General features: G+C 41.9%; 4 protein-coding genes across 4 annotated transcripts in view; 2 read left to right on the top strand and 2 right to left on the bottom strand.

Annotated features, from left to right (window-relative positions):
* Positions 1–58,792: 58,792 nt before the first annotated feature.
* Positions 58,793–111,581, top strand: jam3b (junctional adhesion molecule 3b). The gene is made up of 9 exons (XM_066708194.1): positions 58,793–58,929; positions 96,109–96,177; positions 96,465–96,578; positions 96,955–97,107; positions 102,026–102,228; positions 102,699–102,798; positions 107,070–107,199; positions 107,649–107,703; positions 108,035–111,581. Exons 1-9 carry the CDS (start codon positions 58,881–58,883, stop codon positions 108,068–108,070), a joined length of 909 nt encoding a protein of 302 aa, XP_066564291.1. The 5' UTR covers positions 58,793–58,880; the 3' UTR covers positions 108,071–111,581.
* On the bottom strand, positions 111,582–129,047 carry ncapd3 (non-SMC condensin II complex, subunit D3). Its single transcript, XM_066708128.1, has 35 exons — positions 128,778–129,047; positions 127,413–127,567; positions 127,043–127,205; positions 126,497–126,678; positions 126,188–126,358; positions 125,720–125,781; positions 125,424–125,511; positions 125,012–125,145; positions 124,803–124,875; positions 124,306–124,431; positions 123,693–123,945; positions 123,247–123,303; positions 122,680–122,775; positions 122,243–122,316; positions 121,930–122,064; positions 121,288–121,508; positions 120,641–120,832; positions 120,392–120,489; positions 119,981–120,090; positions 119,527–119,634; positions 118,945–119,059; positions 118,343–118,441; positions 117,646–117,884; positions 117,136–117,215; positions 116,871–117,008; positions 116,357–116,490; positions 115,693–115,892; positions 115,412–115,522; positions 114,496–114,675; positions 114,033–114,205; positions 113,604–113,740; positions 113,233–113,310; positions 112,785–112,859; positions 112,641–112,701; positions 111,582–112,250 (listed from the first exon to the last, which is right to left on the bottom strand). The coding sequence occupies exons 1-35, from the start codon at positions 128,827–128,829 to the stop codon at positions 112,157–112,159; spliced, it is 4,464 nt and encodes a 1,487-aa protein (XP_066564225.1). The 5' UTR covers positions 128,830–129,047; the 3' UTR covers positions 111,582–112,156.
* A 486-nt stretch (positions 129,048–129,533) lies between these two features.
* Positions 129,534–139,779, top strand: LOC136752670 (vacuolar protein sorting-associated protein 26B-like). Its single transcript, XM_066708183.1, has 6 exons — positions 129,534–130,001; positions 132,213–132,369; positions 134,193–134,357; positions 134,661–134,836; positions 134,982–135,124; positions 135,940–139,779. The coding sequence occupies exons 1-6, from the start codon at positions 129,779–129,781 to the stop codon at positions 136,072–136,074; spliced, it is 999 nt and encodes a 332-aa protein (XP_066564280.1). The 5' UTR covers positions 129,534–129,778; the 3' UTR covers positions 136,075–139,779.
* Positions 139,780–140,819: 1,040 nt separating this feature from the next.
* The window catches only part of thyn1 (thymocyte nuclear protein 1), a 4,306-nt gene continuing 946 nt past the window's right edge, over positions 140,820–144,179 (bottom strand). Inside the window, exons 3-8 of the mRNA XM_066708206.1 lie at positions 143,818–144,047; positions 143,272–143,340; positions 143,033–143,125; positions 142,536–142,631; positions 142,030–142,180; positions 140,820–141,525 (exon numbers count right to left, since the gene is read on the bottom strand). Of these exons, the coding sequence (XP_066564303.1) occupies positions 141,479–141,525; positions 142,030–142,180; positions 142,536–142,631; positions 143,033–143,125; positions 143,272–143,340; positions 143,818–144,047 (686 nt within the window). The 3' untranslated portion in view covers positions 140,820–141,478. The remainder of the gene's footprint in view (positions 141,526–142,029; positions 142,181–142,535; positions 142,632–143,032; positions 143,126–143,271; positions 143,341–143,817; positions 144,048–144,179) is intronic.

Raw genomic sequence — 144,179 nt, 5'->3', positions numbered from 1 at the left:
AGGAGGGCAGCGAACTGTTAAGTAATACAGTACAGTAACACAATAATTATATACAAAGCGGGGCAACAGATTAACACAGGAAAAGTGGCCTCCTGCTCCACTTGCACAGCTAGGGGCAGGGCCAGAGCTCCACTGTAACACAAAATGATACACAGTGGGGTTACAGGGCAACACAAGCTAACTCGCAATACAGTAAACGTATACACATACATACAGTGCCTTGCAGAAGTATTCACGCCCCTTGGGATTTTTCCTATTTTGTTGCTTTACAACCTGGAATTAAAATTGTTTTTTTGGGGGGGTTTGTCTCATTTGATTTATATAACATGTCTACCACTCTGAAGATGCAAAATATTTTTTATTGTGAAACAAACAAGAAATAAGACAAAAAAACTGAAAACTTGAGCATGCATAATTATTCACCCCCCTCAAAGTCAATACTTTGTAGAGCCACCTTTTGCAGCAATTACAGCTGCAAGTCTCTTGGGGTATGTCTCTATAAGCTTGGCACATCTAGCCACTGGGATTTTTGCCCATTCTTCAAGACAAAACTGCTCCAGCTCCTTCAAGTCGGATGGGTTCCGCTGGTGTACAGCAATCTTTAAGTCACACCACAGATTCTCAATTGGATTGAGGTCTGGGCTTTGACTAGGCCATTCCAAGACATTTAAATGTTTCCCCTTAAACCACTCGAGTGTTGCTTTAGCAGTATGCTTAGGGTCATTGTCCTGCTGGAAGGTGAACCTCCGTCCCAGTCTCAAATCTCTGGAAGACTGAAACAGGTTTCCCTCAAGAATTTCCCTGTATTTAGCGCCATCCATCATCCCTTCAATTCTGACCAGATTCCCAGTCCCTGTCAATGAAAAACATCCCCACAGCATGATGCTGCCAGCACCATGCTTCACAGTGGGGATGGTGTTCTCGGGGTGATGAGAGGTGTTGGGTTTGCGCCAGACATAGCATTTTCCTTGATGGACAAAAAGCAAAATTTTAGTCTCATCTGACCAGAGTACATTCTTCCATATGTATGTTCCATAACACAGTATTAGTATGGTGTTCCTAATAATCCTTTAGGTGAGTGTATATACAGTTAAGTCTGTCCAAATATTTACGGTGACACAATTGTCATCATTTTGGCAAATTTTCAGCTTCAACCACATCGCTGGGGAGTTTGTTCCAGATTGTGATAACTCTCTGTGTGAAGAAATGTCTCCTGTTTTCCATCTTGAATGCCTTGAAGCCCAATTTCCGTTTGTGTCCTGGGGTCCATGTGTCCCTTCTGATCTGGAAAAGCCCCTCTGGTTTGAGGTGGTCAATGCCTTTCATGATTTTGAAGACTGTAATCAAGTTCCAACATAGTCTCCTCTGTTCCAGGGTGAAAAGGTTCAGTTCTCTCAGTCTCTCCCAGAAGGATATTCCCTTCACACCTGGAATGAGTCTGGTTGCTCTCCTCTGAACTGCCTCTAGAGCAGTGATATCTTTCTTGAAGTGTGGAGCCCAGAACTGTCCACAGTATCCAGATGAGCTCTAACTAGTGCATTGTACAGTCTGAACATGACTGCCCTTGTTCTCAATTCTACACTTTTAACAATATACCCTAGGATTTACACACATTATTATATGTGGTCCCCCCAATTTTAGGGGCTCAAAAGTATTTGGACAAACTAACATAATCATGAATTAAATTGTGAGATTCAAGGCTTGGTTGCACATCCTTTGCAGTCAATGACTGCCTGAAGTCTGGAACCCATAGACATCACCAGATGCTGGGTTTCTTCCCTGGTGATGCTCTGCCAGGTCTGTACTGCAGCTGTCTTTAGTTTCTGCTTGTTTTTGGGGCATTTTGCCTTCAGTTTTGCCTATCATGGCAGACAGGGAGATAGAATAAGGCCAGGAGCCTGTGCCTCATAAGCTACTGAGGCTTGACTGAAGCCAGTAAAAAGGGGGCCCAGCTCGCAGCTGCATGAATGTCTGCCAAGGGGATGCCTTGAAAAATGGCCCACGCTGGCACAATGGGGATGTGAAAGATCCAACATGGTGAACCAGTTGCAGGGTTGGAGGGTCAGCAAGATGGTGCACTGCTTGAGCATCTTGAAGCATAGCACCTTAAGTGGCAGTTCAGGTGTCTCAGATCTTTCATGGGCACCCCAGTGACCCTGCACTGCCTATTAGGGCAGGACAGATCCTGGGTCTCCGCAGACAGGGGGGGCAAGGAGACCAGTGCCGCAATGGTGGAGGTGACCTACGGGAAGTCAGTCAATCCTGCCTCTCTCACGCCCTGTATCCTGGTGAAGGCAGGAATTGTGGGGGTGTGGAAGGCAGGGTTGCATCCAACACCATCAATTCCACCTCCAGCTCTGAGAACTGATGGAGAGCCTTGTCCTCCTCCCAAGATTCCCCTTCACTGCCCCTGTCCAGAGACTGGGCAGATAGGCACCCCTTGGACTCTACCGGGGTGGTGTGCGCCAGTGGTGGAGTCAGTGGTGCAGGGGGAGGTTGGCCAGGAGGAGGAGGGTCCGCCTTTGGCTGCTGTCTGGACTATCTTGCGCTCTGACAGCAGAGCTGGGGTCGCTGTGCTGGTGATGGTGAGGAGGAGGAAGAGGGGGCCCATGGCCACCGATCGGTAGGCCTTCCTTTGCGCTCTGAGACTGGAGCAGGAGCAGCAGGCCTGGAGGAGGTGGAGGGGCTCAGGGAGAGTCGAAACTCGGATGCCACTGAAGGCCAGGCCTCACTCGGGGTGGAGAGATACACTGGAGTCGATGGCGTTTGCAGTGTGGCTGGAACCTGGTGCAGATAGCACAGAAGGAGGGATCTTCAAGCGTTCTGGCATGTGGTCAGATCTCACGCACGCAGCACAGAAGGCGTGTCCATCCTCAGGTGGTAGCGCCAGATGCAGTGGTGGACCTATCGGGACGTCAGTCGTTGTAAGCACATTTCCACTCCACAACGCAACTCAGGACATGGAGGAGGCCAACTCTGAGCAACAGTCAGAGGCATGCACCGATGTGCACCACACTGCTTCTGCACTGTGGCACTGGGAGGTACCAAAGCACATGTCACCAGACCATACCGCAGCACCGAGGGAACAAGTGCTGAGCACTGCCAAGGTGTGCCAATCGAAATGCAGTGCACCAAGAACTGAGTGCTGGAGGATGAGCACCATGTGAGCCTTGCAGGCCTATCCATACCGATGTGAAGGGGACACCAAGAGCATCGGGTGCCTCGCGCCATGCTGTTCAACTTTGAGGGTGGATATATTATTCATATATATACAGTATATATATATATATATATATATATATATATATATATATATATATATATATTGTTCTTCTCGAAAGATAAGATGTTTTGTGGTTTTACCACATCGCACTGGCTGGTCTTGTGATAAATTCTCTGCATTACCCCAACCAAAAGCTAACCTTAGTGCCACTAGAATAGGTACAGGAATCCACTAATAGAAACTTATAATCAGTACTCAAATGTCTTTGAAATATCAATACAGCACATGGTTAAAGGTGTGCATAATCATTCAGTAAAACAAAAAAAAAAACAGTTGGGAAAGTAGATCAATAATGAAATACGTCTCTGCAGAGCATCTTCAATTCAGCTTGCTTTTACAAATCTACATTCCACACTACAATTTCACGAGGGAGAAATGACCTCACTCCAGGCTGCACTTCCTCAGGTAATGGTAGGCAATCAAAGATCCATCAGCTTTTCCCAGCACAGCCTGGTCCTCTGCCTCCTCAAGTTAGCATCTGCCCCCGTCCCCACATCCCCATCCCTCCATTTTAGTGAAAGGTAATCATTGTGGCATTCTCAGTTGTTACATGGAAGAGCAGTGACTATAGTTTGTGTTAGTTTGTTTTTGTTGATTTCATAATGCCACCAATTAGCCTTTGGATATTCATGTTTCTTCCCAGCTGAGTAGGTTTATCTTATTACCCTGAAAATTGTAGATGAGACTGTTGACTCCAATTCCATTAACCCCCACAGACTCGCGCTGGCCACTTAAGCAGTTACTCAGTCACCTACATCCACACTCACACACCCACTTCTCACTCCCCAACTCTAAAATGTTCTCTAAAATATACTACCCCCTCAGCTCCCCATCCCATTTGTTCTAACATATTTTAGGAATACAAATAAAAGTAATAATAATAATTACAAAAACACAATATATTGACCTTCTCCACTGAAATGTCACCTAAAGCAACATAAATATTGCATCATGTTTCTTCTGGGTGCTGAAGCTGCAATAAAGTAGAAATTTAGAGAAGTAATTTTTTTCCACAGAAAATCTAGGGTTTTTAAATTTTTTTGTACAGTCTTTGCGTGAAGGATTTTCTCTATTTTGTATCCTGCAATAAAATAGACATAAATACACATTTTCTGTGGTGCATAAAACATTAAGCTGCTTAGTTTATATCTGAGGACATAATTACTGAACATGTAAGTGCTATTTTTAATGCATTCTCTTATTCCTGAAATGAGGAACTTTACATTAGTTGTGGTTTGATAAGATGCTAATTAAAAAATGTAACAGCTAATTAACACATACAAGTTTCAGGTTAATGTTGTCACTCTGAGATATATGACAATTATTATAAAATCTAGCCTCCTGGTAGATAATGTTTTTTTTTTTCCCAGAATACACTGGGCTTGCTGCCCATCAAAAGGTGACAAAAAAATCGGGCTGGTTTGCCAGTTACACTGAGGGTTGCCACTCTAAGGAACTCACTGCAGTCACGCTCAAAAACAAAGCGGTCTGTAGACACTTATTCTGTAAGGCAATTGGATTCAACAGAATTCTGCTCTTATTAAAAGGAGACCCAGACATTTGTCCTTTAGAAAAAGTGCAGTGTTGTGAAGCTAGGTGAAATCCGTAGGAGAGGTCGAACCGAGGACGGCTGCAGAGGGAAACGGTTCCCCAATTATTGCAGCTCACTCAGAATCGTCGCCTGCATTCTGCTGTGAAGAATGAATATGCCAGACTTTTCTTAATGATTTGCAATCACCCTGTCCCTGCATAACAATAGCTGCATTTCCTTTTTGCAAGGGTACAGTAATTGTCAAAACATTATTAAATAGGTAGCGTTTTATAAGTAGGTTCAATACTAAACCGCTAATTAACCCAGTATAGATGATGAATACATAGCATACTAACTATTAACAGACACCATACATATTTATGAAGGATGTCATAAATAATTGTGACGGTTTATATAGTCTACTAATACACACATTATAAATCATTAATGCATTATCAATGCAGACTAGATAAACATTTAACAAACATCCTAGTATTCTCTATAACGTCACTGATAGATAAAGGCTAATAAAGACAAAACAGCATACGCAGCTGAAGTCATTCAATCGTGTTATTAAAGTCATGGTTTATGCTTTAATGTCCACAAATGAGGAAGAGGAAGAGGACGGAGGAGTTGAATCTGTTGTCCTGTAGTTCGAGAAGGCAAATGGGAAAATGACATGGCAATTAAAGGCTCCATTGAAGAATGTTACTTTGGACTCTGCATGAGTGTTTTAAATTGCATGCTTCTGTTACAGAGGATTTTTTCACAGTGCAGCAGAGCTTAATGGCTTAACCCTTTTTGTGCTCAACTGGGTTGATGAAAATCCCAAGGAAATCCCAGCCATCCTTTGAATTCTGGCAAAAGAGATGTGTAATACAATGGAGGCCGATCACAATTACTCAAATGCAGAAGGACATGCTTAACAACTGTTTGAGACATTGCTTTCTCTGGAGATGCACATTTCCCTTCTTTGCAGAGATAAATATGATTTCTCATGCAATCCCATTACACATCCTCGCTATATGAAAATGTTTTTTGGGTGTTTTTGTTTTTTAAACAAAGCAATACATTTCATTTCATACTCATTTCTACCAGAGATGTGCCTTATTGCCATTGTAGACTCAAAAGAGCAATAAAACAAAAATATGAAATGGCTTGTTCACATCCTGTGTATATGTAATGAAATGTCTTGTAGAAAAAATAAATACATTGTGATTTGCAGATGGACTTAAGCAGTGGGCACATTCCTACTCCCCAAACCTGAGGGTATGTGGTAACTCTGTGAAAAACATTCTACAAGCCCACATGACAAACTGTTTTCTTCTAAGCTACTCAATAAAACCCTGATCACAAAGACATTTGGATCCCAAAGAGAGTCTCATTCTTATTAGTAAGCCCTGTCCAATAGGAATACCTAGCAACACACATTCCCAGCTCTGAATTGTCCCCCACCTGGGACAGAACCCACAACCCCCCCGCTCAGGAGTCCAGAGCCCTAGTCACTACTCCATACTGCTTTCTGCCCAAGATCTCACCAAGATTCCTGTTATTGTCTTGTTGCTTCTTCTAAACACCTCATTGCTACATTTGGGCAGAGAACGGCGGTTTGCTTTTTTTGTCCATTTGTTTGTCAGATTGAAAAAGGGCAGACCGGGGCAGCAATTAAAACTGAACACCCACAACTCCAGAGACATCAGATTTAAACAAACAAAGACAAAATGTATTTGTCTTTGGGGTGGTGGAATCTTTTAATATATTTCTGCAAAGCGAAGTGTCCCTTTGACCCTCAAAACACTTCCTCTGAAAAACGTGTTAACAATTTCCCTGTATGACCCAAATTTACATGTGAATTACAGGAGGACTTGCCAACTTTTGAATGGCTGTCAAGATGCACCACAGAATAGTTGTGCGGCTTTGAATGCGGTTGAATTGCACTGCAATTCCAGGCAAACTGAGGGCTGAATGAGGTTAAATTGGTTGTACTTAAGTAGGCTTTCATAGGAAATTAGAACTCTATTGTGCAGTATTGTAAAGAAAAAGATGATATTGCAGCTTCTTACATGCTCTTCTGGGGGTTGGGAAAGAAATTGAAGTCAAAAGTCAGTTTCCAGTCAAGAATATCCCTTTATCATAGGTTTCAAGGACATCAATTAGCAACTAGTCTTGGACTACTCAACCTAAAATAACACTGGGAAATCTGAGACTAATGGTGATAATCCAGGACTATGAAACTATTTAGAAAAAATGCAGATTTAATTAGTTTTGCTTGGATTATAATGGTAAACCAATATGTCACGATAACTGTCCCACTGTTTCCCTTTCTAATACTCCCCAAGGAAGTTTAAAACATAGACACTGCATCTGAGTTTACCTGCTTGCTTTTGTAAATACTTAAAAGATAACTTTGGTTCCTTTTCAAATCGAAAGACAGCCATTACCTAACCAGAAGAGCCTTCTGGCCTGCCAATCATTGAAAGCATCTTGACAGCACTTAGCTTTCACCGTCCAGGATGTAGGAAGTCACTTACTGTACTTGTGTAAATTGTAAATTGGAATTTGTAACATATATTTTGAATTGCTGTTTTAGCCAAATTGAATTTGTAATTGATGCCTTGTACTTCTCTGTATTTTTGCACTTTGTTTGCACTTATGTTGTAAGTCGCCCTGGATAAACAGTGTTTACGGAGGCTACATGTTGTAAGAAGGCCAGGAACTCCCGATCGGCCAGCCGCCGCAGTGGAAGCTCCACCCGCCGCTCTTCTGTGGGCTCGGCTCTACATGGACCCCCTGTGAGTGTCTCTCTGCGAAGGCGGCGCTCATCTTCCTCTTGAACTTCACTTGTGAGGATGCAGTCTGTCTCCCCCTCTCCACCTTTCGCAGGCGCTCTCCCAGGAGGAGAGCATGCTGCTCCAGACGAAGGTCCCCGAAAGCAAGGTGCTCCCGCTCCAGATCTTCTAGACGCTGTGCTCCGCAGACTCCTCCACGCCGCAGGAGACAGGAAGTAGAAGGGACTACAACACTGATTAAGGAGAGATAACGCACAGGCTGGACATCCAGCAGCAGATGTCCTCCATCTTTCACAGAGGAGACCGAGGTGGCAAGTTCGGTGTCGGAGCACTTTCAAGGGCTGAGCATGGAGTATAAAGCCCTGATGAGATGTGCGGCTATGGCAGTGCACGTTCCCTGGTGCCCCCAGGAAGAGGTTCCGAAAAAACGGTTTGTGAAGGAGAAGACCGTAAAACCTGCGGAGATCCTTCCCCTCCTTGATGATTACGTGGACATTGTGCAATCCACATGGAACCAGCCAGCATCTGCTCCTGTGACTTCTAGGCAGGTGGATACCATGTACGCAATGGCGGGGGTGGAAAAGAAGGGACTGGGGTCTTTCCCACCAATAGGGGATTCGGTTTCCAGGCTGGTACAGGTGAATGCAATATTAGGCAGGGAACCACTTTGCCCTAATAAACAATGTAGAACCACGGACGCTATGCTGAAGAAAGCGTATTCTGTGGAGACTTCAGTAGTCCGGGACAACACACAAAACCTATTAATTCTGTACATGAGTCACCTGAGTGAGTGTCAGTCTATGGCAGATGTGGAGATCTATTCAATACCTATATGACTGACTTGCTGCAAGAAGGGGTGAAGGCCATGGGGAGATGTCTCGCAGCTATGGTTGCAGCCATACGCCATCTGTGGTTGACGCAGGCAAAGCTCCAGGACAAGGAGAAGTCCGTCCTCCTTGATGCTCCCATCACCACAGGTTATACATTCGGAGAGATAGTGGACCTCTCTATCGAATGCGGTCGGTGAAGGCAAAGGAGACAGCGTCCAAATATGCTAATCTCCAACAGGCTAGACAGCAGCCACAGCAGCGCCTATGGGGCTCCCAACAACCCAGCAGGCCGTGGCCGAGGCAAGGGAAGCCTCAACCTAGGCCACAACAGTCCAGTCTGAGCAGCGTCACAGAAGCTAGACGCATGCGAGAGGGAAAGGGGGGTGCTGACCACTACTGTCAGATGTCCTGAAAGGGCTCAAGCTCTCTCTCAGTAGATCGCTGTGATGCGGGAGAAACGAGCGATATAACTAGTGGCCGACAAAGACTCTCGAGGAGGCTTCTACTCAGGGTACTTCCTGGTGCCAAAGAAGGATGGAGGCTTCCAGCCCATTCTCGATCTGAGGGGCCTCAACATGTTTCTGACGTTGACGGTGCAGCGTATCCTGCAGTCTGTCCGGCCAGGCGACTGATTCACAACAGACCTCAGGGACACTTACTTCCACGTCCCCATCCTTCCGGCGTACAGGAAATACCACTTTGCCTTCCAGGACCTGGTGTACGAGTTCAATGTGCTGCCGTTTGACCTTTCACTGGCTCCCTGCACATTCTCAAAGTGCATGGACGCAGCCCCCTCAGGACAAAGGGGATAAGGATCCTGAACTACCTGGATGACTGGCTGGTGTGTGCAGACTCCAGGCTTCAGGCAGAAGAACATACAGCGGAGGTCATACGTCACATGACTGCACTTCATCTCACAGTTCACATAGAGAAAAGCTCCCTCAAACCTGCACAGACGGTGGGCTTCTTGGAAATGAAGCTGGACTTTCAAAAAATGCTTGTCTACTTGTCCAGAGACAGAATTGAGTCATTGGAGAAATGCCTCGGCTCCCCCCTTGGATGCCTGCACAGACGGGAAGTCATCATCACAGATGCCTCTGGAACAGGTTGGGACAATGTCTGGAATGGGATGGGAGTCTAAGGAGTGTGGAGTGGCCTCTGGTCAACTGCACACATCAACGTACAGGAGCTGCAAGCGGTGCGACTGGCACTACACCATTTTCGCCATGGTCAGCTTGCCATGATAAAATTGACAATGTCTCACCAGGAGCCCATTTCCTGGCGATCCAGTTTCTGAAGGGTGTGAGATGCTTGAGACCACCGATAAAGGACACAATTCCAGCCTGGGACTTGGAATTAGTGCTGAAAGGACTGAGCGGTACTCCCTTTGAGCCCATCTCCACAATGGAACTTCGCTTCCTCTCGCTCAAGGTAGCTTTCCTGGTAGCGATAACGTTGGAAAAGAGAATTGGTGAAATTCATGCCTTGTCTGTGGATAAAGCCTGTCTGATCTTCTCGGGAAGCAACAACAGAGTCACTTTCAGGATGAACCCAGCATTCCTGCCCAAGGTCGCGTCGGCGTTCCATATAAACCAACCTATTGTCCTGGAGTCTTTCTATCCCCCTCCACATATATCGGATGAGGACCGCAGACTAAACACACTTTGCCCTGTCAGGGCTTTGAGGTGCTATATGCAGAGGACTGCGCACAGCCGCAAATCCGACCAGCTGTTTGTCTGCTATGGTTCCACCACCAGAGGGAGGGTGGTTTCGAAACAGCTACTGGCACACTGAGTGGTGGACACGATCCAGCTCACCTATGAGACTGCTAATGTTCACATGCCTGAACACATCTCAGCACACTCACTTCGTGGACTCTTTTTCACAGTGCCACACTTGATCTGTGCAATGCTGCAACCTGGTCCTGTCAACAGACCTTCACAAGGTTCTATCACCTCAACGTGGCGGACTGGTTGCACCCAAGCTTGGGCTCCCAGGTACTGCTATCCTTGTAATTTTGGGTTTAGGCTTTGTCAGGTGTCAGAACAGCTCTGGTATAGTCTTCCCACTAGGTAATGGCTGTCTTTCGATTTGAAAGGGAACAATAGGTTATTATCATAACCCTGGTTCCCTGAAAAAGAAAGACAGCCATTACTCTTTGACTACCTTCCTGATGAAGAAATGGCAGGGAGCTGCAGTCAGGAGGAGACTTTTCACAGACACTGGGGGCAGGCCTTCCTCCTGCCAGCAGGGCGCCTATTGGGCAGCTTTGGTACATGCTTTCAATGATTCAATGATTGGCAGGTCAGAAGGCTCTTCCCATTAGGTAAGGGCTGTCTTTCTTTTTCAGGGAACTGGGGTTATGATAATAACCTACCATTCCTTAGGTTGCCATTTTGCCAGCTCTTAGATCTTACTCACTGATGTCCAACCTCTACATAAAGAATAAATAAGGAAGGAAAAATGTAGAGAAATAAGAAAACCTTGATACACAGTAGTCCACTGGGGCTAAGTTGAGTTCTCTCAACTCCTCTTACTTGAGACATGAACTGAATTTGAACTTGGCTTTTAAGGCTGCAGATGCTAGTCTTGTGTTGCCCATTGAGAAGAAGCAAAACAATTAGCCCTCGCCTTTTAGTTGTGCAATGAATGACTGAAATTCCATCTAAACTTCTCACTGACCTTCTGGATTTAACTTTTTATTATATGGCAGGGGGGGCTTTTCTGAGTCTGCATAAAAAGTTAAAAGTTTTAAGAAGAATCAAGAAACTGAATAGGACCTTTGGCCCGACAAAGCCTGTATGTGTCCCAACAAGATATGATTAAAACACCTCATATGCAATCTCTTCTTAAAGGTCCTCAGCCACTCTCCAAGCACAAAAACTGGGTGCTTCCTGACAGCCACCTGCTCGTAGTAAGCTCCCGTTTATTTCGGAATTTAAAGAACTTATTTCACAGTAATACTCAGCCCCGGCTTTATTTAGGCCTTCTAATTTCTTTAAAACTTTAATGCTCACACTCACATAGACTGCTTAGGTTATAGAGATTAATTTGTTTATTTATTTGATTGTTTTAAATCTGTTGCAGTAATTCAAGCCTTTTAGAGTAGATATAAGTCAGGTTTCCTTCTCTGAACCTTTTAACAGTGTTGTGTGATGCGCAGTCCAAAATGACAGTGTTATAACATTTCATTCCGAGCTCATTTGATGTATTAGTAGTACAGTAGTAGTAATATATCTCATGTCTTTCCCCAAGGCCACTGACATTTGACAAAGAAATGTATCAAAACAAAGTCAGTCACACATACACTGTGCTAAAGTAAAATATTATAGGGTAGTAAAATACCACACATACAAAATGTAAAGAGTTACACACACACAAAAACATTACAAGATACAGCAATCTGACTGACATACAGCTGTAGGACCATAGTACAACTTAATTATTATTGATTTAGGTGTGGAATCCTGCCCTTTACAGCAGGAACCTGTGCTATATCTCACATAACAGTTTAGCCTAAACATTAACCCCCGTCTGAAGCGGGTCTTTTGATAGATCACACTGTGACGTCAAGAGCGCTGCGCACAGAAAGTCTTGAACAATGAGTGTTGACCGAGAGGGACACGGGGAGGAAGAGGGGTTAACCACAGCCATGCTTCATATTGACATAGGAGTGTGGGAACGAGGGAATATTACTCTAATGTTAAAGCATATTACAGTCTTCAATACTCTAGGAGGAATGTGATCAGACGTCATGATAATCGGCGCCCGGCTCTCACCCATGATTATTTTTAGGAACATCTGTGGACACCAAACTCAGCTTCCATGGCAGCTTATTAACACTGAATCTGTTTTCCCGCTAATTGAGACCAAACCAGGGAGCAAAAGCAAGGCAGGTCTTCGACAGTTCAGTTCTCATGAATTCACAATAACTTGTGTTATAAACCAGCAGGCTCTGCCCATGCCAACATTTATTAATTACTCCAGTTCAGTTAGCAGTTATAGACAATTCCAGTTTCCACAGACAGATAGCTGGACTGAACAATGTATATACATCAAAAGATGGTCATCTCTCTCTTTCTCTGATAATCACCTATGCATTTATTTTTTTGATAACTTACTGTCCTAAGTAAATACATAAATAAAGGCTAGGTTTAAAGCCCCTGACATTTTGAAGGAGGCCTTTTAAAGAACAGTTCCCCTCTGCTGGGCTGTAGCATTTAACAGCTGATCAAACAGTGCCCTCTGCTGTATGAAACACACAGCCAAGACTCTTCACAGAAGCATAGCCTAGCTCTAAAGACACTATGTTTTAAGATGTATACCTCAGATAAATAATATTTCAATCATTCAGCGACATTGCATGTTACTCTGCACATATTAGATGCATATGTTGCTATGCTTTATGGTGTAGAATTCGATATGCAGTTCTTCCTATGGTGTGTTGGGAGCTGCCAGCTCCGTGTGGCTCCCTGTGCTCTCTCTGCCAGTGACATTATTGATGTTCTGTGCAGGTGCTGTGCTGTAGAATCACTGAGCAGTTAATTGAAGAAATCCTTCTTGCTTTGTTTTCTTTTTTTTCTTTTTTTTTTTTTTTTACCCTTGATGCATTTGTTTCACACAAATGTCTTTATCTCTTTTGGTGTATAGTTTGTATCTACTAGAAACTTTGTACTTCCAATTCATGTCCAATAGGTAGATACCTAAATTATACCCATTTTAAATTATCTTCAATTAAACTTCATAACCCTGGTGCTGAAGAATCTCAATCTATTAGGTTTTATGGGTGTTCTCTGCCAAGAGATTCCTTTGACATAATGGAGCCAATATTTGGTTCAATTTGGATTTGAGATCTTACCTGGACTGAAAACCAGGAGTCCCTGCAGCTCAACAGGACCAAGGCTGGACACTGCCGGGACACTGAAAGAAAGTTTTAAATAAATAAAGCTGACATCCAAGCAGTTAAAAAGCTGTTCAAAACAGGAATGAACAATCACGAAACTTGTTCAGTGGTACATCTGTTCTAAAAATATAAACAAGCACCAAAAAAAGTTGTCAGTTGTCAGAACGTTTGACTGGAATCGAGCTCTTGAGACCGCCAATGGAATTAATCGCCCTTCTTTTGCTGTGGTTTGTTTTTCAGTCACTTCTCAGATGCATCCTCACCACCACGTGTATTGTTCAAGAGATGGCTTGGGCCCGGTCTGCTCCAGGATTGGGGCACAGCTCTGCTGGAGTATGCAGCACACACACTGCACGCCCTGCTCAGGCAGAAAAATGTGTTGTGGTGCCGTGGCAAATTGTCCTGGCTTCCTTAGGAACAGGCTGCTCTAAATCAGAGGTAAATACAAGCAGTGGGTAAGGAAACCAAAGAAGAGTGTGTGTCATTTCAGGTCCCCAGAAGAGCCATGTGCTGAGGAAATGCAGATCATATATTATGTGTGCATTAAGGAGAGTGGGACACATACTGTGCGTAGATACTTTCAGTGATGCATGGATGCTTTTTATTTTTTCCCCTTCTCGTTTTTCTTAATGGGATATTTTTCCTGTGTACTTAACTGTGACACTCCCCAACTGCACTGACTTAGCATGCCATCTAATGAAATATTAATTACACAATTCATAATTAGTATCACTGCTGCTTCACAGTAACAATTATCTGCATCCACCAAAAAAACTAAATTACAAAAAAAAAAATATTTTGTTCTGGAAAATTGTGTGGCAGAACTGTATAAAGCTGCCTGACATGATAAGAAATGCATGTTTTTGAAGTTCCCTACGGTTGAATTAATGAACGCATGTATTTAGTTAGATATTGTTTACCTATCGTTTATTGGTTCAGCAGCTTCTTTTTATTAACAAATTGCAGTGTTCAATTTTTTTTCAAAATGTAGATCAAACCAGGAAATTTAATTTAGATGCTTCTATCACATGGCATCATCTTTTTGTTCTTATCTAGCTTCATTAGCAGCTTGTGGAATCTCTTTCCCACACGTGGCGTTTACACTGGTGGACCAGTAGGTGTAGCTGTTCGAACAGTTGCATCACCATCAAACAAACAGTGAGCAATGGTGGCTTGAAAGAAATAGGTTACATTTATTTTTCTCTCTTTAAACAAAGTCCTTGCACAATACAATTCCAAAAAAATGTTAAAATGATATATACTGCATTTGTGTTATTGTAAATATGCTCTTTACATATTGTTACATTTAGGATGTGTTATTACACTACACATTCCTTATCTTGCATACATTAAACAGGAGCGTGAATATTGGTGTCTTTCACTGCAGAAAAGTTGTAAACTACTTTGAAAGCAAATCTGGCAGATGGATCGCTTTAATTTAAAACATTAAAACTGAATGTTTTCAATATATTGTTTCATAAAAATATAATGTAATAATTAACATAAACATGCTGTCTACGAAATTGTTATCCAAAACTTTTTAGGTTTTCACTTTTCTATATATTTTATATTATTGTCTCACCTGACTGTGTTTGTGAAAGACCACATGTAGACCGCATTGTGTGGCTCCAAGTTTTTGAAACTTTTTGCCACATAGGACTGCAGCCTGATAGATTTCTTCAAAGCAACATACCCTTGAATTCCATGTGGTCTTTTTGGCCAGCTGAAAACTGTCAGGCCAATTTATGCACAATTGGCCTGCCTGTGTGAGGGTGAAAAATAGCCCGTCGGTGCAGAATGATTTTAAGTGACTTTGTTGTTGGCCAGCAACTTAGCAGGTAGCAAAACAGAAAGAAAGGCAATGTGTCTGCAAAGAGATGACAAGGCTTTTAAATCACTTTGCAAGAGCTTTTCACTTCTGGGCAAACCTGTCATTGCAACGTTTAGTATAAGATTGATTCTGTCCATCTGAGTTTTAGTTTGTTACACATTTATTACACACCAGCACCCTTTTGAAATTACAAGAGAAATGAAAAAGAGCTTGAAAATTACAGATGATGTACCTTTACCTGCAATCAGATTCCCACCCACTGTACATTTACACTGACAAAAACTATCCCGATAAGATCATCTCTGCCAGTACGCACTTTATCCCAGAAGGTCTGTTTGTATTATATGTATATATATGTATATATATATATATATATATATATATGTATATATATATATATGTATATATATATGTATATATATATTATATGCATCTAAGTATAGATGTGTGTATATGCGTTAAGTAGACACAGCGAAAGAAAGCAAACACATTTGGATGAGATACAGGTCATCAAAGGTGGCTCGTATTTGGACCCTCACCCAGCATTTACATAATTTTATAATTTTCTCCTCAGAGCATTTAATTGTTTTGCCAAGAATGCTTCAGTCATACAAAGAAAAGGTAAAGCTGGATTAGCACTGTTGTGGTGCTCTTAGTTTTGGGGGTCCAGCTGCTGTCTCACTCTGGAGGAATGGTGCAGAGAGATCCTTGGCTGAGCATAAAAGATCTGCTTTGGTTAAAGTGAAGGTTGTGGCGCATTTTCGATAACACATGCGTCTGTGCTGCTACTCACCTTCCATGACTGATAGTGAGGTGACGGAAACTCAAACCAAAGAGTCCTCGAGCTCCAGAGATGGGGTCTGCCTGGCAAAGTGGTCCAAGGGAGAAGTAGAGCAGGAGGGACACTGAGGGAAATATTATAGCTCAACACAATGCAGTACAGTTAAACACAGCTTAACAGCACAGCTGAACACAGTACAGTACAGTAAAGCTCAACACAGCAGCCCGATAGCACTCCTTATTACCATATGTTTATCGGAAGCCAAAAACATAAAATGCAACCATGCAACTTCAGGGAAATGCATGTATATGTCTGAAAGTCTGCATGATGAGAAATGATGAGTCCAGTCACGGTCAAAAAGACTCAATGTATTCTACTCGATCACAGATAATGTAAAGCATTAAACACTGTAGCCCCATTAGCTCCCATCTCTGGCCTAGACACATGTCCCCTTAAGAAGAGGGACCTCTGCAACTTAAACTGCATTAAGCACACATTGGGTTAAAAGCAATTAATTCATTCCACTGCGGTAAGAACTATTAATTGCTTTAAACACATTTGATGTAGCAGCCACCAGTGCTGCCTTGGTTATAATATTGTTCCCTCTACGAGAAAATCAGTTTTACATATTTGCTCCTGGCAATGTTAGCATTTATATGCAGGACATTAAGCTAACCAGGTTATTATAGGCCTATACACATTCTGGCCATGCGAAGAACATCCAAGGAAAGCGTGAGGAATCAGCATCCTGCTGCCTCATACTCAAAGCATTTTAAGGAAAGGTCTGCTGATCAACATGCGTTATTATTCCTACACACTGATAAGGGACATTTATTCATGTGTTTCCTGAATTTAATGATCAAATTAAAATAACCTAATTTCTACCCTTTGCAATGCAGATTTTTTGTTGTCAAAGGCTATTTCGCCCTTTCAGTTGATATAGGCTACTGGCCAGTGCATGAAATGGTGTGTTACAAGAACATATAATTGAATGGTTTATTACACGTTGTTGTTACTTACAGCCCTTTCCTGTAAAACTCGTCTTTGCGAGTTTCTTAATTGTGTATTTTGTTTGCAGGCCACGCTCACCATAGTATCTCCCTTTTCGCCGCCAGCTGTTGTTACACGCATGCGCAGTGTTGATTTTGTCAGACGGGAGAACACACTGTACACTTGCAGCTGGGGAGGCTGGGTAGTCCCGGGGGTAAGTGGTTGCACCGGTTTTTGGATGATTAAGTCAATTAGGTCCTGATTGCCTCCCGTATAAAATGTACAGTGGTTGCAGTGGTAGAGGTTGCAGCTCATAGCTCAATGAGGCAGCCCTCTTTCCCGCCCTTTTTCCCGCCCTTTTTCCCAGCTGCAGCTTGGTAAGCGACTACACCGCTTACACCCAGCATGTTGTTTGTGATTGTTATATTTTGAACTGATCGGTGTTAAATGTTTGTTTGGGACGGGCCTGTGCATTATTTCCTGATCGATTGATGTATTGTTTTTATTATTGGTAGCTTGTTTTTAAATAAGCAGTGGCTGTTGTTTGATAACCTTTGTTTTTATTGCAGGAATCCAGGCGTACCAGCCACTTTTGGTGGGTTTGATCTATTTTAAGACCGTATTTTGCCATCTCTTTGCGAAGTTAGTGCAACTTTGCGCTTGAAACTTGTATACTTATGTATACCCTTTAATGGGTTACTTGAAGTGTGGGGTTTAGTGCTTGGGGTTTCTCCACAAGATTCAGTTCATTTACATTTATTTGAGATTTATGCACAGTGATTGGATTATTATGGTTTGAGGTTTTTCCAAGCTGTTTGGGTTGTATTGGTGATTGAGTTATTGATATTTTTGGTTGTATTTTTTCTTTTATTGGCTGATGGAAGTGTGCAGAACTCCAGTGACACTGCCTAACTGAGTAGATCAACTGTAACCTAGCAAAGATCTAGTAATTTATAATTTTAAACTTTTGTAATAAACTGTAATAGTACACTACTGTCTCGTTCCTTCATAAGATTGATGGGGTCCGAGAAGTTGATTTCGCTTTTTTGCCCTCACTATCGTTGGGCAGGGTTACACACTGATTGGGGGGGGTTGGAAGGAATTGGTCTGCGATTCATTGCCTCTATTTAAAATGTATTGAGAGTACAGCATGGGTAAAGCCATGAGTGGTTTTTATATACTAATGAGAAAAGTGAGTGCTTATGAAAAGAGACCTAGATTACCTATCGATAACTAGCTGATGGACCGGTCCAATTCTTAAACCATAGCATATAAAAGAGTTCGGCTCCCACTTGCAATGGAGTAGGGGGTGATGGTACAGTGCTTTTTGTTTCCCTTTTCTCTTTCTTCCCCCTCTTGCAGTAGAGTGGATTGTAAGTATTGTATACACCCTTTTTGAACCCTCTCTGACCAGGTCTGCCCTGTAAAGAAACCGCACTTCTACCCAGGGTGTACTTTTAGTTGTCTATTGGTGCTTTTTCACCAACTACCTCCCATCAACATCTTCAACATCTTCAATTCGTTTCAATACATTCTTTGTTGTTTTGGGGTGACGAATAACTAGATCCTTATTACTGACAATTAATTGTGAATTTGATATCTCCCTAGGTCATAATGTATTAACTTAACAAGTCCCAAAAAAATAAAGCAATTAAGTAAGCAATGTATACATTTCCAGGGCCCTGCCATATCTAGTTGGTTGTGTGATTGGTTCATTAGTCACTCAGCCAGTCATTCTGTGGGGGATAGATTGTTCTCGCTTCTGGAGTTAACGTCATCAGTTAACGTCATCAGGATGTGATGAGCAAATTAAAATGTTATTCATTCACAATAGATAGAGGGGTGCACAATTCAAACCTGCAGCACCAGTGGTCCAAAGCTTCCTTTCCTCCCTCGTTGTGTGACGCATGTTGAACGTGAAAACGTGTTTGATTTAAAAGGAGGAGGTACAACATTAACAAATGGACAAGGGAAAGGGTGACTATTCTTTTATTCACTTTCCCGCACAGGTACGCAAAAGAAGCAGGAATGCCTACACACTTCCAGGAAGACAAAGGAGATGTGTAATCCACATAGCGGTTTGTGTGTGTGCTCCGCTCTAGGCAGACAAAGAGACAGGTTTTTCCCTTTGGGAGATTCCTGAGTTCTGCTAAGGCAGGAGGTTGACTCACAGATTTTCTATTCAGCAAGCCCAAACAATGAGCAAAAGCACTTGGAGAAGGTAATGCATGTAGCCTTGGCCTCCATTATCTGTGGACTACGCATTACAACTTAGCAAAGAAGTACCAATGGGAGCTTTTCATCTGAGAAATGCTACAAACAATGTGCTGCAGTGGGAGACCAATTTATGCCCTTTAATAATACAATTGATTATTATCTTTGGGCCGGATTAAATCAAAACTTTGACCCACCCGCTAATCTCAAACTAAAAACCTGTACATAGCGGTTACATTTCTGATTAGAAGAAAGTGGCATCTAACTAAAAATGAAGCCGCTACGGAGTACAGTTCTGAAGTTTTCTATTAGCAGGTGGGTCAACGTTGTGATTTAATTCCAGCCTTTATCACTATTCTGTGGCACTGGAACAGAGGGGAGAAAAATAACTATACAATTATACTTAACTTTGTTTAACTGGCTGTTTTGCTGTTCAGCTAATATAAAGACTTGGTTCCTGTCGTGGTTAAAGTTCACCGGGTCATTATTTTGTATTTTTTTCTTTAGCATTCATGGAAAAGTGGTGAATGAGGGAGATTTCCAATGAGATAGAACTCAGTTTGCTAATAAATAATTAATGCCATGCCTGTAGGAACATTAACTACTAGGTTTTAATCCAACCAACTGATTAATTACCTGAAGCAATAATGAGATTAAAGCAATGAAGAACACTCATAATTACTTGTTTAACACTAAAGAAACACCCACGTATTTTACATGTCACTAAAAGCTTCAGGAAGCATTGTCTGTATTTCTTTACATCCAACCATCCATCCATCCATCCAGAGGTACAAGGCAAAATTGTACATGTGGTGGGGGGAAGACCTGGAAACAAAATAGATCTGAAATGTACATGAAACATACATGAACATATTAAAATCCTGTTTCTTTCTTTACCCTCAATTTAGCATTCTGCTTTATCTTATGCTTATGGAAGCTAGGCGCCACCTCCAGAAGCTGCAATACACCTGCTTCAGCCTTATTTCTCTCAGCTCCCAGGGGCCGCACACTCCATGTTTTAACCCTCCAGAAGCCCATACTGCTTTAGCCTCACTGGTCTCAGTTTCCTCTCTTACAGCCTCCATTTCTCGCATCGGAATCGGGTCTTAAAGGCTCAAGAGAAAAAAAGCAGCAAACGTTTCAGCTTTCATCAGTGCTTAGGAAGCGCAGCTCACAAAGGTCAGTTTTTCTGTTATGAAATTAACTTCGGGGAAATTAAAAACATGTTTAAACTTAATAAATGCATATCTTATGATGCAGTCTAAATTAAACTTTGTCTGAATCTCATGATCTTTTCTATACTGAGTGTTTTATACACGAATATCCCACAATGCATCTGGTTATAGGACCACTGGTGACCAGGACTGTGTGTTATTTATTATCAATCCAATCTGCTGATGTGATGTGTGTATCAAAAGGGGAAACAATTATCTGCGAGTTTATACTTCAAACCCTGGTCTGCTGCTCCACTGGCTGCTCACAGTATATAATACCCTGTCCTGACCCTCCCACCACATCCGCAGTTTGGTGAATATTTTTAATTGAGTTTTTACTGAGAGCCAGTGTCCACTCAGTGGATCAGTGACCACTAGCTCCACTGACCGCATCACAGAAACACAATCCAACAATTTGATGCCCCACGATGCACCAAAACGCAGCTCACATTACACAAGTTACTGAAGCCACTGCTGTGAGAGGCTGACTGACCAGAGGGGCGTGACTGGATTTGCATGTTGGCTATAGTGCAGGGCCGTGGATGAATTGTCGGGCGAATCAGCAGTGGCTAGTAACGGCCCCTGCCCTCCCCTCTGCACGTCCGTTTTCCATTCAAATTCTACCATCGATGCCCTATTGTGTCTTTCAAGAATATATCAATAATAGTATAATTATAAGTCGAATATTCGGCACTGATTGACACATCAGGCACTGTTTCCATGGCAACAGGGTTTGTTGTCCATGTGCGCGAGGACAGCGGCCTGGTTTTTGGGTTGGAACCGCACATCATATGATATATGACGTCACACCCTGTTTATAGTCGGAGAGCGAGAGATGCAGACACTTGCAGCTATTCCAATATTGCTAGCCTATATCAATAACACGTACATTAATACGTACATAATATAATTGGGTGAGGTGAAACAGATTCATATATAGTCATATAGATATATAGACATTTATTGTTACATCGAGACATCGATTCCATTCAAGACATTGACCCTCACCTACCGCTGTCTCGACCACACTGCACCAAGCTACCTTCAGACCCTCGTCTCCCCATACATCCCCTACAGACAACTGCGGTCTTCCGGTGCCAAAAGAATAACTCTGCCTCCTCTGCACTCTCCTTCCTCCAGAGCCACTCCTTCTCATCCCTGGACCCTACGTTGTGGAACGACCTTCCCACTGAAGTCAAGACAGCAGAGTCCTTGACCTCCTTCCGGCGCTTACTCAAAGCACATCTTTTCAGACAGTACTTGTAATTTAGTAATTTGCTCTCCTGTAAGATGACACTTATACAACGTTTATCATACTACTTGCCTTGCATTACTAGTACTCGTATTGATTAATTTGATCTCCCCTGTGCTCCCTTCCCCTGGCCCTTGACTGTGACCTAACATCTTGTATGCATTCATCAGCTTTTACAGTCCAGGATGCAAGACCTCATATATTGTGTAAATTGTAATTCATAAAATGTATTATGCTTTGAATTGCACTGTATTTTTGCACTTTGTATTGCGCTTATATTTTGTAAGTCGCCCTGGATAAGGGCGTCTGCTAATAAATAATAATAAGAGAGAGAACCTACTGTGGTGTAAAGGGTTAATCTAACAGGGGGAGCACTACTTTGTTAAATGTATTGATGAATGTAATTAGTGGCTGATTTTAAGGTTTTAATTATGCATTTGTCTAATTATTGGTATTTTAAAAATAGCTTTCTGAGGTGTTCAATTTTTGTGAAACATTGCGAAATACGGACTACCATTTAAATTACTATATAGCCTCTATATATAATATAAATATATATATGCCCTCGTTATGATTGTGCCCCTTGCAGAGTCTGTTGTAAACCACTGATTCGTTGTTTTCTTCAATAATCTAGCAATAGGGGTAATTATTTCTTTGTGAATTTTAATAATCATATTCAAATGCAAGACTATGCCATGTAGAACGATCAGCACATATGTTATTACTATTATGATGATGGTGATGTAAATTGTGTGTAGGTTTCTGTGAATTTGGTTCAAGAACTACAGCTCCCATAGATCATTGGAGCGACACAGCACAGTGAAACCTATAGAGGAGAGACAGTAAGGCATTATGGGGGCTGTAGTCTTTTCCCTCTTCTGACCCTCTCATCCCCTCTCGTATCTCTTCCTGCTTGTCTGCTATCTCCGCCTGGATGCACTCGCACCACCTCAAGCTCAACCTCTTCAAATCAGATCTCCTGTTTTTCCCCCACTCTTCCTCACCTTCTGCTGACCTCTCCATCTCCATCCCCTTGGAATCCACCACACTCTCTCCTTCTTCTTCCGCTAAAAATGTAGGAGTGACCCTCAATCCTGCGCTCTCCTACACCCAGCACATCACCACGCTGACACACACCTGTAGATTCTTCCTGAGAAACATACACCGAATCCGTCCATTACTCACCGACTACTCGACTCAGCTGCTCCTCCAGTCACTGGTCCTCTCCCGCCTGGACTACTGCAACTCCTTCATGGCCGGCCTGCCTGTAACTACTACCCGCTCGCTCCAGCTAATCCAGAACTCTGCCACTCGTCTGATATTCTCTCTGCCTCGATTCGCACAAGCTACTCCACTGCTCCGCTCCCTCCACTGGCTCCCGATACCGGCACGCATTCAGAAAATTGGACTGGCATAATTATAGTATTATTGATATACTCTTGAAATACATAATAGGGCATCAATAGTAGAATTTGGATGGAAAAACAGGGATGTGCAGAGGGGAGGGCAGGGGCCATTACTATTATTTTTTTATTATTATTTTTATTTCTTGGCAGACGCTCTTATTCAGGGCCACTGCTGATTCGCCCGACAATTCATCCACAGCCCCACACTATAGTCTAAGCCTCCCCCTCGTTTGAGTCTCTGCACTACTCTGTTATTGTGTGGTCTTGGTTTCCAGGAGCTACAGGGGCAGCCCTCCCTTGCCTCGATTGCATAAAAAATTATTCTATTAGGCGCTTCGATGCATGTAGAATTGCGAGGATCGGGTGCAGGTATGAACTTAAATCTCCCAGGAGCTGTCAAAAATTCTTTCTGTCTTTCTCTCTCTTTCGTTTTCCCTCTTTTCTGCCTGTGGACTAAGACCCTGCCCAGTCAGATGTGCTCAGTTGTTAAAAGGCTTTTAAATAAAAATAGTCAAAGACTGGGAGCACTCTCAGTTATCCAGAAATCTGCTTGTGAGTGTCCTTTGCAAATTAGTCTTATTTGCATTTTATATTTTATTTTTATATGTAACTGTACTGCCACTGCATTCCCAGCTTGCTGTCGAGCTGTGTCTAATTGTTTTTATTTCCTTTTCATTTTTTTTTTTAAATTAAAGTTAAAATTAGTCTGAAGACGTACTGGTGGAGAAAAGCCCAGATACTCCTAAAGGGAGATTTAATTTTAAACAAACGCAGTGTAAACAGCTTGCACCACTTCTTAAGTCACACTGTGGTCCTTTCAATTAACCTGAGAGTGCAGTATCTGCAATGTGCATGACTGCATGTGGGTCTTATCAAACAGGCCCCAAGCAAGCTCTGGAGAAATGGAAGTCTGGAGGCAAAACTGTCTAAATCACTGGAAATAATTTATACGCTAGATCAAAAACAATACCCAGCATAAAAGATTGTAAGATGTATTAATATCTCTGGTACAGTATTTAATCACACCTTAATGTCTCAATTAAACACAGTCTTGAAAACTGTGCCTCTACTGTCTGAGGAACACATGTAAGAAGAGTCACGGAAACTGGGAAGCAAAAGAAAAACATGATTTTCTGTTGCCGGAGCTAATTACTGTATTTGTCTGCCTTGCACCTTTTATCACTATAGACATTTTACTCAGCCTCAGTTAAACACCATCAGGAGCCTTGTTTGAGGCACACCTGTCACATGCAATCATATCAGTGCCTCCAAACATCTTGATTTGCCTTTACCTGATGCAAATCACATCTTCAACCCCCACCTCATCCCACCCCAGTGCTTGACGAGTCAGGGAAGCAGGCAAAATGTAATTAGTCATCTTTTAAAAGTAATGTCTGTACCATTCTGCCTAGCTCTCCCACCCTGCAAGCTGGATGATGTGGTAATGGATTCTGACACCGCAGGCCCACATGAACATAGAGCTCGGGATGTGTCAGGCAAATGTTGACAAAATGCCAAGAAAACATGAGTCGTGTTATCAGGTTAATAATTTATGAAAGCCAGAGCTGCAGGTTATGTGGAGTGTGTCTTTCAGTTGAAAGGAAACATGCTCTGCTTTTGGAAGCAAAATAAAAAATAAAAATAAAAAATGTGGTGCTGTTTTACATCTACTTGCCATCCATAGAGTATGACAAAATTACCGCTCAAAGCTCTATTACAAACCCTGCAGACCACTTTCACATAGCTCAGTAAGACTGATCCTTCGTCCGATATCCAACCAATTAAATGCAAAATCTCAAAACATTTTCAGAAATGCTTGCAATTCTTCTGACGAACCAGTTCCTTAAGATCTGTGTAACCAAAATAATATAACCATTAGAATATACATAATCCTGATTTCCTTGTAGCTCTTGGGCTTTCTGTACCTTCAGAGTAAAACTGATGAACCATCTGTATTTATAGAAAATGGAGGGAGACTTATACACACCATGACAAGTTAAAAGAAAAGCAGTGATTAAGTTATATTTTCAAAAGTAATGAGCAGCCCATGGGTTTACCTCAAACACTGCTTAGTAGAGATTGTGGATACATATATTTGTGAAAGTCTGAAAATATTTACTATAGGTACAAAACCAAAAGCTTTTATTGCATTATTGCTAACTCCTGTTTGTCACTTGCATATGTATAATTACATCCTTCATTCTCGATTCCCCTTCTTTCCATCCACTAATTTGGGAGCGGTGAACTACAATCCCACCCTGCACTCCCACTGCAGCCCCTACACCAGTCTGGCTGAGATGAAGACAGAGTACACGCACCCTCTGAAATCTTTTCCAGCTCGTCATACAGTTCTCCTGGTACTATATCCCAGGAACGCAAATACCACAGGCTTACGTGCCAGGCAGGGCACACATGCAGCCCCTACTAAGAAAGCAACAAATTCCCAACCGACAACAGGGCAGCAGGTGTGCTCTACACCCCAACTGAAAAGTCGACCACACAAAACTCTTGAGACTCTCTGCAAGCTGAGCACTGCTCTGTGGGAACTATGGAATGATACTGGGTGCTGGTACAGGTCACCTGCAGACAGAAGGACACATCCCTCACTGCAATCATTTCATATGGAGAGCTATACAGAACTGTGCAAATGCATTTTTGTTGCCTTTCTCCTTCTCCATTCTTCTCCAGTCTTCTCTTCTGACTCCTTCACAACTCCCTCCACTTTGTCCTTTACTTTATACTCTTCCTTTCTCACCTCTGACTCATTGCTATCACCATAATTTCACTATTTCCTTGTCAATTTCACAGGTTCTTTTCTTTCTGCTTTACTGTACCTATTAGCCAAATGGGGGGAGCTACAAGCAGAGACATTACCAGATTACCCACTTCTAGGGAAACAGGAAGGATAAGATTAATCTTTCCTATGCCAGCTTCTCAGCCTGCAAAACATGAAGTAGTGGGAACGATGAGCATTCAGATGGTAAGGGTAGTGGAGCCAAGGCTGTAGCTGTACATTTGGCCCAATAATGCCCTCCTTTCATGGCATGCTGTCACTCACCACTGAGAAAGATTGGAAACATTGGTCCTAGAGGGCTACCAGCCCAGGATGCAGCTTAAGGTTTAGGATGCATTTAATGTATATATATATATATATATATATATATATATATATATATATATATACAATGGGCTTCAAAATTACTGGCATCCCTGAATGGTTATGCACAAACAATACTTTAAAAATATAAACAATATACTTATAGAGATAAACTCAAAATACCAACATGTGAAAAATGCTGTACTATATTAATGTCCCAATGGAACCCACCAAAATAATGTATTGATTTAATTAAAAATCAATGTCCTCCAAATCAAGGTTTCACAATTAGTGGCACCCTTAAAGATTATTGTAAATAACATCTACCAAAATTACACCATGAATTATATTCCACTTATTTAAGTTTATATATTGAGCCATTATATCACTTCCTGTTTCACCAAGGTATACAAATTAGGTAACATGCATTCAATTTCCCTTTGTCATCCAACACCATGAAGAAAACAAAAGAACTGGCAGTTCAAAAAGGACAGATGGTTGTAGACCTTCATAAATCTGGTAATGGCTACAAGAAGATCCACAAATGATTGAATATACCACTGAGCACTGTCAGGGCAATTATTAACAAATTCAAAAGATATGATTTGCCCCCCAGGATAGGGAGGAGGATGGCGAGAGAAGCAACAAAATCTCCAAGAATCACTGTGAAAGAATTGCAGGCCTTGGTGGCGTCTTGGGGTCACCAGGTTTCAAAAAGCACCATCAGACGCCACCTCCACAACCACAGGCTCTGTGGAAGGGGTGCCAGAAGAAAGCCCTTTCTGACCCCAAGACACAGACGTAAGCACTTGCCGGTTGCCAAACGTCATTTAAATTATGACTGGAAGAAGGTGCTCTGGTCAGATGAGACCAAAATTGAATGTTTTGGTCAGATACAGCATCGGCATGTTTGACGTCGAAACAGAGATGCATACAAGGAGAGGCACCTCATACCCACGGTGAAATATGGTGGTGAGTAAGTGATGTTCTGGGGCTGTTTTAATTCCAGAGGTCCAGGGGCACTGGTTAAGATTGATGGCATAATGAATTCCACCAAGTATTAGGCAATTTTGGCTGACAATCTGGTTGCCTCTGCCAGAAGTCTGGGACTTGGCCATAGATGGACTTTCCAACAAGACAATGACCCAAAACATACCTCAAGATCCACACAGAAATGGTTCTGTGACAACAAAATCAATGTTCTGCCATGGCCATCTCAGTCGCTGGACCTACCTCAATCCAATCGAATGGAAGAGGGCAGTTGATAAGTGCAAACCCAAGAATTTGAAGGATCTTGAAAGGATCTGCATAGCGAAATGGTCCAAAATCCCTCCAAATGTGTTCCTTAACCTTGTCAAATATTACAGGAAAAGACTCCATGCTGTTATCCTTGCCAGAGGTGGTTGCACTAAGTATTAAATGAGGAGTGACAATAATTATGAAACCTTGATTTTGGTGAAATTAATTTTGTATTAAATTGTATGATTTGGTTGGTTCCATTAAAACATTAATGTTAATGTACAACGCTTCAGTTGAAGCAACCCTTCAGATTCCAGTGAATCAGGCACCCAGTCAGTGCTTCACAGCAACAGTGGAGACTCTCAGCAGAGACAAGCTCGGGAAGGAAAGTCACAGACACAAAGCCAGTTTGTTTCTCTTCACTTTATTTTTGCAACAGCACACACTTTTATATACGTCAGAAGTCTGTTTGTCAAGAGTTCCGGGGCAGGACATATTAGAGATCTAGTTGCTAGGCAGACATGGAATGTGTCCGTTATCATAACTCCTAACACAGAGATGAAACTCGAGAGTTTCGGTTGACATATCTGAGCAGTGTGCCAAGCAGTAGATGACGTGAAACTCGATCTTTTTTCTGGTTGAGCAGCATGTATCTTGTTTATGTAGTCAGCTCTGAGTTGTTCCTCAAAATAAAGGGAGTTTTGGCCAAAGCCCTTGAAAAATGTCTATTTTCCTTTGTGAAAGTCCACCGCTACACTTTCACTTCCCTGTAGCTGCTGCTCCAACACATCATCACTTTGTTTGCAACTTGTAAAGGTTAATGCTAAAATAAGAAAGCTGTTACATGGTTACAGAAGGTTAAATAATCAGTATGAAAGAAAAGCTTTTTTTTGTCCATTAAAATAACATCAAATTGATCAGAAATACAGTGTAGACATTGTTAATGTTGTAAATTACTATTGTAGCTGATTTGTAATTGAATATCTACATAGGTATACAGAGGCCCATTATCAGAAACCATCAGTCCTGTGTTCCAACGGCACGTTGTGTTTGCTAATCCAATTTTATCATTTTAAAAAACAAATTGATCATTAGAAAACATTTTGCAATTATGTTAGCACAGCTGAAAATTGTTGTGCTGATTAAAGCAGCAATAAAAACTGGCCTTCTTTAGACTAGTTTAGTATCTGGAGCATCAGCAATTGTGGGTTCGTTACAGGCTCAAAATGGCCAGAAACCTTTCTTCCGAAACTCGTCACTCTATTCTTGTTCTGAGAATTGAAGGCTATTGCATGCGAGATACTGAAGATATCGTACAACGCTGTGTACTGCTCCCTTCACAGAACAGCCCAAACTGGCTCTAACCAGAATAGAAAGAGCAGTGGGAGGCCCCGGTTCACAACTGAGCAAGAGGACAAATACATTAGAGTGTCTAGTTTGAGAAACAGATGCCTCAACTGGCATCTTTATTAAATAGTAACCGCAAGACCCATCTCAACATCAACAGTGAAGAGGCGACTCTGGGATGTTGGCCTTCTAGGCAGAGTTGCAAAGAAAAAGTGATACCTCAGACTGCCCAATAAAAAGAAAAGATTAAGATTGCCAAAAGAACACAGACACTGGACAGAGGAAGATTGGAAAAAAGTATAATGGACAGATGAATCTAAGTTTGAGGTGTTCGGATCACAAAGAAGAACATTCGTAAGATGCAGACCAAATGAAAAGATGCTGGAGGAGTGCTTGATGCCATCTGTCAAGCATGGTGGAGGCAATGTGATGGTCTAGGGGTGCTTTGGTGGTGGTAAAGTGGGAGATTTGTACAGGGTAAAAGGGATCTTGAAGAAGGAAGGCTATCACTCCAATTTACAATGCCATGCCATACCCTGTGGACGGCACTTGATTGGAGCCAAATTCCTGCTACAACAGGACAATGACCCAAAGCACAGCTCCAAACTATGCAATAACTATTTAGGGAAGAAGCAGTCAGCTGGTATTCTGTCTATAATGGAGTGGCCAGCACTGTCACCGAATCTCAACCCTATTGAGCTGTTGTGGAGGCAGCTTGACCGTATGGTACATAAGAAGTGCCCATCAAGCCAATCCAACTTATGGGAGGTGCTTCAGGAAGCATGGGGTGAAGTCTCTTCAGATTACCTCAAAAATTGACAACTAGAGTGTCAAAAGTCTGCAAGGCTGTAATTGCTGAAAATGGAGGATTCTTTGATGAAAGCAAAGTTTGAAGGACACAATTTTTATTTCAATTAAAAATCATTATTTCCAACCTTGTCAATTACCATATTTCCTGTTCAAACTCATTTTATGTATGTTTTCATGGAAAACAAGGACATTTCTAAGTGACCACAAACTTTTGAATGGTAGTGTACACACACACACACACACACACACACACACATACTACTACTATCTACACACACTACTATCAACCTCTTGACGACCTGCTCTCGACCTCTGGACGTCGACAACCTCAACATAAACATCAAGTGGGGACAGTATCAGAAAAGAGGAATTCGGTGAAGTCCACCTGCCGCAAGATCTGTCGATTTACATAGAGGGTCTGGATGTGGATGACTTGGAGACAGATCTTCTAACATTGATGAAGCCAAAGGGGGCGTTCCAGCGTTGTTCTGGGTGCCAGGGCAAGCTGCCCTTGAACGCTGGACATGACCAATGCGTGCGCTGTCTGGGCAGTGTATGCAACACTGCTTAAGCGGGTTGGGAGATAACGCACAGGCTGGACTCCCAGCAGCAGATGCTAAACTCTGTTGTGGCATGACTTCTGCCGGAAGAGGATGCACAATATCTCCCTCAGCCAAATGGGGGGAGCTACAAGCAGAGACATTACCAGATTACCCACTTCTAGGGAAACAGGAAGGATAAGATTAATCTTTCCCATGCCAGCTTCTCAGCCTGCAAGACATGAAGTAGTGGGAACGATGAGCATTCAGATGGTAAGGGTAGTGGAGCCAAGGCTGTAGCTGTACATTTGGCCCAATAATGCCCTCCTTTCATGGCATGCTGTCACTCACCACTGAGAAAGATTGGAAACATTGGTCCTAGAGGGCTACCAACCCAGGATGCAGCTTAAGGTTTAGGATGCATTTAATGTATATATATATATATATATATATATACAATGGGCTTCAAAATTACTGGCATCCCTGAATGGTTATGCACAAACAATACTTTAAAAATATAAACAATATACTTATAGAGATAAACTCAAAATACCAACATGTGAAAAATGCTGTACTATATTAATGTTCCAATGGAACCCACCAAAATAATGTATTGATTTAATTAAAAATCAATGTCCTCCAAATCAAGGTTTCACAATTAGTGGCACCCTTAAAGATTATTGTAAATAACATCTACCAAAATTACACCATGAATTATATTCCACTTATTTAAGTTTATATATTGAGCCATTATATCACTTCCTGTTTCACCAAGGTATACAAATTAGGTAACATGCATTCAATTTCCCTTTGTCATCCAACACCATGAAGAAAACAAAAGAACTGGCAGTTCAAAAAAGACAGATGGTTGTAGACCTTCATAAATCTGGTAATGGCTACAAGAAGATCCACAAATGATTGAATATACCACTGAGCACTGTCAGGGCAATTATTAACAAATTCAAAAGATATGATTTGCCCCCCAGGATAGGGAGGAGGATGGCGAGAGAAGCAACAAAATCTCCAAGAATCACTGTGAAAGAATTGCAGGCCTTGGTGGCGTCTTGGGGTCACCAGGTTTCAAAAAGTACCATCAGACGCCACCTCCACAACCACAGGCTCTGTGGAAGGGGTGCCAGAAGAAAGCCCTTTCTGACCCCAAGACACAGACGTAAGCACTTGCCGGTTGCCAAACGTCATTTAAATTATGACTGGAAGAAGGTGCTCTGGTCAGATGAGACCAAAATTGAATGTTTTGGTCAGATACAGCATCGGCATGTTTGACGTCGAAACAGAGATGCATACAAGGAGAGGCACCTCATACCCACGGTGAAATGTGGTGGTGAGTAAGTGATGTTCTGGGGCTGTTTTAATTCCAGAGGTCCAGGGGCACTGGTTAAGATTGATGGCATAATGAATTCCACCAAGTATTAGGCAATTTTGGCTGACAATCTGGTTGCCTCTGCCAGAAGTCTGGGACTTGGCCATAGATGGACTTTCCAACAAGACAATGACCCAAAACATACCTCAAGATCCACACAGAAATGGTTCTGTGACAACAAAATCAATGTTCTGCCATGGCCATCTCAGTCGCTGGACCTACCTCAATCCAATCGAATGGAAGAGGGCAGTTGATAAGTGCAAACCCAAGAATTTGAAGGATCTTGAAAGGATCTGCATAGCGAAATGGTCCAAAATCCCTCCAAATGTGTTCCTTAACCTTGTCAAATATTACAGGAAAAGACTCCATGCTGTTATCCTTGCCAGAGGTGGTTGCACTAAGTATTAAATGAGGAGTGACAATAATTATGAAACCTTGATTTTGGTGAAATTAATTTTGTATTAAATTGTATGATTTGGTTGGTTCCATTAAAACATTAATGTTAATGTACAACGCTTCAGTTGAAGCAACCCTTCAGATTCCAGTGAATCAGGCACCCAGTCAGTGCTTCACAGCAACAGTGGAGACTCTCAGCAGAGACAAGCTCGGGAAGGAAAGTCACAGACACAAAGCCAGTTTGTTTCTCTTCACTTTATTTTTGCAACAGCACACACTTTTATATACGTCAGAAGTCTGTTTGTCAAGAGTTCCGGGGCAGGACATATTAGAGATCTAGTTGCTAGGCAGACATGGAATGTGTCCGTTATCATAACTCCTAACACAGAGATGAAACTCGAGAGTTTCGGTTGACATATCTGAGCAGTGTGCCAAGCAGTAGATGACGTGAAACTCGATCTTTTTTCTGGTTGAGCAGCATGTATCTTGTTTATGTAGTCAGCTCTGAGTTGTTCCTCAAAATAAAGGGAGTTTTGGCCAAAGCCCTTGAAAAATGTCTATTTTCCTTTGTGAAAGTCCACCGCTACACTTTCACTTCCCTGTAGCTGCTGCTCCAACACATCATCACTTTGTTTGCAACTTGTAAAGGTTAATGCTAAAATAAGAAAGCTGTTACATGGTTACAGAAGGTTAAATAATCAGTATGAAAGAAAAGCTTTTTTTTGTCCATTAAAATAACATCAAATTGATCAGAAATACAGTGTAGACATTGTTAATGTTGTAAATTACTATTGTAGCTGATTTGTAATTGAATATCTACATAGGTATACAGAGGCCCATTATCAGAAACCATCAGTCCTGTGTTCCAACGGCACGTTGTGTTTGCTAATCCAAGTTTATCATTTAAAAAAACAAATTGATCATTAGAAAACATTTTGCAATTATGTTAGCACAGCTGAAAATTGTTGTGCTGATTAAAGCAGCAATAAAAACTGGCCTTCTTTAGACTAGTTTAGTATCTGGAGCATCAGCAATTGTGGGTTCGTTACAGGCTCAAAATGGCCAGAAACCTTTCTTCCGAAACTCGTCACTCTATTCTTGTTCTGAGAATTGAAGGCTATTGCATGCGAGATACTGAAGATATCGTACAACGCTGTGTACTGCTCCCTTCACAGAACAGCCCAAACTGGCTCTAACCAGAATAGAAAGAGCAGTGGGAGGCCCCGGTTCACAACTGAGCAAGAGGACAAATACATTAGAGTATCTAGTTTGAGAAACAGATGCCTCAACTGGCATCTTTATTAAATAGTAACCGCAAAACCCATCTCAACGTCAACAGTGAAGAGGCGACTCTGGGATGTTGGCCTTCTAGGCAGAGTTGCAAAGAAAAAGTGATACCTCAGACTGCCCAATAAAAAGAAAAGATTAAGATTGCCAAAAGAACACAGACACTGGACAGAGGAAGATTGGAAAAAAGTATAATGGACAGATGAATCTAAGTTTGAGGTGTTCGGATCACAAAGAAGAACATTCGTAAGATGCAGACCAAATGAAAAGATGCTGGAGGAGTGCTTGATGCCATCTGTCAAGCATGGTGGAGGCAATGTGATGGTCTAGGGGTGCTTTGGTGGTGGTAAAGTGGGAGATTTGTACAGGGTAAAAGGGATCTTGAAGAAGGAAGGCTATCACTCCAATTTACAATGCCATGCCATACCCTGTGGACGGCACTTGATTGGAGCCAAATTCCTGCTACAACAGGACAATGACCCAAAGCACAGCTCCAAACTATGCAATAACTATTTAGGGAAGAAGCAGTCAGCTGGTATTCTGTCTATAATGGAGTGGCCAGCACTGTCACCGAATCTCAACCCTATTGAGCTGTTGTGGAGGCAGCTTGACCGTATGGTACATAAGAAGTGCCCATCAAGCCAATCCAACTTATGGGAGGTGCTTCAGGAAGCATGGGGTGAAGTCTCTTCAGATTACCTCAAAAAATTGACAACTAGAGTGTCAAAAGTCTGCAAGGCTGTAATTGCTGAAAATGGAGGATTCTTTGATGAAAGCAAAGTTTGAAGGACACAATTTTTATTTCAATTAAAAATCATTATTTCCAACCTTGTCAATTACCATATTTCCTGTTCAAACTCATTTTATGTATGTTTTCATGGAAAACAAGGACATTTCTAAGTGACCACAAACTTTTGAATGGTAGTGTACACACACACACACACACACACACACACACACACACACACACACACACACATACTATATATATATATATATATATATATATATATATATATATATATATAATATATATATATATATATATACAGTCTATATTAATTCACTACAGGATGAAGGCCTCCCCAAGATGTTTCCCCTTGCTTCAATCTATATCTATATCACATACTGAGGCTGGATGGAGAACCAGTGATATACAGGACATTGAAGCTTCTAGAGTGAATGTGGAACTTGTGCCTTTGTAAACCCATAAATGCCTATATGACCACCTTGGTCCCTTTCAAATTGAAAGACAGCCATTACCTAAAGGGAAGAGCCTTCTGACCTACCATTGAAAGCATATACCAAAGCTGACTGATAGGGGCCCTGCTGGCAGGAGGAAGACCTGCCCCCAGCGTCTGTGAAAAGTTTCCTCCTGACTGCAGCTCCCTGCCATTTCTTCTTTCACCTGTCAGTGAATGTGCTTATTGCATTTGCTTGTGATTGCCTTAAAGCTTTGAGAAGTGTGCTCACCTGCTCTTCAGAGTTCGGTTCTAATTTTTGCTATCATCTTCAGAGTATTTTAAATTTTTGCCTCTTCGGAGCTCGGACTCTTATTATTATTGCTTCTCTTCGGAGGTAAGTGTGCAGTGGCAGTCTCGATGGGAGCCAGCCTCGTTCCCTCCATTGAGATCTGCTGTCCGATTTTACCTTCTGTACCATTTATTCTTCTCTTACAGATTCGAGTGGCATAAGGAGAGGAAAGAGAACTGACCACCCCGCTCGACACTTCGGGAACAACGCTCGACAAAACAACTCTGTCGACTTCAATCACCACATCGACTTCAACCACCTTTGTCGATCCCTCAACCCTTCTGTCGATATCGATCAACCATATCAATCCCTCGACCTTTCTGTCCACATCAATCGTGGAATTCCACCCCTCGTCCATACCGTGTCGACCTCGACCGACCTTATTGACTGCTTGACCACATCCGTCGACTTTTGTGCTATATCAACCTCTTGACGACCTGCTCTCGACCTCTGGACGTCGACAACCTCAACATAAACATCAAGTGGGGACAGCATCAGAAAAGAGGAATTCGGTGAAGTCCACCTGCCGCAAGATCTATCGATTTACATAGAGGGTCTGGATGTGGATGACTTGGAGACAGATCTTCTAACATTGATGAAGCCGAAGGGGGCGTTCCAGCGTTGTTCTGGGTGCCAGGGCAAGCTGCCCTTGAACGCTGGACATGACCAATGCGTGCGCTGTCTGGGCGAGGAGCATGCCCAGAATGCACTGACAGCAGAAGGGGGCTGTGTACACTGCGCAGCGTTTACGGAGGCTGCGCGCCATAAGAGGGCCAGGAACTCCCCGACGGCCAGCCGCCACAGGGGAAGCTCTGCCCGCTGCTCTTCTGTGGGCTCGGCTCCATGCAGACCCCCTGCGAGTTTCTCTCTGCGAAGGCAAAACAAGCTGCGCTCATCTTCCACTCGAGATTCACCAGCGAGGGTGCAGTCTATCTCCCCCTCTCCGTCTCCTCACAGGCGCTCCCCCCAGATGAAGGTCCCTGAGAGCAAGACGCTCCCACTCCAGATCATCTAGACGCTTCACTCCACAGACTCCACCACACCGCAGGAGACAGGAAGCAGAAGGGTTTGCAACACTGCTTAAGCGGGTTGGGAGATAACGCACAGGCTGGACTCCCAGCAGCAGATGCTAAACTCTGTTGTGGCATGACTTCTGCCGGAAGAGGATGTACAATATCTCCCTCAGCTGCCACCACCACTACCACCCCCACCAGAAGAAGCGTTGTCCCATGTGGCATCGCGCTTGGACATATCGGACCCTCCATTTTTCACAGAGGAGACGGAGGCAGCGAGTTTGGTGTCAGAGCACTTTCAAAGGCCGAGCGTGGTGTTTAAGGCCCTGATGAGATGTGCAGCTATGGCATTGGATGCTCCCTGGTGCCCCCAGGAAGAAGTTCAGAAAAACCGGCTTGTGAGGGAGAAGACCGCTAAACCTGCGGAGGTCCTTCCCCTCCTTGATGATTAGATGGACATTGTGCAATCCACGTGGAACCAGCTGGCATCTACTCCTGTGACTTCTAGGTGGGTGGATGCCATGTACAAAATGCTGGGGGTGGAAAAGAAGGGACTGGGATCTTTCCCACCAATAGGGGAATCAGTGTCCAGGCTGGTACAGGTGAATGCAATATTAGGCAAGGAACCACTTTGCTCTAATAAACAGTGCAGAACTACAGACGCTATGCTGAAGAAAGCGTATTCTGTGGAGACTTGGCAGTCTGGGCCAATAACGCACAACATCGAATGGTCGGTGAAGGCAAAGGACACAGCGTCCAAATATGCTGATCCCCAACAGGCTAGACGGCTGCCACAGCAGCGCCCATGGAGCTCCCAACAACCCAGCAGGCCATGGCCGAGGCAAGGGAAGCCTCAACCCAGGCCACAACAATCCAGTGGCTCGCAGTCACAGAAGCCAGACGCATGCAAGAGGGAAATGGGGGGTGCTGACCACTACTGTCGGATGTCCTGAAAGGGCTCAAGCTCTCTCTCAGTAGATTGCTGTGATGTGGGAGAAACGAGCGGTATGACTAGTGGCCGACAAAGACTTTCGAGCAGGCTTCTACTCGGGGTACTTCCTGGTGCCAAAGAAGGACGGAGACTTCATGCCCATTCTCGATCTGAGGAGCCTCAACATGCTTCTGAAGAAGATACCCTTCTGCATGTTGACGGTGCAGCATATCCTCCAGTCCGTCCGGCTGGGTGACTGCTTCACGTCAATAGACCTCAGGGATGCTTACGTCCACGTCCCCATCCTCCCGGCGCTCAGGACATACCTGCGCTTCGCCTTCCAGGGCCAGCCGTGCAAGTTCAATGTGCTGCCGTTCGGCCTTTCACTGGCTCCCCACACATTCTCAAAGTGCATGGATGCAGCCTTGGCCCCCCTCAGGACAAAAGGGATAAGGATCCTGAACTACCTGGATGACTGGCTGGTGTGCGCAGACTCTAGGCTTCAGGCGGAAGAATATACAGCGGAGGTCATATGTCACGTGACTGCACTGGGTCTCGCAGTTCACGTAGAGAAAAGCTCCCTTGAACCCCCACAGATGGTGGGCTTCTTGGGAATGAAGCTGGACTCTCAAAAAATGCTTGCCTACCTGTTCAGAGACAGAATCAAGTAATTGGAGAAATGCCTGGCGTCATTCAGAAGGGCATCGACTCTCCAGCTGGTCAAATTTCAAAAACTGAGGCTGATGGCGGCCGCCTTGAATATTCTTCCCTTGGGCCTTCTGCACATGCGCCCATTGCAATGCTGGGTAAATGCCCACAAGCTACACCCAGCGAGACACAAGCACCACCCACTGACAGTGTCTTCAACGTGCTGGCAGGCACTGTCCTGGTGGAGAAATCTGAATAATCTGCACCTCGACTCCCCCCTCGGATGCCCACACAGACGGGAGGTCATCACCATAGATGCCTCCAGAACAGGCTGGGGCGCTGTCTGGAATGGGATGGGAGTCCAAGGGGTGTGGAGCGGCCTCTGGTCAGACGCACACATCAACGTACAGGATCTGCAAGCGGTGCGACTGGCACTGCGACACGACTTTCACCATGGTCTGGTAGACAGACACGTCCTGGTTCGGACGGACAACATGTCAGTGGTGGACTACATCAACCACCAGGGAGGCCTACACTACCCCAGACTACATTGTGTGGTGTGCAGACTTCTTCTATGGGTACAAGACAATCACCGCTTCATACAGGCAATACACCTGCCTAGCATGTCCAATACAGCGGCGGACATTCTCTCCAGTGGAGGTCCGGACAGCTCGGAGTGGAGACTGAATCCTCAGGTGGTGGAGCAGATCTGGAAGAGACTGGGACAAGCTCGGGTCAACCTCTTTACTACACAGGCAATGACCCACTGTCCTCTGTGGTTCTCCCTGGAGACGGGAGACGGCCCCCTGGGTGCGGAACTGCTGTATGCCTTCCCCCCACTGCCACTTCTTCCACTGACACTGGAGAGGATTCGCCAGGAAGGAGCTCAAGTTCTCCTGATTGCCCCCCTGTGGCCGAGACAATTGTGGTTCGCGACCAGTGATGTAGTGGTAAAAAAAAAGGTGGGTAAACCATTAAGTTCTCCATATAAATTTGATACGACAAATCATACATCAATATAATCGAAAACATATTAAATTTTTAAACAGTGTCAATTAATTGCATTTGATGCAAGTCTACTAAAAAGGAAGGCCTAGTGTAGGTAATTAATCAGGTTATTAATCTAAAAAAAATCATCTGGACTGAACACACATTCCACGAAACATATGATTTGCAAATGTTGATATTAAAATATTTTTTATCACATTAATAATTATCTGATAGGAGCTACACTGCAAATACAGTAAGTATTTTGAAGTGCTAAAGAGCACTAGTGTGGATACAATATGTGATGATAAACAATGTATTAATGTACAATACATAACTGTTACACATGAACCCAGTGACAACTAATATTTGCAGTTTATCACATTTGATTGCAGAACTCATTGTCTGAACACTTGCCGGAAAACCAAATAAAACTAATCATTTTGACTAATTGAAGTCAGTATGTTGGCCACATTCAAAATTCCTGTCTGCATGTGTGTGTGATTTAATTACAGATTTCAATGGCAATGACAAGAACAACTATTAATTCCTCTTTAGGACAACAATGCCCAGAGTGCCTCTTTGTCCACATCCAGAGGTGTTGGCTTACATGTGCGTGAATGCGTATCAGAGGCTCCCCTGTGTTTTAACAACCAAGACCTGACATACTCTTATCAGAAACTACAATATTGTATTTACCATTGATACTTCCTTATCCAAGAGCCTGTTTTTTTGGGGGGGAGGTGAAGACAAGGAAGTCGCAGGAGTTAATGGCCGTTTAAAAAAGGCTGGACAGTTCTACACTGTCACTGTATAGCGGGACACAGAGGAGCACAGTTTCCTGTTGGAGAGATGAATCAGTGTGCGCATGCGCAGTGCACATAACGTACATACTTCATGTGTCTCTGGGAACGCGTTAATAAGTAGGTAAACGATAATGAATTAAATGAAAATGTGAGTAAACGCTGTCTCACAAATAAAAAGTTGCGTAAAAGGTGTTTATGTGCATTTAACCTCCACTACAACCCTGTTCGCGACACTGGCAATTGTGGTTCAGCACGGATCCATGGCAGCTTCTGCTTCGATGGGACTTGCTGAGCCAAGCAGAGGGACTGTTATGGCATCCGAACCCAGCACAGCTGCAGTTGTAGGTTTGGCCCCTGAAAGGCACCGCCTGCTGCCTCTGGGGCTGCCTGTTAATGTTGTGGAAATGCTGCAGTTGGCTAGGGCCCCCTCCACCAGGGCCCACTATACTTACAAGTGGTCAGCTTTCCAGAACTAGTGGCTAGAGAGACGTGTGGATCCGGTATTGTGCCCCATATCGACAGTCCTGCGCTTCTTGCAACAGCTGCTTGAAGACGGGAAATCTACATCAACGCTGAAAGTTTATCTGACTGCCATCTCAGCTTGCCATGATAAAATTGACAATGTCTCACCAGGAGCCCATTTCCTGGCGATCCAGTTTCTGAAGGGTGCGAGACGCTTGAGACCACCAATAAAGGACACAATTCCAGCCTGGGACTTGGAATTAGTGCTGAAAGGACTGAGCGGTGCTCCCTTTGAGCCCATCTCCATAACGGAGCTCCGCTTCCTCTCGCTCAAGGTAACTTTCCTGGTAGCAATAACGTCGGAGAGGTGAATTGGTGAAATTCATGCCTTGTCTGTGGATAAATCCTGTCTGATCTTCTCAGGAAGCAATGACAGAGTGTCTTTCAGGACAAACCCGACATTCCTGCCCAAGGTCGTGTCAGCGTTCCATATAAACCAACATACAGCCATAACATTATGACCACCTGCGTAATATTGTGATATTCTGACTGGTCTACGGCTACGCAACAAACTGCAAACCTTTCTATCAGAACCAGCATTCACTTTTTCAGCAATTTGAGCTGCAATAGCTCGTCGTAGCCAGCCTTTGCTCCCCACGTGCATCAATGAGCCTTGGCCGCCCATGACCCTGTCGCCGGTTCATCGCTTTTCCTTCCTTGGACCACTTTTGATAGGTACTGACCACTGCAGACCGGGAACACCCCACAAGAGCTGCAGTTTTGGAGATGCTCTGACCCAGTTGTCTAGCCATCACAATTTGGCCCTTGTCAAAGTCGCTCAGATCCTTACGCTTGCCCATTTTTCCTGCTTCTAGCACATCAACTTTGAGGACGAAATGTTCACTTGCTGCCTAATACATCCCACCCACTGACAGGTGCCATGATATCGAGATTATCAGTGTTGTTCACTTCACCTGTCAGTGGTCATAATGTTATGGCTGATCGGTGTATTGTCCTGTAGTCTTTCCATCCCCCTCCAGATATATCGGATGAGACTACACACACTTTGCCCTGTCTGGGCTTTGAGGTGCTATATGCGGAGGACCGTGCAGAGCCGCAAATTTGACTAGCTGTTTGTCTGCTGATGGTTCCACCACCAGAGGGAGGGTGGTTTCAAAACAGCAACTGGCGCACTGGGTACTCCCGATTATGCAGGAATCATGGAATCATCACTAAAGTTCTTCTGCAACATCCGGATCTACTGCTATCCTGGTCCTTTTTTTACTTAACTGGGCAGGCTTTACTGGTTGGCAGCCCTCAGAGCTTTGCTGTGTGGAAGCTGGACTTTCTGAGCTCTTTAAAGCCCTGCTGGAATGACTGCAAGTGGACCATGCCATCATAGCTTAGCCGTGTGTTCGGAGTCTTTGGCTCCTGTCTGGTGACAGTGGTTTCTGAAAGTTTAACTGTCAGATTTAGTTCATGCATTTCTGCTTTAAAGCACAAGTCCACTAGGTGGAGTAGGAGTGTAAGAACAACGGGATTGCAGCAACCCGACACCTCTTCAGTCCACGGCACTGATGATTCTACCAACCACTTCCACAAGAGCAATTCAATGGGGATTTACGTTAAATATATAAAATGTATTCATACATGTTATGGCTTATGGTGATTAAGTGATTAAAGCTCCTTGGTGATGAATTAACAACATGGAATATTGTACTTCAAACTTTATTTTTTATGTTAGAGGAAAGACTAGAGGCTAATATACAATTAATGTGTTGAGGCCCCTCCACCTGCCTTAGGTGTTAGGTGAAGTTAATTGCTTTTGTTGTGTTCAGAATATTTCTCCAGTAGTGCACCATGACAGATAATGCCATGCAATTGCGTTAAGTGTGTGAACTAGAAATGAAAATTGCCATGGATTTGTTCAGGGTTAAACACAAGTCCTAAACTTTGTATGCACTTTTGTTTTGCTTGATTTCTCTAGAACTTTCCGCAGTTCAGCAGAAGATTCCTCAGCTTGGGCAGCAGCATCCACCAGTAGCAGATTGGTTAACTCAGCTGTCGTTTCCACACCCTACTCCACAGTATGTGACACCAACTTACTCTGAAGACACTTGCATGGATTGATGGTTTTTTTTTTTACATTACATTGGACTGTAAGCCAAGAAATGGTAAAACCTCTGACTAGTGTATGTCACAGCAGTGAAGTAGACTGCCTCCTATGCAGAAGACTATTTCATTCTGACTATTAAGCATTCGGTATTCAAGCGTTTTGTTCTGTAACAAAGTGTGGAGATAAAACATTGTATATTTTCACATCGGGTCATCTAAGCTAGGCTGCACCCTTGTGAGGCGGCCACACAACGCCCTGGCTCTGTTGTTGCATTGTTGCTGCAGCCCTCCAGCTTCACTTGGACATTCCTCTGCCCTTTCATTTGTTACCACATTTGTCCTGTCATTGTTCCAGACATGGTGTGTAGGTCATTTTGCTGCAGATGTTTAAAACAGAAGTCATCGCATTCACTGTTAAAATACCTCTTGCTTCTATTTGGAAATGCCGATGAGTGTAGCGAGATCAAGTCCACATACCAGTACAGAATCTGGATGGAATTAAAAGCATGTACTGTATACTTCAGCACAGGAAGTACCAAGAGAGATCAGCCTCCTTGCTTTTGTATGCAGTGCAACAGGGTGATTTAATACAACAATCTCAATTCTCGAAATTCTCAATCTGGAAACAACCTGGAAATCCATGACCTGGAAATCTCATTATTGTTTAAATGACAGTGAAACCCTGACTCTCCATCACAGGTTGTACACTTTAATGTATTCCTAAACATATTCCCTGTGGCACTGAACCATAAATGTGAAAGTCAATATACCTTCAGGATCTAAGCACCCTTCAAAAGCAAGGAGAAAGCTGCCAAGTCTTGCCTGTGCAGTTGACAAAATTAAGAATTTATGCCCCAGATGTCTTTGTCACATATAAGGAGTTTGCATCAAGATTTTAGTGATGTTTGTATGATAATGCTGCCAGCAAAGAAGCAGAACCCTGAATTATTCAGCTCGCCATCACTGGTCCATGCAGCTATGAAGTCTACCGATGTGACAGCTCGTCATTAAGCCGAGTTCCCTTCTCTGAATGGTCTGCTAAAGACCAGTGTAATGTAACACGACATTACCAAGAGTGAGACACATACAGCATTTACAGCATCACTGAATGACACTTGTAGGGGGTCTCTCTCTCAAGGGGACACTGTCTAAAAAAGTTGTAGCACACATGTGCTGTCCTTGCCAATGCCAGTTCAATTAGTTGCCATATTCAATATAAATAATAATAATGAGAATAAATTCATTAATACAAATTAAACAAAATAATACATTATATGCCATAGACCCTGATAGATGTAATATGTAATTGAAGATGTATACTATAAGTACATATATACTATAAATAATATAATTTGCATTCACTCCCACACACATAATTCAAAATGCATTTGAGTATAACCTTGGGCACTTTAAATTCCAGACTTTGCAAACTCATTTCAATGTTTATTCATTAGATCCTTCCAGCCCTGATTTTACAGATGGAAAATGCTTAAAACAACAAAACAAAAACATATTTTGTATTACCAAAGACTTAACATAGCAGAGCATAAAAATAACATTACAAAAATTAGATATAATTCCATATCCTTTAGATAGATAGATAGATAGATAGATAGATAGATAGATAGATAGATAGATAGATAGATACAAAAATAAAAAAATAAACACCCACACTAAAGACATATTTTCAGAGGAGAATCCAAGCGTAAAGGTTTTAACAGGCGAGAAGATGAAGTACTGCTGGCACTAATCTGATTTTACTGATGTTCAAGATGCAAGGATTTGTGGGGGCGAGGTAGAGCGTTACTGTCAGTCGGCTGGCTATCGTATGCATCCGGCAATTTAAACTGTTGTCACTTTTATAAGCACTCTTGCCACACAGCCCCAACAAGTGACCAAATGCCACTTTAAAAGACTGGTATCAAATCGTGGGAGATTCATACAGTGCAAGGGAATTATACACACATTTAAGTCCTGCTACACTGAGCATCAGACAGTCACAAGACCCAAGTCTGTGGATAAGTTTTTTCCTTTAATTAACTCTGATAACTGAGGAACATTTTCTTCATCTGACATTTTTCTGTGGGGGAATATTGCTGCAAAAATACATAACTACATATATAAATACATGCATACATACATATTTACATAAATAATCTTCTGTAATCTATAATTCTGCCACATTATTTCATGGTGCTGGCCTCTGGGAAATAGTTTGTCGAAGAATCCTACTGTGAGCTTCACTGTCTCAGAGAGTTTGCCGGAAGTAATTATTATTTTCTTAAATTATGCCTTTTCACAAATAGCTTTTTCTCTCCTTTGATACACAGGGGTGTGTGGAAACTAATGAGGCATAGTTTCTTATGAGAAGACCATTGCAGACATCGTGCTCACCATCTGGTGCCAAGGTCCACCGCAGTATTCTGAGAATTGGGCACTGCTGAAGGTGCACACCTCAGAGAGACATAAGAACATAAGAAGAAAAGAAAGTTTACAAATGGGAGGAGGCCATTCGACCCATCATGCTCGTTTGGTGTCCATTAATAACCGAGTTATCCAAGGATCCTATCTAGTCTATTTGTAAATGTTCCCAAATTTTCAGCTTCAACCACATCACTGGGGAGTTTGTTCCAGATTGTGATGCCTCTCTGTGTGAAGAAGTGTCTCCTGTTTTCCATCTTGAATTTCTTGAAGCCCAATTTCCATTTGTGTCCCCAGGTCCGTGTGTCCCTGCTGATCTGGAAAAGCTCCTCTGGTTTGATGTGGTCGATGCCTTTCATGATTTTGAAGACTTGAATCAAGTCCCCACATAGTCTCCTCTGTTCCAGGGTGAAAAGGTTCAGTTCCCTTAGTCTCTCTGAGTAGGACATTCCCTTCAGACCTGGAATAAGTCTGGTTGCCTCTAGAGCAGCAATATCCTTCTTGAAGTGTGGAGCCAAGAACTGTACACAGTATCCAGATGAGCTCTAACTAGTGCATTGTACAGTCTGAACATTACTGCCCTTGTTCTCAATTCTACACTTTTGACAATATACCCTAACACTCTGTTTGCCTTTTTTATTGCTTCCCCACACTGTTTGGATGGATCAAATGAGGAGTCCACATAGACTCCTAGGTTTTTCTCATGCGTTACTTCATCTAGTTCTTTTCCTCGCATAGTGTAATTATAGTGGGCATTTATGTTACCTGCATGTAATACCTTGCACTTGTTCACATTGAATTTCATCTGCCAGGTGTCGGCTCACAACTGAATATTATCTAAGTCCCTCTGAATAACCTGTGCTGCCGATATTGTATCTGCTGAGCCACCTATTTTAGTATCATCTCCAAATTTGACAAGTTTGCTAACTATCCCAGAGTCCAGATCATTAATATAGATTAGAAAAAGCAAAGGCCCTAATACTGATCCCTGTGGAACTCCACTAACAACCTCACTCCAGTTAGAAGCGACTCCTCTAATCGACACCCTCTGTTTCCTAGACATCAACCAGTTCATAATCCATCTACTTACATTACCCTGAATGCCTACAGCTTCCAATTTGAGGATCAGTTTTTTGTGTGGAACCTTGTCAAAAGCTTTTTGAAAATCTAAGTATATCATATCATATGCTTTCACATGACCTACAACTGCAGTTGCATTTTCAAAAAACTCCAATAAGACAAGTACTGCTGGAGCTGTAAAGTTTTGTGTACCTGGAGCTTGCCCTCTGCTTTGATCACTGACCGTGATGCCAAAAACTATTTTCGGCCTCCCTTCTCCAGCTGTTTTTCACATCAGCTTCAGACTGGAGGCAGGCTTGTATGAACACACAGCTCTGGACATTACAGGAGAATGGAGGAGCTCCTCCTCCTCCTCTGAAGTGAAATGAAAAGGTGAACTTGTTTGTGAGCTTGATTTGATTAAACATTTATTTTAGAAAAAACTGCTATACAGAGGTTATAAAGGATTTTAACAGATTTCTCCTCTGATAGGTAACAATGCATTTTAAAGGACCCTTCCACAACTTTAATTGTTTCTCAGAACATAGACAGAGAAAGCACATGAGAGGAGCAGGGGCTCGGCTGTGGAGCTCATCCAGCCATGGGGGTGTTCTGCAAGTCACAGCACAGTGGTGCCTAGAGATATGTATCTGTGCTTGAGGCTTCAAAAGCAAAAGAATGGCATGGAAGCCCCAGGTGGTATTGTGCATCTGCCTGAGTGGCAGGCTTCCAGGGCCCTGGCTACACAGGCGGCCCTGCTCTCCCAACAGATGTTGTGCCCACGTCATGTGGTGTGGGCCTATATCTGGCTTGTTTCCCTGAGAACAGGGTGAGATGCCCTCGCTCCGTGTCACACGTTGTGAGAGTGGAAGAGCGGGGAGACACTTGGCTTCCATTGCCATGATCAGATCAAGAGGGGACAAAAGGGGAGGAGGGGTGGGGGGAATCGCTTGGCATTTTTTAGATGGCGACAGCTGGTGAGAAGTCAGTGAGGCGCTCTTGGCTGCGCATGGTGGACAGGTGGACAGAGAGTGGTCTGAGTGCGTCTGACTGTGTGTGTGTGTGTGTGTTGGTGGAAGCACAGGGGCCACACTGGACACCCAGCCCGATCTCTCACTTCACGAGCCAGAAATCTCTTGGCTTGGTGGTGGCTCTGGCTACCAGAGACACCACTCCTGAATAACTTGTGAGAGTGGGGAGACATAGAGGGGCTATAAAAAGCAGTGTATTTCTGCTTTGTAAATGACAGTAAGGCCTGTAACCCAGTCCAGGGTTTTATCATATCTCATAATACATGTTCAGATTCTAATAACGATGGAACATATGAATATGTTTACATCACAATGCATCAGCACAATTTTTGCTTTGCAACATTTATTAAACATCGTGATGTGACATGTTTAGAATGACTCTCCATTCCTTACTTCTGTAAGACAGTTCCTAGTTTGTGAAGTTGTGCTAAAGGCTGTTAAAACTTATTATTGTTGATAAAGCCAGAGACATTAAGATCTTCAAGCTGTGCAAAAGGGTGCTAGAACTCTTTAGTGTCAATAAAATCTAGGATACTAAGATCTTTAAACTATACTGCACAACCCAGTGTACTGCGTGAATACGGAGTAATCTAAACAGCCATAAAAAACCTCTTAGCCGATCAGCGTATTGAAGGCTGTGCCAGACACTCAACATACATCTGGTATTGTAGTATTTTAACCCCTTCCCTTTCATAATGTATAAGGTTCATGTAAGTAACGCATCCACTACATACTGTAGTCACCCCCCCCCCCCCAAAAAAAAGAAAATCAGAAAAGCCCTTTTCAGAATGTACACAAGATCAGGGATACATCCCCTACATTGACCCCTCCAGAAAAGTGCCCCATGAAGGCCCCCCTTTAAAATTTTTGCTGACACATTATGATGTATGACTCTTCATAAGCATAACATACCCAAGCTGACATCAGAGTTGAATTTCCCACATGCCCCCTATCACTATTTTGACAGTTTGAGCACTATTTTATAGCTCTGCCCAGCTAGTTTAAAGTGCGCTAACTCCAGCTGAATGGAACGTGAGACTTGACTTTGATGTTTTGATTGGTTTCCTCTTGGTTTCTTGAAATGATCTTCCTCCTCATGATGAGAAACAACTTGATTTTTTGAATGCATTGTTTTAAAAATGATCATTACCTCAGTTTTCCATTTAGAAAGATGGACCATTTGGACTGAGGATCGAAAATGACTCAAGGATGTGTCTCAACAATGAATGCTGCCCATTTCCATTAAATGAAAAGTAGGAAAGTCAAACTTGCCCCCCTATAGATTTTCACAAATTCTGACAAAATGTGACGGACTGCCCAGGGAGATTATTCTGCTTACATTTAATTATGTGAAAAAGTCCAACTGCAATCCTGCCTCACACTAAGAGCTTTAAAAGGTGTAAGAGGTTTAGTGCCTCAAACCCTTCTGGAAACCTCTGCTTATGTTCTTGGATATTGCTGCCTAAGAGCCCTAGTGACTCTCTTAACATACAAAGCATGTTTGTAAGTGACAGCGCATCCCTAGGTTCCAATTGAATTAGCTGTCCCTAATCCCGCTTCATTTAGACACATAAAACCAAGAGATTATCGTCTCTGTGACCCTCTCCACTACACAGAATTAGGAAGTCCGCTTCCCATGTGGCAGACCTTCACCTAGACTTAGCAATTGCTTCGTCGCAGCACCTATCTCCTTAATCTTTCATGAGGCCAGCTATAAGACACTTACTTACATTCTCCCTATATCCATTTTTAATGCAGTTCAGCTCAGTTTACTCCTCCAATCCCCGCAGAGCAAGCAGAGGTAATAGGTGGGAGCCACAGCCCCACTCGCATCAGTCCTCCCATTCCTGCTGTGAAGCACTGTCAGGTCCCATTACTTAATTGGCAATGGAATGCAGCTCATTGGCATTTCTTCCTGCAATGCTGGATTGGATTGTGGCTGAACTCTGGCTTCCCTTTCTTGTTCAGTGAAAAGTTTTTCTTTTTGGAACTGAAATTAAATTAATAATTTGAAAAGTATTTCAGTGCTGAGTTGTGTACCACAAATCTCTCATGTCATCTCTCCAAAGTGATCTTCCTCACATGCCCAAGCACTCTGTCTGGGCATCAGACATAGACTTCAAGGCACTGTTAATTCACCTCTGGTCCTTGCAGCCTGCAGAATACAGGTCTAGACACTCTGAACGGAGTACTAGATGCTATTCAAGGGCTCAAACTGCTTCTTCCTCCTACAATGCAGGTTAATAACATTCATTTCCCTTCAATGAATTATGAAATACACTCCTTTCTGAGGTATTTGTCATTGAATCTCTCCAAACTCTTGGTTGACAGATAGTAAAGAATCTGTCACGGCAGCACCCCTCAGAAGAACAACATAAAGATAGTTAATAGACTAGTAGATTTTGTTATACGTTGAAACCTTTAGCTCATAGCCCCCTCAGGTACAACCCCAGTGAACCTCCCCCAGAGCCTGAGCAAAGCAACAGAACGGCTGATGGCCTGAGCCTGGTAAATATCCGGCAAGTATAGAGATACCACAAACCTGACAGTTTGGGAAAACAACCCATCAAAGCCTCTCATTAGTTTAAAATGTAATTTTCTGTTTTCACCTGAGACAATCCCCTATTCTAATGGGAGCTATTACCAATCCCAATCCACACTTTAATTTCTGTGCCCTGTACAGCCCACCCCAGGGAAGTGTGAGCTCTTGCCGCAGCTTCTCTGGGTGAGTGCTCTCAGGAGTAACGAATCAAACCTGGCACTGCCTAGTGCTTTAAGTAGCCCCCCCACCGCGGTGCCTGCTGCATTTGCCCATGTTAAAACACATCTTCCACATAAACAGGGAAGAATGCACCGAACTGCGAGTCAGACAGATGGAACTCACTCTGTACAAGGATACAGTGATCAAATTATTCATGGCATGTAAAAACCTCAGAGAGAACTTCAGGCATTAGAAAGGCTTTTCTTTCACATTCTCCGGGAAAATCTGTTCTGATAGGATGCCAAGTTGTTACAGCTAACTTAAAGTAAAGCATCCTGGAACAGATTTAGGGCTAATTCCCTTTTCCCAAACAGTTTTGTTTGGCAGGCTCTCATCTGGTTTCTGTGCTCAGGTTCATATCTGGCTATTCATGGTAATTAGGATGTTTTATGTTCTTATTTATTTTGCTATCTCTCAAACAAGCTATGTTGTGCCGAAATTAAACCGCAAACCATACTCTCTGTGAGGCCCTGACTCTCAGAAGCCACAGGTCAGGTGGACAAACAGAAGCCACACGAAATTACTGGGCATCCAGACTATGATCTTTTCTAATAAAGTGGAGATCTGTTGCAGGAATCCAATTAACAGATTGATCAACCAATTACTTTGTATTGTGCTTATATCACTTTGTATTGCACTTATCTTTTGTAAGTATTTTGTATTTTGTAAGAAATAATAATAATAATAATAATAATAATAATAATAATAATAATAATAATTAGCAACCCATCTTCCATGCATCATTATAGCAGATGGTCATAATTGCCTCAGAAATCTTTTCTCTAAAGCAGTGTTGAAAAGGCAGGGAGTCTGCATTACTCTGGCCTTGTTTGTATTTTGCATTTTTTTAATTAAGCTACAGATTATTTTTTTGTGTGTTTTGAGTTGTGTCTTCTAAAAAGCAAAGATCCAATTAAACCCAGAAATAACAGTCACTCAAATGATGCTTCACCATGTTAAAAAGTGCTGGAGAGTGCTTGCATAAGACACAAGAGAGGGAGAGAAGCACAGTGCAAAAAATGTAACTATTGACACGCAAATTAATAAGTAAGCAACTGGAGTTTGACCAAGTCACTATCACTAATGTCCAATATGCAAACCCAACTGTTTAGTAGCGTGCAAGTGCAAGCTAATGAAAGGGATTAACCTCAGCTGGGTACACTGTGGACGCAATTGCATGCTAGGCACATTTGATTGGCTTTACAGTGCAGAGAGAGCTGTGTGGTGAAACAGAGACAGACCGATAGAGATCTTGGGGCGTGGCCAGTGGAGCTGCTATCGTTCTGGACCTCTAATCAGTGACTACAGTGTGGAGAGAGTGTGCTGGATACATGGTTGTGTAATTAGTTATTCTACAAAAGCCACTGGACCTATTCTGAGTGCTGCATGCCTTCATTCACTGTCAAGCTGGGTTTAGATATCAACTCTTCACTTCTGAACCTCTTTTCATCCAAAACTGGCCCACAGATATAGTTTGTCCTCTTTTCCCAGTTTTATATGATTTGTCATACAATGCATTGTCATTCTTTAATCTTCTTTTTTGGGGGTGGGGCTTATGACACGGTTAGCCTGAATAGTCTGATATTTCTGATTCGTCCTGCATTACTCAAGAAATGCACATATGTATTTAAACGGTTCAGGAGAAACACAATTATATTTTGGCCTCAAACCATGCCTGATTTAGGCTAGGAGGAGTAAATTACCATCACTGAGTTATGCTTTCGTTGCTGTTTTTCCTCTTTATGAAGCACAATGTTGTTCTTCAGCCCTGGAGGGTGAAAAGGAAGAAAAAACTCTCATGCGTCTCCTCAATTTTGTTTTTAAGTCCACGGCTCGTCAAGGAAAGCCTCAAGGTAGGCTAAGAGTTCACAAGGAGCTGCAGAGTGTTATCTGGATTTAGAAGAGGGGGAGATGGCAGCAAAGTTAGCGGGACTGCAGTGCCCTCACTCAAGAATCTTACAAAATTGATTGCAACTCTTTCGTACATCTGGGTCTGTTGTGGGTCTTTTGTTTTGTTTTGCTTTTTGGACAATTGCATTCTTCCCTAATCCCCAGACAGACTGTACATTCACACAGAGGTCACACTCAAAAAGGAATTTATCCCTGGAGGTGGTCTAAAGAGGGAGTTTGAAATATATACTGTTGGCTAGGAAATTTAGTTTTTAGATTATTAATTACTAGGAGTAATTGCATGTGCAATGCTTAAATTTGAAAGGGGGATGTCATACACAGCTCTGTTTTGTTTTCATTTTGTGGTCAGCGGTGGGGAGGGAGGCCAGCTCACAACTGCAGCTGAGATGTGTTAAATTCTCATTCTGGAACGGTTGCAGGGTCATTCAAAGTTGAGGTTTGACCATCACCAATTTGGCAGGCTTGGGGTTTGTTTTTTGGGGTTTGCAGCCAATCTGAAATGAACTTTATTGTTAGTGTTCCTTAAGTTTAAGAATGTTGCACAAAGCACTTCAATACATAAGTAAATAGGTTTTGGAATCTCTGAAAGTCTTTTCAGAGTGATGGATTATGTTTCCTCTCACGGCTTCTGTCTGTAATATCCACAGCATGGAATGAAAGTTGGGGGACAAATGCTTAGGGATCTCAATTGAATCATCTATAAAGTTACTTAATTCCATTCCATTTAACTGCTATAAAAATCTGAGTCTATATGTTGGTGGGTTGTAGGGAGACTGATAATTTCTTTGTAGAGGCTCCTTTAAGGAGATTTGGGTCACAGCAGGCTTTCAAAATTTCATGCCTTGGGGGAAACTAGACCAGAAGGTTTATTTAACTTGCCATCTAGAAAGGTCCTACCCAGTGTCCATAAAAAAGGACAACACACAAGAGATTAAATTCCTTCTAAAAAGCTGCTGGAGAAACAGACAGGTACAGAACTTTTCAAAGTCATTGGATCGGTACTGGAATGAATATGACTGACAGTTGTCTCAAATGTTCAGACTCTGCTCAGCATTACTCTACTGTGAACATCTGACTGACAAATATGCTGTAATGATGAAAATGAAATTTGAGTGGTTATACGAATAACTATATCTCACTTGAAGATGTGCTGGTTTTGATCACAGCTTGTCTGAGTTGGCTGCTGCTGCAACAGCACAAAATATATCTAAAAATAACAGAGAAGATACTCCAAAAGTCCGTAAGAAAATCTACCCTTGAAAAGCATGTGAGTCTAAGAAAACTGAGCTGTATCTTAGAACTGAACAGTGTACGACCACCTTTGGAAGCCTCCTTAAGACACATATGCTTAGATAACACATGTAGACCCTTCTTCTATTATACCTTAATTTTCTTCATTTAATCTGCACAATGGGTGTATTTTGATCATCTCGTTACCCTTGTAGTATTGTAATATATGTAGAAAATTGTATTACAGTGAATGTTAAACTATCTAGTTGCTTTGGGTAAAGGAATCTGCTAAATAACATCATGATATTTATTATTATTTACTCAATAAAAGAAAATACAATTTCTACAGCCAGCTGCCTACACCAACATAATACTAGTCATAAGATGTTAGAAAGGTTTTACTCTGACCTCTCTGAAGTAGTCAGCCAGTTTATCAATCTCAGTATCCCCTTGAAATCTCAATTCCCCATCCTGTATCTACACAAGCCCAGTGACTCCTCTCTCATCTCCTCATTGGAACGGCTGCTTTGCGTATGTTCGTTAAATGTAATTGTTTTCTTCACAGTGGGCACGTACCCAAGTCCTTGCTGTGGGTGGCATTTGTTACTTGGCCCAGTTGCCAGTTTAAATTCAGAAAATGTGACTCACAACCAGGCTGCTTTTTCAAATGAGTGCTCGGGGGAGGGAGTGGGGCAGGAGGGAGGGGGTGGGGGAGTGGACTGGTAAAAATGTCAAACACGCTTCAAGGCAAACTCTAACAAATCGTGGTACTCATCCATGAAAGTCAACTTTTTCTCTGCCTCTCACTCTCGTTGGAGACAATGCTGCAAAGGAGATAGTCCGAGTTGCATTTCACATCTTCCATCAGATATTGAAAGCGATGGCCTTGAAAACCGTTCAGGCTGGAGGTGAAGATCAGGGATTTTACTCTTTTTGTTTTCTTTCATGGGAGCTGCTTTGGGGATACTGTGTTGCCCAAGACAGACAGAAACTATTCATTTTAAACTATATTTTTAACTTTTTGATTTGATATATTGCTTACCAACAACAAGAACAACAGCAAGCACAAAACACAAGTGCAGTTGAATTAAGGCCAAGTAAGGAAAAACAGCAAGCCCAGGGAAACAATGCCAGTTCTGCTTTAAAAGTGTTTACGGGAACTTTTTCATAACACTCAGGGGGTCAGTGACAATATTTACTGCTGCTTGCCTGTGCCAGGAAACACAGCGTCTCATTATTTATTTTTTTGTAATTCAATTCTGAAATTTGATGCAGACTTTTCCACAGAGTGAGATACAAGGTGGGCACCATGTGAGTCTCTGTTATCTACAGAGCACATTCGCCAATATGATCTCAGACTGAATCTCTGCCGATTTCAAAGAATTAGGCCACTTTCGGGCCCTGGGGCTCAGCCTACAAACAATGTACTGTCTTTACTGTACCTACTTACATCTCACTCATCTCCCCTGACATAAGGGAGGTGTGAGTATTAATGTCAGTGAACACTATTTATTTGTGAGCGATGAGGGGCATCTGATAGAAACATAAAGCATTGCCTGTAATCCTAGAATACTTTTCATTTTAAATGTATCCCTCTTTTGCTATTAATCTGAGACATGCAGTTTAATCTCAAATACAACCTGAACCAGGGGACTTAATTGGCAGTGGTGGTATTTTAAATTATTAAATTATACTCCCATACTTTAGCAGAGCACCGTGTTTATCAAAGCTGTTGCAGGGTGCTGATTATGTACAGTATTTGGCTGTTGTCAAGAACATCCCTTGCAGACAAATACCTTCTGAATACACAATCAACTCAGTATGATGTTCATTTGGCCTATTTGTACTGCTGCGATTTTCTCTAAATTACATGCGGAAATGAACATAGCATAACAAGGATTATATAGCGTATGTTCATATTATCTGGAGTTAGCAAATTTCTGTGATACATTACATTTTATTTTGTAATTAAGTGCAATTTCACTAAGCCATGTCAACAACAACCTACACGCTTTACATAATAAACAGCAATGCTTAAAGCCTTATTAAGGCTAAACTAACATGCTTCCCAAATACAATGAAGCAATAACAATGTTCAGCACATAAGCACATTTCGTCAGTCAATCTCTTGAATCACAGTTTAGCATTTTGGCCATACATATTCTTTTGGTGTCAAGTTAATTAGTTGCCACAGTCTGTATTAACTGATGATTTGGATCACTATACAAAAAAATGAAAATGGAACATTTGAACAACTTAACATTTTAATTAAGGATGGAGATGAAGGTAGGAATGGTCCTGTATCCTTTGCTGTTGAGCCTGTTTGAATAGACTGTACACTGTTACGTGCAGATTTCCCCAGAGCGGCGACCAATAAAAATGTCAATAAAAAATAAGAAAAGATGAATGTATATGAGTTTGGAGTTAAAAGCTAAAGCACATTGTTTTCTACAGGCAAATTAAATGGAATATATTTCATACCTCAATCAATACATTCTGAAAATAATAGATGAGGCTGTATTTTAAATGAGGTACTCTCTAGTTCAGTTCAGAAACTGTGCCAGCTTCAAATATGGTGAAAAGGTTTTGGTAAATGGTTAAAACAGGAAACTGCCATATGGTATTAACAAAGGTCTGACAGGGAGATTTATAACCGTGGACTTGCCAACCCCACCACTCACATGAGTCCCTGCCAAGCAAACAGCCCCTCTCAGACAGCCACTCACAAAATTAAAATAATGTAAAATTTATGAAGACAAATGACATGGCTCTTAGTCCACTGAGACCCAGGCACATTTTCTGATCACACAGCAGTCAGGTCCGCAGTCACAGGCAATCCTGAATTGCTTTCTCATTTTTCAGAGTGAGGAGACCCTGTCAATGCCGAGGTTTCTGTATAACTGTATAAAAATTGCTCTCTTTGTTCTCATACAGGACCATCAAACAGTTTATTTATTTTTCATTTTATTTGGCATGTTATTTTTTTTACTTTCATTTAAGTAATTTTTTACTTTGCAAATTTGAGAAACGTAGCAAATAGTGATTACATTAAATATCTGGTCAGCTGGTAGGACAGAAGATGCTTCAGTGAGCAGCACTTGGGACTCAATCCAGAATGCATTCTGTGTGCTGGAGACTCCCTCATTGTCCTTGCAGGTTGTAGTTTGCCCTTATATTTTATACAGTAAGAACATAAGAAAGTTTACAAACGAGAGGAGGCCATTCGACCCATCGTGAATATACTGTGCAAACGTTTTAGGCAGGTGTGAAAAAATGCTGTAATGTAAAAATGCTTTCAAAAATAGACGTTAATAGATGTTAATAGATTATATTTATCAATTAACTAAATGCAAAGTGAGTGAATAGAAGAAAAATTATACCAAACAGGTGCTAATGATCATCAATTCAATATGTAGGTTGAAACACAACCATTAACTAGAACAGAAATAAATAATAAAGGAATAAAACTGGATGAGGAACAGTCAAACTCAGCTAACAAGGTGAGGTTGCTGAAGACATTTTACTGTCAAAAGTCAAACACCATGGCAAGACTGAGCACAGCAACAAGACACAAGGTAGTTATACTGCATCAGCAAGGTCTCTCTCAGGCAGAAATTTCTGCAATCGGAAGATGTCCAGCTGTGCCATCAGCTCAGAATTGGCAGAAAACAGTGGGACCCTGGTACACCCATCTACTGTCCAGAGACGTCTGATCAGAAGTGGCCTTCATGGGAGACCTGTGGCTAAAAAGCCATACCTCTGACATGGAAACAAGGCCAAGCAATTCAACTATGCACGAAAACACAGGAACTGGGGAGCAGAAAAATGGCAGCAGGTGCTCTGGACTGATGAGTCAAAATGGGAAATATTTGGCAGTAGCAGAAGGCAGTTGTTCACCAAAGGGCTGGAGAGCAGTACACGAATGAGTGTCTGCAGGCAACAGTGAAGCATGGTGGAGGTTCCTTGCAAGTTTGTGGCTGCATTTCTGCAAATGGAGTTGGGGATTTGGTCAGAATTAATGATCTCATCAATGCTGAGAAGTACAGGCAGATACTTATCCATCATGCAATACCATAAGGGAGGCATCTGATTTGCCCCAAATTTAGTCTGCAGCATGACAATGACCCCAAACATACAGCGGAAGTCATTAAGAACTATCTTCAGCGTAAATAAGAACAAGGAGTCCTGGAAGTGATGGTATGGCCTCCACAGAGCCCTGATCTCAACATCATTGACTCTGTGTGGGCTTACATGAAGAGAGAGAAGCAACAGAGGCTGCCTAAATCCACAGAAGAACTGTGGTTAGTTCTCCAAGATGTTTGGGCCAACCTACCTGCCGAGTTCCTTCAAAAACTGTGTGCAAGTGTACCTAGAAGAATTGATGCCATTTTGAAGGCAAAGGGTGGTCACACCAAATATGGATTTGATGTAGAATTTTCTTCTGTTCACTCACTTTGCATTTAGTTAATTGATAAATATAATCTATTAACATGTCTATTTTTGAAAGCATTCTTACTTTACAGCATTTTTCCACACCTGCCTAAAACTTTTGCACAGTACTGTGTATTTTAATACACATATACAAACACACGTATAAATGAAAGCAAACTATATGTAGATAAAGACCATAGACGTCCATCAACTAAAAAGCAACAGCAAGATTTCCCATGGGGAGAATTACTGATGGCCAAGGAATTCTTCTAATCACGATTTATACATCCCCAGTGCAGACAAGATTGCAGGAGAGAGCCTTGAGTTTCTCACATATATGCAGCTGTTAACATGGTGAAGCACAGAGAAACAACATCACTATGGAGTACTGGAGGGGTGGAAGGGGGGCCTCAGAGAGTGTGATGTGAGGGAATTAAACGTACTGTAGGGAGACAGATAGTTGAATTATGTAACAATTAAAATACTGACCACTTTTCTGTCTGTGCCGGGCCCTGGTAGTGTCTCCGGCAGCACTGTACTACTTCCACGGTGCCTTGCCACACTAGTGTCAATGCTCCTAAATTGCTCGGCAAGAACAGTCACATTCACAGTAAGCCGAAGGCAAGTAGAAAAAAGCCTGAACATTTAGCGCCTCTGGAAGGAGACTGCAGCGCAGGCATGGACATCGGCAGGGTTTTCAGTCACATCCTGGACCAAACTGTCCCCTGGTTGTGGGACTCTTTCCATACAGGCTGACATTCCTGAGGGTCTTCCATCCATGCTGAGAGGCAGCCAGAGAGGAAGGTGAATGTGCTTGTGCAGCTCCAGGGCAGCTGGTATGTTTGACAGGTGGCACCAATTGTGAATTTAGGCTTCTTGCACTGCATACCAGTCTTGCCAATGTACCAAAAATAAGCACTGCCTTTAGGTAACCGAACGTATATTGCGATTCTTCTGAGCCCAGCAGAGCAGTGTATCTACAACCTATTGCTGAGTTGAACATTTTATCTCACCGATCAGCTGCTGAGTTGGACCTTTTAACTGGAAAAAAAAATGTGCAGCTGTTGAATGGTTGGAGATAGTTTAGTTGTGCTTTCAGTTCAGTAACTGAGGACTCAGCTAGAACAAAGAACAGGAAACCCAAGACTACCACAAGACAGCCTACTGACCACTACTGTACCACATATAGGAGCTTTTTTGATCAGATATGGCACCATCTAACCTGTGCTACAACTCCTTTAGTGGCTTGTGGTCATTGCAGTTTTTCTCCTGGGAAATTGCAGAGGTCAGATACTCTAGCCAAATTCTGACCACCATATCTAGTTGCTCAGACCTGATGCAATTTGTTTCCTGGGAATGACAGAAATCCATTGAGCAGCCCTCTGTAACACCAGCACTTTCCTTGACCTGAGTTCTAGAAGCTCAAGTGAGAAGATTCAGGCCACATTAGCTGGGTTTCCCAAGGACAGGTTCAGCTCTATTGTGGGGGGGCAGAGGAGATAAGTCAGGTTAAACCCATAAGCCCTCCTTTGAAGCTGCAGCCCTTCACAGGGGTTGAAATGTTATATAACTCTGGAGGCAGTGAAGATCGAGACCCAGTTCTGGTTCCATTTGCTTTCGGGGCAATGCAGGCAGGTTGTTCTCATGGGAGCGGAGACAGAGGACATCCTGTGGGACTTTCCAGCTGGACTGCACAGAGTTTGAGCAAAGCAGGGCTTGTCTTAATTGCACAGCAGAGATCCTCCCCCTTACAAAACACCAGGCCCTCCGGGGGTCCGCATTCCTCCCCCCCTCGGGTTCTCTGATAAAATGCTCTTGGTGGAGCGAATTTTAAAGCATGCTTGCAGTGTAAGATGTTTGGTCAGAAATAGCTAAAATCATCAAATAATGCCCCCTTTTTCCTTTCTATGCAAATTTGCTGAGGAGAGTTTGTTTTTCACTAGTTAACTCATTTGTGGATTCACTGACCAAACAGCAATGTGTATAATAAGAATCGAACCATGTGAGCTCTACTGGTTAGACTTTTGGAGCTTTATTTGCAGTAGATTTTTTGGTGTGTTTGTTTTTTTGCTTTTGAATCCAGAAATAGTGTGGAACACGATGTCATTCACACTCCAAGGGGTTAACATCATTTTTTCCATATGCACATGTTTGCATCATGTAGTTATCCAAATGATCTGTTCGTTGAATTAATAAATATAAGCTGTGTTTTTAAACAACATGCTTTACAAAAGTGTTCTTCAAAAGGATGTCAGGGAGCGTAGCTATGGCAACTCAAGGCAACACACTTTCCCTCCCTCCTTCCGTCCCTCCCTCTCTCTCTCTCTCTCTCTCTCTCTCACTCCAGGCTGGTCCTCCCCATCCTCTCCAAGCGCCGCATTTTGCGCATGTACAGCAGACAGACCATTCAGCAGCTCCAAGATGGCGATACCGAGGCTGGCTGGCTTTCTGATCCTGTTCTCTGCACACTGTGAGTCTATGCAATATGTGACTATTTGTGTGTTGTATGTGCGGTTTATATTCTTCCTCACGTTATCTTGGGCGCACACTGCTTTTTGTGTGGTTTTATATTAGTATCTTTAACTCCTGCAATGCTGGACCTACATAAAAAGCCGGGACACCTATCTTGTGTGTGTGTGTGTGTGTGTGTGTGAGAGAGAGAGAGAATCAACTAAACTTAACGCGGGTTGCTTATATTAACCATTTTTATTAATTATATTAATATTAATAATAATAATATTTAAATTCAACTCCAACATGTCATTTATATTTGTAAAGGGTTTATTTTGGCAATCTGTGCCAGGTACCGGGACATTTCCAGTGAGCTTCGCCAGATAACGGGACACCATCAGCTATGATTAATATAGCAGACTAGTATTCCCAGGAATAAATCTCAGGACTCAGCTGTTTTAAAATATCTATGCATTTTGTCTATTCGTCACTTGAGAGATTAGGGAAATTATCAGATACGCTTTTTCATTTTATATCTAGTATTATTTTAAATATAAAGTCCGAAGCGCCCAGATGGGTTGCTATCACTGCTCTCTTATAGCAGAACAGTAACAAAACAACACGACAGACACAAAAACAAAAGTTTGGTTTTGGCACAAATTTTGATCAGGGAAGAATGAATTACGAGTTAATAATAATAATAATAATAAGTTATGAGTTCATGATATGAGGGAGAAAGGAGTGTGTATATGTGTATTGTCAGCATTAAAACAAATGGCAAACTTTGAATTTAAGTCCTGCAAAGTTTGGCTCGGTTTTAAAGTTAGAAGAAAGAAAGCGCACGGAGTGAGACCACATGTTCATTAATTATATTCATAATGGAAACAAGATGGAATTGTCCAAAGAAATACAGTAGTAAATTCATAAATAAATAAATGAGGTGTTTAGTTTCTCAGTTGATTTGATTTATTACAGCTTGTGCAAAAATTACACGGCGAAATGTACGTCTTGCTTCCCAGAGTCACAGAGCAATGAAACGGGCCGACGCGGCGCACACGCTACACAGTCCCGGTTTACTCCTCCGCTGCTCCAGCCTAATCCCCGCCGCCTTTGTTTTGTTCCAGTTACACTTTACTGACTATTATGAATATTTGAATGTGTTGTCGCTGAAAACGGATCCTAATAAGACCGTTTCGTAAGCTTTACAAAATGAATATTTTTGTTTTAAGGTTATGTTAATATCCTACGTTGCTTTAAGCCAGTGCGATTGCTTTTCATAATTAAATTGCTTTCGGATGCAGTATGATTTGACTTCTGCTGAATGTCCGTTGCATCAGGCACGCAGAGGAAACATTGTAACGGTTGAGTTGCTGGTGAACTATTGCATCGAATAGACATTGAAACGGTTGCCGCTTCAGATGTGTGACAACAGCCTCGGACGCACTTATTTGTGTTAAATACCTGAAATACGGGTGTGTGGGGAAAAAAGAAACTTGATTGATTCATGTATCCATTTATTATTGCGGTTTGTGTGTTTTATCACACTCAACTCTTCGGATTCAACGAAAAAGGGCTATGGCATATTTCTATCTTAGAGCCAAAACTGTCTTTATTCTTGAGAGGTTTGGTACAGAAAGACTGACATGAGCAATACAAATGAAAAATAAAACACATATGCTTCATACGGAATTGGCTTCCAGAAACCTTGATCAGACTCATTTCATCTGCGCTAAAGCCCTTTACTTGTCGGTGATAGAAGCAAAAAATAGTTTTCATATATGTGGCACTTGTTAGCGTTATTAATAACCTAACGCACCAGCAGTGTAGTTACTCGACCTCTTTGTCATTGGACATTGGAAGCACAGGGATATGGCACTGCTAGGTGTGGAAGATACGGAGAAAACAGGAGTACAGCGATTCCAGCAACCTGCCGACTCTTAGCAATTAGATGCCTTTTGAATGATGCGGGGAAACAAAACAAAGTTGTTGTTTTTTATGTTGTGTAATCCGTGAATCCGTGTTTTAACATGCATTTCTTTCTTTCTTTCTTTCTTTCTTTCTTTCTTTCTTTATTAAAACAAGTAAAAAGTAAACTCTGAAGCTCTCTAAAGCTACAGCAAGAGCTTCTAGTGAGCTGTCCAGTTTTCCATCAGTAATCACTCTTAATTACAGCCACTCAAATAAATACAAATAGCGACACCTACAACCAAGTCAAATGTAAATTGAATGACTGCTGGTGCAGTCCTGGGAGCAGCACACTTTTCTTAAGTATATAGGCTTCTTTTCTTAACCAAAATGAGAGATTTGTGTGTTTTTCACTGCTTTCTTTCTCTAAAGCTACATATTATTATTATTTATTATTATTATATAATGATTTCATGGCTTAATGAAGCTGGTCAGAAAACGAATAGGACTGCAAGGCAGAAGAACAAGACTTACAGGCAGCACAGTTGGAAGCCCATAATGGGAAATTAAAACCACAAAAACAGGCATCTTGCTTAAATTGTAATCACTTTACAGTATAACTTAATCTGTGTTCTTATACAATGCAAACTATTTAGTGGTGTTTTATGAAAAAGTAAAAACATAATAATAACAATCACACAGCCAAGTAGTGTCCTTCTTGGCATCAGTCACAGAGTATGTACAGTTCTGTACCTACAATTGGGCCGTGTAGGGTAGCTACTACCCATGTCACGGTGCATGACACTCGTCAATACTTCTTAAATGAAGTAACGGAGACCAAAATACTGTTCCTCCAGAGTCCAGACTCACAACACGAGGCCCGATAACGGCAACAGAAAGAGCTGCCCTGCTGTGCTGTACCCTTTGTGTGTTATTCCATATTCCTAGACATGGAAAAGAAAAAGAAAAGTATTCAGCCTGAGAATCTGGTTTTCATTATTCGTGATATGAAACTACACTGGGCACTGCTTATATATTTATTTTTAACTTTTTTTTTTATGGGGGAGGGTGGTGCATTACACACAAAATGGATGCGGTGTCAAGATATTTTGGAGCAGCATGCTGCTTGATAGAACAAGTAGAGACCAGGCTGTCATTCTGCTGACCCGTCCTCATCATGGTTAGGAGCTCAGAAGGGTGACCCACGTGAATGTGATTCACGTGTCACTCCGCTATTGAGAGAAAGTGAAAAAATAAATGTAATAATGTTTTAGCTAGGAAACAGGAATATGCCTGCGACATATATTGCCATCAGTGTGAAAAAGAGGCTTTTAATCATTGGTAATTCCAATTAAAATCAAATCTGGAATCACATTGGTTGGGATGACTTTTCCATCCTTTGGCACTTGTTTAAAAAAGGAGAATGAGTCTCAGTTTGTGAGTCTATTGGAGGGTCCAAAAACATGTTGTCATGATATATGGTTCATGGATGCCAAAGTGCTCTGGCTTGGGCTGAGAATTTGAAAATACTATTTGTTTTAATAAGCCAATTGAACAAAAGGATGAGTAACAGGATTGTAAAACATAAAAAAACTTTTTAGCATCACCATTGTCTACATAGAATATCTACAGTCATTGTATTCAATCGCTGCACAGATAAGTTCGGACGACTCACTGCAGTGATGGACACAACCCTGCTCTCCAGTCAGACAATGGTATTTCAAGCAACACGTGAAGCTGTTCTCCCTGGTGCCTGTGTGTTCCTTGATGTCAGCGCTGATCCCTGAGCACGGGGTTCGTGTGTGCAGAGAGACCTGCTTTGATCTCTGCAAGATTGCAGGAGAAGCTCTTGTGATTTTGCAATATTTTTATTTGAGCCCCGTTGTGAAATTCTTTGGAAGCTGGGCGGCAGGGGAATGACTGGGATTGCACAATGACAGCTGTTGACGCAAAATGAAAAGATATGCTTATATGGAGATGGCAGTGTGCTGTAACTAAACAGAACTGGAGGCATTCTGCAAGAGTGCCCATCAGTTCTTATCATCGGATTACACATAAGCTGTGTGACTTGTGGGGCTGCAAATTCAAGGGGCAAAACGATCAGCTGGCCTCCCATTTACAGGCAAACATAAAACAAAAAAACCTTGGTTGTGCGCTTGACTTTTTCTGAAGCACCAAAGAGCAGTGCGAGGCCTTTGAATGGCTGATTTATGTATTGTATTTTTTATTCCCCTCCTAAAGACATCGTCAATAACAACCTTTACAGCAGCCAAGATTTACTACAGCAATTAGTAAAAAAACAGGATCAGAGTTTCTGTGACCTCCCCAAACCCCTCCTCCTATGTTAGTTTGATAGTATAGAAAGGGATCACTGAGTGGAAGTGATGATACCAGCAGATTTCTTCTGCATTCGTACAATTTCAGGCATGTTGTTAAAAGCTGTCCCTTTCACCCACTGCTTCTGAGCAAATGTTGCGAGAGGTCAGATGGAGAGACTCCGCGCTGAACTCTTGGCAGGCAGCGGGGGACTGGGTGGGATTAAGCCCAGTGCGAACAGGCAGAGGAGTATTTTCTGACAGGAACACTAGTAAACAAATCCGAAAGCTGAAGGCGTTGAAGAACTGTCACACACAGCTTAGACTACATGTGACCGCTGCTTTAATATTGTAGTAATTGTGTGGCTCACAGGTTTGAGGGCAGGCTTGCTTTGGATTTGGATGATTTAAGGGGTTAAGAGAAGACCGTGTCTACTCACACATATAGAGCTGCACAAGTACACCACATTGTTGTGTGTGTTCTTCAGCTGTGAACTAGCTTTCCCTGGGCTGTATTTATACCTTGGGAAGTTTTGTATAGTGTAGTCAAAGGAAAATAAAAGATTATATAGTCTGCGTTATAATGATAAATAATCAATACATCCATAAAACACACCTCAGCATGATAGTTAATTTTTTTGTTAGTACTTTTTTAACGTCTTTAATGCATGATATTCCTTTCAATATACTTCCCTTACTCCCTCATCCACATAATGTATGGTTTTACCAGTAAAACTTGTAAACAGTACTTGCGTACTGTTCAAAGGCCAAAGGTTAGCTTTAAATTATGTATAAATGTAAAAATGAAAAACACGCATCTCAATCGGAGCGCCTCAGAGTTGCTCAGAGCCCAAGTAGGATTACGTCACCGACACTGACCCCCAAGCGCTCCAAGTCCCATGGCCGGCTGGCATTTCTGACACGCACGCCCTGTCCCGCTTCAGTAGTGCTCAGCGGCTGGGTGAGGTTGGCACTTTTCCCCTCTATGTAATAATAGTTTCACCACATGACTGCTAGAAGCAATGTAGTACAGTTTAGGAGAGCGAAAGACAGATAGAAGGAAATACACCTTTATCTTTCTCCATTCAACAAGATACATGGGTGCTGCAAGTGGGGTTCCTTATTCAGAACAGCCCGTGTATTTGCCTGCCTAGAAACTGAAACACACAATAACACAGTTGTAAATCTTCTAAGATACGTTGATGGGTTAAAGTAAGTGATGATGTTTAACAGTGGCTCATAAGAGCTGTAACATTTTAGCTGTGCTGGCATTGGTAAGGGAGATTTCTGCCTGGGGAAAAATAATGTTTTCCGAACATGCAATGATTTGACAGGGAACGCAGAGCAGGGAACTCAGTTAACCTCTGTGTGTGTTTTCTGAGGGGGGCGGGGGGAGAAAATAAAAGCAGAATGCAGTAGCAAGACCTGCATTTCACTATTCCAATTACTTAAATGCTGCTTATATGATGAAGCATAGCAAGGAATGCGTAGGTTTTGAACCATAGTAGGAAGCACTTGTCCTCATGGCTCATATGTTGTAATATAGTGGAACAGCTGGGGTGATGTGGGTGGAAGAGGCTGAGGGGTACGCTACAGCTACTGGGACCTCAGTGACATATTTCGCCGTCCCAGACCGTGCTTGAAAGCAGCAAATGTGCCGTGTGGCACATACCTTGTTACACTAGTATTGGATCAGAAAAATGGTTGGAAGCTCAGAGATTTAGAAGAGGCTCCCTGCCCCATTCCACACTGGCTTAATTATGATTATGATTGAAAAAAGGCATAAAACATTAAATAACCTCAATATACTAGAGGATTAATCAAACCCTAATAAAAATGGAAAATGAAATGCCTGAAAGGAGACTTAAGAAAACTAATAAAGCTTTAAAGGAGTTAAGATAGGATTGTGGTCTTGGATTGAAGGATTCTCTGTAGATTTTTCCTTGAGAACTTGAAAGGTCACTTTTATTCAAAGCGATCCCGCTTTTGTTATAAGCGATTTAAATGAGAAGTCTTGCAAAGAGGTGCAAATGTGGAAGGGAAAGCTAGTTTTCCAGGGGCTTTTCAGGAATGGCAAACATGCACATTCCCCGAGTGTCAATAAGAATATTACAGAGAGAACAGGCACGGATGAAAATAGTGGCTGGCTACTACCGTAAAACTGCTTCATGATTGTTGATTAGTAAAATGGATTAATTTTTTTATGAACTGTTTATAACCTAAACTTACAAAGTTTGTTAAAAAAATTATAATGATTTCAGCTTATAGATGTTCAATGTGAACTCTATGGGTAGCCCTGGTAACTGTTTGTATATCAGAATACATTTGAAATGATATAAGCGATTATTTTTATAATGCAATAGGGAAAATGGATATGGGAAAGACATACAGATAACATCTTAATGACAGACAAGACTAAACTCTGTTTTCTCAGTTCTTGTAAATTCATTTAGTACATTTCAATGACCAAATCCCAATCTCATCCTTTATGATCGAAAGTTCTAGTTTCTTTGAAGATTTCAATAAGGATTATAGGAAGGAAGTTCTCCTAAATGAAAGCAGCAATTACTGAAGCCCTTCATGCAAAGTTATTTTATAGGAGAGGCTGTTTATTTTGTTAAGAATGTGTTATTTACTCAATGTCTGCTCCATGTTGGGAGGCTAATCTTGTCAGTTTCACTTGATCACATTAATCAGGAGAATGTTTTGGCTAACTTTCTGTGTGAGATTACTATCTGCTCTCTTACTGTGCCAAGACTGCACACAGACAGAGAGAGGGGACTGCATTACATTTAACACTTTTACTTTCATTTTATCCAACGGATGATATTTAAAGCTTATCAATAGTTCAAAGGGGAGTGCCATTTGCCCCCAGGGCATTGGAATACTGTCACCATGGAGCAGTAATTAGCAGTTAATGATCTGAAAGCTGGTTTATAATCATACAGGGGCAGAACACATAATCAGAGCTCTCCTGTAATGTATCATCTTGCTTTGCAGAGAGAAGTTCAGATTTTTTATTTTCCCCCCAAAATACATTTTGGAAAGTGGAGAAAGGAATTTGACTAATCTTGACTACATTTGCTCTTCTTTAAAAGTGTTGCACATTGTCAACTTGCTCGTCTCTCTGAAGTTACAGCAGCTCACCGGTATAACCTGACACTCGGGAATGAGACCAGACAGCACAATTCTGTCATTTAGTCTGAAGTTAAAGCAGTCCCGAGTAGAGCACTCAAATACCCTGCAAGTAGCTGCTGCCATTTGCTTTGCAAGGAAAACAGCCTGGTGAAAGTAGGTGAATGACAGATGTGACTTTACATTGTGACAGCTCTCTCTGTCCTATTCCCACCCTGATAATGTTTCACAATGGAGGTGTTCCACCTCAGCACAGCACAGTGGGAACTGTTGATTATGTTTATGAAACAAGATTGGATAAAATGGCAGAGGGGGTTTTCATCTTTAAATTTACAGTGTTTAATCCTAGCTCGGGGCAGCCTTCTGTTCAAAATGCAGCAGTCTTCTGCCCACAATTCACAGTTAAAACCTCTCAGAGCCTCCGAAGCATGAATTATAGAGCTGGATTGGATCCCAAGTTGCTGGAACCTTAAAGGGGATTTTGCGGTGACTTTCGCAACCCCAGCATTGCCCGGAATAGGGAGGTTTCTCACTGGACGGCTTGGGCAGTGTTACGCAAATGGTGGAAAATTCAAACAGCAGTGGTAATCAGATAGCATCTGTATTTAATCTGATCTGATTTAACCCCCCTCCACCCCACACCACCTCACCACCCTCCCGGACCACTCCATCTCTGTCTGATTCTTGTTGCTGTTGTTGTGTTTTTTGTTATGGTGGCGATTTAAACCTCAGAAAAAGATTTGTAGTTGAAATAGTTGAAAAAAACAACAACAATAAACGCTTGGAACTTGCAAAACTTGCCTTTGCAGCAAGTTAAAAAAGGCACAAACGAGAATTATATTTTGAGAGCCAGCAGCTGAACGGTTCAGAAATAGATTTATCCACGTTCCATAAGGTATCGCTGTGAGCTGTCAGTTTCTCATATGTTTGTGTGCTAATTATATTTACTGCATCTCGGGGGCGAAAATTCAATTGCCTGAGTGACATGGCCACAGACACCCCCTTTTATTTGTGAAACGCAGTGAGGTGGAGACTCGATTATTCCAGCCTCCAGAGAGCAGGGTGTCAGTTTTCCAGAAAAGATCCACAGAACAGACAGATGGAAATCAACCACACATGAATAACAGAATTGCCTTTTTAGATGAATACTGAAGCGGTGTTGGATAGACCTGAATGGGTAATCATGTCACGGCAGGGTGAGCAGCATGCTTGTGATATATACAACAGCACGTCGGGTTTAGACTTCAGCTCCACTCAGTGTGCGCTTCTTTCATATATATATATATATATATATATATATATATATATATATATATATATATTTTTTTTTGTTTATGTATTATTTCAAAATATTCATGACTCATTTAATTGTGTAGGAAAACGTTTGTTCAGTCATTCCTGCATCTATGCAATAGCTGATGTCACCCTGTGAAGATATCAAGAGTCTTACAAAACACTGAGGACCACACTCACATTTCCTTATTTCTGATAAGATGTTGGTCATCATCTGTGGATGCCTAATATATTTAAAGGAAAATGCTCATAAATGGTACATTTTCCTTGACTTGTTGCTGCCACTGTGGTGACCAGGGATGTCAGCTTCTATTTCAGTAAAAAGGGGTTCTTGAATATTTGTTCATATAATAAGCTACATGAATGTCTCATCCACTAAGAACCACTCTTGAAAATGCACTTCTTCAGAAAAAAACAGAAGAATTGTGGGTCAAACAAAAATAAACAATCTTTCTGCCATGAGAAAAACAAAGTTTCTCTTTTCATCCAACATGTCTTTGCACAATGCATTCACAGTTCAATAAACTTTGCAGCTTAAATAAAAGATTAGTTGTTCTTCACTCGGGGGGGGGAAAAAAATGCTCTTCGGAGAATTACCACATGCTGAATAGACTAATGTGTCATGAATGTGTACAGCGTGCACAGCTTTAATATATTAACATGATGGATAGCTTTGAAAGTGGGAGAGTGGTGTTACTGAGTAACACAACTTGACTAAAGCTCATCCACTCAGGTCAGTGTCCATACACTGCACCCAATGTAGAGCGACAGCAAAATATTGTTTTAATTTCAGCAAAATTTAGAAATGAAGGCATCTAGCACATATTCCAGGCTATTGCATGTACTGCAAGAGCAGCAAAAGATTGAGCAGTGCATGTTGTTGGTCCTGATATATTCCTCTCTGTCATGTACAAGGCTGAAATCAAAGTAATCCCCTGAAAGCCAATGCTGCAGTTCATCAAAATGATTTATTGTGTGGGATTATTTATGAAATCTGTCGTAATAATGATCCTTGGTACATCAAGATGTCCACTTAGACATTCCTTCGAAGGAGAAAGTGACACAGGCAGTTCAGCTCACATAGCGAGGCGTTGTGTTGGAGAATAGATCCCTAGGTGTTTTGACAACACATTTTACTCTTGGCCGAGAAGATACAGTAATTGCATTAGTAACTTAACCCAGCTTTGAAAAGCATTTAATAACTTGTTTTTTTCTCAAACATGTAACATTCAGCCAATGACAGAACCTTCCCCCGTAACTAATGTATTCTGTTAGGCTCATATTTAAGGGTCCCTTCATCCTTTTAAAACTTTAATTCAATTATTGTCAGCAATACAGCCCACAGACAGACCACTCTTGTTGCTAATTCTGTGAAACATTTATGCTTGCGAACTTTCTCATGAAATTGCTTTTTTTTTAACTTAGTTAACACACTGGCTTTTATTAATATAAAGGACTCCCTTGTGGGCCCTTGAGCTAGGGCACTTACTGTAGTAGCATGACAATGGTTGGCTGCCAAGAAAAGTCTTCTTGGCTTGCTTTGGAAATAAAAAATACAGTAGCCATTAAACTGCGTGCAACAGTTGAAAACAACATTGAATGCCGTTTTAGTGTCACACAGTTCCTAAGACTAACAAAAATAACAAGGGCAATCAATGGCATGATAGGAAAAACATTCTAAAGAACTGCTGTACATTTTGAAAACGACCTCATTTTGAAAATCCATGCCACAGCATTTGCTCTCTGAATTTAATAATTCTGTAAGCCATTTACCATACAATCTCCAGGGATGAGTCACCATGTTGAATCACAAAATTATCACATCACATTGTCAATCTTGAAAAGGCTTACATAGCAATTCATAAAACACTATAGTTAAAATGAAAAACAAAGCAACAAAAAGTATCACTGTGGAGCTCATTTACTATTTAAGCTTGTTAAAACGTAATGTGATTGGATAAAAATAGTGAATCGAGAAAGCTCTGTGTGTATCATATACAGAGCAGGCAATACACTGGGGACCGTGGCGATTAATTTTTAACAAGGTTGTTACATTTTTCAATTTCTTGTGACATTAATGACATTTTTCAACACGGGATGTCGTATGCCTTTGAAGCAAGGAAACTCTAGATTCATTGTTAACAAAGGCTAATTTTTTGAAGTTCGGTAGAAGATGTATGAATTAGCCATGGCATGTGCACAGCTGTTCCCAGTTTGAGCGCATGCCTAGCCGAGCAAGTGCTTTGCATTTTTGCTGGCGTGCCTTTCATGGATTCAGGGTTGGTAATGCCCCAGCCTTAGCTGCCCAGCCTGCTGAAGCACAGAAGTGGCTGTCTGCTTGAGTATTATCGGTGCGGGCTGCCCAAACTGCAGCTACAGTGTCCGTCACAGAGGGTGTTATATCTACTTGCTCAGGAGCAATCATGGGGTCTCGGTCCTAAGAAAATACCATCATATATTAATTAAGGGGGAAGGCATTTGTTGTTTGCATAACTCGCATCTTTAGAGGAATGTGTATGGTCGGCTTCACCGGACAGATTTGGTGTAGCAGCTGTGTTCTGCATGGTGTACGGAAATAATGCAGCAAGTGAGGCTGAGTAGGCATGATTCAGCTCAGTTCAGGTCACCCCATGTTTTGGCTCTGTGTTTGGGACACATTTTTGAGACGTTTCTGAAGCTATGCATTTTACACTGAATATTTATTCATTCATTTATTCATTTATTCATTCACTACATTATTTTATAGTTGAATTATGCACTTCAGCCATTTACTTAATTTCCGATTTGATTTGCTTATCATAGTCCACTTTTTGAATAAAGTGACTAAAATGATGTTAGATTGGTTTGTTACCTCTGCTTTTTAACTGAACCGAAACATATTTAGACAATGGCAGTTATCAGAGCTAATGCTATTTCCTTATAGAGACTTCATAGGTCCATAAGTTGTGTCCACTGGGAAAGTAATTAGGGGCTCTAATTACTGGAGAGTATCATTGCTTCCAAATATGAAATCCATGTACCCTTCAAAAGCTGTGCTATTCTATTTAAAAATAATGAAATGGACATTGAAAAGTGGAAGGAGCCGGTGAAAAACACACCTGCATCCCTACTCCTAGTTTTGTGTCATTGGAAACCCTTACTCTGATTAGCTGAAAGAATGAAAAAGGACAGAAATGTTTTAAGTCATTAATTTGTTTAGTTTAAATTCATCATAACACTGCAGAATGTAATATATAGTTACAAAATGAATGTTCTTGCACTAGAGATATAAAAAAGGAAAAAAAACAATGTAGATAAGACACTGACAGATTAAACTTGTCTCTTTAAAACCACTTTAATCTGCACAGAAGCAATAATAATGCATTTAAAGTCCACAGAGAACAATAGATTGTTGTACTAAATGGCATGTTTTTCTCTGCCCTTAATAGCAATAACAAGAGGCATTATCCTTCCTGGTCTGTCTCGTCTGATTTCTTTAAGGGATATTACAGTATGCCGCATGGAAAAATCCCTTCTGTTTAGAAGAGGCAGTTGCATTTATCTAAAAGGAAGACGAATCAAGCGTGCCTCAAGTGTAGCCTACATTGTTTTTAAGTGCATTCTATGGTCAGATGGTGTTTTCTGACAAGACCCATGAGAACTGATATTTCAGTAATGTATTGGAATTACCATTAGAGATACAAATGTGATATTAAAAGGAGTCCTATCATTGTATAGAGGTTCAAATACAACATTATGGCTTCTGTGTGGATTAAGTGTGCATTAAACTGCAAAATTGTTTCTGTTGGATTAAAAATGTAAGTCTAATACTCTATGTGGCCCATCACTTCATTAATTCTAATTGGAGGCCTGGACATTTGCTTGAAGGATTCATATTTTTAGTGAAGGTTGTGTGGAGGGGCTGCTGTTCAGTTTTGGAAAATATCCCAGTTGTTATCACTGGAAAACTCCAGTTTATTAAACTGTATTCGTGTCAGTGCTTGGGCATATTTTTACTGAGAAATATTATGTACCACAGTGGACTATTTGGGGTAATTTATTTGGTGAGATTTTTAACAGATTTTTTTCTATAGTCAGGATCACTAAACAGCAACTTCCATCTCTTCTGTCCCACCACAAATAACACTGCCTACGGTATCTTCACATGGAATCGCACGCAGTCCGAGTGAAGAGCGCCCAGCCCCAGTCTGACACTTGCACAGGACTAGATCTTGCACTTTCTACTGGTGTCGTTCTGTTGTATCGCACATTGTGAACACTGAATGTCTGTGTGGATGTCCCTGTACATCTCCACTGCAAGTTAAATCCTATGCGTCTCTAGGCACAACACAGTGATTAGAGGGGTGTGCCATGCCTCCGCAGCACATTTGCGTCTGTCACTGTCCCGCTTCCTTCCACGTCCTCCAGGACCCAGAGGAGTGGCAATTTGTGAGGGGGTACAATTCCCTCCGCCATCTTAAATTAGGCTTCCCCCCCTCTCCTTTTAACTCATCCATTTAATCAGATCAGACAACAGCAATCAAAGCGATTTGCAACAGAGGCGTTGTCCGACGCTTATCAGGGGTGTGCTGTAATTGCTGTGTGAGGGCAAATGGTCATGCACATTTGAGTGCAGTATTCTGAGCACTGATTGTCTGTCTCCCATCCCAAAGACTGGATTGCAGTAGAGACTTACTGGGGGATTTTTGCAGCGACTGCAGATTTACCATCGAGGTACAAAAATACATTTCACAAGTCACACCAGCAAAGTATACAACAGCAACAGTGTCAGCACAGATTGAGAACATAGCCCACGTAGTTTCTGTCTGACTCCGTTTCAGATTTAACAGCCGTTGCTTTGATGGAAACTGGTTAAACATGCATTCGTTACTATATTTCCTATATTTTCTTTTTATTACTTGTAGATGCTGTAGTACTAAATTATTCAGAATGATCTGTCCTGGACAGAAGAAAAAGGAAAAATAATATATTTGTAGATTTTGAACTTCAGTGCCAATTCATTTCTGTTCCCGGGCATCTTTGCACTTCATTGTAGAGCTGATAAAGTTTTTATGAAGTGGATGCTGCTAAAGGGAAAAAGAATATGGAAAATAATCATGCTGCAATGCATCCAATTATATGGAGATTAAAAATGAAAGCTGGTTTCTTTTCATGTGTATTTGTCTTGTATTCTGCAGATTGGGCTCCAAATGTTTCTGTGTTTGTTTGTTAACAAGGATGAATATCATCGGGCCTCAAGTCTCAAGTGTGTCAGTAAGCAGCTCTGTCACTTCAGCCTTCTGAACATGAAAGAGGCTGGAAATACCGAAACGTGCCTCAGGCAATGAGCGCACTGGAGGTTTTTCTATCAATATCGATATTGATATTGATGCTGAAATGGAAGAACCTCTGTCCAGTGGAGTCGCAAGACTACTTGCCAGCAGTACCCTAGCACATGCTTTCTCCTGTGCAGCTTGGTCCTCTAAATATGAAATAAATGTTAAGCTGATTTTATGGAGGAACAAAAAGGGTGGAAGTGGGTCTTTGGGAACTGGGTTTCCTTTAAATCCTTTTGGAAACAAAGCAGAGGAGAGAGGGGGAGAGTTTTCATGTATGACCTGAGCAGAGACATCATGCTTATACATTCTGCAGCTGTGTCCTATTCTTATCACTCCCAGCATTTCAGTCATTTTGCCATAGTTTTCCTAATGAACAGGTTTGCCAGTGTATATATCTTCCCACTCACAGTCCACGTGATAGTGATAACGTGTCAGAAAGTCTCCAAAAAAAATAAAAAAATTAAGACACACAAACGCCCACTTGCACTTTCCGTGATTGTCAGATGCTGTCACCGACACTGCAGTGTTTCCCACAAAACTGGGACAGGTGATACACAAGCTCTCTGGTAGGGAGCTCAGTCATGGGAATTGGTTCCTACAGGACTCCTCCTGTTTCCTTCTCCATTCCTAGACTAACTTCCTAGCCCAGCAATGCAAACTATTTCAATATGAATCTGAGTCTCTCTTATGGTTTCACACTTTGCGTTCCATTTAACTGGAGACATTTTGTTCCAACACAGCCAAGAAAATGTTCCAAAGCGCGCACACAATGACTTCAGTAAATGTGAATATACCAGGTACACTGCTGTTTGGGAAGTCACACAGTTGAGAAATGGTTATCTTTTTAATGTAATGCAGATATTTCCAGGGGTGTAATGATGAATCTGTTTTAGCTTATCCAGCAAAATGAGAATCCTTCTCCCTCTTTTAGCAGGGATATATGACCATAAATATTACACTGTAGGTATACCAGTATTAAATCAGATTCCTGAATGAGGGAAATAGTTTATAGTGTAGTTTAGTACACTGCAGAAACTTGAAAACAAAACCCCAATGATAAATACTATATATTTTTTACATGTTAATTCTGATCATTTAATACATGAAAGCCCTTGCACCATGAATGTTAATTGTCCTCTCTTCAGTGTGGAGCCTTTGCTTTGTTGCCCAGCCCCTGAACAATATTTATTGGGGGGCTGTGAAAAAACAGGTATATAAACCCGAGAGGATAAACAAACATTGAAAATGCTGAGTGGCCATAGCAGAAACCTGATCTGTCTACTGTCCTGTTAAACTTTCCCATTAAGGGGTGAAGGAAAGTGACAGAGAGGGAAAATGACCCTTAACCCTGTAACCTTTGACCCGCCTCCATGACCCTCCTCCAGCAGACTATGGACCGAAATAACAATAGAAAAGCTACTGTGAGACTATCCCCTAGATGTACCCCTTGATTTAATTTTTTTCCAGAGACTTGCTCAAAAAGTTTTTTAAGTCTTACTTTGGTTGTAAAGGAGCCCAAATTAGTACTAAAGGTGCCACAATAAAAGAACATGCATGCGAGCTGACAGGAATGCAGAAAAATGTTGAACACAGAACATTTCAATGTCCTGTATGCATCCCAACCGCAGTGTTTAAAGTTCAACAAGAGGATTGAATGTTGATTTAAGTTTACCTCTGCACAAACATTTGAGTGTGTTCTCTGTACTGTTGGTTACATTGAAATAAGCAGATGGATAAATACACTTGTTCCCATTAAACTGACATTCAGTTTGTATATATACAAGCATGAATGCTCTCTGCTATATAACTGCCTGTGAAAAGTGTCCCATGCTGAAGGAACTATTGGGGAGGGAATGCTTAATGTGACAAGCTGCGTCTCAGTCGGCGCGGTTTCGAGAGGTCTTCAATTGTAAATGTGTGCAATATAATTGTGTTGCATACTGTACTTCACCGATGATGAAATTTAAATGGAAACCGAAAGTCAATCAAACCCAAAGAGTAAAATAATTAGAACCGTAATCAGTGAATTGTAGCACCCCAGTCATAATTTATAACACTTACAAAAACACCAAAACAATCACGCTGTTTTGAATGCTAGCTGCACAGTGGAGACTACGCATCAATTCAAACCTGAAAACTTTCTTCCATTTTCGGCGCTTTAGCTCAACTTGTTGGAAGTAACAAACGTGCCCCTTCATCTCGGGAGCGGGCAACCACTTTCACCCTTTGCTTGGCTTTGTCAAAATCTATTGTTCATCATCTCCAAGAGTGCCTCACCCTTGGGACATCTTTGTAGTACCCCAGGTTATTGTTGAAGGATACATCAATTTTGATTTTCCAGATGAAGTCCTACGAATGTGACTGGACTCTCGGGAATGCAGCTGATCCTGACCTTTGGCAACCCAAATGCCACGGCAATGTTACATACCGGAAAATTGACTTTACAGAGCAAAAAAAGTTATTAGGGAAGTGTAGAAACTCTATTGTATGCTATATACAGTGTATATTTCCTTACACAAAGAGGAACCATTCTGCCTGTGGGGTCTGTTCTCAGGATACTGACAATCAAAGGTCTTCATTTAGAGACGCAATGCTGTTCTAAGATGAAGTGAAGTACACAATGCAGGGAAACAGAGTTTATGGTTACTTTAGCTGCTGTAGCATGCTCTGCTTCTCTTGTTAGAGGACCTCTGTTGAAAGCGGGGGAAAAGGTACTGTACAGCTGTGGCATTCAAGATCTGGGACCTGTGTTTCATAAAAATAGACCAATGCTTTAAGGTTTTGGTGTTGTGGGACTTTCTAAAAGCAGACACACAGAACATCCAATTGCATTAAAAGGGCTTAATGCACTTTCACTTTCAATTGTATATATATATATATATATATATATATATATATAAATTTGCATGTTAATGAGGGAAATAAGTATTTGATCCCCTATCAATCAGCAAGATTTCTGGCTCCCAGGTGTCTTTAATACAGGTAACGAGCTGAGATTAGGAGCACTCTCTTAAAGGGAGTGCTCCTAATCTCAGCTCGTTACCTGTATAAAAGACACCTGTCCACAGAAGCAATCAATCAATCAGATGCCAAACTCTCCACCATGGCCAAGACCAAAGAGCTGTCCAAGGATGTCAGGGACAAGATTGTAGACCTACACAAGGCTGGAATGGGCTACAAGACCATCGCCAAGCAACTTGGTGAGAAGGTGACAACAGTTGGTGCGATTATTCGCAAATGGAAGAAACACAAAATAACTGTCAGTCTCCCTCGGTCTGGGGCTCCATGCAAGATCTCACCTCGTGGAGTTTCAATGATCATGAGAACGGTGAGGAATCAGCCCAGAACTACACGGGAGGATCTTGTTAATGATCTCAAGGCAGCTGGGACCATAGTCACCAAGAAAACATAGGTAACACACTACGCCGTGAAGGACTGAAATCCTGCAGCGCCCGCAAGGTCCCCCTGCTCAAGAAAGCACATGTACAGGCCCATCTGAAGTTTTCCAATGAACATCTGAATGATTCAGAGGAGAACTGGGTGAAAGTGTTGTGGTCAGATGAGACCAAAATCGAGCTCTTTGGCATCAACTCAACTCGCTGTGTTTGGAGGAGGAGGAATGACCCCAAGAACACCATCCCCACCGTCAAACATGGAGGTGGAAACATTATGCTTTGGGGGTGTTTTTCTGCTAAGGGGACAGGACAACTGCACCACATCAAAGGGACGATGGACGGGGCCATGTACCGTCAAATCTTGGGTGAGAACCTCCTTCCCTCAGCCAGGGCATTGAAAATGGGTCGTGGATGGGTATTCCAGCATGACAATGACCCAAAACACACAGCCAAGGCAACAAAGGAGTGGCTCAAGAAGAAGCACATTAAGGTCCTGGAGTGGCCTAGCCAGTCTCCAGACCTTAATCCCATAGAAAATCTGTGGAGGGAGCTGAAGGTTCGAGTTGCCAAACGTCAGCCTCGAAACCTTAATGACTTGGAGAGGATCTGCAAAGAGGAGTGGGACAAAATCCCTCCTGAGATGTGTGCAAACCTGGTGGCCAACTAGGGGTCGAAGGGGTCAAATACTTATTTCCCTCATTAACATGCAAATCAGTTGATAACTTTTTTGAAATGCATATTTCTGGATTTTTTTGTTGTTATTCTGTCTCTCACTTAAAATACACCTACCATTAAAATTATAGACTAATCATTTCTTTGTCAGTGGGCAAACGTACAAAATCAGCAGGGGATCAAATACTTTTTTCCCTCACTGTGTGTGTGTGTATATATATATATATATATTTACACAATTTCACAATTACTTGACCTGTCAATCACACTGTGGATGCCCTAGAATATCTCAGCTTTCAAATGCAAAAAGATACTCTAATGCGAATTGGATGTGTTTAGCTCTCAATGCGATTACCCTGAAACAAATGTTATAACCACGAAAAGGTCCTTTGAAAGCACAGCGCAGGAATGCCACAGTGGCTGAAGGGGGAGGGAGTGGGCTTGGAGAATCGGCCAGTACAGTTTGAATATCTGCATTCTAATTTTGACCCCCGTACAAAATGTCTTTTGTTCCGCTTGCGCCAACAAAAGCAATTAATGGAATCTGTAATAGTGGGACATTAATAGACAAAAGACAATGAGGGTGTCATGTTTTCTGCATCAGCTGCTGGTACAGTGTGGATGAAATCTGGGTGAGCGCGCAGACTGTTGCGGCCAAAGACCCAGTCGTCTGGGTTTATAAGCTTCCTTCTCTTCATACAGGCCCCTGACTTCAAACAGTGTGATTCATTGCGAGCTTAAGACACTGTTTTAATTATTTATTCCTTTAGTCTTTCTTTTTTTTGTATCTGTCCAATTGCTTTCCCATTGAGTCACTCGCGCCCCAGTTTGCTGTGGGTCAGGAGGCAGCTTTGCATTGCGATACTGCAAAACGCAGATGAATACTATATTAGAGGCAGACACTAGGTTTGCAGTAAATTAGGCATGATATTTTCTGGTGTTAATATAGGAAGCAGAAGTGAGTGAACTCACTCCAACTTTGAATGGAAGGTGTCCTGGTTAAAATCCCTCCAGCATGAATTTTCACAGCACCCTGGCACCTTCCCTGCCGTTGATTTCGTTCATCTTGTTCATTTCGTTTCCATTGTGGATTGAATTTTGGGACAGGAAGTTGGGGGGATTATGGCTTTACCCCTTGTTAAAACAACTGTCTCCTCTTGTAGTGCAGTTGTATTATTCAGCTGTCACATTTATCTTATCTCATGGGCGTCTACCACTTGAACAATGACTCGGACAATGGATGATAATCAGAGCCAGGATTAATAGAAGCAGAGAACATCAGCAAGTACCCTCTCTCACACACACACTCACACACAGATCAGTATTTTACCAGTCGGGTGCGTCAGAACAAATTTAACGTAGCTAAATGGGAAGTTGTCAACTTTCTGAAATGGTTGAATATCTTACAAGTGGTTTGTAATTTTTGATACATTGTTGTTACACTCATTCAGCGACCTGGAAACTTCCAATTTTGCGGTTTGCATAGGTTTACTAAGTGGTATTACTTGGGAACATTTCAAAGCCATAATGAAAATATGTTTAAAAACAAAAACACAAAAATGAATATGAAGTTCGTTCATGTCAGTGTTGGAGACAGTATGTGGTGGAAAAATTCTGTAAAACATTAAACTGATCAAATAAGAGTCCTTCTGAATCCCATAATTCTTGGCTACTAGCACAGCGATTGCTCACAGTATATTTGGGGGTGAGGTGGGGTGAAAATTGTAGGCTATTATTTACTTATGAATGTATTAATTGATTAAATAAATAATAACCCACTCCAACCACCACCTCTCCATATCCTTATATTGTAGCAGCTGTGTTTTACACACCAGGAGCACTTTTCTTCCTGTACTGTGAAAGACACCATTTGGAATTACATTCCTAATTAGGATTAAGGAGGAGGTCAGTGTGCCAGGACTAGAATGCGAGGCATTTGCAACGAATGGAGCAGCAACCATCTGGAATGAGAACAGCAAGCTGCTAATTCTGGCACCGAGGGCACCACGGCTCACAGCGGCACCGGCCTCCCTGACAATGTGGGGACCTGCTTCCAGCCAAGGATTTCATACTGAGCTGCATTAGAGCTTACACTACTTTAGCTCCACAAAGGACACAACAGAGCTGTGCCGCCCTGCAAAAGGAGGCTTATTAGATAGAGGGCTAAATAAAATGCAGCTTACAGTATTTTGTAGGACGCATATTTTGTACAACATATTGAAATTGAGACACAAGATTACATCTCTTGTGGTTGTCCCCTCAATGAATGAAATATAGTGACTGTTAAAGGCAGAGTCTCAGCAGGCAGCTATATTAAACTATAACATATAAATAAGAATAATATAATACATACTGAATCCTAAATATAGTTTTATTTAATATAATTTAATATTAGCCTTTAAAAATCTTCCTTGGAGGCTTTATTTCTTAATTATGTCAGTCATTGTTTATTTCACTAAAATCTCAGCATGGGCTGTACTTGTGTTCAGTTGTCTTGTGTATTGGCTGCATTAGAAATAGAATAGAAATGGTGTTCTGTAGAAACAAATTCACTTTAGGAAATCCCCTCACCCCCCAAACACTGTGGAGCAGAGGGCTTGACACTCGATAGGTGGGCCTTGCAAAAAGCAGAGGTTAAACCCCAGGATTGCCCTTCATTCATTTTTAATTGATTTTACATATGAACATTTACTATTTCAAGCTGTATCACTGGTGTACTTTTTGCATCCAAGACCAAACCGTGGCTACCATAAATATATAGGTATAAGTAGTCTGAAAGGTTTCCAAGTAAACCACATTCTGCCACCTAATGAGCCAAACTTAATGTCTTATTAGTAGTATATGACTCTTTTTCTAGGCAACACTTTACGATAGTGGGCACCAATTCTTACTGAATTAATATATGAATCTTACACATGTCCACTGAGTTCTGATCACATGTATAAGCCCTAACCCCAAACCTAGTCTGCAACCCTATTCCAAACCCTGAACCTCACCTTGTTATACATGTGATTAACAGCAGAACTCAGGAATTAAGTGCTTTTGTGTGTTTTTCCCCTGTGGGATTCATACATCAGTTAATTAAATCAGTAACCATTAGTTTAAAGTGTGACCCTGCTCATGACAGAAACACAGGTCACTCAGATTCATATTGTGTTATTTGGCCTAAGAAATTGAATTGGCAAATGTGTTTTTGTGTGCGTGCTTGTGTGCCTGGTTGAATAATCAGTTTGCACTCAACTATCCAACCACCTTTCCCATTTCTCTCATTTCCCTTTCCTGTTGTGCATCCAAAGTGACCCACATGGGAAATGCATGACCAAAATCCATCTAAATATGGATCCTCGTCACTTGGATGGGTGCCGAGAGCTTTGCGGCCCTGACAAATAGACCACATATGGAAAGATACTTGAAGCCTGTCTCTCTTACCTGTGGAAGAGGGGATGGGGGGGGGGAGGGGACTGCGGGACTGCAACTAATCAGCTAGATGTGTGGTCTCTGGCAGTTGCTGACAGATGCTATAAATAGCTGGAGCTTTTAAAATGCTAACCTGTTCACACCATTCTGAAGAATAACAGAGTGACAGCTTGCTTGCACCAATTATCTGCCCTGCAATCACTGACCTCTCAGCCTGAGACGAACTCCATCTATGCGATGTACTTCCAGGCCTGTAAATGTACTTGCGTGTATTATATCAAGATGCCAAGCTCACACAGGCTCACTCACTCCCAGTTGCACAATGCCATTAGCCATTATCCACAGAAAAATAATCACTGCCTGCCTGCAATTGACAGGAAATAATGGCAATTATAAAATACATGTAAGTGTGATTTGCAGTAGTTCCCAAGTTGGTGTTATATTCAACAGAGCTTCACTACTGAGCCACAGATTTAGTGCCAGTAAACACATTCAGTATGGAGTGTTCCTACACAGTAACGTTGTGTCTTATGTTTGGTTGTTACATTTATTCAGTTCACTTTGCTTTCAAGGGCACCTTTCAGCTTGGGAATAAATAAAATGTTTGTTTTTGTAACAAAGTAATTTTTAAATTAAGGAGTTAGTTACCCTGGTTTATGACTTTTTTTTAAATCAGTGGTAGAAATTTGAAAGTTTTTAGTTCAGTGTGTGTTAAAAAAAAGAATGAGATGTGAAGAACTGGGGAGTAAGCAACACTCATGTCCTTATGCACTAGGAAAATAGTTTTGGTTGTTGTGGAATTCCAGTGGAATTGCTCAGATGCATCCTTTTAGTTTCGCAACCCAGAAGCTAGGTCCCATTTTTTTCCTTTTCCGTTTTCCTTTATTTTCCTTTATTTCCTCTTGCTTGTAGTATTTCAGGCTAACAGGCAGGCACGTGTCCCTGCTTTAATGGAGGGCTGGTTCTTGTGCACTGCCATGAACCGATGCCATGAACCGAACCTCCCGGCTCTTGGTAGACTCGATGGTGGGGTTCACAACCTGGCTTGTTCTGACACCTCATTTGCTCCAGTCTAATCCCACATCCACCCTGATCCTCCTCCCCACGGCCGGCCACCAGTGCCCCCCCCTGGCTGGCCACTAGCCTGCCCCCAACGGTGCAGGTGCACGTGTTCCCCTAACAGCCATTTAATTCACTTTCCTCAAAGGGTTTAAAAGCCTTTGTGAACAGCAGAGTCAAAAGGACACGCGGCCCCAGGAGAACACTCCGATTCAGTTCAGGACTAGCACTGGCAGCCACCGTGCCTCTCAGCTCAGCCTGCTCAAGTCGGAGGAGCCTCCTCTTCAGTCTCTGTTTGGATGGAGATGCTTACCCTGAGTCACAGCTGCTTTTTTTTTTCGTCTTTACACCTGGCATCTTTATCTTCAGTACATTAAGTCGTGAGAATTTCAGCCCAATAACTCAACACATTTACCCTCCAGAAACAGTTTTTATTTTAACTGTAGGGATGCTGCAGGGAAAGGAATTTCAACTTTCAGAGAACAGGCGGGAAGTAAATTAAATCGCCTCCACAGGACAGGGGAATAGAGTCAGGTTCAACACTCCCGTCTCTGCCTCTCTACTGTTTTGTGCAACCGGATTTCACGAGCAACAACTTTGATCTCCTGAGGCCACGACTGACGTCACTAAATTAATTTCAGCCTGATCTGAACCCCTGTATGTGTCCGTTTTAAGCCTGGCAAGCTCAGCAAATTAACCCGTTAAGCCAACCGTGTCTGCGTTCGTTAACAGGGTACTTAGGGATGTGGTTATGAGAGTCTTTAATATTTAATTACTGAACAAGAAAGGCAGATGCATTTAGAAACTATCCACACTGAAAATAAGAGTTGACGAAAGATTTGCTTACGTTTTTTTAGTTCAAGTTTACATTCATATAAGTTTGTCTTTTACATACATTATTATTAAGTCAATAATGGAGTGAGTTTCCTTGGGTTATTCTGTGTGTTTATCTGAAGAACGTCACAGTAACAAACTTCAGTAGCACATAGACTTTGGTGTTTTTTGTTATAAGTTAGAAAATGCTAAATACGATTCAACAAGTTGTTTTGCAAAATCCATTTGCCTTGCCCCGTCAGTGGAATATGTCATCATCCGCAATCCATTGTCACAAGACTGGATTATCTAATAAAGCTCAGCAGAGAGAAAGCAGTCCATTACTCGCACAGCTTCTGACTTCTGCTGTGGCTTTTGTACTGCGTTACAAAGACTGTCTGTGTGTTGCTCGCAAAACCTCAGAGCTCTCTTGTTTGCTGTGAATATAAAAGTCAATGTTTCTTTTCTTTTTTGCGTGGCGTCTGGGTAAGATGTGGCGTTTGTTCAGATTGATGAGATGACAGTGTGGTTAAGGCTGCTAGAATATATCTGTGCTGAAGTGCCGCATGGTAATCACTTATTACTTTATTATTCTTATCCACTGTGATTTTTGGGGCATGCGGTACACATTATATCTTTACTAAAATTGAAGTCTGCTCAATCCTGACCAAGTAATTGGTGTCCGAAGCCATTTTGAAACACATGCATTGTCAAGCATTTTATCTGTTTCACTTGCATTCCATCTGCTTTTCTTGTTTTTGCAATGCTGAATTGGCACTTGATTAATTCTTATCTAAAATAAGAAACAGCTGCTGGCATGTTTTATTTTTTTTTCCCCCATTTCCCTCAGATGTGCGTAAACTGTATTCTATCAGACGTGTGTGTGTGTGTGTTTGTGGTGCAGTTTTACAGTGGCAGAGTTTTACGATGCTATGGTATTAACGTCAGTGCAGCCTATGTGTCATATAGGAGGGGACCTAATTTTTTGATTATCCCATTTTGTATGAGGTTGTCTGTAAAGCTGTGACCTCAATCTTTTTTGTTTGTTTGTTAGTACAGTACAAAAGTCTTTCCTCTTGGAATCCTTTTAGGAGTCTGTATATCAATAATTAGGATGTGTAACAGGGATTGTCATGATGTCAGACTGATGTCACTCCTTTGGGTGCTCAGGAGGTGCTAGATTGGGTGGGTGTGGGCTTCAACTGAGCTGTGTTGAGCACTACATACTGCGTGTGTATATCAAATTCTAGGTTGTGGAGAAGATCCACAAAAATGTGTTTAAGCAAAGTGAGCACATTTCTAGACAAATGCTACACACTAGAGATGTTACTTGACCGAGAAATTAGTTGAGCTTTCATGCCCCTGGTCGGCATATTCTTCAGTGTTATTAAAAATGCAATCTCAGAAGTTTACTTCAAACACGCAAGAGTGGCTTAACAGAACCCCACCCACAAATATCTATTTATGCTGAGCAAAATTGTTCTACTTTGTCCTTGATATTAAATACTCCATCTCGAAAGTCTGTGAAAACTCATTAACCCTTGCAGCTCAATGCCCATTCTGCTTAGTTTTATGCAGTGGAGTTGGTTTCTTCTGTGGCAGACTTAAAAGAATAGCGTGCCTGTGTGAAATGAGAGCAGATACACCAGGCTTGCAACTGCAGAATAGAAGTCTGGGCAGCACACAAAGATGAGATTATTAGATTATGTTGTAATGTCAGAAACAAATTCTGCGGCTGTTGTACTATAAGGCACGGCAGTTAAGTCAATCTCTTTAGAAGGGTCACCAGCAAGTGTTTTATCACTGAAGTTTTTTTTTTATACAAAATAGATTTATCAGTAGAGAGAACACTTAAATGCATTACCATCATTATATATATATATATATATATATATATACACACACACACACACACACAGTACTGTGCAAACGTTTTAGACAGTTGTGAAAAAATGCTGTGAAGTAAGAATGCTTTCAAAAATAGACATGTTAATATTTATCAATTAAATGCAAAAGTGAGTGAACAGAAGAAAAATCTAAATCAAATCCAAGGTGAGGTTGCTGAAGACAGTTTACTTTCAAAAGTCATACACCATGGCAAGACTGAGCACAGCAACAAGACACAAGGTAGTTATACTGCATCAGCAAGGTCTCTCCCAGGCAGACATTTCAAGGCAGACAGGGGTTTCCAGATGTGCTGTCCAAGCTCTTTTGAAGAAGCACAAAGAAACAGGCAACGTTGAGGACCGTAGACACAGTGGTCGGCCAAGGAAACTTACTGCAGCAGATGAAAGACACATCATGCTTACTTCCCTTCACAATCAGAAGATGTCCAGCTGTGCCATCAGCTCAGAATTGGCAGAAAACAGTGGGACCCTGGTACACCCATCTACTGTCCTGAGAAGTCTGGTCAGAAGTGGCCTTCATGGAAGACTTGCGGCCAAAAGCCATACCTCCAACATGGCAACAAGGCCAAGCGACTCAACTGTGCATGAAAACACAGGAACTGTGTTCACTCACTTTGCATTTAGTTGTTTGATTAAATATAATCTATTAAAATATCTATTTTTGAAAGCATTCTTACTTTACAGCATTTTTCACACCTGCCTAAAACTTTTGCACAGTACTGTGCAAATATATATATTTGTGTGTGTGTTTATGTTCTATGTATACATGTAGGCCACAAGCTTTGCTTTCTAAGGAATTGAAGTGGACTATATGGAAGTCGGTTTTTATGATCTGTTATGCTGAGAAAGGCCACATTTCCTCATTTCTCAACATTTGTACATCGGGAGTGTAAGGGGGGGATGTCTGGGGCCTTATCCAAACTTCTTTATCTGCAGCATGGCTCCAGTATCCCAGAGACAGCCATTATTAAAATACAGCTGATTGTCAGGGTTGGGAGGGGTGCAGCAAGCTGCAGGATCTCTGGGAAACAAGTCCCACTGCCAGTCGCAGCTGCTTGCTCTAGCTCTGGGCTGTTATATAAACCAAGCCCACGTGCTGGACATTTCAAGGCTGTCACGAGATTTTGAGGAAATTTACAAAGGATGCGTGAAGCTTTACAGAGATTGCTTTATCTGTGTATCTTGTTCAAATCTCTCCAGCTCATAAAACCTGGAATCAGACTTCCGTGGAATGAGAGGTTGGTCAGTCTAGCGCTGTGGCGCACGTCCTGCTGTCTCCCCAAGCTTGATTTAGTGGACTGCGCAAAAAACAAATCTCAATGGGAATACCCCTCTCTAAAACAATGAAGGAAAATGCTGACACTGCGAAGCCTGGAAAGTAGGGTACTGCCTATTGTGTTTTTGAGGATGTATAACCTTGGGTCTGGGTTTTATTTTGGGATTTTGTGTAGAAGGCTTTTATTCTGAGCGCACAATAGATATCAAACCATTGTCCTCTCGATTTACAATTCAGACTCCCACAGCCAGCAGACTCTACCGCTAAACAAAGACCCTGATTGACAGTTATTCAGACTGGGACACTCTGGAGCAGGGTGACAAGAAAAGGCACAAACTTGTGGAAAAACAAAATAGCCATCTTACTGAACAGCTTACAAAAGGCAGCTTTCAATTCACATGATGAACTGTGTGTGGGGAAAATGTATTATTATTTAAAGTATGTCTGCTTCTGACATCAGTTGATATCTCATTAAAAGATCTTTGGGGAGCCCAGCCTTTAATGAGGTCCTTTAAGGAGTTTTTTTTTTTTTTTTGTCATTACCTTAGCACTACACCATTTAACTCTGTGTGTTCGTTTTTATCTTAAAAATAGAATGCACTCTCTAGAGGCTAGATGGTGCAGATGTGCAAATGACAAGTTTAAAAGAGGCAGAAAATATGTGGCAATAAGTCTACTGGATTGGGGGGGAGGCAAAGAACAGAGCAAACAGACCCAGACACTACATTTAATCTCTTGCGTTTAGTTTCCACCACATTAGGCTGATTGCTTCTCTAACAGGAGATAATGTTCCGTCATTGCAGGCAGTCACAGGGCAGCCAGGCTTGGCATCGCCAGGCTGCTCGTAGGTGACCACGCGCTGGAGCAGGTGCAGGGGATGGCCCACTTTCAGATTGTTTTCGAGCTGCATGAGAGCTCGGTGCCCCTGGGTGAAGCGCACTAGTGCAACACGTTTGCGTAATGCTGCAGGACATGCGAGAGGAGAAGACTGATTTCCCCAGATGCTAACACAGATGCTCACGCTGACTCAAAGTGACAAGTTCCCAGGCACTCTGGTGACACAGCCATCTCTTCATGGGCCTGTTCAATCTTAGTCTTTGACCTGTGTGGACCCCTGCTCCTTCTGACTCACGCGCAAGCGTAAAGTTGATTGGATAAATATATGTCATGCTTATATTATTATTATTATTATTATTATTATTATTATTATTATTATTATTATTGTTATGTTTTTTTAAGGATCTTTGAACAGTATAAAAAAATAATAATAACTAAATAAGTACGTACATACATGCATACATACACAAAGTAAGACTGATGTCTATTTAAATATGGGGTTTGCTTGAGAAACAAACATCTGAATAAACTGCTAATTGTGTAAATTAATCTGACTATAATAATATCCTTTGGGTGTTTTCTCATTCACTCTCCACCGTCAGTTAAGTGCTATCAATAGTGCATACTCAGACAGACAATTAAACAGTAGCCATTGGCTAAACTGACAGCAGAATCCTGGCAGATGGAAAATAAAGTAAGTCTGCACTATAGTCTAACTGGCTGAATCACCCTCCTGTACAAAGCTATCTGATACAGTTGGTCTCTGCCAAGGAACAGTGTATAATATCTTTCTTGGAGAATCTCTTTGCCCCATAACCAGAGGAAATTATAGGCTACTGCTTTGCTTACACATTGCTTTTATGCTTTTCTGTTGCTTTTCTGTGTTGGTCATCTTTGCGAGTTGAACTACATACAGACAATGGAATGAGTTCATGCCAAAACAGCCCAACTGAAAATATATTTAGGGAACAGAATGAAAACTAGCTTTTACCGTTAACAGAATGTGTCCTATAAATTTAAAAAAAAAAAAAGGAAAGTATCCCACTAATCTGGATTTATAGGGATTATTGTTTGTAGTACCTATTTCAAGCCTCAATGACTTTAAAAGAAAATGGCTTTGAGTTGTTTGCACAAACATGAACCAAATGCAGTTTTCATGTTATTCAGTCAAGGGATCATGAACCATTTTAAACACGGAGATGCATTTCAACTACACCTTTCAGATGCAAAGCAGAAATGTGGGAAATGTGTATGCAACATAAATAATTCAAGATTTTGGGTTTAAAATGTACAAAAAATGCAATTCCCACTCAACTATAACCACTGCCATTTTGTTCAGGGTGTCCGTTCAATCCAAACCAGCCCAATACAATCCAATCTTGTACATGTGAGAAAGTTAAATCAATGACCAAAACACACACATGTAACAAACAGGGGCATAACAAATGGAAAGTCTGAACTCCAGTCAGCTTTACAGAGTATCAAAGATGGAAATGTTGAGATCCATTGGCAAGAGAAATGTATTTCTGTACCCACAGATCACTGATGAACTTCTAACACTTCTAATTCTGTACCACCCATGGTCCACAGCCTGGCAGAAGTCAACGATGTGGTTTATTAGAGTAATGGATGGCAGGTCGTTCCTCTCTTAAAAAGATCTGAACTTTCCCTCAATGCCTTGGAAGGTCCTTTTCCAATCCCTGTGTAAAAAGATTGCAAATTCAACGAAAGACCCCTAATAATGGTCTTAGTATTTCTGAAATGATAATCCGGGGTGCTTATGTAAAGAGGCTTTGCAAGCCACGACCCTCTGCCCCCCGTCATATCCTCCAGAATGAAGAGTGGGGAAGCTGGATGTAAAAATAGTGCAGCCAACAGTGGATGATGGGGCTTCCTGGTAGTCAGCTGTGTTAGCTAAGAAAGGGTTGTGGCCTGAATTTCAAAATCATTCTCAGCTGTGCTCATCTGTAATAACAACCACTGGACGTTAACTATTGACCTGTGAACTCTGTTATAAGCAAGGGAGTCTGGCTGATTAACCAGTCCCAGCACTTTTTTTAATAGACAAATGGCGAGAGCCACTGCCGCCAGGACGGTGAGATCAGTGCTTTAAAACGGTGCAATTGGAAGTCTTAAAGATACAGTTGCTTTTCCAATATCATGAAGAAAAGCAACAACAACAACAACAAATTGTACATATACATACATTATATACATACACTATATTTAGACAATAGGAAAAAGCATGGAAAATGGCTGGTTTATTATGAAGGGTACAATGATATTGTGACGCTGGCAGCTTTGTATATTGGGAACAGCTGCATTTTGCTTGGTTTTTGGTATAGTACAACAAACATTTATCTTGGTGGAAGCTTTATCGAGATATGATGGAATGCAGTATGATATACACCGATCAGCCATAACATTATGACCACCTGCCTAATATTGTGTAGGTCCCACTTTTGCTGGCACCAAGACGTTATCAGCAGATCCTTTAAGTCCTGTAAGTTGCGAGGTGGGACCTCCATGGATCAGACTTGTTTGTCCAGCACATCCCACAGATGCTCGATTGGATTGAGATCTGGGGAATTTGGAGGCCAAGTCAACACTTTGAACTCGTGATTCATCAGACCAGGCCACCTTCTTCCATTGCTCCGTGGTCCAGTTCTGATGCTCATGTGCCCATTGTAGGTGCTTTCGGCAGTGGACAGGGGTCAGCATAGGCACCCTGACTGGTCTGCGGCTACGCAGCCCCATATGCAACAAACTGCGATGCACTGTGTGTTCTGACACCTTTCTATCAGAACCAGCATTAACTTTTTCAGCAGTTTGAGTTACAGTAGCTCGTCTGTTGGATCGGACCACACGGGCCAGCGTTCGCTCCCCACGTGCATCAATGAGCCTTGGCCGCCCATGACCCTGTCGCCGGTTCACCGCTTTTCCTTCCTTGTACCACTTTTGATAGGTACTGACCACTGCAGACCGGGAACACCCCACAAGAGCTGCAGTTTTGGAGATGCTCTGACCCAGTCATCTAGCCATCACAATTTGGCCCTTGTCAAAGTCGCTCAGATCCTTACGCTTGCCCATTTTTCTTGCTTCTAGCACAAAATGTTCACTTGCTGCCTAATATAATCCACCCACTGACAGGTGCCATGATAATGAGATTATCAGTGTTATTCACTTCACCTGTCAGTGGTCATAATGTTATGGCTGATCGATGTATGCAGGAAGTAAACTGAAATTAAGGATTTAGCCAGCATGTTGATGCTGGTTATAAAAAGCTGCATTTGGGTGATGGATTAAATAATTGACAGATGGAAAACTGGCCTGTTATTTATTAATGTATTATTTATGTTCTGCATGCTCCAGTAGGATAGGGCTCTGGATGCTGCGGTTGTGGCAGTTCCTGACAGGGCGTGGGGTGAAGTGTAGTGCATCCGGTGCAGTAAGGTTTCAAGGTCTATTTGTGTTTGTTGTGATATGCGTAGTCCCAGGGCACTCTGTTTAAGATCTCAATGCTCATGGATTTAAAATGTCTTACAAATTATGAACCAATAGAGGGTTTAGCAGACAACTGTGGGAGAATGACCGCTCGCACACACTCCTTGTCACACAGGCAAGCGGTGGGGCCATCTCTGCGAGGTCGGTGACGCAGAAACCAAAGGCTGTCCTCCGAGACTCCCTGCGAGTGTTCCTGATAGTCTCTCGAATAATGTGTTACTTGTGTTCCCACCGATAGCCGTGTGTGGTGATGCCTCCACTCTGCTGTGGGAGATAACATTCACGGGTATAAAAGCATACAAATGTTCTTACAGGCACTTTAACCCGAGTACAATAAACACACTGCTTGCCAAACCGCTCGGGGGGTATTGGAATACAGTTACTCAGGCTTCAGTAGGGAGATCTCTTTCAAGTATCTTTCTTGCGCATCTTGGGTTTCTTTTTTGGGGTAGCTGCCACGGTAATCCCTTTTAAGCAACCGGAGAGGATCTGAATCTGAGGAATGCAGCCCGACTGATGTATTTCTCTCAGGCTTTGTCCCAACTGAAGCATCGCCACTTTGGAAATGTCAAATAGCCAAGTGGAGATTCAGAGCCAGCAATGTCCTCCTTCAATCCTCACCATGGGTACAATTTATGGCTTTTGGGGGCTGGTTTTGAAGCAAGTGTGAAGGGCTGGTTTTCTCCGATTCATTACATCAATGTGGGGGGCTTTACAAGTTACACAACCACTGTTTACATCTGCACACAGGATGTATCTCAGCTCTTGGTAGATTCTGATTTTGGTACTTTAATTTCATCAGTGAAATGTGCGTTAATGCATTTCACAGATTTCTCTCCTCTCTCTTCAGACCACGTTACCACAAAAAAAATGATTCAGTGAATGGTTTTTGATTCATGTTTTTATTTTTGTTTATTTATTTTGTTACACTGAAGCCTCAGGGTTGTCAAACTATTTCTGCTCTCCCACTAAAACAACTCCAGCTCCCTGTACACAACAGCGATTGTATTGGTCTTGCACATTTGTATGATAAAAGGCTATTGCAGGAGGTCAACCTGTGGGTCTCACATTCCTATTGCTTTATTGGCGGGAGAAGCAGAAGAATTTGAAACCAAGCATTTTCTGAATGGGACTTGTCTATTATTTGCGGTGACCTCCGTAAATATCCCTTTCTCACTGGCAGCTATGGACCTGGACTTGTATGTCTCCCAGTAACCTTCCACAGCACAGACAGAGCCTAAGCCACCGTGGCACACAGGCAGTGCGTATCAAAGACAATGGGGACATGTTTCCAGAACAGTATTTGTCTGCCCTCTCCTGAGCTAAACTGTCAGTTGTGGTTTCTGTTAGTTTTCGCAGTGATAAACAGTCTGGACTGTACAGTACGAAGCTTACAAAATAAATAAAACACAAATAAATGCATTGCACATATTTCCTGGCAGAGCAACATCCAGAATCCAAATTAGCTTCTGCAGATGCCCAAGAAGGTAATCTGCACTGTAGTTGTGGTGCCCAGCACAGATATGCAGTTCACCCGTCAGAGTGAACCCACACCGGAACAACCAGGGCTGCCCAGTGCTCTGCATAACCAGTTGTAGAGGACAGCACTGCAGATATCTAGCACTTCCCCAGAGACTGAGTGTATCCTCAGTCCTGCCTTCTTCCTAAATTCTCAGTCTTTCCGATCTGGAAGCAGAGAACAGGAGACAGTGTGGCACCAGTAACAATCTGAAGGGCAGTCTCTTTAATGAGCTGCTGTTCGTTGATGTTTACCAGCTTTAGAACTTTAAATATCCTGGGATGTTCATGGATGTGTTGTATGTATTATTATTCTACTGCTGAATGCAGTTCTTGAAGTCAATTAATTTGGTAAGATAAGTAAGATCTATGGTTGCACATAAAACTTTGCCCATATTCTTTTCAGCCTGTGCAATAACATTATATGCTGTAGGGCTGTAACTGCTTTAATGAGAAAATGTAACTTCTCTGTACAAGTGGAGTCCCAGAAGGAATACCCTTGATTTATGTTAGAAATTGAAGATCGGAGAAATCACTACTAGCTTACTATGGAAGTAGTGAGCAAAACATAGACAGGGTTTTCAGGTTCAAGCATATTTTTTAGTACATCTGCATCCATAGAGAAACCTCTTATCAATTTGAAGTCAAATGTCCAAGACCGAAGAATGTGAAGATCATAATAATCAAGAAAACTGTAATTCATTGAAGCCCAATCAAAGCGCTTCTTGTATCATATTTCAACAGGCAAATATTAACTACACGTCAGTAGACATCCAAGGTGGCATTCGGCATGGAGCTTTGTGGGGGCATTTCACAGAGATTGACCCCAGTGAAATTGCCACGCTTACCATGAAAGAATGTGTAAGATCAGATCTTCACGGAGATTGCCAGATTTCACACAGCTGCGGGTGCCAAGCCAGGGCCGAGTACAGAGGAGGAGGGGTATGTAGGTCAGCTAGCACCTGCATCGTTTGAGGGCTCAATTATCCCATGGATGGCTACAAAATTTCATAGTGTTCATATGGCAGTGGACAGGGCTGCCGGGAACTAGTGCCAGAGCTTTTCAGCCGTTCTTGTTCTCCTAAATTAAATCTCTCAGCGTTGTGGCGTCCTGCGGAGCGCACTCGTGTCAGGAGCAGCAATATGGTTGTGCTAAGTGCGAAGCTCAGTCGCTTCCGGGCAGTGTCCCGTGAGACTGAGATGATTGAGGACAGGATGGAGCCTAATAGGGTGCAGGGGAAAGCAAAGCAGGAGTGCAGACACCTGCCGTGCACAGTCCACATATCACTTCCTATCCATCACCTCAGTGGTTTAGGAGCTGGGCAAACAAATGATGTGCTAGATTCCCTCTTTTTTCTTTTTTAATGCAGCAGTTGTGGAGGGTAAATGCTGAGCTGAACATGATTCTCTGCAACTCCTCCACTCCCTCTATACACCCTTGGTTGGGGAGAAGTAGACTGTTAGTTTGATCTGTCCACAGTTGCCTGGTCGTCTATCTTGAAGTGTGCAGCGTGTACGGGAATGGTTGTTAAGACGTGATTGATGATGACCCAAGATTTTCACGCCTTCCTGGAGCGATACGTTTTTTTCTAGGACAGACTTTACAACCTTTTAGCTGACTGTCACTTAAACTGCAGTCCCGCTGTAACTCTTATGCGAACAGACACGCAAGGGCCTGCTGTAGCAGTTCGGACTCCCTTCTGCAGCTTTTTCCTTCGGCACAAGATGAAAGGGTAGCTGCAGTGCGATGAGGAGGACGAACTTTCGGGATTTTGGCAGCTGTGACCGTACTAACGGTCCGGAAAATAATACTGTGGGCAAGGGCTAAAAACATTATAAAGAACCGTCTTCGTAATTTCCTGCAGAGGGTGGTTAACAATGCAAAAAGGACACATAAGAAACCAAAGAAAAAGGTCCCATAATTTTGTCCATTCAATGCAAGTGTATAAGTGTTGATCAGACTTTAGGCATCAGTAGTAGGCAACTTTTCTAGCTACTGTACCCTTTCATTGCCTGCATGTCTTGGATGAAATATGTTCTTAAAAATAAAATACGGACAGTTGGGGCCATCTATCTGTACAGCCCAGCTGCATTGCATACATCTCCTCTCCTTCAATGTCAGCACAGAAGAGGCCACAACATGACAATCGTTGTAAAAACTGAAGACATGTATAATCTGAGCAGCTCTGCGGGCTGGTGGCTATTGTACCCACGACAGCCAGGTAAATTATGATTCCATCACCCTAATTAACATGCTGGATAAAATATTTGCCCAGAAACACACACAGGAAATTATTTCTTTAACAGCTAATTTGACAACAATGAGAAAATTACTTTCTCTTTAATAAGTTCTTTATATAGAAACAGAAAAGCATTTGCCATTGAGAAAGGCTCAAACGTGTTTTATTTATTTTATTTATTTTTAGTTCAACTGACCATAAACTATCCTTTGCAACAACAAAAAATAAGATTGTTTTCCTTGAGCAAAATAAGAAGTAGAAAAGTTTTCCCTTGGACAGCACAGACCCTGTTAGATCTTTCCCCACATGTCCTCTCAGTGCAGACACAGATTTATTTCCATTTGAGTGCTGTGGCAGGTGGCTGCGGGAGGGTTTACGCTCGTCTCGGCCCCGAGAAGCTGCTTCTGCTCAGAGGTGGCAAATGCACACTCAAGGCGTGAGCTTAGCTTTGAGGATGGAGACACATGGAGACCCCAAAGAAGCAGCCAGCCGAGATCTCTGACTGAAGAGTTTGTGTTGTAAACATCGGCTGACGGGAGTTCTTATTTACAGACTGGAGTTCAAAACTTTCATCCAAGGTGACTCACATTCAAAAACAATTCTGTGTTAGAGCATGCGGGAAGAAGAAGAAAAAAAAACAACTTGCGTAAAAAGTGAAAAATATCCTGGAGACTTAAAATACAGAATATAAAGCCCCTAATATGCTTAATAAACATACCAAGAATGATCCCCTGCTGAAACTAAATCTTCTTTAAAACCAGACTGTGATATAAAACTTTGAAAGCCAAGTACAGGAGATTACAATGTGTTACCAACAGATCTTTTTTTTTTAAACCCAAAGCTTTAAAAATGTTAAAGTCTTTATATTCCAAAAAAAAATGGAGTGTTTACTGACAGTATAATCTGATCTAAAAACTGGCAGCTATTCATGGTGTGGTATTATGAACCGCTCATATATATGACACCAGTCTGGTTATACAACTGGAGAGGCCTTTTCTGAATCATGTGGGGCTTTATCCAGCACTCCACCTTGGAGTTGGTGCCTCTTTTTCACAGTCCTGCAATCTGAAATGGATCACATCATAGGAGATGTGGCCTAGATGTAGAAAAAATGTCCAGTTTTTAAAATGTATAAAAATTTAAGTAATCTACTGTGTCGAGGGACGATTAAATATTCAGAAAACTGAGTGCTGCCACATGTGTATATATATAAAAAAAGTTGGAATAATTTTTCATCCTTGCTAAATAGAAGATGGAGCAGTTCACCAGATTGACTGTAACGTCACTGTTTCCTGTTTAAAACCTGCAGAATCTCAATAAAGAGAGAAAAATGCAGGTGAAGAGACATCATTGGTTGACAGAAATTAATCTTTCACAGTTTCACACCATTGCAAAATAAATGTCTAGTGCTATTCATGGAGTAAAGTATGACAAAAAAAAAAAAAATGCACAAAGCTACACAAGTTTTTCCATTACATATATATTAGGTTATAATTATAATTCGGTAACTTAATTCATATAAATTAAGTTTCATCATAACTTATCTGTGAAGGACAAAGATGTTTCTGACTACAAGAACAAGAGTTAAGCTGAAAAACAAAAAGTGACTTTCTGGATCTATGGTCTATTAACCTTGTATTTTCTGCCCCAGGACAAATATATATAAACTTGCAGTGCTGCCTGCTGCTCATGTATATACACATCTGAACCGCTTTGTAGTGAGTCATGTCAGAAACCCACACCAGGCTAGCCAAGCTCACTGTGAAGTCCGAATCGCTGTTACCCAGTGAGCCTATGCTCAATTACTGGCACAGAAACATCGGTCAGTGCGTGAAAACAAAACCAAATAGCAGTTCACTCTGAGGAAGAGCCGTGCCCAAAGCGCATGGGCACGTGCCCGACTGCACAATTATATGCTGCTTGGTATTGTGTTGCATAACCAGACACTTGTTACAGCACCAAACTACAAATGGTAACACCTCATGCCAGCATAATACACAATCAATACATGAAAACTGTAGATTTTTTTTTGCATTGCTTGCAAACAGTGTTGAAGCAAAGAGACCATTGACATATTAACTACATGACCAGGAATGGGCCTGTCTTCAGGTTTGTAGGAGAAACGTCTGAAAGAGTGCGTTTAACAGATGTAACACAGAGCAAATTAAAGCTCAGCAGGCTAGATTATAAAAGCTGAAATGTTTTCACTGACGAGTCCATGTCCATGTGTGTTTTTATATCCTGGGTGAATATTGAATGTTATATAGTTTTCTAGATCTCCTGGACATGGTTCTAGTTCTTGATTGTAGAAGATTACAGAATGGCTCCAGCTGAGACAATGCAATCTAGGAGAGTTGTGTGTGCCTAACCACTGTGCTGATGTCTCCCAGTAAGGCTACACTTGATTGTGGTTTCTTGAGGCATGTAATAAGAGTTTGCATGCGATAAGAGGATACTAGCTGGCCATGAGGACATCAAGAAACTACACTAAGAAAACAGCATGACATGCTCATCAAGATATGTATGCAATTGTACAGTAACCTGATGTTGAGCGTTTATTATTTTTTTAATTCTCTTTTTGTTTTGTCTCCTAGGTTGCAGGACATCGCTCGCGGTACAACTGTCCAGTGATAATTTTAAGCCGGTGGTCACCGAGTTTGCCAGTAAGTTTACAGACATGGGCGTCCTCCCCATTGAAGTCACCTTGAAAACTATTTTACTATTTATATTACCATTTTATTTTACTACCGAACAATATTTAATAAGAAATGTAGTAGTAATAATTTCATTTTCTTAAACATATGAAGGTCCGATGCCATTTGTTTGCTTGCGCTCATGCTCAGTTCTGATTTGAACTACTTTATCTAAAAACGATTCAGAACTAGGCAAGAAGCTTTCCAAACCATTGACCACAATGTGATTTCTTCCCCCCCTTCCTTTAATTTCTCAGAGGTTGAGTTGTCCTGTTTGATACGTTCCATCACCACACTCAAGCCCCGGATCGAATGGAAGAAGATCCAGAATGGAGAGCCCAGCTATGTTTATTTTGAATCCAAAATTATAGGTATGTGGAGCAGATGAATACTGCAATTCTCCCCCCCACCACACCAAGTTCCTGGAAATTTCGAGACACATACATGTTAATCAAATCGGTTGTAGCCAACAAAAATGTTTTTGAAAAAAATCTGAAGTTATTTTCTGAGAATATTTGGTTAATTTAAATTGCTAAATGTAATATTTTAACATAGCTGCTCTCTGTCTCAGATGCATATACACCTATTCAAGTGGATCAAAGGGAAAACAAAGTAGAAAAAAAGAGAACAGTAACACTACCTTCTTCTGTAGTGTATTATTCCTTTAACAAAGGTTTTACAAAATGCTTTTCTGTCTTGAAGGCACCCATGAAAAAATACAAAATTGTCCTTGTTTGCTTGCTTCAGGGGCGCTGCAAAACAGAGCAATGTTGCTAGAACCAGCAAGCTTACTGATAACCAACGCGACCCGAGAGGACACGGCGCAGTACCGCTGTGAAGTGTCGGCACCCAATGACATGAAAACATTTGATGAGATCCTAATCAGTCTTGAAGTACAAGGTATGTGTTATGCACATGTGCATTTTTAAATTATCATTATTATTTCAACATAAATGCTTTAAATAAACTATATACATATATATACACACAATCAATCAATCAATTTTATTCTCTTTTTTGTAACAGTCCGTCTATCCTACTCCCCCGTGTAGCACTATGTGCAATGTAATGTGTAAGAAGATACAATACAGAACAATGAAACTTTAAAAGCAATCAAGTATCCCCCACTTGGATAATACTTTAATGCATTGATTAATGAAACATTCTGTACATGTAGTAGAAGACTCAGTTACTGGGTGCCTCCTTGTTTTCAAAGGACCAATACAATATACAGAATGCATGCCACCTTGTGGTGAATGCTGAAATCGCAGCCAAGCCAATGGTAGCTAAGCATGTATATTGCATTAACACTTCACATTAAAACTCGGTTATGATCACGGCCATTGGACAAGGAAGGAGTGAAGTCTCAGGACACATCACAGTACATGGTAGCCCTGGACTTGGTGTGTTTCGAATGCTGGACACCGAATTCACGGTGACTTTTGCAGTGGATGACAGTGCCCTACAGGGACCGATTTTGTTTTCGGTCCATTCTCAGTGGTGTTAATGTCCTACAGCTGTGATGCCTGTAAGCTGAGCCCGGGGCAGCGCATCACGCCAGTGCTGTATCTTGGTGTTGGCCGCGGCCCACTGTGAACGAGCGTGGTTCTGAGGCGTGCTCTGCCTAAAAATGGACATTCTTTGAAACCGCATCCCGGAGCGAGGCGATGGCTAAACATGGAAAGCACAGGCGGCTGGAGTGCCCGCTGGCATGGCAGTGCTGGCAGGGGCGATCTGAAGGGACCGTGCTCTCCAATGCACGGCATCCAGTCTGCTTCTCCTGCCTTGTTCTTGCCTATCTTAGCCGCAATGGGGGAGTGCCCCAGAGGACTTGGCTAACACAAAACAGAAAGAACCTGCCAGCTGCATAAAACTCCTTCTGCTTTAAGTACTAAAAACAGCGAATTTGTTTTTAACTTCTCTGTCATACAGAGGTCAATGTGTTTTAAGGTACTTTGTGCCCCACCATTTTATCAGAGCATATTTAAGGGGAAAGCCCCTGTAAATAGTTTAATGAAATGAAAGGGTGCTGATCTGATAAGATACAACCAAAATGTTGCAATGAACAAATTGTTTCATCATTACAGTTATTGTTTTATTAGCAAGTACTTTCGAGTTTCCGTTTTATCTGGTATCAATTTTAGAAGAAATAATAATTTGCTGAATAAAGTCCTATTATCTAGTGACCCCCACACATACAACCCACAGCAGTCAAGTTCTCTGAAAATGAGACCGGGTTGATACACAAGTTACCACAATACTTTACTAATATGAATTCAGATTAGCGTTGAGGTTGATTTGGATTAATTGACCTTGAAGCTGTTTCGTTCAAATAGGAAATATGTTTATTAATAAAATGTAAAGGGACAACATGTAATTGTAAGGTTAGGAGGGAGAAATGCAGGGTGGATAGGATTAAAAGAGAGTGAGAGGGATCAGGAAAGCAAAGTGGGAAATAGAAAGAAACATAGCTCTTGGAGCTAAAACTAATGCAAAGAGCTTTTTTCATTTCTACAACAGCAAGAGGTCAATAAAGGAGGAAGTGAAACAGATAAAGGGCACAAATGGTAGTATCCTGGAAAACGAACAAGATGTGGCAAATGTTCTAAATTAGTATTTTATAGATTTTTACAAAAGAAAAAATGGATAACATGCCACAGGTTAACAATCAGTCCAGTGAAACCCTAAGAGAGATCAGGATAAATGAGGAGGAGGTACTAAATGCACTAGCAGAATTATAAACAAACAAATCACCTGGGCCAGATGGTATATTTCCAACAGTACTTAAAGAAATGAGGGAAATTATTTATAAGCCGCTAACTCGATTATTCTAAATTACACTTAGAACAGGGGATGTGCCAACTGACTGGAAAACAGCAAATGTCACACCAATCCACAAGAAAGGAGACAAAACTGAGCCAGGAAATTACAGACCAGTCAGTGTCACCTTCATCACCTGTAAAATGTTGGAAAAAATTATTAGACAAAATAGAGGAGCATCTTAATGAAAACCATATTCTTGGAGATAGTCAACATGGGTTTAGACGAGGCAGATCATGTCTCTAATTTATTCGAATTTTTTCGAACACGCAACTGCAGTTGTAGGTCATGTGAAAGCATATTATATGAAATACTTAGATTTTCAAAAAGCTTTTGACAAGGTTCCACAGCAAAGACTGATCCTCATATTGGAAGCTGTAGGTATTCAGGGTAATGTAAGTAGATGGATTATGAACTGGTTGATGTATAGGAAACAGAGGTTGTCGATTAGAGGAGTTGCTTCTAACTGCAGTGAGGTTGTTAGTGGAGTTCCACAGGGATCAGTACTAGGGCCTTTGCTTTTTCTAATCTATATTAATGATCTGGACTCTGGGATAGTTAGCAAACTTGTCAAATTTGCAGATGATACTAAAATAGGTGGCTCAGCAGATACTATCTCGGCAGCACAGGCTATTCAAAGGGATTTAGATAATATTCAGTTGTGGGCCGACACCTGGCAGATGAAATTCAATGTGGACAAGTGCAAGGTAATACATGCAGGTAACAAAAATGTCCACTATAATTACACTATGAGAGGAATAGAACTAGATGAAGTAACGCATGAGAAAGATCTAGGAGTCTATGTGGACTCCTCACTCTCCCCAGAGCAACCAGACTTATTCCAGGTCTGAAGGGAATGTCCTACTCGGAGAGACTGAGGGAACTGAACCTTTTCACCCTGGAACAGAGGAGACTACGTGGGGACTTGATCCAAGTCTTCAAAATCATGAAGGGCATTGACCACATCAAACCAGAGATGCTTTTCCAGATCAGCAGGGACACACGCACCTGGGGACTCAAATGGAAATTGGACTTCAAGGCATTCAAGACGGAAAACAGGATACATTTCTTCACACAGAGAGTCGTCACAATCTGGAACAAACTCCCCAGCGATGTGGTTGATGCTGAAAGTTTGGGAACATTTAAAAATAGACTGGATAGGATCTAGGGATGTTAATGATTAAATCGAAGATCGATTAATTGTCGATAAGAATTTGATCGACATGGTTTGGGATCACTTTGATTTAAAAAAATGTTCACTGCAAAAACTGATTCTGTGTTAAAATATAACACCATGACTACGCCAATGATGTATCACCTGACAAACAAACATCCTACCACCTTGGATAGTGGTCCATCCTCCTCTCAACCGACCATTACATCAATGTTAGCTAGAAATAACTGTAATGAACATCGGGCAGAGAGGATAACAAAAGAGATTTGCCTGTTAATAGAGAAAGATATGATGCCAATAAATATTGTTGACGGCGAAGGTTTTCGGGGCTTAATGAATTTGGTGGATCCAGGATATAGCATTCCATCGCGAGGCACAATCACCGGGCGCATAGAAAGGCGCTACAGAGAAAAGAAAGCAGAACTTAAAGCACAATTGTCTACAATAGAGAATGTGGCCCCAACTACCGACTGCTGGACTGTCTTGACCGCTAGCACAAAGCATGTAAAATTAAAATAATAATATAATGCTACTCATTCCTACACTTAGAGCCCATACACATGTAACTGTGATTTACCCAATTCTTGAATAGTACATGAAGTTTACTACCTGTGTGATTAACTGAACCTCAGTAAGGCAGAGTTCAATAGCGGGGAGGCCTGGTAGACTGTGTCGAATTGAGGACTTGGTTGCCAAGCTTCCAGGTTGTTGGTAGAGAAGTTCTGGTCCGGATTCCTTCCTGTGTTTCCACTTCAGTGTCTTCCAATCTTCCTGGGTTCTTCTCCCAGGTTGTTCCACTCCAAATTGTACCACTACCAATTGTGCCGCTCCGAATTGCTAATTTTAACTTTCTGTTTTTATACATTTTAGACATTTAATCTCTTCCCTTCCAAACTTCCGATTGGTCAGGTTTGGGGTAATAAAATTGAAATTCGAATCGAAGCAGTCTTTGCCATTCCTCTCCCTTGATTCCTACAGAATGTGTGTTGGGGGTGTAATGGCTTTGAGGAATGTGTAAAATGGTTCGGATGTTACCTAGAGTTTCTAACTCTCTATATTGTCAAGTTTTAGTTCTATCAATTACATTTTCAAGTCCCTCAAAGCATGACCTTACAGTTGATACCAAACAAACCAGGTGTTCTTTTTCGGTGATGTTAAATTTGAGATTTCTAGGAATTCCAGGGGTGGCTGGTCTGATGCCCATGTCAGTGGAGGATCAATTAGGATGTGTGAATAATTCTCTTACAAAATGTTAATGTTGCATTGTATGTGAAATATAAATGGTCCAATGGTTGTTTTAGCTAAGGTTCTTTCTTTTAAGACTAAACATGGCTTATCATGTTTTGGTTCTGAAGTAGAATTTCTTAAGTGTCATTAAGTTAGTTTTAAGTCACCTTTCATTGTTTATCAAACTGAGGAAGAAGCTGGGTAACACTTCTGTTAGCAGCATGTAGTTTGTGGGTTAGTTGCCTGGTTTATGGAATATATAAAGTACCTTGAATGTCTGTGTTTTACAAAAGAAATCTTCAAATGGAATTTGGTGCTAGTCTCTGTGGAGACGGGCATGGCAGCCCATATGTCAGCTGGGGGGGCCTTACAGCATGGATGTGTTATCTGTCATACTTTGGTGAAACAGAACTTCAAAGCGGTCTCCTTAAGTCCTTTAAAACAATCCTACATTTCTCAGTTAGGAAGGTATATGCATTTCTGTATATATTTGACAAAATAAGGTCATATGATTTACACCACACTGGCCTGGTAAGGCAGTGCTGCCACCTCTCTGTTCACCACATGCGTTTGTGTATCTTGTGTGCCACGTTGCAGTGAAGCCTGTAGTGCCCAAGTGCATTGTGCCCAAATCTGTGCCGGTGGGGAAGTCTGCTGAGCTGCATTGTGTGGAGCATGAAGGATTCCCGAAGCCCGAGTACCAGTGGTTCCGGAACAAAGAGGAAATTCCAACGGACCCCAAGTCCAGCCCAAAATTCCTCAACTCCTCCTACACGCTCAACACAAAAAGCGGAACTCTGGTAAGCTGTACAGCAGGATGAAAGGATCACCCGAGTTTTTCCAATTAGCTTTGGGCTGTACCTATTTGAGTGACTTCAAAACAAAGACCAGGCCATTTTTTCCAAGGAGGACACACTAACAGCACCCACTAAACAACCATCCACAAGCAACAAGCAAGTGCTGCACAAGAACCAATCTTTTAGTGATATTTACACCATTTTAAAACCTTGTTTTTTCCAGCAGTAATCGTAATACATACTCAATGTGCAGTATTTACACATTACAGCTAGACCTGACGTACAGGACTTTTAAAATCCCAACGATAAAGTGGACTAGGTGCTATGTGAAACAATAAGGCTGCCAAAATCTTGACTTACTACCATTGTTTTTGTCTTACTGTACAACTATGATTCATATGAAAAGTGACAGTGTGGTGTTGTTTATTTATTTATTCAGTTGTGTTTTTTTGTTTGTTTGTTCATCTCTCCAGAAATTCAGCACAGTGAGGAAGGAGGACTCGGGTCAGTACCACTGCCGGGCCAAGAACCCAGCCGGGGAGGCTCAGTGCGGCCCACAGATGATGGAAGTGTGTAAGTCCTTCACTGAACCACCCAGCGTATGAGACACAAACGCAGAAGAAGTGTCAATCCGATCGGCTGTCAATTCAAATTAAAGGCACAAGCACAGCAGTTTTTGGAAATCAAAATGACAATTTTGCTGTTGTATTACAATGTCATGTATGCCAATAAACAAAGCAATGACAACATGCATGTGTTATATTGTAACAGTCAGTCAGTAAGCCTGTGGAGGATCAAGTTTGTGTTACAAACTCTGAAATCTTAAGCATGACAAGGATTATGATAAGACAGCTGAGCAAAAACAACATTAGAGTAGAAGAAGAAATGTGGGGAAACACAAAAACAAAAACCCTTAAACCTCTTTTGGCAATGAAAAATACACCACTGCTTAGGAATAAGCTGTAAAAAAATCACAGAACAATTGACATGAGAGACAAGGAAAAAGCAAAAGCATTTTTTGCATAAGACTCAAAGCCCATTTAAGAGTTTCTGCACAACTTAAAAACCGTGCGCCAAACACCACTGGCTATAAACTCCCTAGATTTGCGTTGGCTCATTGCCATTAAATTAGGAGTTACTCTCTTAATTTTCAGTGTAACCAAGCATCAGAAAGTGAGAGTAATAAATCACAGTACCTGAGCTTGCGTTGAGCTGCTGGTGCAGGTCTCTCCATGTCGCATTCTCCAAGCAGCTTCTCACAACTGGACTTACTCATCCTTGACAACCCATTGCTGTTGTCTGCTGAAGTGGTTTCTGATGCCAGGATGGTGAAAGTTTGTGGATGGGCAGATAACATCCCCATTATATACTGTATATATTAAAAGTTTGAAAAATAAAGTGCTGTGCCAGTGGCTTGAAGTCCATTTGTTGCCCAAGGGCTAAAATCTAGTCCTGAGGGGCAGGTGCAATCAAGGATGGTGTGGGTTTTATTGCCAAAACTATTCCAATAACATTCCTGAGTATTGTTGTCACGTCCCACAATGGCAAACTCTGTATTACCTCCCTGCAGAGCAGCACGCTTTCAGAGCCGCAGTAAGGCACAGGCCTACAGGCTGCCTGTTTGTCTTCAAAATGCACACAGCTGTGCCTGTTAGCCTCCCTGCCTCACCTGATTGTAGTTTATTTAATTTACCTAGCAGCCAACAACAGGCTGTGAAAGCCAAACAAAGACAGTGAACTATTTTCTAGCTGATAATAGGCCACTACCCTGTGTTTTATGGATTTGGTTAGCTGTCAGCTTAGTGAGGTTTCTGTAACAATATGCATTAAACTAGATGAATCACTAAATAACATACTTTCAAAGGCAGTGAATGTTTTCATTACCAATTACATATCGATCCTCTGATGTATTTATGAGAAAGAAAACACAACAAGGATGATACATTTTAGTTCAATTCGGAGTTCATTATACACTTTTATTCTTACTCCCTTTCCTTTAAAGAGTATAGTGAGGGAAAAAGTAGTTGATCCCCTGCTGATTTTGTATGTTTGCCCACTGACAAAGAAATGATCAGTCTATAATTATAATGGTAGGTGTATTTTAACAGTGAGAGACAGAATAACAACAACAAAATCCAGAAAAACGCATTTCAAAAAAAAGTTATAAATTGATTTGCATGTTAATGAGGGAAATAAGAATAAGTGGCAAAACCCTTGTTGGCAATCACAGAGGTCAGACGTTTCTTGTAGTTGGCCACCAGGTTTGCACACATCTCAGGAGGGATTTTGTCCCACTCCTCTTTGCAGATCCTCTCCAAGTCATTAAGGTTTTGAGGCTGACGTTTGGCAACTTGAACCTTCAGCTCCCTCCACAGATTTTCTATGGGATTAAGGTCTGGAGACTGGCTAGGCCACTCCAGGACCTTAATGTGCTTCTTCTTGAGCCACTCCTTTGTTGCCTTGGCTGTGTGTTTTGGGTCATTGTCATGCTGGAATACCATCCACGACCCATTTTCAATGCCCTGGCTGAGGGAAGGAGGTTCTCACCCAAGATTTGATGGTACATGGCCCCGTCCATCGTCCCTTTGATGCGGTGCAGTTGTCCTGTCCCCTTAGCAGAAAAACACCCCCAAAGCATAATGTTTCCACCTCCATGTTTGACAGTGGGGATGGTGTTCTGATGGTGATCTGACCACAACACTTTCACCCAGTTCTCCTCTGAATCATTCAGATGTTCATTGGCAAACTTCAGACGGGCCTGTACATGTGCTTTCTTGAGCAGGGGGACCTTGCAGGCGCTGCAGGATTTCAGTCCTTCATGGCGTAGTGTGTTACCAATTGTTTTCTTGGTGACTATGGTCCCAGCTGCCTTAACATCATTAACAAGATCCTCCCGTGTAGTTCTGGGCTGATTCCTCACCGTTCTCATGATCATTGAAACTCCACGAGGTGAGATCTTGCATGGAGCCCCAGACCGAGGGAGACTGACAGTTATTTTGTGTTTCTTCCATTTGCGAATAATCGCACCAACTATTGTCACCTTCTCACCGTGCTGCTTGGCGATGGTCTTGTAGCCCATTCCAGCCTTGTGTAGGTCTACAATCTTGTCCCTGACATCCTTGGACAGCTCTTTGGTCTTGGCCATGGTGGAGAGTTTGGCATCTGATTGATTGATTGATTGCTTCTGTGGACAGGTGTCTTTTATACAGGTAACGAGCTGAGATTAGGAGCACTCCCTTTAAGAGAGTGCTCCTAATCTCAGCTCGTTACCTGTATAAAAGACACCTGGGAGCCAGAAATCTTGCTGATTGATAGGGGATCAAATACTTATTTCCCTCATTAACATGCAAATCAATTTATAACTTTTTTGAAATGCGTTTTTCTGGATTTTTTTGCTGTTATTCTGTCTCTCACTGTTAAAATACACCTACCATTAAAATTATAGACTGATCATTTCTTTGTCGTGGGAAAACGTACAAAATCAGCAGGGGATCAAATACTTTTTTCCCCTCACTGTATACACTCACCTAAAGGATTATTAGGAACACCTGTTCAATTTCTCATTAATGCAATTATCTAACCAACCAATCACTTGGCAGTTGCTTCAATGCATTTAGGGGTGTGGTCCTGGTCAAGACAATCTCCTGAACTCCAAACTGAATGTCTGAATGGGAAAGAAAGGTGATTTAAGCAATTTTGAGCGTGGCATGGTTGTTGGTGCCAGACGGGCCGGTCTGAGTATTTCACAATCTGCTCAGTTACTGGGATTTTCACGCACAACCATTTCTAGGGTTTACAAAGAATGGTGTGAAAAGGGAAAAACATCCAGTATGCGGCAGTCCTGTGGGGCGAAAATGCCTTGTTGATGCTAGAGGTCAGAGGAGAATGGGCCGACTGATTCAAGCTGATAGAAGAGCAACTTTGACTGAAATAACCACTCGTTACAACCGAGGTATGCAGCAAAGCATTTGTGAAGCCACAACACATACAACCTTGAGGTGGATGGGCTACAACAGCAGAACACCCCACCGGGTACCACTCATCTCCACTACAAATAGGAAAAAGAGGCTACAATTTGCACAAGCTCACCAAAATTGAACAGTTGAAGACTGGAAAAATGTTGCCTGGTCTGATGAGTCTTGATTTCTGTTGAGACATTCAGATGGTAGAGTCAGAATTTGGTGTAAACAGAATGAGAACATGGATCCATCATGCCTTGTTACCACTGTGCAGGCTGGTGGTGGTGGTGTAATGGTGTGGGGGATGTTTTCTTGGCACACTTTAGGCCCCTTAGTGCCAATTGGGCATCGTTTAAATGCCACGGCCTACCTGAGCATTGTTTCTGACCATGTCCATCCCTTTATGACCACCATGTACCCATCCTCTGATGGCTACTTCCAGCAGGATAATGCACCATGTCACAAAGGTCGAATCATTTCAAATTGGTTTCTTGAACATGACAATGAGTTCACTGTACTAAACTGGCCCCCACAGTCACCAGATCTCAACCCAATAGAGCATCTTTGGGATGTGGTGGAACGGGAGCTTCGTGCCCTGGATGTGCATCCCACAAATCTCCATCAACTGCAAGATGCTATCCTATCAATATGGGCCAACATTTCTAAAGAATGCTTTCAGCACCTTGTTGAATCAATGCCACGTAGAATTAAGGCAGTTCTGAAGGCAAAAGGGGGTCAAACACATTATTAGTATGGTGTTCCTAATAATCCTTTAGGTGAGTGTATATTGTTTTGTATATTTAATAACTGGTACGTGATGTGTTGAAGACTTCCTGGTCAAATAGGGTGCTCTTTTAATGGGATTTGTTTTCTTTTTTCTTCCAGATGATCTAAACATTGCCGGGATCATACTGGGGGTGTTGGTCGTAGTGGCGGTCCTTGTGTCTATAACAGTGGGGATCTGTTGTGCATATAAGAGAGGCTACTTCGTCAGCAAGAAGCAAACAGGAAACAAGTATGTACAGTTGATGGGCTTGTCAAACCTGCAGTTGCTTCCATGATTGTTCTAGTTCCTTGAGTTCACCAGCAGTGTTATGTGCTTGTGTTGCGGTGGTTTTGAAACTAGGACTGCTATGTCAATTAAAAATAGACTTCCAGACACAAAAGACCACTTCCGAAATCATAACTGCATGTGAAAGCAGATTCTTTAAATTATCATGAACCTTTCGAGTTTAATTTTCCAGGGCTGGAACTGATAACACTCCTGGCATCCAGATCTTATAATTTCAGATAGTGTTTATTGATTAGCTCACATATGGCCCATGTAAGTGCAGTACAAGTGTGTAGTAAAGCTTAGTATTATATTGCAAACCAGTGTCTAATTTTTTTTAATATTTATTTCACATGTACAGCATGTGAGTGCTTGTTAGCTTTACACCTTTTTATTCTTGATCTTTCCCCTAGTTACAAACCCCCTGCAAAAGGAGATGGTGTGGATTATGTCAGGACAGATGAAGAGGTAAGAATAAAACAATACTTTATGGCTGTAAGAGTTCTTCAGTGCTTAAACTGTGCGGGGAAATTATATAATATTATTATTAATTATATAAACCATAAGTGGATGAAAATAAATGTATAGAGGTATTATTGCAGCCCTGTGCTTTAGGTTTCATATCAAACGCTTATTTCAGTGGTCCACCACTTCAGAGTATCAGTCTGGGGCTCAATAAATGTTAAACACACATTACTGAAATGGTCGTGCTTAAAGCAATACAAAATGCGATGAAGCATAAGCAGTGTCCCAGTGCCCTGCTCTGACGCCACTCTTGTCTCCTGTGCCTTCTGTTTAGGGCGACTTCCGACACAAATCCTCGTTCGTGATCTGAAAAAGCATCGGAGAAGATCCCAGAGACACGGAGACGTCCAAAGCAGAATACCTTCTCTTTGATTGAACTTCTTAGCTTCTGAGACGACGCACGAGCTGCCAGAGAAAACCTCTCCCACTGAGGCGACTGCAATGACACTACCCGAGTTTGCCAAAGGTGACAACAGTTATCACACACAAAAAAAAAACAACGGAACAACAAACCTGGTTTTCCCTTTTCTGAAGCTAATGTCAGCAATGAGCCTCTTGTGTTCCCATCTTTTTTGAAATCCAAACTAGATGCATAGATGATCCGTTTTCATTTTTCTGTAGTAACAGTCCATTTATAATACGTAGTGAATGCAGTTTGTTAAGCACAGCTAATTTCAAAGAGCGCTCCTATTTACAGCATGATCCCGAGAGCAAGAAAGCAGAGAATAGGCATGTGCTTGCGGCATGGCAAGGCGACGGTGCAGCGCTGTAAGGTAAAGGATCGCAGCAGCTACACCTTCAACCCTGATACGATTGTGGTTTTAATGCAGGTCGGCTTCTAGTACATCAGCACAGGTTTGGACTCCATTTGTATGGCGTTTCTACTGGAAACATCCAATTGTTGCCATTTATAGGACGTACCATTTTTTTGTACCAGCAAAGTTTGTCGAACTATTTTTGATGGAATATATTTTGAAATGCCTATAGATAAAGGTTTACTTTTTTAATATTTGTACATTACTAACACTAAAGCCAATACTTTTTCTTTTTTGGTGGGATGGGGAGGTCTATAAATGAATTTTACATTTATAGCCACTCAGTGTTCTACACAGTTAATACGTGTAATAGAAATAGAGTATATAAAAGCAATGCATTATGAGTAGGTGGAGTTTTTTGTTTTTGACTGCCACAGCATATCAAGGTATTACATTTATTGTTGTTGTTGTCGTTTGTTTGTTTTTTTAGCAACTGTCTTACACAATCTTTTTAACTGCTGGGATTGAAATATGTTAATACAAAGGAGACGTTCTGAAAAGCTAACATTTTGTAGATAGTCTTATAGAGAGTAGGGAAATCCAGAGCACACCAGTTGCAGGCTGGTGGCGAACACTGCCGTGGATCAGCGCAGTGTGTTCTTAAATGATAAGTGACCTTCTACGCTTGCTTTTTTTTCTTGTAAATATTAAGTATGCAGCCTGAACTGTTTTATTTTATTTAAGTTATGAAAATATTTCTGTATTATGGAGGAAAATAAAAAGGTTTTTATGCACGGTACAAATTTTATAAATATATATATTAGTATGTAAGGCGTGCAAAGATAGAAAAATACAGGGGGCATGACAGGGATTCGTGTGGTTAGAGCTCCTGACTAAGGCAGCCCGCGATGTGAGGGCATGGTGCCAGGAGAACCAAGCTGGCACCATGTTCCTTAAACAGGCAGAACAATGGTATTTAGCCCACATGAACAAATTCCAGTCACCGTGGTTTGTTGCGCTTTGCCTTTGGGAATTCAGAGTGGTATGCAAGGACTCCTTTTAACCAGTATTCACAATTTGATTTACAGGAATCTTGGTCTCAAGTTATGTCTAGTTGCCTTTTTATTTCTCAAACTGTTTCATGGTCCTGTATCACAGGGAAATACAAGGATTATTGGTGCATCAATCAACAAAAATTTATACATTTGCAATACCTATCAATTCTTTCTTACCATTTTTAAAGACTACATGTATTCGGTTTGTTTTTACCACTGAATATTTCATTTTAAAACTAATCATTACTTTTTGAAAACATAACCTGTTTTTTATAGTTGCTATTATTTTCATACATTGTACATAATATTGGTGACTATATATAATAATGATAAATGAAGTATGATGTAAGAAATTGGAGAATTAAGAAAAGGAGAATCATTTGCAGCCAGAATGGATGTTTTCAGTTTTTCACAGAAAACGCATCATCATTCATTCCTCTCAAGTGCCTTCAAACTGCACCAGTGTTCCCGGTTTAAATTCTGCTCTGGAGTTCTGATGCTACTGGGAGAATTTACAGGCGTACACGGGAAAGGGATATTAGGACACTGCTGATATAACCTTTCCATCGCCATCAAATCTCAGGAGCCCGCTGTTGCATTATAACGTCCTTCTTAATGATGCGTGATGTCTGTGCTCTCACTAACTGCTAACTGTATGTCCAGGGTTACAATCTTTATTATGACAAATAGGAAGCCAAGCTAAATCAATGTATTGCATATCAATTAGATTACAATGTTCAGTCATGCCATTTTACAGACTGACCTTTGGATCTTCACCCTGAGAAGCAAACTCACTGATGTATGTATTTATTTCTAACCATCTTGTTTTACATATTAGCCTGGGTAGGGTTAAGCTCAATCGCACCTTTGAGTTCTGGTTTTGGCGAGTTCATACAACCCAATACTTTAACCAGTATTTGTATTCCCCATGTAGGTCTCACTCATGGGTGTTTGAGAGGAATGATCACTTACAAAAAACATAACCAAGAAACATATAGTAACTTATTTTGGGCTTTGCCTCCCCACAAGGGTGTCAACATACGTCATTTTTCTGTCAATAGCCCACTTGCATTCAAAGGACACATTTCATTTCATGGATTTAATAGATTGTATCGCAAATCGTTTTTGTTTGCATAGGAGACAGATGCTGTTCTGTTGGTATATTAGTGCCTAAAACATAGTTTGAAAAAACAAATACATAAAAATACTGTTAGGATAAGCGGATGCAGGCCACATTTGCAAGTTGGCCAAGTTGTTTATCTACTTCCTGTGGTTACTGGACATGAAACCCAATCAGGGTTAATTTTTAATACAAAAAATATTTATATATGGTGGTGTTGCCCCAGTACTTGAACTCTTGACCTAACTCGGCTTAACAGTAAAACCGAGAGGTTCCATGGGGTATTTTTCAGCAATCTGCATGGGCCAGTAACGTGGGACGTGCTGAACAGGGAACCATGCTTTTAACATCCCTGTGATACGTTTTACTATTTGGCACAGTAGTCAATTCGATTAGAAACCCTGACCAGAGTAGAAATGTGTATTAAAGGAAACAAAATTGCAATAATAAATAAATAAAAATCGCACAATCGGATGACATGTAGTGAGGGCATCCAAGTTTAGGGTAAAATTATGTTCAAATACAGTCAAGTTATTATTGTTGTTTCGTATCTTAAGCCTTACCACTTACCTCCAGGAACCTCCATGTGCAGTCAGCAACAGAAGGCTTTTTTTTGTTTTTTTTAAACTGGTTTTTTGAACAGTGTAGAAGTGCAATACTGAAGGTTTGTATTACAGATAACGTGGATGTGATTTTCATGGTTTTTGTTTGCCTACAGATTAAGTATTTCATGTTAAATAAATTATAGGATTTTCTGAACAAAAACTGGTGTAATGATCCCTGCATTCTCTTTGGAAACTGTTGGGTTCCACTTGTAAACCCTTGTACAAAACTAACAGTGTGAATTCCAAAATTGTATGTTTGTGATTAATAAAACTCACTTCTAAACCATTTTGTTTGTATATTTATTTGTTTATATTTGGAAGTTAAACAATGCACAAAAAGAATAGGCAGGAAATGACATCACTGAGAAGCAATTACCGAAAGCCATATAGAAACTATTGCAATCCTTTCACATCTAGCTTAAAATAAGCAGCATTATGGAAAAATAACCATAATCTTAAACACAATGAATTATGGGGGATAAACACCATCATAACTACATTGTAATAGGACTTTTAAGGAATTCAAGTTTAGGGTCACCTTAAGTAAATATTTAATGGGCATAACATCCTTTCTTTCGATTAATCCAGATCCAGTTAATGTGCTTCTATGCAAGTTCAATGTCTTACAAAAAGGGATTTACACAAAGGTTTGAAGTGCCATAGTCAGCATATTTTAATATATTCACACTATTTAGATAGACCTTATGTGATCTTTTCACAGATACAAGCAAGTCCACATCAGGCATCGTGTGAGGAAGTGTTACATATATATATTAAAAAAAATAAAAACAACAACCTGTGACCACAACGGAAAGCAGCATGTAAATGGAAGAAGCCAGTTGAACCGGAGCTCAGCAGGTCCTAATTCTGCGGTTTCAGGGGGGTCCTCTGTGAGCGTCTGACCTTGGTGCGGGTGATGGGCGACTCCACGTTCCACTGCCGGGGCTGCGGGGTCCTGGAACACAAAGCACTTGGTTGGGGAGTTGGGCTTAAATGCATACACCACTTCATGGGGGGTGAGAAACAACGTGATTGCCTGTTGAGGGCCTGAGGCCATCTGAAAACAATGTTTAACCCTTTGCATCCTGTCTGCAGTGCTATGATTCGTACAGATATGTAACTCACAATTATGTCTGACCTGAACACCCAGTGATTAACACTAGCTTTTATGTGAGCCGTGCACAGCCTCTTGATTCACTGCTAAGGGCGATGCAGTAATGCGCTCTGAAAGCTATTCCAGACATGGCCCGTTCTCGTCATTAACACTCAGCCCAGATCATCCTCACACGAATGGGAAGAGACGGCAGAGCTGCCGTGCTCGGCCCCAAGGAGATGGGTTACTCACTGCCGGTCCGGGGACATCAAGTACAGGACGTTGGCATCTTTCTTCTCAGAATCTCTGGGCTCTGAAAAGAAATGCAGACGGACATCAGCAGGATCCAGCACTAGTGCCAGCGACGCACGGATGGTTTGACAGCCTGAGACCTACCATTGTCACTGGAGTTTAACAGGGATCTGGAGATGTAACTGACTCCGGCTCCAAACGTCACATTTTCAATGGTCTCTGAGAAGATACACCCACAGACACATACATTACTTGACAGCAACAAATTAAAGAAACAGAAGATTTTGTTTTTACTTTTCAACACTTATGTACAACAATAAATCTGACACTGTGGTCTTCTGCAACCCACTTGGGAGAGCATCGAAGGGTAAAGGCTTCTTCCATTCCCACTTATTTTACCTACCTTCACTTGAGAGTCAAGGAGACTAAAAGAAGAACAAGAGGTCCACGAAACAGATTTAAAGCCGGAAAAAAAAAAAATACTACAATAGCTTAGTCCTGCTTATTATTACTAGATACTAGTTTGTGTATAGAGAACTTTGACCTCAAATATTCTTTGGGGCGCCAAGAAACATTCGGGCACTGAACTTACGGTCTGGAGTGCTGATCGCTCGGTCTACCAAGCTGCTGCTGCTGCTGCTGGGAGTGCGATTCTGTCTTGCGACCCTAGCTGAGAAGAAAAAATAAATGGATAAATATCAGACATCACCGAGGCGCACCCCTGAGACAGAACATGGCCATGGCTGCTAAAGCCAATCTCTGCAAGGCCTAGATTGACTGCCGAGACAAAAATAGCTGAGCCTTCACTTGACGCGTTCACCAGATCAACAGCGGCATGACTAACAGCAGACAGCCAACACACAGTAGAGCTGAACACTTGAACACTGACAATTTCAGAGTGCAGTGAAAGAAAATGTGAGCATTTCCTGGAGTGCAGTCGAGGAACGGCTCGGCCAGCGGTACCTGAGGTGTTGAGCGGGGTGTGCTGGCTGCTGGGGGCGGGCGATGTGCTGCTCACACTGTTCCTGCGCTGGTTCTTCAGGCTCTCTGCGACTTTCTTGGCAGAGTTGAGGAGAGCAGCAGTGCTCAGAGACAGGACCCTGGAATCAAGCACACGGTATTGTGTTTTTTGTTTGTTAGATTTTAAGTATTAGGCTTTTCTTCAAGTGTTAATAGAAAGCGGGAAATAAGTAGCTTAATTTTCCACAACTAACATTCACTACAGCAACTCCTGAAAAGGATGTAATGACACAGGTTAGATGCCTACAATTATAAATAGTTTTTAATTACCATACATGGTTAACCCTGGATACTAACATCAGTCAAGTTAAATCAAGACAGTACAAATCCAAAAATCGCTGCATAAATAATTCACTAGTGATGGTGACTCACCGAGCCCTGGTCGCTGTCGTTCCGGCAGGCTTGGGCGTGAGGAAGACTGGCGTCGAGGGCCACATTGGCTGGGGAGTGGTGCCTGCAGCTCCAGCCATGCATGGAGACGCCCCGCCCTGGGGGCCCTGGCCTCGAGCGCTCGAGGATGGGACAGGAGACAGGCAGACTGAGGGCTGTAGCAGAAGAGAGCAGAGCAGAGCACTGTGGATTCCATACAAGGCAGGAGGCACGTTGTACTGCTGAACACTTTCAAAAACAACTCCCCACACCTGGCCTAAGCCTCGATTCCCCAGAGGCTTCACTCTGCGTCCTCCACATTGGCACTTTCTACCCCCGAACAGCAACGTTTCACACTGGGTTACTGAAGTTGAAAAGCTGAAACTAAACTTCTTTCTTGCTCCCCTCCATCCTTTGAGCAACTTGTATGAGCTGGACATGCACCTCTGACGGCCAACTACCTTACCCTGGGTGTTCCTGGCCGAGTGTTGGCGTCGGGCGCTGTGACAGTGCTGCCGTTGCCCTGTTCCCCCTCCCTGTGCAGCTGCTCCTCGTACTTCTTCATGTCATACTCCAGCTCCGCTGCCAGCTGCTTGTCCACTGAGAAAAAGTCCTTCACCTCATTCCGGTAGTCCTGCATCATTTCCTGTCAAGAGGGAAAAAGAATAAATAAATAAATAAATAAATAAATAAATAAATAATCCTTTAACTTGCCAGGCTGTCCCTTTTTTTTTTTTTTTAACCTTGCCTGACCGAAATCTTTTTGGTAACAGAGCGGAGAAGTTTTTACTTTAAATTATTTTAGTGCTGGTTGCTGCTTCTCAAGCTGAATTTTACTTCAAGCACACAGGAACAAATTTTTTGATTTTTCCCCCCAACATGACCAACAACTGACTGTAAACTGCCTGAAATAATGCCCTGCAGCCGGCGTGTGAATCACCGATGTGAACATGGCCTGCAGTATGACCTTCAGCACTGCCTCTGGTATTATTGAAGGCCTGAACAGATTGCCTCGAATATCCCTGTCGGTTCTGCCTTCGTTGTCACTGTAAAACTTCGCTCCAATATCACAGCAGAAACAGCCTGAATGGGTGTTAATGGTGGCAGTAACAACACAGCATCATATCTCTTTCCCGATTAATTTATGTCAGCACAGCACTTCACAGCTCCACAAGCTAAGCTCTCGCACTCGCCAGCTGCCCTCAGGTTGATCACTTATGCAGCAAGAGCGACAGCCATACTGTGGGCTGCTCTCTCAGCCCCAGAGCTGGAGACAATACCGGTTTCAGTCTAGAACCAGAATGGGAACAAAAACGAGTTCTAGGACCTGGAACCAATTAGAATGTTTTCCGGGTGAATTTGAAAAAATAAATAGCTCTGACCCGCAGGTACGCCATGAGGTCCTTCAGGGCAGGGATGCGCATCTCCTCCAGCATGGCCTTGAGGGATGTGATGATGGGAATCACATTCTCAATAAAATTCTTCTTTTGGACCTGGAACACAACAGGTAAAAGCTGAACTCTGTGACAGTGACAGGAGAGCACCCTCTGGTTGTTTTCACCAGGAATATTTCATTATGGTTTCAGCTTTGGTTAAATACATACATATAAAATCAGAAAGAGCAGAAAATGTGCATTTGACACAACCGAGGGAACACACTGACCTGTGAGATGAGCTTCTTCTGCGCCACCTGCATGACGGCATTGGCCACGGCCATCTCATCATCATCGGGCTGCAGCTCCTCCTCCGGCCGGCTCCTCATGGCGGAGAGCTTCATCTCCTTCAGGCTCAGCACCACGAAGGTGTCCGACAGCAGCTCACTGGCCTCCAAGTGCAGGGGCAGCAGCCCATCCACGAAGCTCGCTGCCAGAGAACACGTTCACGAGAACAGAAACACAGTATAGTTATACAGTAGTGTAGAACGGCGTTTTCACAACCATGAAGTCAATGAAGCCCTCACTCAACATAGGATTTTGTTTCAGGCAGAAATCAAAGTTTGTCTTAGTCTACATTTGTGTTATTGTGGCAAGAATGACTAATATATCAGGAGCAGAGTTGTATGTGCTGTAGCTTGACATTTCAGTGTTGACTAGGGTTGAAGGGGGGGTTCAGGGTGCGAACTGACCTTTAGATAGTATCTAAAACTGTTGGTACCTAAACTTTCAGCCCAGTCTTTCATTTCCTGCATGAACAGGAAACGAGCAAAGAAGTTGAAGGACGTGGGCATTTATAATAAAAACAAGCCCATAGCAGACCACTCAGATGGGTAATTCAGACGCCCTGGGCTGCAGTTTCAACAGCGAGGGACAGCAGGGGAGAGCTCCTACCCAGCACGTTCTGACTGATCTTCGTGGTGATGTTGAAGCGCTGCTCGTCTGTGAAATGCTCCAGGAGGAATTTATAAATCTTCATTCGTAGCTCTTTGTTCTTGGGCCCTTTTAGAGAAAACATGGCCTTCTCACTGCAGGATCAGACAGCAGGTGAGAAGATCGAGACGTCATTGTGAGGAGGATCAACTTGTTGCAATTATGCACTTATGGAAAAACAAAAGTGCATCTTTCTGTATGTTTAAAGCAAGCTGTGGTGTGGTATTCTTAATGAAGTAAACCGAAAATTACGGTTTGATCGGTTACATGGATGTGTGGACAGATCAATAGAAATCTTAATGGATTTTTTTTTTTTTTTTTTTAAACGTAAAAGATCCTGTCATTGATATGGTACAGGTTAAGAGATATGAAACCTTGAAACCCTACTGGCATATAGTATTATATTAGATATAATATTATCTATAAAATGGCAAAGATAGCACGTTACAGAGGTCAAAGGACACCAGAAACCTACCGGGCTGTCTGTGGGAACTTGTTGTACTTCTCATGCTTTTCATAGCCATTGAAGTGGAAAATGCACTCTATGAAATGCTGGGAAAACATGACAGGGTTTCTCTTCAGCAGCAGGTGGACCAAACAGAATTCACAAAGCCTGAAACACGGAGCAAGGTGCACTTGTTAAAACTCATGCAAAGGGACCTCCTGGTTAAATAAAATAATAATAATAAATAAATAAATAGAGGAAACCCTTGAAATTAGGCAGCCTCTACAGCAGGTACCTGGCAATGCTGGGATCAGGGTCAACAAGTACAACAACAAACCGGAAGAACAGGGACCCCTTCCACTTCACAAACTCCTCCTACAGACGAGCAAAAAAAGAAAAAAATAATAATTTTGTGTTTTAAAGGAGTTCAAACTACTAGATGCGGTCCCGATTCTGCTTGATAAATCGGCCAAATCAATCGATCGTTAAGAAAGCTGAAGGAAAAAAGGTACAAGATCCCTTATATTTCTTAGTGTCTGTGATTGATTGATTAATTTAGTTTTATCTATCTATGTATGTATTCTTCATCTACACGGTTACTTCTGTACAATCTACTCTATAGAACCAGATAGGACGAGATCTTGATACAAAACGATTATTCATGCCAACCCAATCCTTGGCACTGTCCACCCCAAGTGCATAGGAGGCTCACAGTGTGCCAGCGCTGGGGTCCTGGCTGGGGCCGAGGAATGAACAGAGTGCCAAACAGGCTCCTCCCACCCTATGACCCCTCTGCCGGTCTTACCTGCAGCAGGTTGGTCAGCATGATCAGGGTCTGTTTGCGGATGAGGGGCTCGGGGTCCTTCAGGCAGGCGGCAATGTTGGGGATGTACCGGTCCACCATGGTGGTGTAGCGCACACACAGGTCGCACATCACAATGATCACGTTGTTGCGCACGGGCACCTCCGTGCTCACCTCCAGCTCGCGGGCCAATGCGGGCACACACTTCTTGGCCAGGTCCTCATTCTGCAGACACAGCTTGCCTGGGACCCAGATGATCAGCAGCCGTGCAAGAAGAAGGTTGGCGTTACATGACCAGTCTTTATTTTTTATTTTATTTTAATCGAAACCCAGAAAAATCCTGTTAACTTTACGTAAGCCTGGCAATCTGTGAATTGTGTGATAACTCTTTCAGTTTAACCTTTCAAATCAGAAGCACTAACTATAAATATAAACCCAAAAATACATCTGGATTTGTACCGTCTCATTCAGAGGCCTCCAAATTTGGTCTGGGAGAGGCCTGATCCTTCAGCCGTTAGAGGACTCTCTAGGCAGGCCCAGATACCCAACTCGGGCATCAATAAATGGATGGATGAAATTATTCAGAAGACTCTCCGGGACTAGGGCTGCAGAACCACCATTTAATAAACAGAGACCACTACAGCCCAACACAGCTGTGCCCAAGATGATGATGATGATGAACATGGTGAAGAAGCCTTACCCAGGGTGATGAAGGCATGGGCTTTGACTGCCGTGGGCATGGTGGAAGGCTTGAACTGGGACAGGGGCTGTGAGGCGGGCAGCTCCTCCGTCCCCTCGACTGAGGAGACAAAATGGAAAGTCAAAACCAACAAGTCACAGAGGATTTGGGAGATGGAGATATATAAACCAGTGCAATTTAGTGTAAGCCTAAAACTGTTATGGCACCCCCTTAAGGAACTTCTTGATCTATAAATACATGAAAGCTAATGAAACTACAATGTGCATCTGAACACTGATGACACCTGAAACTCTCTAGTATGAGAAGGCTGGTACTGCAGGGGCTCCATCTTGTGGTCAAGAATTGCACACACAGCTGTAATTCTAGCTTTTGTGCTTCAACTTAGAGGTCTTGAAACAGCTCCTGTCTTTACAAAAAAAGATGCATTTTGTGGGAGGGAGGGGACAGCCATACAAAACAGACATACACTGAATTCCTGAACTGAATCGGCATGTCAATTTGTTTTAAACCCACTCCTCATTCAGTGACTTGATGCTCTTTTAGGAAAGGCAGGCATGGTTCCCATCATTTTACATGTCTGCTCACTCCCTCTCATCTCTTACCTGGGTCCAAGCTGACATTCGCAGCCAGTATTGACTGGACGAGAAGGAAGACTCTTTTCTCCACTTTGGCAGGACATTGCAAAGCCGCTTCCCCCAGAGTGAACAAGTACTTCACCTGCAGAAAGTACAGTTTCTCATGTTTATTTTCTTGAATTACAGCAATTCAAGACCTCTACTGTCCACTTAACACCAGCACTGCCATTTTATTTTTATTTCTGGAAACACGACACTGATGCTTCCACCTAATTCAGAAAAACTGTAACTATATAAAACATTTAAAATTAAGGTAATATCTGTGCCATTCATGTGTAGTATTTTACTTGGTTATCTATAATGGAGTATTTATTAACCTCGTAGAGGACATAGAGCAGTGCTGTACCACAGTTTCAACAGTCATCTCGGTCAACGCATTTAGGGTTTGATTTATGTAAATATAATTTTAAATAAATGCAACTTCTTCACCTTTTCTAATGTGGGTTTACACCCTCCACCTTAGGTTAGTGGTTTTAGAAGTCCTTCAGCTGACAGAGAGATGATTAGAAACAAACAGCCTAAAATAAATGGAAAAGCAGCTTGACATACCACAAGCTCCTCATCGATATTCTGCGATCTGTCCGCGCTCAGCATGAGGTTCGAAAGATAGGAGTCACAGAGAGAAACCAGGTCCCCACAGTACCGGTTCAGAAGTCTCTGCGTACAGAAGAGAAGGCCACATTCAGCATCTCTGATCTCACAGGCAGGGGCCGGCTCCAGACACGGGCAGATCGGAACAGGTCTTGCTCGACTTCCAGTCATGAAGAATCCCAAGTTAATCACACTTACATATTACGTCCGATGCAGGTTCAAAACCCACTGACCTTCCCAAATGAAAGTGCAACAAACCCAAACTTAAATACTGAAGTTTAAAATGAATAACCTCAAATAAGTAATTACAGAACCAAACACTGAATATAAAATTTAAGTCAATCCAAAAATGGTAAATAAAATATGTAGCTCTCTGTAGTCTCTGTACCGATCCGTCAGACAGGTGCGTTACCTGCGTGTCCTCCACGGAGTCCCTCTGAACCAGCCTCTGCAGGGCACTGACACAGGAGCCAATGACGATGATGGGGGCGTGGAACCCCTTCAGCCACTTCATAATGTCCTCTGGAACAGCACAACACAATCAGTGCTTCGAGTTCAAAGAAACACTTAGCACCACAATTATGCTTATTTATCCAGTTTGTGGGGGGCTTAGGCAAAGCAATCCCATTCTGTCAGATCAACACTTTTGCAGGCCTGTCAAACATCAATAAGGGCAATTCTAAGTATTTTCACCCAGGATCTCAAATCAGTATTACCACCAAGCACTGAAACTTATAACAAGAACACAAATAAACCTCTTTAAAATCCATATTAGTGTAATCCCACCTCCCCTGAAAACAAAAACAAAATAACAACAACCCACCGATCACCCTCTCCCTGGTGTCCCCGTTGAGATGCTTGGCGATGTGTCCGATAACACACAGTACGTGGCACGTGGTTGAGACGGTGATATCCTCATTGCTACAGAACCATAAAACAAATGCCAGAGAAAGTATGATAACAAGTATGATTAACACACAAACGCACACACCCCACTTTGTACAGTGAAAATGCATCTACAGGAGCAATGGCAGCCTGAAAAGAGCAGGAGGCCTGAGATGTTCTCCCCCACCTGACAATGTGATCCCAGGCCTCCAGTATCTTGCCGTAGTTGAGCCTGGGGGCGGAGCCGGCCACCTTGGAGAGCAGCAGCCAGGCGGCGGACGCATGCTCGGTCTCCGTGTGAGAGATCAGGTTATTGACGAAGACCGTGGAGAACTTGTCTTGCTTGGCCCAGATGATGAAGGCTTTGCTCAGGTAACGACTAGGAAATTAGACGGGGGGGTGGGGGGGGTTGTGGGAAGGGAAATCAAAAGATGGGATCACCTTCAGTAACTCAAGTAAAGCTAAACACCATAAAAAATATACACGTACTCCCCGGGTTGTATAATACCTGGCTCACGTAACCTCAACACGTAAAATCTATTCATAGGCCCCATTACAGAAATGTTCAAGTTATGAAAATGTTACATTCAATGCGTAAAGAGCCAGTGTGTTTACAACTTATAAAAAGACAGACTTAGGCAGAGTTGGGGAATGGAACCCTTAGATAAGTCAGGGAATGTCTATGCTCAAAATGAATTAAATTGAAATGTTGTTTATGCATCATCTATGGGTCAATATAAATACCATGAAATTAAATGCGACGTGAAGACGACAAGTGTTTCAGTGGAAGGCACTTTGTCTCTAGCCATGAGATCCCCGTGTCCAGTGTCTTACCACAGGTCTTGACTCTCCCCACTCAGGAGGGTCAGCAGGTCCCAGGCCAGTCTCTGCCGGCTGTCCTTATCGCTGAACCGGCTGTAGCTCTGGATGTGGCGAAGGATAGTCTGCTCGAGGCAATCCAAGGCCTTCTCTTGAACAGAGCTTTCGGAGTCCATAACAACAGGCACCACCCCCGTCAGCCACGCCTTCTGCACCACGCTGTTCTCTGGCTGAGCCTGAGAGAGAGTAAGTGAGTGAGAGAATGACAGGACTCACATGCAATGATTCATATGAAGCCATCAACCAAGAGCTGTACCCATCTTAAATTTGCGATTTTAACAAAATATTTGGAATTTGGAGAGAGAAGTGTGGAGATTCAAGCCCAGATCCCTCTTTGCGTGCAAACAGAGATAAACTGTCATGCTAAAACCTTCGGTAAGGAAGCAGATTAAAAAGTGTGTCCTTTGTTGGACAGGATAGATGTCAAGACCTATACAGGAGACCCTTCTTCACAGCAAGGAACACAAACTGCTAAGCATGCAGCCATAGCAGATTCACTGGAATGCTCCAGGACCTAGACAAGTGTTCCCGAGTCCTCAGCCAAGGGGTGCCAAGAAGGTGTGGCCCTCTGCTGGATGTAGAGTGGGCGGGACTTACAGCAAGGAGTTCAGTGAGGCACTGCAGGGCCTGCTTCCTCACAGACAAGGCTGGGTCTCGGCAGCGGTCCTGTAAGGTGGACAGGTCCTCTGGGGTGCAGGGGATCATGCCAATCTTCAGGAGACTCATTAACACCTGCGCGCGCACACACACAAACACACATCTCACTGAGGACGTTACAGCTTCCCCTTGCAGAGGATATAAAAAGCTCTGATAATGCTGTGTCGCAAGGGAGTCATGGGGGGGGATAAAATAAATACTACTCATAAAAGCATTAATACAGTAAGTGCTAGTGGGCGAGGTGCCACATTACCTGCAAGGATGATTTCCTCACGTTGGTCTTCTCATCGCTCGCCCGCTGTCGGAGCATGGCGATGGTGTCCCTTGCTGCATTGCAAAGGGCGACATCTCAGACACAAGACCGTGGATTTTTTAACACCAAACCACATCCAAGTGCATTGAATCTAACTTTTCAACGCAAGGGGATGTGCACAGTAAATTTTTATTGATTAATTCTTGGCACGACAAAGCCAAGTCCACCAAGGGCATGCAATTAACTTATAACTGATATGCACTGAAAATACTGCTTTAATTTTTTGTGGCTTAACCTTATTTCCTCTGCACCACACTGGAAATGCCAGACTTGAAATCCAGAAGAAAATGCCATTACTGGGTGTATAATAAATCACACAAATGTAGACCTTCCCTGCTGCTCTGAAAAATGTTTGCAGACAAAAGGTTATGACCTACCATCGAAAATGGATCCATCTTCCCCACTGGTGATTTCAATGGTTTTGAAGACACCTGCTGTAACGTGGGGATTTGCCTCAGAGATATTACGGGTACCTGGTGGCAAAAGTATATAAACCTTTATTTGGGGCGGAAGAAAAGAGTCATTAAGGAAATCAGTGTGTGTGTGTCTGTGCGCGCACATGTTCTGCTGCATATAAGTATTGCCTAAGAAAAAGTTGGGATAATGAATAATAGATTATTCTTCTCAGATGGGAAGCTACAGTACAGAGTGAATGAAAAAACAGAGCTGGTCAACTACCTTAGCAGTAAATTAATTTCTCTTGCATTTCCAAGCTTACAACAAAGGAGTCTGTTGAACCATTAAAGCTTACAATTTATGAGCCCTGGATTACACGGATATAAGACTTTCCATTTCATTTCCAATTAAATACATTTCATGTACTGCTAAACTTCCGGAAAAAACACACGGTGCATTCACAGACACATTCTGCAGATACCTCTGCATTAACCAGTAAAACTTCAAAAGAGTTGGTAGTCTGATAAACTCTCAAGAGTCACTATTACCTTCGGAATTCCCTGCAACGCTCATGTGATCCATATCCAGCATCGTCCGGGCAACCGCTAGAATAAAATAGCAGCACCATTACAGTAACAAAAGGCAACATATGCAAATTGAATTATCTAATCCACCATAATGAAATAACCGATCATAGCATCATGTCCACTAGGTAAGAAGCACTCCACTCCTTGCTTGAAAGAAAGTCAGAAGTCAAACTGAAGAAAACACAAATAATAAACAGTTAAATCAAGATGAGGCAGATATTGGATGGCGAAAAAAGTGACATCATGGCAAACAAAAACAGTTCAGCTGCATTTCTGAACACAACATTAAAGAGTATTCTTGCAGGAGCCCATTTTGGAGCTCTGGTCTCTGCCTTGCACTCTCTTTCCCACCCTCTGGAGTGAAGCATGTCTTTTCCAGTGCCTGCCCGCCCCCTCTCAGTACTCACTCCCGTGCATGAGCTCCTGGATGCCCTCCGCCGTGCTGGGAGACTGCTGCTCCAGACACTGCGCCAGGCAGGCCAAGGCTCGACTGCGCACGGTGGCGGTCCGGTCGGAGCAGCGGCTGAAGATCATCGCCTGAACCAGGAACTTGTGCTGCAGGAGGCGGGCCTGCTCTGGGGGCAGAGGGGCTTCAGGGGTGCGTTCCGGCTGCTCCAGCAGGGCCATGGCCACGTCCAGGCCAAACTGTCGGTATTGTGTCTGCGGTGGAACGGGATGGTCAGCAAAATGCTTGTGCCTGTTCACTGCTTGATCTATTGGTACCGTTGCTGCAAACTAAGGGCTGTGCCAGCAATGGCTTCGGCAACACCGGGAACAGACCATACTAGGAACTAGGCGAAGGCCCAAGCATTCACACTGGATTTGCTCTCTACATATGTGTATGTATACATACAATATAAATACAGCATTGCCATCCTCAGCTTTGATGGTCACAGAACTGGAGTTAAGCAATGTAGGACTGAAATGGTTCTTACAAGTCTAAATTTCCCAAACAGCTAGCTACACTACACACTTTTCACAACCTGAGGATGCAGTCACGAGAAAATCAGCGGGAGTCACCTTGGCGTTACAGGAGTATTCATAGAGCCACTGGATGAAGGAAGCATATTCGGCACAGGACAGTTTAGCCAGCAGTCTGACCAGCGCTTGAGCTCCGTGGGTGCGGTACTCTGTCTTATCTGCCACCTGTAACCCCACAAAAAAAGGGCAGTGCATTAATTGGGGGAAGAACAGATGTTGCCTGCATAATGGAAGATATTCAATGTTGCTACTGACAGCAGCTCCACACACTAGGACACATTTTTAGGAAAGCACAACTTTCTCCACCACTCACATACTGTATGCCATTTCAACAGATCAATATTGGCAAAACAGAGCAGGGCTGATTTACCCCAATTTAACACATGGGTGGGTCTGTGCACATACTTAAACACACAGACATGGATTAAAAACAAAGACCATAACTGACTGGAGGATGGAGTCCTGTCAAGTTTTATAGGTCCCTTTAACAGAATAAAGAAAGGAAGGAAATGTGCGGCACAGGACTGCAGTCTCACCTTGGCGCAGATGTGCTGCAGCAGAGTTCGGAGAATAGGCAGCACATCGTCCTTCAGCTCATCGACAATGTGACTAGAATAGCAAACACAAGGAGGAACGTGAAGGGCAGTGGCTGCCATCTTTCATATAGCACAATTTCATAAACTCACCCTCACTCGCATGCACACACGGAGGAAGGGGCACATAGTCACAGTGCATCTGTCCTCACCTCACAAAGCGAATGGCCATGTCCTTGGCAGCGACCACCTGCTGGGTCAGAGCGAGGAGGCAGGGTCGCGATCCGTCACCACCGCTCATCATCAGAATTACGTACAGGAGCCTGTGGAAGACCCGGCGCACCGTCTGAAAGGACACGCACATTACACGGCTCAGTCAAGGGACATTTTAGGTTTCCATAGTTTTTCTTTGCTTTTTTCCTTCTCCAAGAGGCTGAAGACTTCCTGAGCACATGCACTTGCTGCCGAGTGCATTCCAGCTCTTGCCAGCTGAGCATTCTGGTTTGCCTTTACCACCAGGAAAATAGGAATGCCTCCGATACTCCTGCTCCAGGTTTTAATTCCCATAGTGTCCGATGGTGACAGTGGAGAAACGGTCTTGGAGCAGTCTAGACATCCTCTCACCTGATTTCCTTCCCCATGAGCTGGAGAGCAGAGCAGCCTGAGCCCCCAGTAGGCCACGTCAGGGAGACTCTTCATTCTGTTAATATCCCTGACGAGAGACAAGCAGATTAACAAGGTACAGCACAGCTGTTTTATGTTAACACAGACATCAGACATTTATCTCCAAAAATGATATATAACTCACCATTTGATAGAATAACATTTTTAAAATTGTATTTTAGATACAAAACAGTAATGTTGGACTAAAACAAACTATTCATTAAAAACTAATTATCTAAACATTTGTTAGAACTCACTGCGTTTCTGAAAACCTTAGTTCTCCAATCACTGGCTCGAAATTGGTAAGTGCTATAAAAATCTGCAAAGGAAAATGTAAATTTAGTATTACCATCTTCTCAGATCATTTAAAGCCATTTATTTTAAACCCTTTGTTGTTGCATGCTACGGAACAGTAATAAACTGAAGGCATTATAGATTAATAGTTTAACTCATGTGGTAATTCTGCTTTCATCAGGTGAATGAAAGGTTTTTAAAATGTGATGAATATGACCCATCGGTTAAATTAACTGCAATTCAAGGCATTTAAACAATATGAATCAAAAACAGTAAAACACCATGACAATTATTATAATTACTATGGCTACTAAGAAGAGCAGTAACAATTAATGGACAAATGTGCATGTGAAGGAAGGAGTTTCACACACTACGCATCTAGACTGCGTTTGGCACATTTGTCCCCTGACCCGAGACGCCGAGGACAGCACCTGCACACAGTGCTGCACGTTCTGGGGCTTGTCCTTCAGAGGGAACTTGGTAAGCAGCCTAAGGAAGTTCTTGACCAAGAAGAAGATGCCCTCCCGAAGCTGCAGGAGATCCTGCCCAGAGATGTAGACCTCCTCCTCATCCTGATCACCGTCCTCAAACTCATCCTCCAGCTACAGAAAGAAGGAAGGGGTTGGGAGGGAAACAACAACAAAAGCTTTGTTCTCTCTTTCTTTTAATGGATTGATTCATTTACACAGGGAAATGACCTAAGTGGCCCTAAGAAGAAGTGGAGCATCGTATTCCTCTACCTCTCGGTCTTCCCTTCGCGGAGGTTTGGCTCTTTTCCGGCCCTTTGGGTCACCCTGTGAACTCTTGGCGGTTTCCTTTTTGCGTTTCTTCCCTGAGTCCAGGTCTTGTGGCCAGGTCTTTCTCACAGTGTCCAGGCACTTGTCAAACAGCACAGGGTGGAAGACCTTGCTGGTTATGCTCCCTTTGTTATTGCAAAAAAATGAAAGATCATTAAAGACACTACAGGAGATTATACATATGGAGATGCATACAATAAGGAAGAGTCTCAGCATTTGCCATTCTCAAATATAATATAATTATGGCCCAGCAGATAAATCTGAAACATATCGAGGTAATTTTAATTATTGTGAGACAAAGACCTACTACATTGTGCGGGGTATGCATCAACTTTACTACCTACATTCTTCAACCAGAGTGCTATTTAGCGGTCATGAATTTAAATAAAACAACATCAACAGGAACAGAAAAACTAAAGCCAAGAAAAAGGGAAAGAGACACAGGTGAGTGAATCGGCACAATTACAACAGGAGCGGAAACAATCTTGCCTGGGATCTCCAGCAGCAGGAAGTAAATGGCAGCTGCTCTCAAGGCACACTGTCTCTGGGGCACGCTGGCTGTCTTACTGTGACCCGTCTGGACAAAGTGGTGGAGAAGCACCACCAGCCCACTGCCCGACAGTCCATGCTGGGAGAACAGCGTCCAGACACTCTGTGGTTCAAAAACACGCATGTTGGCGGAGTGGCCCGGGCAAGAATTAAAAAGCAACTTTTACAAAAAGGATTTTTAGATCAGATAATTGAGTACATACAACAAATGTGTTTACATAAGTAAATGAGTGAAGCCTCTCTCTGAGCTGTGCCAAAGAGCAGATACACCCTCCTGGTTACAGATCCCCAAGATGCCTCCATCACTTACTTCAGTAACTGCTCTGTCCTCTGTGGCATAGGGGAGCAGGTGTTGGTAAACTGCTTTGAAGGCCTCCAGTCCATTTTCGTTAACTTCTCCCTCGATGCGAGCGTCCAGTGGGTCGGTCTCGGTAAAGTCCAGCTCCCACACTGTGTCCACCCATCCTGCAGCAGAAACACAATTATGAAAGCAAACAAGCTTTTAAACGTAAGGCGCTTAACCTGCCCCATACCAGTTGTTAAAATTATTACAATATAACCCTGAGTGTGATTTACTTTATTGTAACACAACAGCATGGGGGAACAAGATTGTTAAGCATTTCTGGGTCAGACTGCTCTACAAAAGACTAAAGTTCCTCTGCTGCAGTAATGATAGTTATACCCTTGAGCAAGGTACTTCACTTAGATTGCTCCAGTAAAATGCCCAGCTGTATAAATGGGTACAAATGTAAGTTGGATAAGAGCGTCAGCTAAATGACAAAAATAATAATAATAATAATATTCAGACTTGTGGTCAAATGCACTGTTTCAATACGATTAAGATTGTATTCACAATTATTCATCAATCTCCTCGACCACTTAAAAACTCACTTTCTCAGAAGGGAAATTAGCTGGTTTTGGGTTTTATTCTAAAATCTGGCTATCCCATACAACAACATTTGTCTTGATATCAACTATAATTGTCCTCAGCCTACCTCCAAGAATTGGGAACAGAGTTTAATGGGATTTATTTTTATTTTCTCTTACAATGAGGAACATGCATTCACAAAAATAAATTACTTAGTATTTTTTGTTCTTATAACAATTAACACATTTACTTGCATATTACTACAAAATACTATTATTTATTTACTTTTCATTAGTGCAAATGTACTTGAATTTACTTCTTCTATCAAGATTAATAGAATTTCTAATCATCTATTAATTAAAATGACTCGTGCAGAACTTAAACTAAGTATTTTTGTATAATGAACATAAGTAATAGATTTACTTATATTCTATAGTGCTGGCAATCGCTACCAAATATTGTACATTACTAAGAACTACTTGTAGATGTTTTGAGTCATTTAAGAACAAACGTTCCCCCAAACATGACTTATTTTCACTGGCAACTGTCATAATCATACACATCCTCTGATCGTTATATAAAGAACTGCAGCCCACCAGTGGAGCACCTGACCAGCATACTGCTTGTTTGTTGCAATTTGATTTAATTAAGATTGAACTTAATCTGCAAGGATGATCCCTAAAAATGTAACGTAAATTAGTAGCACCAATACACACAAACATCAATAGGACCACATTGCAAAAGGTATAACTGTACGGGAAAAAAATCACAGAATATAACTGTTTAAATTGACAGTTATAAACTCACCGTGGGAAATATCACTGATTTTCAGCAACTGTAAAGTTTCCAACAGCTCCATCTTTCCTATTTCCAAATATTGAATCCAGGCGCGAAAATAAAAGACATACGCATGCGCAGATCTATGTATTCGGTTTACTTAGTTAAAATAAATAATAATACATTATTGTTATACTGCTCAAAGGCTAGCAAAATGATGTTGTAATAATGCATGTTTAACTATTTAGTATTTGAAATTAATAACTAGTTAAACGTATTTAGGACACTGCGTCCATTCCGGCTCAAATTAAGCATCTAGTTTCGTCCACAGATGGTCCCGTACGTAGAGCCAACATGGCGACCATATCTACGCAGTTTCAAATCGCCCTCAACTGAACTGGAAGTTATTTCACGGGCATAATAATAGTAATACTAATGAGGGCGTAATTTATAGTATTTGCATTTGGTTACTTTTGTATTATACGTGCATATGTATTATTAGATTCGGGTTTTCATTCCTATAGTCACAATCAGCTAATTTTTAAATATATTTATATATAAATAAAATAGTAACGCGAGTCACGTGGTGCACACATTCTTATCTATTTCCTGATTTACATTTTTGTGTTAAGCTTCATACAAATATTTCCAGCAACATTAAACTATTACATGTTATCTTAACCCCACATAAGTACAATAATCAGAGTGATTCACGTCTTTAACATTTTTGGTCGAAAAAAAATACAAAAGTGACAACTGCCTCCCATGTTTGTTTGTGGCACCGTGACTTTCACACCACGCATGCGCACTGTCAGGGGGAAGCTGTGCGGAATTGCTACATACTTACCACTGGAAAGACACATAGAAACCTACAATTCAATTATTGGTACAATCAATTAAAATCGGGGCGGGAGAGACTACTAGGGAAGCGTAGCTCAAAAACGGGAAGATCCTCAATGCGTGATTGAATCAAGACACCCAAAAAGAAAAGGGAGAAAAAAAAAGTAATATTTCCAGAGAAGAGTGCAGGGATGAGCTTCTTTAGTTTTGGCCAAAGTGCAGACATTGATATAGTGCTCAACGATGCAGAAACGAGAAAGAAAGTGGAGCACAAGACCGAAGACGGGAAGAAGGACAAGTATTTTCTTTTCTACGATGGCGAGACGGTTTCCGGCAAAGTCAACGTCACCCTGAAGAACCCGGGGAAGAGACTTGAGCACCAGGGCATCAAGATCGAGTTTATTGGGCAGATCGGTGAGTCTCACACAGGCCGGCCCCTGTCTAGCAGCTGACAGGTCGGGCACGCATTGCTAGTAACATGTTTATTGCAGTAGGGCCACATATAGCCTATACAATTGCAATACAACATTAGCCATAGTCTAAATTGCATTACATATAGTTTATACAATTGCAATGCAACATTTACCCTGGGCTAGATGGCATTACATATGCCATATACAATTGCAGTGCAACACTTACCATAGGCTACATGGCATTTCATATAGACTATACAATTGCAATACAACACGTACCCTGGTCTATATAGCATTTGTTGTCTTGCTTTTTATGCAGGGGAGGTGGGGATTTAAACATGCTTGTAAAGAATGTTAAACTACATTGATGTTATGCACTGTCGCTCACTGAATATAAATACATGAACACAAAATACTTCATATGGCACTAACATGAACAACCACTGAAAAATCCATCTTGCATGACATTAGTCAGGTGACCCATCAACTACATTCTCCTTTTTTATGTGGACGAATTAAATGTTTGCGTTAATAACTGCTCAACTTTTAACGTGCACACTCCAAGATGTGTTGCTATCATACATTTCTCTTTGCTGAACGAAGAACAAAGCTTTTATTTTGTCAAAAAGGTTCAGCAGCCTTTCATCATGTTTAGCATGTCACCACCTGATAAATCAGTGCACCTTTTTATTTTTTTATTCTTAGAGTAGTTGCTAATAATTTACACTTCCAAATAACTGTTTATTTCCGAGTTCTTCTTCTGAGAGGTCATGCAACCTGTAACTGCAGGTTTAACCAATTCCCCATGCAGCTGATGCACCTGCAGGCCCTTCACTGCCTGTCACCTGATGTAGGCTAAACCTTGCCCTGTAAATCACAGATGAGCCATATTAGTGGAATTGGTGAATTTTAAATCACCCAGAGTGTTACCGATCATTAACCACTAACGATACAAAGAACAGATAAACAAACCAACATCTTCATCTTGAAATATTTCAAGCCGTGCTGCTCACTTTGCAAATGGATTGTTAGTTTGTATGCATTTCTACCAGGCAGACACACAATGCATTTTATTTATGTATTTATTATTATTGAAGCAATGAAGAGTTAGTGGCAGGAGTGAATATTTAATAGGATTTTTAGAAAGTCCTGTAAGTGTTCCATTCATTTTGATAAAGTACATTATAGTACATTATGCAATCGTCTTGTATGCATTGTACAATCAAAGATCATCAGAGAAGCAGAGATTGGGCCAGTGCCTTTCGTTGAATTCCAATTCCACTACAATTCAATCTATTCCAGTTCTGTAACTACATTATTTTTTTCAATCCCACCTCCAGAATTGAAGTGGAATTGGACTTACCAACTCTGCTGGTGGCATAGATCATATTGCACATTGCACATTATATATAGGCCTATACAGTTCGATATGTGTTTATCTGTTCATTTATACTGGAGCAATGTAGATAAAGTACCTTGCTCAAAGGTACAATAGCAGTGACCCCCACCTGGGATTGAACCCATGGCCCTCAGCTCAGGAGCTCAGGAGCTCAGAGCCCTGACCAATACTCCACACTGCTGCCCTTAAAAGTGAGAAACCTGATTAGTCTCGTTCTGAAACTGAAACCAACCCAATCTTTCCCACATTAGCTCCTCAAAGCCCCAAACTGTAGTGTCTGAAAACGTACCACAATCTCTGTTCTGACCTAATTTCCTTACTACAGATGGTTTCCCTGGAGATGTATGTGATGTTAAACATAAAATACTGCTCCTATTACATTTAATAATACTAATAATAAATAATAATAATACAAACTTTCATCTGATTTGTATTTATTATTATTGCGCTGGGTTATTTAACCAGGTTTCTGTCAGATCAGCCCTATCAATTATAATCACCTACAGTCAGTGACAGGACAGCACTGTTGGAATGTCCTTTACAATCACATACAATTGGAAAGGTTGCAAATTCACAATGGAAACCTTAATCCTGTGACATTTAAGGCTACATGGTCATAATAGATGGTTGAACCAAGGTCCTAGTATAAGTGATTCTACAAAACTAGTTGTGAATGCATATGTAGGCCTGTTTGGATAAAAGGGTCTGCTAAAAGAAAATTAATTTTCTAGGTTTGGGGGTTGTTGTTTGAATGGTTGTTATGCAAAGATACAATTATATGTGTATAACAGATCCCTGTCTGTGTTTCCACAGAGCTGTACTACGACAGAGGAAACCACCATGAGTTTGTGTCTCTTGTGAAGGACCTGGCGCGCCCCGGGGAGCTCACACAGTCCCAGACATTCGACTTTGAGTTCACACACGTGGAGAAGCCCTACGAGTCCTACACAGGCCAGAACGTCAAGCTACGGTAAGAGAAGAGTGCCAAAAAACAGCACTTGGTGGCTGGTGAGATTCGCTAGGTTGCATTACAAGGGAAAATAGACGTGGCCGGTATCTTAAGACTTTTAAGCTTGGGCAACCCCGATACCTCAAATGCACTGTTGTCATGCATCTGTTAGACTTTTTTTTTTTTCCTTCTCCCCCTCTCTCTCTCTCAGCTCCAAGCAGAATACATTAGTCTATTTCAAGATGGGTTACTGTTTAATGAGTTATTTTTTGTGTTACAATTCCCAAGCTGTTCATTCTGTGGACATGGGGGTTGGCTCTGGTCGATACTCCGATCACAGGTGTGTGATTTAGCAACCAGCAGGCGGCTTTAAAGGTCCCGTATTAACTCACAGTTGGGTGTAAGAAACATGCCCTACTGGATACTGACGTCTCCTCAACGTGCTCACAATTGATCAAAGCCGCCTCCTGTCCAGCTTTCTCAATTCTACTGTACTGTGGAAATATTTCCTCACCTTAACCTTGGGCTGTACGGCCTAGTACAATTACTTAACCATTTTATTTTTATTTTAACTCAACTCTCCTTAGTGCCTGCCGTCGAGAGGTCAGCAAAAGAATAAGTCCTATCTGCCATTTGCCCATTTTGCATACGGCCTCTCAGAAGGCGACAAAAAAAAAAAAAAGACACCTGCAGACAGTGCTGATTCACTTGAAAGCAGTCAGAGGATTCTGTGAACGATTTCTCATTCATTTTGCCTGTGCGAAAATAACGCCTTAGCAGGAACACGGACGACCTTTCTCGCTGCATCCTGCGCTCAGAATGTGCTGCTTTAACGCATGGATTAGCCTTTGCTTTGAACACTTTATATTGACAGGAGAGGGGATCTGTTCTTTCAAGGTGATTTTCCCCCTGGTCTTTCATGTCTCACTGTTCTTTAGAGTAAATCTTATTGAGTTAGTAATAGTGCTGTAATGGGTCTGATACTCTTCACTGTTCCCCCCCCTCGCTGTTTTGCTCAAACCAGTCAAAACCAGTTTGACAGTTAACTCTGTACTCTCATTCCTTAATCTTTTTTAAGACTGATCTGTAATTGTTTCCAATTTCTTTTGAAGGGGAGTGTTAACTAGGCTGTACTGGTTCAAGTTCTACACTTTGCTATCCATCCAAAGCACTCCATATCCCTGCAAAGTACTGCCATATCTTGAATGGCATTCTGCTGCACAATTTTTTCATACATCGCACTCTATCCTCTATTGTTGGTTATAAAGCTCAAGAGCATGTAACTCTGCACTGCATTACTGTTTATCATTCCTTGTTTATTTCATGTCCCCTTGGTCAAAAGCACCAGACACATCAAACAGTAACAGCAGTTTTTATACAACAACCAAATGAGTTGACAAATTTGACATGGAATTAACTGTTAGTTTTGTTTCTTTTGTTGAATTGTCTATAGCATAGGGGGGTGTATGTTATTTACTGTTATGGGGTTTCAATGTTTTTCATAAGTTCTTTGTGTGTTTCCTTTAGAACCTTTTTGTTTCTATCTATTTGTCTGTAACTATTAGTTTGTCTGTACCAATCTATCGTTTTTTGTCTGTGAGTTTTTGTCCGTTTGTGTCTGTTAGTTTTTGTATCTTTCTATCAGTCTTTTGTGGGTTGGGGGTCTTGCAGGTTATGTGGTTTGGTGGACAGGAGTATACTGTGTATTTGTATCCTGTATTTGTGGAATAAAGTTCAATTTAAAACCATCAAATGGTAACAATAGTAGCCTTTAGCCAGTACTCTGGAGGTCATGGTACCGTTCTCACCTGGTTGCATGTCGCTGGGCACCTCCTTCCCTGTAGGTACTTCCTTCGGGCGACAATCAGCCGGAGACTGAATGACATCAGCAAGGAAATGGACATCGTTGTGCACACGCTCAGTACCTACCCCGAGCTCAACTCCTCCATCAAGATGGAGGTGGGAATCGAGGACTGCCTGCACATTGAATTCGAGTACAACAAGTCAAAGTAAGTCTCTTCTTCCTGGAAGGGTGATATCCCAACAAAGATATACCTTATCTAGTAACTGAAAGCTTTACTTAGGTTAAATGTTTAGTTCTTGTACAAGACCTTTTTGGCCGTCTTCAGCATAAATCTAATTCTGAAGATGTCGAAGAATTTAGCTGCTTGTGTTAAAGGGATGCATGTAAAATATAGTATTTTTAAGTCAGAACTATTTGTCTTGAGCACCCATGTCCCACAGATGATCACAAACTGTTTAAAAAAAAAAAAAAACTTTGTTCAACATCAATGCTTAAATAAACATCTCAGGTACCACCTAAAAGATGTCATAGTGGGGAAGATTTATTTCCTGCTGGTGCGGATCAAGATCAAGCACATGGAGATTGATATCATCAAGCGCGAGACAACGGGCACGGGGCCCAACGTGTACCACGAGAACGACACCATAGCGAAGTACGAGATCATGGACGGAGCCCCCGTGAGAGGTAACCAAACTACCCAAAGATCCCCATTACAGATTTGACAACAGCAACAATTCTTGTAAAGTGGAACATTTTTACAGGCTTGTAAATAGGGGTAGGAGCAGTGGGCGTGGGTACTCAGGGTGGTGTCTGTTGGTGCCCTGTGCAGGAGAGTCCATCCCTATCAGGCTGTTCCTGGCTGGCTATGAGCTGACTCCCACCATGAGGGACATCAATAAGAAGTTCTCAGTGCGGTACTACCTCAACCTGGTCCTCATAGACGAGGAGGAGAGACGCTACTTCAAGCAGCAGGTAACATCATGGCCTGCCGGGGGAGGGAAGAGGAAAGAGGGAGAGAGTGTGTGTATATTGGGGATAACACAGATGTGTACTATAAGTTAGTATGTGTGTTAGTATAGTATCTGTACAGGAATACTGTAAATGTTGTAGGTTTGTGTGTAGGTGTGTCTATATTGTGTGTATATGTGTATAGTGTGTGTGTGTAAAACTGTGTATTAGACAGTGTATGCCACCGACCTCATCCAGCTGACTTGCACTATGATTGTGACATTTGGTCCTGGAATCTCAGGTTCATTTAAGTTTATTATTTTTTACCTAATTGGCATTAGATGCATCACCTGAGATGGAATAATGAGTTTCTGACTGTGTTCTGAGAAGTACAAGGTCCCTGCTCGGTGGCATTACAGTTAAAAGGTCAAGTCTGATGTTGCTTTATTTACATAAGACAGTAGCCCGGTCAGGTACCATGTGTCAGTCAGGTATCGATGTCAAAACATTTCAATATCTCATAAAGTGCTGTTTCTGGAAGACCCACTGTAATGTGTAAACTTTATACAGAAATTACACTTTTTCCAGGGCAGCCCATGTAGGACCCCAGTGTAAATTTAAAACCTAAACCTAAAAGGCAAATGTGCTAAACTCAATATCGGTAAATTGATTAATTGATGCTCTTTCACTTACATAAAGATGGGTGCCATACCTCAGGAATATTAGAAAAAACAGAATGGCAAAGTGAGGAAAACAAGCACAGGAAAATAAGACATGACCCAAAAGTAAGTTCTGACCGGGTTTGTGATGGGAATTCTGTTTGTTGTCTCCCTCCACAGGAGATTACCCTGTGGAGGAAAGGGGACATCGTGAGGAAGAGCATGTCACACCAGGCTGCCATCGCCTCCCAACGCTTCGAGGGTTCGGCCAGCAGTGAGAAGTCATTAGCCCAGGCCAAGGAGGAGGAGAACTAACTCCCGCCCCAGCGCCGGCACCAACCAGGCCCCATCCCGGACAGAGACTGTGTGTGTGAGTGATAGTGCCACTGTGAGAGTGAGTGTGTGTGTGTGCGTGTGAGTGAGTAAGTGTGTGTGTGTTTGTGTGTCTGCATGGGGTGGTGGGGGGGGGGGGCAGGGGATGTATACCCCACCCCACCATCCCAAAACTAACCATCAACACTGGCTAGGGAACCTTCTCTTTTAATTGCTATACATTTAACAAAGGGATCAGAGAAAGGGAGTATAGTTCAGGGAGATGATATGTACTTTGGAACCCCATTGGTTAATAAGAAGAGATGCGTATATATAAAATATGATAAGCTACATTTTGCTTGCATGTATAATATATGTAAAGAATGTCCTCACAGAGCCAGTAGTTCCTGACATTCCTGTCAGTAGATTAGCAACAACCATACAACTGTGCAATCCAGATGTATGACATTGTTTCAGCTGTTTTCTGTATGTCAGTGCTTCTACTATGAAGGAGGAGGGAGTGTGAACAGCTTTAGATAACCCTGGCTGTAGACACACTGTAGGTGAGCGTAGAAAGAGGTTTTACACTCAGAGAAAGAGGTGTCAACACTCTGCATTTGCCACTCGAGAACACTACTCGCCACCCCAGCATTTCATCTTTTAAAATGTATATCTATTGGATTGGAAGTACAGGTTAGGAGTTTTAAATCTTGCCTTCCTGAGATTTTGATGATTGCCAAATGTGAACAATCAATCAAAGTCTGATCCTCAAATTTACTGCCTCCTATAATGTAGGGTACCTGCTTACCCCCTTATTTAAATCATGAACCTATACGCAACACAATTTAATAAAAAAATGTTAAGTCACCTTATACAGCTCTGCTCCTGCTTCTGGGCACTTCCTTCCTCATTTGATTCCTTACAATGTTTACAGTTCACTCTGATTTCTCGTTGCCGTTGACAATACTATTCAGCTTTCTTAAAACAAAACAAAAGAGAAAAAAAAAGCAAAACTAGACTCAGGAACGGTAGAGTAGCTTTTGCCTTCAACTGCCAGACTTTACTGCTTCCCGGAGGGGAAAAAAATAAAAATAAATAAAACAAACATGACTGAGATTTCCTCTTTTGATATGAAAGGATACTGCACACAAAAGGGCTGGAAGCTACGAAAATAAACCATGCATGTATTTCCGTTAGCTCTCACAAAACACACACGCTGCTTCTCAGAGCGCATTGGCCTGCTTTATATCAATGTATCAATTTCACTGCATCCACGGTAAAGGACAGTAGCTCCGTCCAAGAACCACATCTAATATCGTAACCTCGTCTAGTTTAGTTTGGCTTGGGAAGCTTATGGGAAGACAGAGTTGCCTGCTCTGGGATGGAAAGGCAGAGCTGCACTTGTCCCCTTACTGTGTGTACAGTTGCAAATCAGACAGCATTTTGTTTGCACCTCCATTTGTGGCTCGCTTTTTTATTTGTTTCCAGGGAAATCGAAGGCTGAGGTTAAAGCTGAGACGCCAGCATGTTTGTATCTGGACATGTCCACTTCACCTTGAGTTGAAAAAATAGTTCGCGTCTGTGCAGTTTTTGAGGTTGGGAGTAGGCCGGCACTTTCTCTGAGCTATGAAGGCTGGTGCTCAAAATACGCAATGAAAGCAGTACATTTTGTATTTAGATGGCAGGAAGAGAAGAGAAATCGAGGTGCTGTGTGTGTGGAGTGGGATCATATCCACACCTCCCAGGATTTTTATTTTCATTAAATCCAGCATGAAGGCCCATATTTTAAGGCATTGTATTTGCACTAAGGGCTCCAAAGTACATTCTATCACCTTCTTGAATTTCTATAATTTTTTTAACATTAACCTTAAAAGAATTTGCTTGCAAGCAAAACAAAAAATCAACTATCTCCGTATTGTCAAGTGACATTTTTATAGTTAAAAAAAAAAGAAAAGGGGGAGAGACACCCAATACAGACTAGACTTGAGGCCTCGTAAGTACTGAATCTACTTTTCCAATTGTTTTATGTCAGAACGCTACTAGTTTCATTTTGGAGCAAACCATGAAACAGGCCCTGAACACCCAGTGCTGTTTGACTTACATGAATATTACCCAAATTACCTAAATCATATTAATAGTAATGTGTTAATGTTCAGTGTTAAAATAGAAATCACACAAGTAATATCTACGGCAGCAGGTGGCCTGTTTTGACTTTCATTAACAGTTTGCCTAAACAAAGCAGTGTTTAAAAAATAAAGGAAATTGACCAATGTAGTTGCAGAATCCCATATCCTTTGTTTAAACTCTGCCTTCCTTATAGTCCTTCCCACTATTCCCGTCTGTCTGCTGCAAAAGTAAGTCATTGTTTTAATAGAACATTAAAAGCCTGTAAGTTTCTTTCTTTGTAAGTCCTGTAACTTTTAATAATTGATTTTATTTTCTTTGTTTTGCATGTACATTATTTGAAGTTGATGAATCCAACACATCTTTAAGGGAACAATATGTTTGTTTGAAAGCTGTTATCTTAACATTGTGCCTATTAGTGTAAGCATCTGCCAAAAACCATGTTTTGAGTTTAATGCCTAAAGTAAGTTCATACTGTTTTTTGTTTGTTTGTTTTTTTGACCATTTTTGTTTTGTATGTTTCTGTATTTTTCAAGACCCGAGCATCATTCCTTCGGATTCTAGTATTTCTAAGGTCTCTGCCAATATACAAAAAGTAAAAGTTTGTTTGGGGTTTTATTTTTATTTTTTGTTTTTCAAATGCACTCAAATCCTCCTGAAGGACTGAAAATATCGAATGTGTTTGTGTGTGTGTAAGAAGTTAAATAGGAGAAATATACTAAATGAACATGACCTCGGTCCTCTCCTATTTCTGTCCCATTATGTTAGTTTGCTGTGAAATATAGCAGGGTTTGAGGGGGGAAGGCCTGGGACATACAGGCATGCTTTTATCCAGCTGTTAGCAATGGTACATAAAGATAAAGGGGAAAGGTCATATTGTACTGCTTCAAGACACACTCAAGGCCCCAACCTCCGCCATTCAGTGACCACTCCTGTGACGCCCCGTCACACAGTTCGAAACTACAGCTCAGCTTTCCTGCACACCTCCGCCTTTTCAGACACCATTTCCAGTCTGCAGAGACGAGGATTCACAGATTTCTGTCGTCTTCGTTGTCCGAACTGAAAGAGTTAAGGGACTCAGTGGCCACTGAGGCTAGTTACTGGTCTACAACACAAAAAGTGCTACTAAAGCCGCATGCCCCATTAGGCACGGGTTACCCTAGCTTTTAACCTCATGTTGCCTTTTGTTAAATTCCAATGATCTTCCAGAATGAGACCTAAGCTACAGCTACAATTGCCTAGTACACATTTGTGAAGCAACAGCATCTGCGCACTGCTTTACTGGTAACTGCACAGGACTTCAATTCATCGCTACTCTGTGGACAAATTGTATTACCCTGTAGTGTACTGTTGGTCAAATGGTAAACTGCAACAAACTGGAAAGAAGCTGTGAACTCAAGTATTACATATATACACGTTATGCTAGCCATCAGCAGGAAAAATAAAGTCTACATGTGCAGTTCTGTACTTTTCACTGAATCTTATCTGTAATGACTGATTCTCTTTGCAAGAGGTTGAGTTTCAATCTTTAACATTATCATTGTGCTAAAATGAAATAAATAACATGCTGGCATTAAAATTTCATTAGAGAGATAACATTCCTTTTACAATTACAGTATAATTACATAATATATATTTACAGAGTTGTAGGTATATATGATTACAAATAGATATTTAAAAATAAATTCATTATAATAGATGTAAGGTTGTAAGGTACTGCTAGCCTGTTTGTGAAAGGGAATTTGTACATTTTCAGCACAAAAAAAAAAGAGTATATGGTAATGCAAAGTATAGATGTTAATACAATATATAAGTACATTGTTTACTTGTTTATTAAATAGTTGTATTTTGCGTTTCTGTATTTTAAATTTGTTTTTAATCTTATTTCTCTGATTAAAAAAAAGAAAGAGCGATCTAAAAACCTTTTGTGGAGTCTAGACATATTTTCCTTTCACCCTCTGGCTTATTTTATTTTGCTTTCAGCTGGAAAAAATATTTGTGTTGCCATGACACAGTGTCTTACATAGGGTGTGCTCGTGCAAGTTGTATTGCTAAACACCGGCAAGTGGGCTTCAAGGGAACATTGCAAAGTCTCACAACGCAGCCGTCACTTAAAAGTTATGGGCAACCAATGGAAACTGGAAATACATGGTCATGCTTTCTTGTTCGCGCCAAGACTCCTGCAGCACTATTTTAAAGTTAAATTAGTACAAGAAAAGAGGAGCTAGCTAGTTCTTTCCCCCACTGATTCAAGTGACTTTTTTTTTTTTAACCTGAATGGGTCCATGCGACACATTTTCACCATTTTGCACAAGCGGAGAAAAAAAGCCAGATCAACACTTTGTTTCTAAAATAACAGTAATCCCTGACACAAGAAAGAATGAATTTCACCAATTAAAGCACACCTGCTGCTACGAGGTCTGGGATCCTCACAGCACATATCACTTCACAGGGGTTTACTGACTTAAACTTCTACACAATAAGGGCAGTTCACCAAAACGATCCCAAACCGCACATGGTGACAGCAGTTACGGCCTTCCTAAACAATGCCAGAAACTGACCACAGTCTGATCTTTCACCATTATGTCATGCAAACTCCTTAACATGGTAATATCTGGAAAGCATTGAAATTATTTAGTTTTTTTTAATGAAAAAATAAATTACAAACACCTTAGGCACAGTCATCACAAAATTGCGAGGGGGGGCAAAAGAAAAAGACAAATAAAGAAAGAACATAGAATATACAATGTATATGGTATTAGAACTTCCCAGAGTGGCAGGCAGTGGAGAGGGGTCAGAGGAGACCCCTAAGATGTCCCTGGAGCTGCCGATCGCCAAGGAGAGGCCACACGGGTACAGTAACACTCACGTTAGCAAGCAGATCTTACGGATGGCTGTGGACTGTGGTCGATTTCAGTACCGAAGCAGTCAGAACTGATCAATGAGATGCTGACAACTGCCACAAAACTATTACAAAACCCTCCCGTTTCTCCAGTCATTACCAGATTCATGATATAATTGATAGGTATACTTTAAAGTGAAGCACAGAACATATATCCTGGGTTATCTATCGTCAGTAGTTAACATGTATGTCATTTCTTTGGAGAAATGGTGTGAAGGGTACATTTTCTCCAATGCGATTACACTTAAAATGCTTGAGTACACCTAAAATCAGCCTTGGTGCAGAGATGCTGAAGTGAACATAGTACGACCCAGTGATCTTCCGTCCACTCACAGCCAACAGATGTCCAGGTCATCATCCCGTCAGCAGCTTTAACTGGCATTAAATCGGTTCCTTGTCTTCCAAACTCAGGACAAAATCAAACTCTTCTGCAAATCAGAAAAGAAGAAAAGGAAAGTGAAAAGACGATGTGTAAGGGTAAGAGTTCTCCACAGGCTCGTTCTTTAAAACTATGAACCTCGATATTGGAGTTTCAGAATCCCAATTTTTCTGATCCAAATTTGCTTGTACCTGAATTGTTATGGTATGTTATAAAATCGCCATAAAATGTCTTCATTTAGTAGCAGTATTTTAAATAAACTAACATATTGAGTAAAAGTCAATTTACAAATTATTTACACCAAATCATTAATTTAAAGGGTTAAAATAAGAACAATTGACAATCAGGCAATTACTCACCCTCCATCAATGCGGTGTTAATATATTCCAGGTCATAGGGAATTCATACATGCTGAATGGTTATATTCCCCATTCCAAAATGTAACCAGTAAAAAGCGTCATATGAGAGGCAGAAAGGAGACAGGAAGGCCATGAAAACACTGCAACTGGAGACGGACGACACATGACAGGCACACACGCTCCCTCACACCTACCCTGAGTGAGCGGCTGCACGGAGAGCCTGGCCCTGGTGAACAGAGCCATGTCTTTCAGGGCGCCCCCTTTGGTCCTGTGCTGCTGGTGGTACTTCTTCAACTCAGCCAGAGAGATGAAGCGCTTGGTCATCCTGTCGAACTGCACGTCCACCTGCAAGAAAACAGGGCCGGAGACTGGAGATCAAAAAAGTGCTGTCCCTCTGAAGACACTGCTGGACGATAAAGGCAGCTGTGTCTGGGGGTGTGAGTGAGGGAGACCAATCCCTCCCAGGCAGGCCTTTGATACACCAGAAATATCCCAGAGGGAGTTACAATAACAACAATGACTGAATCCAAACCCTGTGCTTGCCTTTCATCTGAGAATCTCCTAACCCCTAGAGAAACATCACAGGATTTATTGACAACTTTCCCATTACTCTCAGGCTATGACTGAAAATGTAGGATTATTCTAGATTAGCCTATTCATTCATATCAGAAAAAGATGTACAAGGGCTTTGTTGACTCACCATGTACCATTTGGGGTTGTCTTGTTTGCTGGACGGATCATAGTGCACGTCCTTCTTGTCAAACTGTGTGTGATCAACGTAGGCTTCCTTCACAATCTGGAGGACAGGTAGGGCAGTGAAGGGAAACATCAGACAGAACCAGCATTCGCCTCCAGACAGAAGCAGAATTCCCGGTTTCCCCACTGTGAGGTTTTGCTTATCCAGACCCTCAGGGGCAAATAATAACGAGAAGACAGACTCATGTTGTTATACAGCTGATTTAAAGCAGGTCTGGGTGGCTTTGTGTTCACATGATTCACAACCCAGTTCAAATGGTAAGTTTTAGACCTTTAAAAGGGAACTTATTTTTCAGATCATGAACAAAATGTCCTTGAGGTAAATGCAAGTGTTCTGGATTCGTTTTTTCCTGACATTCTTAAACTCTTTCAGTTCCAATCCAGATTGCTGAATTGATCTGAAATCGATGTAGAAGTCACAGAACTCTGCACCGGACTCACCTTCATTACTCCAGCAATGCCCGGCTCCTTGCAATTGCTGTGGTAGAAGAAAGCCTGCTGTCCCACTTTCATGTCTTTCATGAAGTTCCGAGCCTAACAGACCAGCAGAAGCACAGTTAACACACCAATAAAAAACATCTTGTAGGAAAAAACTATCTGGCGGCACGATATTGCAGTTTCATTGAATTCAATGATTTTGACACTCCCGACTGTCTGATATCGTAAAGCGCTCTTCATACCTGATAGTTGCGGACCCCATCCCAGCAGTCCGTCTGTTTGGGCAGGGCTTTCAGGTCCTCAATTCCAAACTGCAGGATATAAAACATAGTGTAGAAAATATAGTACTTCCTGGTGGATATCAATCAATTTACAGTGAAATGAATCGTGTCAGATTTGAGAAGCACTAGAAGAAAATTATTAGATTTGTTCTGTATTGGCAATGGATATTCTGGGGATGGAGTGAACTAACCAAGATATGATAGAAGAGATGTATAAAAATAAATCACCCATTTCCCTTGTCACTTTTTATTTCTTCTACAAGACGAAGGTTCTGAATATTGCAGAGAAAAATCTTACCAGAGAAAGATCAGTTGTAATAGATTTGTATTATATGATTTATATTACATAATGAATTCATATTTTAATCTTTATTACACTGACTTATCTATATCCACAGAATAGCGCCTTGTGTTCTTTTTACCTCTCCATACATTAGGATGAACAGCTCATACATCCAACACAGCTCACCTCATAGAGAGAGGAAAGAGCCACAGGTAAAAGTTTACCTTTACGTCAATTCCTTTTTCAATGCGGGATTCAGGTTCAGACTTCATCAGCCAATAACAGTGGAGATCTTGATCAGGTGGGGCTGATGCATCCTTGGGCTTCTGCTTCCCAGAATTCTGTGCTTCCTGCTTCCGTGTCCTCGATGCGGGCGTTTCCTCGGCAGCCTCTCTTGAAGACCCCTCTTCACCCTGGTCTTTCTTGGCTATCTTGGCCGCTGATTCTTCTTTCTCTGTGTGTGTGTTGGGGGGATGACAATACAGAACACAAAATCGACGCCTTACATCAGGCCAATGTGAATAATTAACACACAAGTCTCAAGATCATTTGGAAGAAAACTGCCTGCCCAGTGCCAAGTTATCTC

Source organism: Amia ocellicauda, chromosome 1, assembly GCF_036373705.1.
Source record: "Amia ocellicauda isolate fAmiCal2 chromosome 1, fAmiCal2.hap1, whole genome shotgun sequence".
Lineage (NCBI taxonomy): Eukaryota > Metazoa > Chordata > Actinopteri > Amiiformes > Amiidae > Amia > Amia ocellicauda.
The sequence above is the reverse complement of the archived record's forward strand: the minus strand, read 5'-3'. Positions and strand labels throughout refer to the sequence as shown.

What these genes read in the sequence shown, in the direction of transcription:
- jam3b (XM_066708194.1), top strand. Translation starts at nt 58,881, where the DNA reads ATGGCGATACCGAGGCTGGCTGGCTTTCTGATCCTGTTCTCTGCACAC. An exon ending in GGTGGTCACCGAGTTTGCCA is followed by an intron (nt 96,178 to 96,464) that starts GTAAGTTTACAG and finishes TTAATTTCTCAG; the next exon opens with AGGTTGAGTTGTCCTGTTTG. An exon ending in CCCACAGATGATGGAAGTGT is followed by an intron (nt 102,799 to 107,069) that starts GTAAGTCCTTCA and finishes TTTTTCTTCCAG; the next exon opens with ATGATCTAAACATTGCCGGG.
- ncapd3 (XM_066708128.1), bottom strand. Translation starts at nt 128,829, where the DNA reads ATGGAGCTGTTGGAAACTTTACAGTTGCTGAAAATCAGTGATATTTCC. An exon ending in GATCAGTCAGAACGTGCTGG is followed by an intron (nt 115,893 to 116,356) that starts GTAGGAGCTCTC and finishes GTTCTCTGGCAG; the next exon opens with CGAGCTTCGTGGATGGGCTG. An exon ending in ACGACAGCGACCAGGGCTCG is followed by an intron (nt 113,741 to 114,032) that starts GTGAGTCACCAT and finishes GCTTGATTCCAG; the next exon opens with GGTCCTGTCTCTGAGCACTG.
- LOC136752670 (XM_066708183.1), top strand. Translation starts at nt 129,779, where the DNA reads ATGAGCTTCTTTAGTTTTGGCCAAAGTGCAGACATTGATATAGTGCTC. An exon ending in GGCCAGAACGTCAAGCTACG is followed by an intron (nt 132,370 to 134,192) that starts GTAAGAGAAGAG and finishes CCTTCCCTGTAG; the next exon opens with GTACTTCCTTCGGGCGACAA. An exon ending in GACGCTACTTCAAGCAGCAG is followed by an intron (nt 135,125 to 135,939) that starts GTAACATCATGG and finishes CTCCCTCCACAG; the next exon opens with GAGATTACCCTGTGGAGGAA.